General features: G+C 50.0%; 1 protein-coding gene and 1 long non-coding RNA gene across 2 annotated transcripts; both read right to left on the bottom strand.

Annotated features, from left to right (window-relative positions):
• Window positions 1–52,510: 52,510 nt before the first annotated feature.
• On the bottom strand, window positions 52,511–53,164 carry LOC140720767 (uncharacterized). The gene is made up of 3 exons (XR_012097255.1): window positions 53,044–53,164; window positions 52,721–52,888; window positions 52,511–52,556 (listed from the first exon to the last, which is right to left on the bottom strand). It is a non-coding gene; the product is annotated as an uncharacterized lncRNA (long non-coding RNA).
• Window positions 53,165–54,336: 1,172 nt separating this feature from the next.
• LOC140720731 (NACHT, LRR and PYD domains-containing protein 3-like) lies at window positions 54,337–118,801 on the bottom strand. The gene is made up of 9 exons (XM_073035561.1): window positions 118,736–118,801; window positions 109,388–109,484; window positions 106,559–107,062; window positions 105,824–105,990; window positions 103,623–103,794; window positions 103,458–103,523; window positions 100,141–101,878; window positions 54,667–54,753; window positions 54,337–54,511 (listed from the first exon to the last, which is right to left on the bottom strand). Exons 2-9 carry the CDS (start codon window positions 109,395–109,397, stop codon window positions 54,337–54,339), a joined length of 2,919 nt encoding a protein of 972 aa, XP_072891662.1. The 5' UTR covers window positions 109,398–109,484; window positions 118,736–118,801.
• Between the last annotated feature and the right edge of the window lie 25,378 nt (window positions 118,802–144,179).

Here is a 144,179-nt window from a genome sequence, read left to right as displayed (position 1 = left end):
ATAAAATTCAACCGTCTTGCAAAGCATTGCAAACACGGTGCAATCTGTTCGATGGAATATCAGCAACGGAACAGAAAGCGGCGAACAGAGATAAAGATGGCGGATGATTGGGAAAATCCGTACGTGTTGAGAGACAGAGAGCTGAATGATGGATGATCTATTAAGTCTCCGGAATCTCAACTGTCGGGAAATAAGCGTCCTTGACATCCACCACTTTCAGTTGATTCCCGTACCTGATCGTTACCCAGGGCGCCTGGATTTGCAGATGAAGCAGCAGCCCAAACCTCATTATTGCACCTCTCTTCCTGTTTGCCGACATTGAGGGGGGGAGTATTACCTTGCGATGATACCACGAGTCTCACAGTACTCGTGTCTTTACATTCGAATGCATTTTATTAATATTTCGAAAATGCATTGTTTTTTTCAGCAACAATGACGTTGATTTGTTACCGCAACAATACGTCATGTTCATTGTATCGATAACTTGCAGTGGTCTATCATGTTTTCAGAAACGTGCTACTTAGGCTTTGTACACCGTCAAATGCGGATGGCGTGAAAATGTACATGAAGGAACTTTGCATTTTATACATTTTCGGTCACAATCCGAAAATGCATTTACGAATACAGTGGGGAGGAGGATGGCGGGAGCCAGAAGAGGCAGCCAGGAATTATATTGCGGAGACAATGCTTACTTTGCTTCAGTGGTATCTCCGACAGCACATGACATTTGGAAAGGTATCAAAGAGTTTATTAGTTTCTAATCTGACCGATATTGATTACAATGATCAGAGGGAAATGGAGGAGGTGTGTTCACCAGAACGTTATTTTTTCTACGGGAAGACAGATAATAGAATATCTCTCCTTGGCGATTTACGCCAACACAATTCTGCTCCAGCCTCAGAGTGACTATTAAAACGACAACAAAAGAACGTAAACTGTTTACGTACTTGCATATAGAGCAGGCGAACGCAAACATAAGCAGGTGGAACCATTAAGATAAATGTTCACGGTTAGAGAACTTGCATAAAATGCCATTTTTGAACTACAGCAATTGTGGAATAGTAAAGTATGTACAGATTCTGGGGATATCCCAGGAGCCAATATGAGGGAGCTAGTTCTGTTTGGAGCAGAAATGAGAGTGTTTCCTTTGATAATATGGAAGACACGTCCGAAGATCTGAAAATCAGAGGGACCCGGTTATTGTTCAGGGAGGCCCTGGAGTGCAGATAACAGTCAGATCGATTAGCCGCGGACGGACTAAGGGTTTGGAACCCTGTTGGATTCGAAAGTAATCTCAAGTGAGGATGCAACTTGATTCACAACAGACACTCCTGACTCGAGGATAGAGCGGATGAAAACAGGGTATTCTTTAAAAATGTCAGGCGGCGGTGTGCAACAATTTTATGCAAGTTTATTCATCAGAAATTTGCCAATTGCATCCAGAGCATTTATGGGGTGACGTGACCAAAGCACACGATCCATGACGGTTCATGTATTTCCTTCCCAACACCGTTCTCCTGCACTCTCTGCATAAACTTCCCCCCTGTTAATTACGCACCATTCATACTCCGCTTAAAGTATGCCCAGTTATGAGGCTACGGCAGTCGTTTGGTGGCAATGAATTCCAAAGGCACTCTGCCACTGGCAATAGACATTCATCCTCATCTCTCTTCTCAGGGGGCGTTCATCTATACTGAGGCTACGCTCTTTGGCCCAATACCCTTTCGGATGCATCCCTTGCAGGACGGTTCCACCTCAGCCTGGTCCCCTAACCCCATTCTCCAAAATCCCACCGAATCCAGACACAGGGCCATTAAACACGACTCATACGTCAAATCATTCTTCCCTGGATCATTTTCGTAAAACTGCTGCGGATCATCACAACTGCTAGCAAGTATTTTCTTAGACAGGTGTCCACAGGATAGTAAATGATCGACGTACATACAGCAAAGAACAAGTTAATTAACACCTGATAAGTGTGACAGCGGTATTATTTATCATTACGAGAGTTACAGCTGAGGAGGAAAATGCGTAGTTCAGTATTGTTTTAAGTTATCTTTGGAAAGAGACTCACCGGGAAGAGCAATGATGGCGAGGACGGGGAAGAAAATCACCTGAATGGTGATAAACATATGCATGATTCGAAAATGTACTGTTATCCAATCGTCATCTGCAAAAATATGTGGAAACATCCAGAAGACATTTTTCCAATTTCCCGTTATATTCCACGCTGCTGGTCCGAGATTTTCATCCATTACAGAACAAGCTAGTCTCTCCCTCTTTGTATCGCTCCCGATGTCTGCCCGTGTCAGGAGAGGCTGCTCTCGCTTAAACTGGGGGACTGAGTGAACCTGACTTTTATTAATAAGATAGAAACTCTCCGGTGACGTCAGCAGACTTCCTTGAAAAAAAAAAGATGCCTATTAAGTTCCATGAAATGACAGGTGGAGTGAACCCTTTGTTTACTTAGTAGCTGAGGAACAATTGTGTAGATTCGTGCTGCAGTTATGACATAACCTGAAATTACAAATAAATAAGTAAATAAATTAATAAATCTCATAACGGTCCGGTGGGCTAACACAGTTTAAAGTCGAACAAATTGGTCCAAAAATAATAAACCAATATTTGTATTTTCGTTATAAAATTTCGTGTAAGGAAAGAGGTAAATTAGTCGAAAATCACATCTGAATCCTCCTTGGCGTGGGTACAAATGGGAAACAGAAAACAGTGTTTCAAAAGCAGAGAGGTATTAACTTATAATGAGGAAGGTTTATGAGAGAGAAACAACTATCAGCTTCTATGTAAACGTGCTCTCGTTTTGGAATTGAGTAGCGAGTAGACAAGAAAGGCAGACTTTCGGGTGTGGGAAGACAGAGAGTGAGAGTGTGAGAGACAGAGACAGAAAGAGACAGAGAATGATGTAATTAGTTATCAGCAACTGGGTTCCATCCAGCACAATTTGTATCAGATGACTCGTAGTCGTTAAGTATCCTTTGCACACAGTTTTCCTGCTTTTTCACAAGTGTCTGATTGGTATTTCTCATATCATCCTCACAATGTAGTCGTTTAATAATCTTCAGCATTTGTGTCTCACCTCCTTCCGAATTCTTGATGTCCTGAATCAGAAAGAAGCATGGAATTACATTACAACCCGTGAACGTACCCGTACTCCATACAAGAGGCCACGCCGCAGTCATACACGCATTGGCACCGTACGGAAGCTGATGCTGTTCCGCTTGGTGTAAAGAGTCGGTGTGATAGGATGCCTTTTAATTCAGGGGCATCAGCATCTTTCTGTGAGAATACTTTGTAGTTATGAGCAAGGAAAGGGGATGCTGTAACTTTGGACAATTCTTCCCCCGCTGTAGATCACACAGAAACAAGCAGCCACCAGTCCACTAACTCGGTGTCTTATTTTATTGTACACAAACACGTGGCGAATTCATTGACTCTGAATGTGGTGAACTGCATCTATTTCAGACTGCAACTCATCTGATTGGTGATGTGCAATAATTGTCTTTGCTGTTCTACACGGTCTCGTTGACACATCACAAACCTGAACATTTATTTGCAGCTTTTTTCACAATATTTTAAGTGTGAATATGTTAGAACCACAGTGGCACGCAAAAGTCTGGGCACCGCTGATCAAAATTTCTGTTGCTGTGAATAGCTAAGCGAGTAAAAGGTGACCGGATTTCCAAAAGGCATAAAGTAAAAGAAGACACATTTCTTTAATATTTTAATCAAGGGTTACTTTTAGTTAATCTATCTTTTACAGTTTCAAAATAACAAAAAAAGGACAAGGTCCCGAAGCAAATGTTTGTGCACCCGGCATGGTCAGTACTTAGTGACACGCCCTTTGGCAATTATCACAGCTTGCAAACGCTTTCTGTAGCCAGCAAAGAGTCTCTCAATTCTTGTTTGGGGGATTTTCGCACATTCTTCCGTGCAAAAGGCTTCTAGTTCTGTGAGATTAATGGGCCATCTCGCATGCACTGCTATTTTTAGGTCTATCCACAGATTCTTGATGTTGTTTAGGTCGACGGACTGTGACGGTCAATGCAAAACATTCAGCATGCGCCTCTTGAGGTACACTATTGTGGATATTGAGGTGTGTTTAAGATCGTTATCCTGTTGTACAAGCCATACTCTTTTCATCTTCAGCTTTTTTACAGACGGTGTGATGTTAGATTCCAGAATTTACTGGTATATAATTGAATTCATTCTTCCTTCTACCAGTGAAATGTTCCCCGTGCCATTGGCTGCAACACAAGCCCAGAGCAGGATCGGTCTACCCACGTGCTTAACAGGTGGAGAGGAGAACGTTCCATTTTAACTTCATCAGTCCACAGAACGTGTTTCGAAAATGCATCAGGCTCGTTTTCACGTTCCTTTGCAAACTTTTGACGCTGAATTTTGTGGTGAGGATGCAGGAAAGGCTTTCATCTGATGACTCTTCCATGACGGTCATAATTGTGCAGGTGCGCTGCACAGTAAAACAGTGCTCCACCACTCCAGAGTCTCCTAAATCTTCCTGAAGGTCTTTTGCAGTCAAACGGGGGTTTTGATTTGCCTTTCTAGCGATCCTACGAGCACTACTCTCGGAATGTTTTCTTGGTCTTTTAGACCTCAACTTGACCACCACCGTTCCTGTTAACCACTCATTTCCTAATTACATTACAAACTGAGGAACCGGCTACCTTAAAACGCTTTGCTATCTTCTTGTAGCCTTCTGCTGCTATGTGGGCATCATTTATTTTGATTTTCAGAGTGCTAGGCAGCTGCTTGGAGGAGTCCAGAGATACTGATCGTGGGACAAGGTTTGAGGAGTCAGAGTATTAATAAAGTTTTGAAATTTGTATCACCTGGTTTTTCCTAAAGATGACTGAGAACAAGCCATAAACCTACCAAGCTATTTAAAGTCGGAGACCTTGGTAAAAGTTATCTGAGAAATTAAATCTCTTTGGTTGCCCAAAGTTTTGCATTGTGCTCATTTCCTTTTTTTTCCACTTTAAAATCGTACAAAACAAAAACAATGCAGCAATCTTGCTTAAAGTGTTGAAAACAATGTTTCGGCAATAACTTTATGACTTCTGGAGATCAGTTTATCTTCCATTCACTTAACTATTCACAGTAACAGAAATGTTGAACAGGGGTGCCGAAACGTTTGCATGCCACTGTTCGTTTAGATGCATGCTGTGTATGCTAACAATTATATTTACTATATTATTGACAGCATCGGACATCAGGAAAATAGACATCTGTATAAAGCTGCAAGTGATATTCTTAGGCTCCCCGGGGTGTGACATTAATCTGCAACACTGAACACAAGCGGCACCTCTTTTCATACTTTAGGTTCTTTATCTACTTCTCCACTGAACAATGTACGGAAGTATTTTTGTGCAGATAGACAATATAAAGAGATGTAAGATGCCCTTTCCTCCGCTAGTCGGCAGGTCACACTTCAGCATGGTGAGCCCACCTGCTTCACCCGCTACTCTGCCTCCATCCCACGATCAGGGTCACGTCCAGCCATGTGAGTTGGTACAGGGTCGTGTATATTACAAGTGCTGGCTATGCGACCATTGACGCCAGACAGAAAATCTTTGAAGATTGATTATTATCGCTGGGGTCCTTGAACACAGGGACGAATTGTTACCGTTTAGCTCACTGACGTTAATGAGATTGTATTTGAGATTGTGGAGGAGATTCTTGTGAGAGAACAACCTGTACAAAAGGGAAGGATTACACGGGAATACAATAGGTCAAATGTCCTTGCGGGAAGGATGGCTAGAATTTTTAAGGTGGGTTTAAATTAATTTAAAAAGGGGGCTGGGAACAGGCGTGATAGTGCTGAAAATGTGGTAGTTGCTTGACAACAGAGCAACGTGCAATGAAACTTCTAGCAAAGTAAGGCTGATGATAGGGCAAGATTGCAAAGGCGGGCAAAATCAAAATGTGTGAATACTGGTCTGGCGGTGTTATATTTTCTGGAAGTGTGCCGGACTCAGCAGAGAGTGGTGTGGACACCCCAGCGGATCTGTAGTTCGGAACTCAGGACATTACAGACCCCACAAACATGAGTAAGGATATTGTCTACAAATTTAAACGGGAAATAGGAAATGTATGCTAAAAGGACAGGGCAACACGAGTCATGGAAGAATTCAATATGCAGGGAGACTGGGAAGATCAGGTTGGTGTGGGAATGGTGGGAATTTTCAGAATGCCTGCGAGGTGGCTTTTTCGAGCAGCTCGTGGTTGAGACCGCTGGGGGAAGGGAACAGATATTCTAGATTAGGTGTTGTGTAATTAGCCAGAATTGATTAGAGTGTTTGGTAAAAGAGCACTTTGGAGAAAATGATAGCTTCATGAAGGAATTCACACTGAAACATCAGAAAAGGGAGCTGGAACGGGATGCATCGGAATTACTGTGGAGTAAAGAGAATTACAGAGGCATGAGAAAGGAGTTGGCCAGAATTGATTGAAAAAGAACATTGGCAGGTATGACAGAAGAGCAGCAACGGCTGCAATTTCCGTAAAGAATTTGGAAGGAACGAGATATATGCAGCTGAAAGAGGGGCAATACACACAAAATGCTGGTGGAACGCAGCAGGCCAGACAGCATCCATAGGAAGAAGCACAGTCGAAGTTTCGGGCCGAGACCCCTCGTCAGGACACGGTCTCGGCCCGAAACGTCGACTGTGCTTCTTCCTGCTGCGTTCCACCAGCATTTTGTGTGTGTGTGTTGCTTGAATTTCCCGCATCTGCAGATTTCCTCGTGTTTGCGATCCTAAAGAGGAGATGTGTTCTAAAGGAAAGATGATACAAACGTGGCGATCAAGAGAAGGCAAATTGAACATAATAGCCATAGAGAAGGCAGGTAATAGAGCAAGAATTAATGGGAATTCAATGACTGGGAAGTTTTTAAATTACAACAGAAGGCAACTAAAAAGTCATTAAGAATCTAAAGAAGGAATCCAAAATTATGCTAGCCAATAATGTTAAAGAAGGTTCCAGCAGTATCGTCACATAGACAAACTTAAAGAGAGAGGCGAAAGTGGATATCGGGCTGGAAAACCATGCTCGAGAGGTAGTAATGGCGGATAATGAAATGGCGGACGGACTGAATAAATGTTTTGCATCAATTTTCACCGTGACACTGGCAGTATGATGGAAGTTCCAGGTATCAGGGGTCACGGTAGTGAAACCTAAACTCTACACAATAATTCCAAAATCAGAGTTGCCCCGTGGATAATGTTCTGCATACCTACGGCTAAATTCCTTGTCGCATTTCAGAATCTTCAATGCAAACTGAATCGTCATGGCAAACATCGTTCAGCTGTCATTTTATCACACTGGCACATTAGCTAGTGCACCGTGCTTTTAAAGTTGTGGATGTTGTGAAGATTTAATTGAACGGAGGACATTATATGCAGCATCGGATAGGCCATTCTGTGCCCGATGTTTTGCCGACGTTGACACCACTTTATACTGTGTGAAGGATTACCCCTCAGTTATAACGGTCAGTTAGGGACAGGCAGATTCTGTACTTATTGTATCATCGAATACACAAATAAATCTACACAACCTAAAACGCCTGTGTGTACTTACAAAGTTTCCAGGACGTCCCCGCCCCCAAAAAACGGACAAAGAATAGAACAGCTAGAAAGGAGTCAACGCTGGCCAGGTTCTTCCTTGCCCCGATCTCACCACCACGTGTCCTACCTGGGGTCGTTTATTCAGCGACCTGCGTTGTTTTGCCTGAGGGGAGTTGTGGCTCATTTGCACTTGAAGACTCCCGTTGGAATCTACCGTGAATGGTGAATGAAGATGAAGGTAACATGCCATCAGCGGAATCAAATCTTTCTTTCTCTTTCCCAAAAGGAGGTTCTCCGGAAACTAAATATATCAGCCGAATAGTTTCTAGCCATCCTTCCATCGTCAGTGGAACTTCATTGTCCTGTTGTCTGGAGCCTTTCTCCGCAAACCCTACATCCCGTCCACCCGCAAAAGACAAATGGAGCATTGACCCCGTGGTAAATCGTACCGAGTCTGCTCAAGGATGACTAACGTTGGCCAGATGCTGCCCTGTAAACAACGATCATTGTTGATAGCTGTATCTTTGTCAGCTCTGTTCATTGCCCTGACAGATGTATTTGGACTGCAGTGAGCTGAGAACTGTAAACGCTATGCTATGTCTGAATGTTCCTTTGTTCTCGTACTAGGTTTCATGACAATGTTGTGAGCTTTCGTCTCTGATACCACCCGTCCCTCACCAGCGCCCACTCCAGCCCACCCCTACCCCGTCATTGTCTTCACAGGACCACCAACTCGAAAAGTCGTTGGAACGCACATCTTTTTCTGCTTATTGTGAAGTTGTTGAATATCACCGGTCAGGGAATAATTACCCTGAGACGACAGTTGAAGATCGCATAAGAGCGTCGATTTGAATTGCTTTCAATAACTTTCATTGAATAACCTATTCAGAGAAACACCGATGCGTAACGGTACTAGAATGCCGACAACTATTGTTTCGTTTGTGCGTTTTCGGCATTAGTTTTCCTCTCTGTTCAGTCTGTATCTCTCTGTAACTCCAACCCGATATCAGTTCTCAAGGTTTGGGATTGTTTATTGTCACTCATCAGCTGGCGAGCATAAAGAAGAGTGAAACGATTATCACTGGATTCCGATGCACACTGCGTATAAAAACACAAAACAATATATAATCGCAATACTATAAAACAGTTGGGACTGTCAGAGAGGTGTGCAGCAAAAGTATGGTGGCTTCCGAAGACGATGAACTTGGCTTCCGGGGATTAATGTTCAGGCCGGTACCAGCGGGGTGGCGTCTGCTTTGACTATTGCACAAACGTCATTGTTCTGGATCGATGAGGAAACCATAGAAATTGTTAAAACACTAGGCTAAGCAATAAGAGCAAATCAAGGACAGGCAGGTGCTGCCCTACCTCTGGCGGGGCAGGAAGAAAATACTCAGCCTTTTCAACCTAGAGACCATCTACATGAAACGACGCCGAACAAAGTCTGTGTTAAGAACGGCCTATCAGGTGATCCTGGTGACAAGGACTGGTGTGGACGTCTAACTGGATACACGACACCAACTACAAGTTACCTTCTGCTGAACTACGGAAGTCGGAAAACTGAACTACGAGGACATTACTTTGGTTGTTTTTCATATTGAAGTTCACTATGCCGGGGAAATCCTATGGTACATATTTGGGCTTAGCTTATGAATATGCAACTAATTTAGTTAGTTGTTGAGTTTGTAGGGAGATTCCTCCGTATGAAGCAGGGGTTGTGCCCTTGTGGCCAATTCCTTTCAATGGGACGGAGCGAGAATGTTTCTTTAAAATGGCCAGCAGCTTCAACACCTATTACTGGCCAGAAAAAGGGAAGGAATGGATACAGGATAGACAAGATAATCAACAGCAGAACAAGGTTATGTGGATATCAATCAGCTCGATATTAATTAATGGACGTTGATTCGTGGGATGGTCTTTGCCAATCGATTATTTAACAACTCACAATGTGCCTCGATTGCCTGCCGCTACTCAAACAGCTGGAAAGTGCTGGTGCCGAAAACAAAGGCCGGGTCAGTGAATGGGAAGGAGTAGCTGCAGAGAGAATACTGACTTATTGCACCGTAACCTTTGCTACTCTGACAGGTGCTGACGATTAGTAAATGGCACATACTGGATACCCGTCGTTACCCCTGGTAACGTCTGAACTTGACTGGATGTTGCTACCCTGGATTTGCGGTACCGGCGGTACTTCGCTCCCATGACTCAAACCACCCCGCCCATCCGCGAAGGAAGAGGGGGATTACGCTTACAGAAACGTTCCGGATGCTTACTTTTCCTACGCATGCGGCAGGGAGAACAGCTCAAGGACTGACTGACGCGGGTGGCTTCATCCCACTAAAAAATGAAACGGCCTTAACTCCGGAGATTACGTAACTGAAGAGAAATTAATTATCCGCTGATATATTAGCTGCAAGCACAATGGCTTTACAAAATCGTATGACCCTAAATTTTGTGTTCGGAGTCACTTATGCCATCACAGGACACACTGGGGTCTGATATTGGTGTTAATTTTAAATGTTGTACGGGTTATCCGATGTACCTGCGCCTTAAGGCCATGGTTCTGCCCCGGACACGTGGCAATGTTTACTAAATTGAAACTAGCATCTTTTGACTCCTAATGTGATGAAAACGCGTGTTTAAACATGTGGCCGCTCTCCTCAGATTACGGACAAGTAGGAGGAGTGGGGTGGATCTAGCAAACAAAAAGGAGAAGATTGTCGCAGGAAAAATGACAAAGGGTTATCGGAATCATGGGCATTCTATGATAGGAAGCAGAATGAGACTATTTTACTTGCACTAATAATAGATCAATGTCATTAAAGAGGAACAGTCGGCCGCTGTCGGAGAGGCAACATTAATAACGTTTGCATTATGCTCCGATTAATGAGGAACTTATTGTGTAAATGATAATGTTGTGTAAATTGTGGAAACAGTGGCTTCAGGCCTGCTGATCTCGCATGATTAGATTCGGCGTATAAATTTGAACTGTAACCTTGCCTTGGCGGACTCGCTGTTCCTTGGAGGGACGGCTTCCCGTGGTAACTCAAAATAAAGGATACAGCTGGTTTTGAGGTTTGATCGGCACAGTGAAGGAACCCTTCGGAAGCAGCGATCATAATATGACAGGATAGAATTCATCCTGCGGTTTGAGAGGGAGAAGCTAAAATTAGATGTGTCCACATTATAATGGAATAAAGGGAATTCCAGAGGCATCCGTTGGGATCTGGGGAAGTTTGATTGTAAGGGGACAGTAGCAGGTATGGTGGCAGAGCAGCAATGTCTGGAGTTTTAGACAGCAATCAGAAGGCCTAGGACACATTCATCTGCAGGAGGAAATAATCCACAGGGGTAATACAGCAATCACGTGTGACTGGAGAGGCAGAGGCAGCATAATAACAAAGGACATGCGATACAACAGTTCAACAAGTGTGCAAGACTAGAGGAGTGGAAAGTTTTTTTGTTCTAAAACAAAAACTAACACAAGACAATTAAACCAATAATGAGGGGAACATGAAATGAAGGTAAACCATCCAATAACCTAAAAAAAAGGATGCGCATTAGCCAGAATTTAGAGAGTGTCGGGGGTATATGATAGAATACGCACATGCCGGTACGTTTTCCTGAAAGGGAAAACTTTCCTGACTATTTGAGGAAGTAACAGTCAGGATACACAAACGAGATGTTGTTTACCTACATTTGCAGAAGCCTTTGAAAAAGCGCCACACATCAGGTTGCTGAACAAGATGAGACCTGATGGTATTGCAGGAAATATTACAGTGGAGGGAAGGCTGGCTGACAGACATTGAGAAAAGAGTCGGAGTAAAAGTGGCCTACCTGGTAGGCTGCCACTGAATAATGGTGTTCCGCAGGGGTCTGTATTGCGATTCCTGCGTTTCCTGTATAGGCCAACGATTTGGATGCTGGAATTGATTTTTTTTTTTGTTACCAAGTTTGCAGACAATGAAATAAATCGTTTGAGGAGTAGATAGTTTTGAGAAAGCGGGGAGCTTTCAGGAGGCTTTAGACGCATTCGGAGAATGGGCAAACGTAGGTATATATAAGAGCAAAGATCTGATGCTGCGGTTTTGTTGGTGAGACGGTACTTGTAGAATTGTGATAGGTTTTGTCCCCCTTGTGAAAAATTGACCTAATATTGAAAAAGGATTCAGAGGAAATTCACGAGAATAATTCCTGGAATTAAAGGGTTAACTTACAAGGCGGGTTTGATGGCTCCGAACCTGTACTAGCTTGAGTTTAGATTAGAAGGATGAGAGTGGATTTCATTCAAAGTTATTAAATATCAAAAGCCCGAGATAAAAGGGTTATGGAAATGTTGGTTCCAATAATGGGTGAGTCTAAGACCAGGGGGTATGTCCTCAATTGATATCTGTAAATAGCAACAGCAAAGACTGTCCGATGTTCTTCATCCGGGTTTCGTTGTCCACAGCGAAGTAAGAACAGAACGGCTTCCGAGATACAACAGATTCCCGGTGCCACTGAACGCTGCTGCTGTTAATTACCTGAGACAGAGTATACACCGACTGTGATATTGCTTTAAATTGTTTTACTTCATACATTGTGAAATCATTGGACTTTCAAGGAACGAAACCTAAGACAAATTTTCACTGCATTTCGGTACATGTGAGATTAATACTTATAAAGCAGAAATAAACCCAGACAGACGAAAGTCTGGATAGAAATTCCGGTGTCAGCTGCAGCGACACACCCTGAGGCTCAGGGCATCGCAATTATAGGCAGAAAATAGGCAGTTTTAATCTCTTGCAGGCAAGACTGGCGTCTCAGGTCAGGCAGCAAAGACGATTATAAAGGTTACCGAACACAGAGAACATCGGATTTTTTTCCCTAACCGGAAGATTTTGCTACCGATCCGAAACACGACGAAATTACAGAGTCTGACAACACAGCCGAAGTGTCTGGATGAACATTTAGGACATGGAACTGGTATCAGCAAGTTCCAAGTCAGTGAGAATTGCTGATGCCGGAAGTGGTGCGACAACTTCTCGTACGTTTGCGAACCCGTGATATGACCCTGTCTTCCGTCAGCGGTTCGGGCAAGGGAACTGAGTGTGGGCGGCCTGATCTGTCCAGGGACTGTGACTCCCGCACGGTGGGAAGTCTTCCTTAGATCTGTTCCTCGTTACACCGCGGGCGGATGGAAATGGAATCGGGTTAATATTGTCAAGTAGACCGAGATTCTGTGAAAATCTTCTCCTGTGTACTGGTCATAAAACTTAAATAATTATACAGAGCAATGAAGTAAGTCACGATAAATAATAACAATGCGGAGTAAAGTGAATCATCTACAGATGCAGTGCAGAACAGGTAGACTAAAAAAAGAGGAAAATCACAGCCAAATAGACTGGGAAGTGAGTACTCCCGAATCATCAATAATCAGCGGAGCAGGTCTCGACGAACCTGGGGTTTCATTTGCCGTATTTTCTGTACCTTTTCCAAAGTTTTCCCGATCTTGATTGCAAGGAATATCGGCGAAACAGAGTGACGAATCATGTGGCGATAGTAGATCCGCTGAGTATCGAGTCGAACAAGGAGTACGCCGGACTGTCGCCTGCGATGCGGGAAGAATTAATCCAGACCGACCGAACTAATCCATGCAGCCCCCCATCCACATTCCTGTCCAAACTTCTCCGAAGGGTTGAAATCGAAATCGCGTTCGCCACTTGCGCCGGCATCTCGTTCCACGCTCTCACCACCCACTTGACCTTTCACACTTAACCAATGACTTCTAGTTGTATTCCACAAAAACCAGTGGAAAAAAAAGAGAACTGGTTGCATTTACCCTATCTGTACTTCTCCTAATTGTGTAAACCTCCCTTCATGTCCCCTTAATCTTCTACGTTCTAAGCAATAAATTTCAATCTATCCTTATAACTCGGGTCCTCCAGACCTGTCAACGCCCTTGATTATTTTCTGTACTCCATCGATCTTGTTTACATTAATCCTGTAGGTAAGCGGCCGAATCTGTACTCGGTACTCGAAATTAGACCTCGTTAACGCCTTATTCTCGCAACAAAAAGAACCAGTGGATATTTTATTACGGCCCTTATTTGCTCCCTGAACATGGTCTGGGTGACGCAGTATATACAGGGAACGGTGCCCAGAGCAGGAGAAAATTGCCAGAGATGATCAGCAGTAAACGAGGGATTTCCTGCGAGTCTCCATTTCAAGGGTCCCTGGCACTCTGTCCCTTGTCAACACACCGGAGTCTCCTGCGCCTTCTGCTGGTGACTAAAACATGTCTGGCGGTTAATCCATTCGTCAGGAGAACCAGCAGGAATGGGATTACGAGGGTGAGGATGTAATTAAATAAGTCTATTAGCCTCAAGATATATGGGGACAAAAACCCGGAAGGCTGGCAAATAAATGAAGCAATCATCAGTGTATAATAACCTGCGAGTCGAAAATACCAGTAAATGTTCCTTAAACAGCTGATCACCGTCACTGTCCCCAGAATCAGAGCCGCTGTTTTCCTGGTAAAATATTCCGTTTTCAGCTTTTGGCAACATATGGCCACAAATCGATCAAATGTGAAAGTGACGGTGAAGCAGAAGGAACAATCGGTGGCGATGTGAAGCAGGACGGCATGTATATTACACACGGGTGTAGACAGAGACCAGAAGTAAACATCGAATGGCGCGTAACTATTCGGAATCTTGCTTAATATGAGATCCAGGACAACGACCAGAAAATCCGCTGCTGCCATGGCAACCAGGTGACAACTCTGGACAACAGTGTGACAACATGGCAACCAGGTGACAACAGTGACAACTCTGGAGAGACCACACTTTCCTCTGGACAAGATTAAAATCGTCACCAGGTTCACTGTGAGAAGCATAAGAAAAATCAGTCAGTACGCATCAAGAAGCGTTCTCCATTCAATGGACATATAATATATCTCGTGCGTTTCTGTGCTTAGTCATGTTAGAACATCATTGCAGCTCGGGAGGTATTTAATTTTAGTGAAAAGCAATTATTATGTGAAATCAGTGAAAAGTCGATCAGAATATTTGCGGACAAATATCACCCAGGAAATGGCATTAAATAACAAAGATAACGATCACTGATGATTGGACAATTTCGTACATGTTGAGGGAATAGAGGTAGTAGGGGCATTAAATACTAACTCCTGTGAAACGTAATTGCCATTAAATAAATGTCCGCAACACTGACTCTGTTCTGATCAAAGACAGGCTCCTGCCCTTGATCATGATAAAATAAAGTGCAAAACTCTTACGCATATATAATATAGCTGGGTTGCCTAAGACTTTTGAACAGGGCCATCTTCATCAACGTACAGCGGAGAGCGAGTTTGCGAATCTGGCGGGAGCAAACGCTGTTGGTAAAGGGGAGTGTGGAGATGTGGAACCGTGGCAGAGGAGGACTGCCGGGACGGGTTGGCGTGTGTGCAGACACACCCAGTCCTGACTCACCGGGCAAGGTAATTCTATTCCAAACAATTGTTTATTGATCATTACAGAAGTCTCTATAGTGCTTCCCGCTCCGTCCCTCTATCTTCTCCTTTTCCCAACCGTGACTCCCCTCTCCCTGCTCTCTTCCCACTGTCAGTCAACATCAGATCACCCTCTCATGTCAATGAATTAATTATTTTGTTTGCAGTAGCCTCCCAGTGCAATGCATCAAATTACTGTAGTACAGTACTGTGCAAAGGTCTCGAGCATCCTATCTATCCTATGATAGATCCTATGCTAGCCCGATGCATTAACCAAAAGGGTACTGTCACTGATCATCCTGTCAGCAGTAGCTCCGTCCAATTCGCTCAATGAGCGAGTGTGTCAGAGCTGCGGTATCGAACCAAGTTAAACACGACCCGTCAACTGATACAAAGCAGCCGAAACAAAGCTTGGAGAAACGGGTAGACTTTCCGGAACGCTGAGTGGAAGAGCCGACCTTCCGGCATCAAATGATGTGATCACAGACCGAAGGTTACCTGCTCAGATCGTACTCACTTGGAATAATTCCTGCAAGGTACTTTATCCCTTTCAGAAACACCTTCCCGTATGAACGGCATTCCCTTCATTCATATGCATTTTATTGCATTCTTGACGAAATATTATTTAGCCGCAGCTGTGATCCCCTTCCAAAGAAGCACAGTAAGAATATCGTGGCCTATCCGCAATCTTACAGTTTGCAAGTCTGTTATCAGTTTTGAGCAAGGATTGAGTTCACAGCTCAATACAAACTCCGATGATAACAAAACTATCAGTTCAGGACATTTTTGTAATGCAATCGGAGAATGCAATCAGTTTTAGGCGACGACTACCGTAAATCACTGAGTCAAATGCGCCCGCCAAATATCAGTAAAAACATTGGCATTCTACAAAAGTTGAATTCCAGTCGTAGATATAACTATGATACAGGCAACATGGTGAGGAGAAGCATGAGTCATCGCAACATTTTAATGGAGGGATACTGGAAATTGTGAACGCTTTCCTTTTGATGAAGAACATTTAAACGGATTTCAAGGAATAATTTCAAACTTCGAGCAATAACGCCGAAGCTTATGTTGTTGATATGAGGATTACTATTTTTTTGAAATGACCAGAGAATAAGAGAGGCGGGAGGATTCAAAATAGCTTAACTTTTTGAGGAGAAGACACATAATGGGCCGTTTCTCTTTGCTTTCATTATTACACAATTTCACGATAGCGTCAGAGTGACAATCTAAAAGGGAATCAAGGGAAATGAAATATTTACTTTGCTGGAGACAGGAAAGGACAATGGGGAATTTCGAAGGGGCGGAGCAGTTGATAAGTTTAGATATTGTGGGGATGGAGCTGCAGTGGGACCAATGCCAATAGAGAACCGCGAGGAAAGGACCGGGGGTTCTCTGGACCTCCCGAGAGTTTAAGAATAGACAGCTGGCCCTGGGAGAAGTAGAACGGGGGAATGATCTGTTTATGACATGGTTGGCCCGTACGAAGCTTCAGTACGCTTGTGGACTGTCGCTGTTGGGGAGTGACCCCGGCGTGTAGATGACACAGTCCGAACAGTTGCCTGCAGGAATAGTGCGGATTTGGATCTCAGATTACACTGACCATCGCAAATAGACAACAGAGCAGTTGTCTCCGGGAATATTGCCGATATTAAGATCAGATTAAATTCAATGGGAACACAACGCGAGAAGCACCTTGATTCAGCACCAGATATTCCCGAGGCGAGTATGGTGGAAACAAAAATGAAGCAACATCTACAGATGCAAAATATCAAAGCCTTGACCCTAAACTAATTCGAGCAAAGATTGAACACAGTTTGCCGATCAGATCATTGACTATTACACTGGAACATTTCTAAAAGCCACAGTGAACAGCATCGGTTGCAGATTTTAGAGTGCTGAAGATTTCATATCTGGTGTGTGACAGTAGCAATAATTTCAAATTCGTTTTACACATTAGAATGAAAGGAATGCAGTTAAATATAGGTGCATAATTAAGCTTTGGAGAGAGATTCACCTAGAAGAGCAACCATATCGGGGACGGGGTAGTAAATCACCCGAATTACTTTTATTGCATACAGGATTCGAAAATGCAAGTTTATCCACACATCATTTGCAAAGAGAAATTCAGCAGCCCAGAGGGGATTCTGCCGAATTCCTGTTACATTCCACACTGCTGTTCGCAGACTCTGATCCATTCCGGAGCCAGCAAGGCTTCTTTCCCCAAAGTATGTCCTCTCTGTCCCGCTTGGTGGGTCCTCCAGTCGCTGTCAGTGCCGGGGCGGCTGCTCACGTTGACACTGAGAGAACTCGGTGAGTCGGACGGCTATTAATATGAGAGAGAAACTCTCTTGTGACGTCGAAATCCTCCGTGGAATTTACATTATTTCTATTCTGTAAGATGAGAGATGCCGTTAACCCTTTTTGCATAGCAGCCGTGATGCTGATGTGGGATGAACACCCTTCATTTGGATTGCTCGTGTTTGTGGCTCTACCATCTTTACCCAGCTGAAACATATATTAAATGCAATTCATAAAACTGTCACGTCCACCCGATCGTTCCATGCACTTAACTGAAGCAGCTCCCCATCCTTCCAGAGTAATTGTCTGCACTCACCCTGTCCTTTGGTGCATGACTCGTGAGGATCTGGTCAGTGATGACTCTGCAGAAGCAACAAACTCATCTGTGTGGTCAGTGATAGACCGGGAGCGGCAAAAATACCGCCGGCCTGGTCCGTACACTGAGGGGAGTGTTTGGGCAAATCCCGAAGACCGAGGTTCACATCTCTCCCCAACTGTAGAACTCTCTTTATTCGAGCCCTCAGACATTTCTCTCCAATGCGAGTGACAGCTGGATTTATATTTCCTTAGAAGATATTTTGAATAATTTTACGCCTTTACTGGTTAACATTTGGTTAAACACCCCCTCTTTGCCTCTCGTCCGATGGTTCACCTTTCAGTGTATTTGACGGACGGGTATACTCACAGAAACACCGAGAACGATATTTCAAACGTTGTGTAGCTGTATACGGAATACGTGGAAATTTAAAACCTTGGCTCCTTAGAAACAAATATTGAAATGAGCCAAGTTCTAGCCTCACTAGCATGTGCTTGCAACCCTGCCGGTCCTGTCCTTCAACTTTGCACCTAACTCCTAAACTCTCTTTGCAGGACTTCCTCCTTCTTGCATGTCCATGCCATTGGCCCCTACATTGGGTTGAGTTTGCTAAGTGTATTCAAAAGGTTTCCAGGGACAATATTTAGATAGGTCTGCAAGAGGAGAAGGTGTATTGATCTTGTATTGGGAAATGATCCCTGGTCAGTTGTCAGGTCTCTCCGTGGGGCAGCATCATGGAGTTAGTGATCACAATTCCATCTCATTAACCAGAGCAATGGAGAATGATAGGAACAGACATGGTAGGGAAACGTTTAATTGGAGTAAGGAGAAAAAATGAGGCTATCAGGCAGGATCTTTGAAGCATAAACTGGAAACAGATGTTCTTCGGGAATCACACGGAAGAAATGTGGGAAATGTTCAGGGGATATTTTGTGGTGTTCTGCGTAGGCATTTCCCAATGAGACATGAAAAGGATGGTAGGGTACAGAAACCGGGGTGTACAAAGGCTGTTGAAAATCTAGTCAAGAACAGAAGTAGTCAAGAAGAAATTTTCAAAAAAAGTAGAAAATGATAGAAATCTGGAGGATTATAAGGCTGGCAGGAAGTAGGCTAAGAATGAAATTTGGAAGGGGCCATGAAAATGCCCAGTTTGACAGGATTAAGCAAAATCTCAAGGAATTCTACAATTATGTGAAGAGCAGGAGGAGAGGACGTAAGAGATTAGGACCAATCAACAGTGACAGTGGGAAAGTGTTTATGGAACCGAAGGAGATAGCAGACGTAGTTAATTAATACTTTGATTCAGTATTCCCTACGGAAAAGGATCTTGCCGATTTTAGCGATGACTTGCAGTGGACTGAAAAGCTTAAACGTGTACATATTAAGAAAGAGAATGTTCTGGAGCATTTGGAAAGCATCAAGTTGGATAAGTCGCCAGCAGCGTACGGGATGTACCCCAGGCTACTGTGGAAAGCGAGCGAAGTGATTGCTGACACTCTGGCAATAATCTTTGCATCATCAATGAGGACGGGAGAGGTTCCGGAGGACTGGAGTGATGCGGATGCTGTTCCCTTATTCAAGAAAGGGAGCAGGGATAGCCCAGAGGTTAGTAAGTTGATGGTGAATGCCCTGGGAGGAAGGATTTATGAACATTCGGAGAGGCATAACTGATTACGAATAATCAGCATGGCTTTTACAAAGGCAGGCCGCGCCTTACGACCCTGACTGATTTTTCTGAGGATGTCGTTAAACGCATTGTTGTAGATGGATTTTTATCAAAGTAAGGATGCTTGAGATCGAGGGGCACATTACCTTGTGGGTTCAGATTTGGCTTGCACACAGAAGGCAAAGTGTGGTTGTAGAACGGTCATATGCTGCATGGAGGCCGGTGAACAGTGGTGTGTCTCAGTGATCTGTTCTTGGATCCCTACTCTTTATGATTTTTATAGATGAAATGGATGGGGAAGTGGAGGGGTGGATTAGTAAACATGCTGATGACACAAAGGTTAGGGGTGTTGTGGATAGTGTGGACAGTTGTCACAGGTTACAGCGGGACATTGACAGGATGCAAAACTAAGCTGAGAAGTGGAAGATGGAGTTCGGGCCATATAAGTGAGAGGTGGTTCATGTTTGGTAGGTCAAATGTGAAGGCAGAATATAGTATTAATGGTAAAACTGCGGGCAGTGTGCAGGATCAGAGGAGTCTTGTGGTCCGAGTCCCTAGGACGCTCAAAGTTGCTTCGCAGGTTGACTCTGTGGTTAAGAAGGTGTACGGTGTATTGGCCTTCATCGATCGTGGGACTGAGATTCAGAACCGGAAGGTAAGGCTGCATCTATATAGCACCCTGGGCTGACCCTACTTGGAGTACTATGCACAGTTCCGGTCGCCTCACTACAAGAAGGACGTGGCGACCATAGAAAGAGTGCATTACAGATTAACAAGACTGTTGCCGGTATTGTAGAGCTTGTCTTATGAGAATAGGTTGAGTGAACTCGGCATTCTATCATTGGAGCGACGTAGGATGAGAGGTGTTCTCATCCTACAAGATAATGCAAGATATCTCATACAAGATAATGAGAGGCATGATCGTGTGGACAGTCATAGGCTTTTTCCCCAGGGCTGAAATGGCTAGCACGCGAGGGCATAGCCTTAAGGTGCTTGCAAGTAGATACAGAGGAGATGTCAGGGGTCAGTTTTTTTTTACACTGAGAGTAGTGAGTGTGTGGAATGGGCTGCCGGCGATGGTGGTGGAGGCGGAAATGATACGGTCTTTTAAGAGACTCCCGGATTGGTCCATGGAGCTTAGAAAAACAGAGTGCTTTGGGTAACCCAAGGTAATTTTAAGATAAGGACATGTTCAGCACAGATTTGTCTGTCAAAGGTATACAGAAAGTGCTCTATAGGTTTTGTATGTTTCTACCCTCAATCGCAGAGAGCGGTGTTGGCAACCCAGCGCATCTGAGGATGAGAAACTTCCTTTCCGCAGTATAGGTTCATCAGTAGATGAGTGAAAAGGGCCCGGAGGATCAAAACGGAGTCCAGCCACAACAACTATAATGTGTTTCAGGTACTTCCGTCCAGCAAGCTATACTGCAGCTTGAAGGCCTGGGCCAACAGGCTCTTGGAAGGCATCTTTCATCAGGCCATCATAGAACCATAGAACCATTGAACATTACAGCACAGAAACAATCCTTTTGGACCTTCTTGGCAGTGCTGAAACATTTTTCTGCCTAGTCCCACTGATTTTACCCTGACCCAGATCCCTCCATACTCCTCTCATCCATGTACCTGTCGAAATTTTCTTCACTATTAAAAGTGAACCCGCATTTACCACTTAATCTGGCTGCTCATTGCATACTCACAACACTCTCTGTGTGAAGAAGCCCTCCCTAATGTTCCCTTTAAACTTTTCCTCCTTCACCCTTAACCCATGTCCTCTGTTTCTTTTTTCTCCCCCAGCCTCAGTGGAAAAAGCATGCTTGCATTCACTGTACGCATACCCATCATAATTTCATATCCCTGTATCAAATGTCCCCTCATTCTTCTACGCTTCATAGAATAAAGTCCTAACCTATTTGACCTTCTTCTGTAACTGGGTTTCTCAAGTCCCAGCAACATCCTTGTAAACCTTCTCTGCACTCTTTCAACAGTTATGATATCCTTCCTGTAATTCGGTGGCCAAAACTGCACACAATACTCCATATTCGGCCTCACCAATGCCTTTACAACCTCACCATAACATTCCAACTCTTATACTCAATACTTTGATTTATAAGGCAAACGTTCCAAAAGCTCTCTTTACTACCCTCTCTATCTGTGACTCCACTTTTATGGAATTTCGTATCTGTATTCCTAGATCCCGCTGTTCTACTGCATTCCTCAGAGCCCTACCATTTACCTTGCATGTTCTGCCTTGGTTTTTCCTTCCAAAGTGGAATACCTCGCACTTGTCTGTATTAAACGCCATCTGCAATTTTTCAGCCGATCAGTTTGATCAATACACATTGATCTGATTGCATATCTGACTGTAGATTGTATGCCACTGCAAAACAATTCTGTATACAATCTTAGTGTGTAGGTAATATCCTACCAACTGCATGATAAATAGCAGCGGACCTAGCACCAATCCCTGCAGCAGACTCGTCATAGTCAAGGAATCAACTATCTACACTCTGGCCTCTTACCCTAAATCTGTGTTGGATTCAAGATTTTTTGGCTTGATGTGTCTGACTGAAAACTGGAAGACAACATACGAAACAAAACCACAACTGAAGAAACAAAATAATGTAGTGACGGCAGTATTTCATGGAGACATAATCGGCACTTTGGATTTTCAGCACTCAGTGTCAGTGTCAATAGAATGCATTGTAGATAGATAGATAGATAGATAGATAGTTTATTCATCCCCATGGGGAAATTCAACATTTTTTCCTATGTCCCATACACTTGTTGTAGCAAAACTAATTACATACAATCCGTAACAGTAAAAATATGATATGCATCTAAATCACTCTCTCCAAAAGCATTAATAATAGCTTTTAAAAAGTTCTTAAGTAGTTTACTTAAATACATTAAATACACTATGGTGTTTAATCCAGTTTTCCTCGCAAATAATAGAGCTGCCTGGGAACATGCTGATCGATCAGGTATTTGACAGCTCTGGCTAATGTCTTTGAAGTTCAATAGACTGCAACACAAGTCACGGTACTGGAGTAAAGTGATCAAGTTATTCACGAGTAGATGTTTTGTGCTTCATACCGACTTGCTGATGTCCCATTTCAGCAGCTGAAACGTAGTGTCTTGCAAACTATATATTGGAAACGTTCATATTATCATTTGTTTGAAAGTTAACAATCTGTAACATCCCTTGTGTAGACGAATTTATGGCACGGTTGGTGTAGCTGGTTGTCCCTGATGTGACTGATGTCATAACCATACTAATTGCCTCAGAGGAATTACACTGAATTGCATATAACTCTGTAAGTCTGATAACCGGTTGGAACACTGCTTCTGACGGAATATGGAATATGCGGCGATCTACTACATCGCGGGCATTTTCTACCCTGCAATTGTAGCGATCGGTGTCCCTGGTAAGATACTGAAGCTCTATCATGCATGGTGCATGGTGCCATCGTCTTGCCTTTGACTTTTACTCAGCACAAATGCTACCCTCAGTTTCAGTTTCCATATCTTTCTGATATCATGATTTTTTTCTCTTTCGTTAAATAAGTTGTTGCCGATATGTCCATAGTTTCATAGTCTGATCTTGCTCGGCTCTCTGAAACGACATTCGTCGCTATTCTAGATCGTCAGTTTATTTTTCAAATGACCCTCCAGCCAAATATCGACACGATTATGGTTCCTCCATAATCGCTAAATTAGAACTCATGATTTGCACCTAATCAATTTCACTACAAATATATCCTTCAGCTGTTTCATCTTTAGTAATTGAAATGGCGTTGTTCGTGGGGCGTGCGTCGTGAGAATCAGATGGCCGGCTATAACCTGTCGGATGGTCGCCAATCCACGGCCACTCCGGTCCATTATTGTCCTCCATCCGGAGTGCACCGTCTGAAGCCGGCATGCATTGCATTTCTGTTGTTTGACTTCCATAAAAAACTACACCCTGCATATCATTGGAAGAATGGTGGAAATTCAGACAGTTGTAACTACCGATAATTCTGTGTTGTTTTTATTTTCCTGCAAATTTCCTGCAGTTAATTTAACGGCGATTGTGATCCTATCTCGGGGAAAATGCGGACTCTCCAAATGCATCACCCGTTACCTGGTTGGAATGGCAACAGCGGATCTGATGGTGGTTATCGTTGCCGTTTTACTGGATGAGATCAGAAGAATCTACATTCAATCCAGATCCCTGCTCATCACTCCGGTATGTGCTCTAGCACTTGTATTTAGGGTTGCGACGAGAGACTGTTCTGTTTGGTTTACGGTCAGTTTTACCTTCGATCGTTTCATCGCGATATGTTGTCGAAAGCTGCGTGAACGTTACTGCACTGAGAGAGCAGCAACGGTGGTTATGGTGACCGTGGTTATAGTGAGCGTCGGGAGATGTGCCCCGTTTTATTTTGCCGTTGAACCTTACGTCATTATTGACAACATACCGTGGCATTGCGCCCTCACATATGAATACAATACTTCACCCTTGTGGAGAGGATACGAATTGCTGGATAGCATTTTAACACCTTTGCTACCAATCGGCTTAATTCTAGCGTTCAATGGCTTAACAGTGAGGCATATCATTGCGGCCAATAGAGTCCGCAGAGGACTTCGGAACGGCAGTGAAAATCAGCAGGATACCGAGATAGAAAACCGCAGAAAATCGATGATTTTGTTGTTTGCTATATCAGCTAATTTTATTTTATTTTGGATCCCCTATGTAGCTCATTCCCTGAAATGGCAAACGCAAAACTATGATTATCAGGACAGATATTTCAGTTCCCCGGTATATATACTACAACAACTTGGGTTCATGTTGTAAACTCTGAGTATGTGCACCAATACCTGCATCTATACTCTGACACAGAGGAAGTTCAGAAAAGAGCTGAAGAATGGAATGAAGTATGTGGTTACGTTAAATGGCCGTCTGTGCAGATAACATCCACGTCCAATTGCGAGCTTTCTGACCAACTAGTTTTACAAACTCAGCGGAGGCTTCTAATAAAACAGTTTAACAAATGTGTTGGTCATGAATTCAAAGAATCATTTGCCTGGTCATCCTGAAATTGCAAAATCTACGGAAGGTTGTATACTTCACACAGCTGAGGTAGGAACCTGGGCAAATGTTCAATTGACTTTCGTGATTGTTACATTCTTTGACTTTCTCCAAACTATCGCAGAGACTTGACAAAGACAAAGACAGGAATGGCTTCCGGACAAACCCGTGTTCAGATGATTTAAAATTGACAGTGTCGGGTTAAAGAGAGTAAAGTGAGTGCCATTGAAACACACGGACAGTAACACAGCTGCGGAAGTGGAATAAACAGTCTATAAATTGTCCATTTATAGATAGTGATTAGAACTCAGAAGCAGAAAGGAAGCAATCACTCGCTTGGGACCCCGCACACTATCTCCAAATCAAAAAAAAAAAAGTAGAGACAGGAAGAATCTGATCAGGAGGTTGATTTTGGACAGGTGGCATATTAACACGGTTGTTGTCACAGCCAAACTAAACTTCCCTATTATTCATTGGCACTTTCTCGGGATAAAAGGTTCACGTATGATAGTATTTCTCAATAAGCTGGCAAGGGGAATAGAGAACCGTCTATTCAGGATCTGGTACCAGAAAATGGCGCAAATCTCCTCGAGGGTCAACAGTTCGATATTTGCCATAAGCATTCAGTGTGCTAGGAGCTGACAGTAGAGAATGTGTTTAATTGGTGCTATTAGGTAGGCACTTGGAGCCGAATTTGGGAAATGGTGTGCTCCTTGAAATGCGCAATAAATGATTTGCTAATGGAACAGTTGATTGGCGTTCAGTATAGACTTGTCTCACTGCAGCCAGGAACGGAAGGTAGCGTCAAATAACCCTGGTTGCCAAGAGATATGGAAAACCTCGTCAAGAAGAAGAGAGAAATACACTTAAGATTCAGGAAGAGAAGATCAGACAGGGCTGCGGAAAGTCACAAGTTGGGCGGGAAGGAAATGAACTGAACTTAGAAGAATTGGAAAGGAACATGAGAATGCCTCTGAGTGTCTCATTAAGGTTCATGAAGAACAGGAGGGTGACGAGAGGGTGGGAGGGTGAGAATGCCTCTGAGTGTCTCATTAAGGTTCATGAAGAACAGGAGGGTGACGAGAGGGTGGGAGGGTGAGAATGCCTCTGAGTGTCTCATTAAGGTACATGAAGAACAGGAGGGTGACGAGCGGGTGGGAGGGACATATCAGGAAACATCTGGCTGGAGTGCAAGGAGGCAGTGAAGGTCCTTAATGATACTTTGCTTCGGTGTCAGCCGGTGAGCGCGACCTTGATAAATGTGGATCCGGCATAAAAAGACGGATACAGTGGGACATCCCTACGTTACGATCTATGCCTTGGAAACTTGTAAACCATTAAAATAAACCATTCTATATTTATATATAGAAGATATATACCCCAGGTAACTAGAGAAAGCGGGCGATGATACTACTGCGGTTTTAAACATGATATTTGTGTCTTCACTGGCCACAGGAGTATTACCGGGGAATTGGAGGATGGTGACTGTTAATTCTTTTTTCAAGAAATGCAGTAGGGATACTCCTGAGACTTACAGGACATTGAGCCTTTCGTCAGGGTGGGCAAGCTCCCGGGGAGGATTCTTAGAGATGGGATTTATGCATATCTGGAGAAATGTATTCTGGATGAGAACAGTCAGCATGGTTTTGTAGGAGCTGGTCCTCCCATATGAGCCTAAATAAATTATTCGAAAATGTGAACAAATATACTGATGAAGACAAACCAGTCGATGCGGGGTGTATTAATCGTGTAAGGTGTTTGACCGGGATATGCATGATAGGCACATTCAGAAAGTGAGACGGCATTGGGTCGAGCGAAACCTGATTGTGTACACTGAGAATGGGCATATTAACAGAAGGCAAATTAGATGCTAGAAGGAAGGAATTATGCCAGGAAGACGGTGGCCAGTGGTGTTCCACAAGTAAGGTATACACTTTAACAGACTTTACAACTATGTCTCCACTCCGCAATGAAAGTGTTCTGAAATTCCGACTATAATTTGACCATCCTGCAAAACTTGGATATTTTATTGAATTACTGCTGAGGATGTATGCAAAATTCTGAATTTCTGAATGGAACTGCACGCATTACAATCTGACCTCCCGTTGGCATATTACACAGCTGATGCTACAATGACAACGAAAGAAATATTTTCAATGGAACCCATAACACTCAACATTTGATAGTCTTCAGCAGCATCTGTTAGTGCTCCCCAGATCAACCAATCTCCCAAAATGCCAATTCCAAATTCCAATTTCAAGTATACATGAATTTGCCCATCTGCCACCTTATCTTTCAACAATGAGTTTGTCGTGGCCGGAATAGTCACACTCATATTTCGATCCCTTTAACTGTGATTCCACCCGGCCGCGGAGGAATCCGCGTCTCCGTCTGAAATCAATACAAAAGGAGACAAATAAAAGATCATATTCTAAATACGCAGGTAAAGCAGAACCAAAAATACAAACTTGAACTTTTCTATTGTCAAACCGTTGCAGGTTACTGGCATATGGAGGGTTGATTGCCAGGGTGAAATACCTTATCAAATATACTAAAGAGCACAAGGAAGGTAAATGAGGGTGATAGTTGCCCAGATACATTAACAGTTTCGGAAAGAAACCCACCCTCTGAAATTCACATCAGGGCCTGGAAATGCATTTCACTCAAGGAAACATAGATTTTGAGATAGACAATTGTGGTGTCGAACGGAGGATTAATTCAAGCATTCTCTCAAAACAAACCTAACAAACACGAGTGCCTTCCGTTCACTTACGCACGAATTGTCTCTCTTTATATTTCAAGTGATCTGACAGATATCCAGACCCTGTGCAATATTTTACGTTCTCAATGCATTCACACTTTAAACTATCACAGAAAATGACATAATTTTAAGTGTTGAACAATTCACAGATAATCTATAATTAGAATCATACATTTGAGAAATATTTTCCATGTCTAAAGCAAATGGACGCTGGAAGTTATGTATCGTCTGCAGATTAATATTCAAACCATTTAAAATACCTCAGCGCGCCATAAATCTCCAACGGCGTCCACGTTCTCTCACCTGCAATCTATGACCAAGTATAGGATTCAGAGTAAATCAACGTTTTGTTGCATACTAGTAGGTTTAATAAACCCAATTACCACCGCTGAATGAATAGGTTTGGACACAGTACTGGGAACATTTCCCCAACAAAATCCAATCCAGAATTCTCTTACTGATGGAGTGAAGGTATATTCCTTTAGAGTGTTACTTCCCTCAGAATTTCACACTTGCACTTTCTTGTGCACACTGGAAAACTTTGTACTGAACCTCAATTCCTCACTGTGTGTTAGGACAGAAGGAGGAAACAATATCAAGGACATTCTAGATTCATCGGTGCTGCCAGACACCACATATATCTGACTATTGGCTTTAAATTGTCTCGATATAATGTTTATTCATTGTGGCCCTTGGGACACCATTCATTGATCTGACGTAAATTTAATTGAGTGCTTGCCGCTCCTCTGGTTACATTTGGTTGGCACGTCTGGCGAGATACTCTGCTCGTACCCAGATATAACTTAAAGGATTGTTTAATTCTTCACTTGCTGCCTTATTCTTGTATTTGCCGCAAATTCGGGTGTGAAAAATGTAATTCCGGGACTGAGAAAAGGCTGCTATGTATTATGACCTAATGATATGTTCCTATAGAAACACATTCAAATCAATGTCCTTTCATCTGCGTTACCTAGACCGTGTACTGCTCTCCGGTGACCATGGTCTTTTAACAGCTCAGTATGATCATCCGCAGGCATTAATGTCTCATTTTCCTGAGCAGTATCTCTCAGATGCTTAAACACAAAGGAAGTAGTGCATGTTATATTCCCGTTTCAGTTCCTGCTTCGTTTCCTTACATTGCGATCTCTTTCTGGTCTCACATAGGGAAATCGCCAAGAGAGGTACAGGGTTCTTCGGTTTGTATGCTGGCAAGAGATGTTTGGAGCGAGGCTGCCGTACAGAGATGCGTCACTACGTCCTCTTCTATTTCAAAGACCCATATTATTTCTCTTTGAATGGGCAAGTTGGCTGTGCAGCTTTTCCATCTGCTTTGGAAACTTCTTCTGATCTCTAGTGTTGTGTTTCTTTTCTAATATTGATTTAAGAATTATATTCATAATGTCTTTAAATCAGTGCAAATTTTCCCATCCTTCCACTACAAGCTAAAATGCTTCTTATCTCTCACTCTTTTTTATAATAAGCTCTCTAAAACTGACTGAAAAGCATTGTTATCCACTCTCCTTTCGCCCACTATCCTTGTAAATTATTGGGCTTCACCCTAATGTGAATATTTTCTCTTCAAGCCCGACACCACCTCATGCAACGCATAATTGCTGCTTCTAATCATTCCCGCTTTACTTTAAATTACTGCCAACAATCTCCACAATCCTCAATTAAATATTCTCCTGCACTGACTTTGCTTAACTACCAGACGTCACATCCTTCCGCGAGGAATCATCCACATCTTTATCGTAGCTTTTTCAAAAAATTTATTTATTTTAATTCATCCCTCCATGACCAGCCTAGTCTACACAATGAGGACAATTCCTTGTTACGTATTTCTCCATCAGACGATTAAAAAAAACCGTGATGGTGTGTTGTAGTTATGGGTACCATTATCTTCCAAAATACTGACTGGAAGAACCCAGTGACTTATGGATCAGAGGAGAGTGAATTTATTGAAACGTTAAACAAGTGTTTCTTGACCCAGTATATTCATGCACCAGCAAGAGGAGAATCCTGTCTAAATTTGATATTCTGTAAGCATAACGCTGAGTTTTGAGTACGGAAGTTGTTGTGCCTTTAGGAACAAGTGATCATATCATTGTTAGTCTCGAGGTTTTTTGTTGGGAGAAAATCAGTAAAAACGAAAACAAGTGAATTCAATATCGGGAAGGTACATTCTGTGAAGATGCGGCTAAGGCTTTAGAAGGTGAACTAGAAGGATCTGCTTGACATTCGGGCCGATTTAAAGAAGTAATACTCGCAGTGCAGGAAAAGTTCATACCCAAGGTCGGGAGAAGCAATCAAAACGATAGATCAATGTTCAAAGGTTAAAGGAAAATTTTTAATCAGAGTACACATCTAACGGCAGACACAGCCCTGAGATTATTTTCCAGAGGCTATACATAGCAAATCTATAGAAGGTGTGTGCTGCCTTTATGGCAGTTATTTAGTTTATAATATTTTCGCTTAGTAATTTGTTAGCATTTCTTAGGTAAAGTTAGGATTGTTTAAGTAAATTCATTTGCCTGTAATATATCGCGGCTGCGATGACGTCACATCCGGTTTCGCCGCGTCCTGTGGGAAAATACCGGTTCGGGATAAACGCAAGGGTGGGGTTCGCTCACATGTGGCAGTCCAGCGCAAGCAGTTGTTCCCTACGCACCAAAAACACAGTGAAAGCAACGCTGTAAGTCATTAGATAATCGATATGTTGAATTAAAATGTTAACGCCGATTCTGTTAAAAGTAACGACGGTCGATAAGGTTTATGTTTTCGTTAGTTAAAGAGTCGGGATAGTTTGTGTTGAAGTGTATTTAAAGCAGTCAATGGAGCAGGTAGATTCTGACTGTATGCTGCACTTTAATGTAATGTAGTTATTGTAGTTTTACCTTTGCAAGTATTCACGATGTAAATGTGATATCTAGAAGGAAACAAATATTGTACCAATCTTGTATTGTTTTATCAACAGTTTTCACCATACGTTAATGTGAAGAGTGAACAGTAAATGGTTAATCTTACTGCGACCTTGTTTTCATTGACTACGGTTTACCTCGACGTTTAACTCGGGTTTCGTTACACCCGAGCGAGAACGTTACATGGACTATAGTCAGACCATCAATAGGTTCACGCAGCTTGACGCGTACCCCCTACCCCGCATCGCGGATATGTTCAACCAGATAGCTCAATACAAGGTGTACTCGACGATAGATCTGAAATCCGCTTATCACCAGCTCCCCATCCGCCCAGATGACCGCCCCTACACCGCCTTCGAGGCGGGCGGCAGGCTCTATCACTTCCTGCGCGTCCCATTTGGTGTCACCAATGGTGTCTCAGTCTTCCAGAGGGAGATGGACCGGATAGTGGACCAGTACAACCTGAAGACCACATTTCCCTATCGATAACATCACCATTTGTGGTCGCGACTGGTCGGATCACGACGCCAACCTCCAACGATTTTTCCAAGTGGCCGAAGCTTTGAAACTTACTTATAACAGGGACAAGAGTGTGTTCAGAACCACCCGATCGCTATCCTTGGGTATCTCGTGGAAAACGGGGTCATTGGCCCTGACCCCGACCGTATGCGCCCCCTGTTAGAACTCCCTCTTCCCACCACTCTCAAAGCCCTCAGACGGTGCCTGTGTTTTTTTTTCCTATTACGCCCAATGGGTCCCCCCTTACGCAGACAAGGCCCGCCCCCTGGTCAAGTCTACCACTTTTCCCCTCTCTGCTGAGGCCCGCGCGGCCTTCAGCTGCATTAAAGGGGACTTTGCCAAAGCAACGATGCATGCGGTGGACGAGACCATTCCCTTCCAAGTAGAGAGTGATGCCTCCGATTTCGCGCTTGCTTCTACCCTCAATCAGGCAGGCAGGCCAGTAGCATTCTTTTCTCGTACCCTTCAAGGCTCTGAAATTCGGCACTCCGCGGTGGAGAAAGAAGCCCAGGCCATAGTGGAAGCTATTAGGCACTGGAGGCACTATCTCGCCGGCAAAAGGTTCACCTTGCTGACCGACCAGCGCTCAGTTACGTTCATGTTCAGTAACCAACAGCGGGGCAAAATCAAAAATGATAAAATTTTGCGGTGGAGAATAGAACTCTCCACCTACAATTATGATATCCTGTACCGGCCTGGCAGGCTCAATGAACCCTCTGATGCCCTATCCCGGGGCACGTGTGCTAGTGCACAGCTCGACCAGCTGTATGCCCTTCATGCACATCTTTGCCATCCGGGGGTCACCCGATTTTACCATTTCGTTAAAGCCCGGAACCTGCCGTACTCCCTGGAGGACATCAGGACGATGACCAGCGACTGCCAAATCTGCGCTGAGTGCAAACCCCACTTCTACCGTCCTGACACTGCGCAGCTTGTCAAGGCCACCCGCCCTTTTGAGCGACTGAGTGTTGACTTTAAGGGCCCCTTCCCTCCACTGAACTCAATGTCTATTTTCTCAGTATTATTGACGAGTACTCGCGATTCCCCTTTGCCATTCCCTGCCCCGACACTACTACCACGTCCGTCATAAAAGCCCTGCGCCAGCTCTTCACTCTGTTCGGATATCCCTGCTATATCCACAGTGATAGAGGGTCCTCCTTTATGAGTGACGAGCTGCGCCGGTACCTGCTGGCTAGGGGCATTGCTACTAGTCGAACCACGAGTTACAATCCCTGGGGGAATGGACAGGTGGAGAGGGAGAATGCCACAGTGTGGAAGGCCACACTTTTAGCCCTTAAGTCAAAAGGGTTGTCGGTCTCTCGCTGGCAGGAGGTCCTCCCCAGGGCACTCCACTCAATCCGCTCTCTGTTATGTACATCCACCAATGCCACCCCTCACGAACGCCTATTCTCTTTTCCCAGGAAGTCTGCCACTCGGACCACCCTACCGGCTTGGCTGACGTCCCCGGGGCCAGCGCTGCTCCGGAAACATGTGAGGAGTAATAAATACTCCCCGCTGGTCGAGAGGGTTCACCTTCTGCATGCGAACCCCCAGTATGCCTACGTGGTCTTGCCTGATGGGCGGGAGGACACGGTCTCCGTCCGCGACCTGGCGCCCGCAGGAGCAGCAGACCACTACCCCGAACACTCCATGGTAACTATGAACCCTGTACCCGAGGTGACACCGCGCACACCGTGCCCCACCCAGACTCCTCACGACGCTCATGTACCGGGCATCTCGTACGCGTATATTCCGGGCGCCTCCCACACACGTGAGGGATCCCTGACACCTCCAGTTAGGCCAGAACCAGCACAACCTCCGTCTCCTGTGCAATCACCACCTCCGTCTCCTGTGCAATCACCACCTCCCTCTCCTGTGCAATCACCACCACCGGCACCTGTGCAATCACCACCACCGGCACCTGTGCAATCACCACCTCCGGCATCTGTGCAATCACCACCACCGGCACCTGTGCAATCACCACCACCGGCACCTGTGCAATCACCACCTCCGGCACCTGTGCAATCACCACCACCGGCACCTGTGCAATCATCACCTCCGGCACCTGTGCAATCACCACCACCGGCACCTGTGCAATCACCACCACCGGCACCTGTGCAATCGCAGCCGGAGCTACGTAGATCGCAGCGACAGATTCGACCACCTGATAGACTTAACCTGTAAATATACTTGTAAGAAACTTCGCCACCTGGGGACTCTTTTAAAACAAAGGGGGGGGGGGTGAATTTGGTGAACTACATATACCTGTCTGGACTGCTCCTGTGGCTCCTCCCACAGACCCCTGTATAAAGGCGATTGAGGCCTCAGCCCGGCCTCATTCTCCAGAATGTAGTGTTGTTCATTCTTCCAGTCAATAAAAGCCGATATCTCGCTTCTTCCGTCTCAGAGTGAGTTATTGATGGTGCATCACTGCTGTTGTGCAGATCCTGTCAGTGTCTCAGTGTCACGATGAGGGGCGTGTTCATGTCAGATGTGGGTTGTGGCACTGACACCGAAACACTTTCAGTGTCCCATTGAAGAACATCTCTGTGTCACAGTGAGGGTTGTGTGTCTAGTTCACAGCTTATGCAAACGGTACTGTCCCACCTGCAATCAAGTCTCACTAATATCTGCCGTGTCAGGCTGAGAGACGTTGACCCCTGACCTGAGCGCATCGGCCCTTCAAACAATACTTCCCGCATTGAAACATAAGCAGCTCAGAACATGAGTCCCGACAGGCTCGACTTTTTCCAGAAGTCCTCACAACATCTGTCCGAACAACCACTCAACTAACTCTAATGGCGTTCTTATTTACATGTCCCTGCAACTCTAGTTTATACCACCACTCTCCCCTTCTCATGGCAAACCTTGCCGCTGGGATATTAGTTCGATCCCAGTTCGGGTGTAAACTGTGAGAGTGGCTCATGGGAGAGGAAATGAAGAAGCTGAGCGAGGTGGGGGCGGTGTGGCGCGGCCTCCAGGCAGGGGTCTGTGCTGCCCCCCAGTGTTCGCTCGGCAGAAGACAATCTGCTTTGTGAATAATTGTCGATTGCAATGGCATTCAAAATGCCCGGGGTGCTTCAAGCTGCATAAATGTGTGTGTGTGTGTGTGTGTGTGTGTGTGTGTGTGTGTATGTGTGTGTGTGTGTGTGTGTGTGTGTATACTTAATGCGTGAATGTACTTACTGATATCCTACATATACTTGCTATCTGTTTTCTTATACATATTACGTGGGTTTCAACACTAACTCCTTAGCCACGTATTAAACTGAATGTTCTTTCTAATTTTGTCCACACCTGCACATACATCAGTTTGGACAACCGGCTCCCTTTTCCTACTTATACACCGGTGACGATAACGACAGCATGCCGTCGAGGAATCTCGTTCCCGTCCACAGTGTCTCTTTTCCTTTCCCCTAACAGAGAGAGCACTATCGATACAGCTCGCCAACTTTCACCCTTTACTCCCTGCTGAGCCACAGAACCACAGTCAGTGCCAGAGACCTGATCGGTGAGACTTTCCCCTGCTTGGTCATTTGCCCCTTCCTCCTCCCATCCAGAGGTATCCAAAGTGGTCTGCCTGTTATTGAGCGGGTTGGCCACGAGGGGTCGCTGCACTGTCTCTGGCTGTTTAAGTCCTTTCACCGTCCTGTCTGTCACCCATTTTCCTGTACCCTACACTTTGGGTGTAAGCACCTCTCTAGATGTCCTCCCTATCACCCCATCAGCTTCCCGAATGATCCCAAGTTCATCCAGTTCCAGTTCCAACTCTGTAACGCAGAGTGATAGACGATGCAGCTGGATGACCTTCTTACAGGTGAAGTTGTCGGGGACTCTGGAGGTCTCCATACCTCCCACATCTCGCAGGAGGAGTATTCAACTCTCCTGATAGTCATTGCTACCGCTCTGACTGTGCGATTATAAAGAAGGAAACAATATTTAAACTGCAAACAAATCATGAACAGTTTTGTACCTTCTCTCAGCCAAGAGTCTCCTCCTGAATGATTCAAAAAGATAAACCCTCTAAATCCCACTCAACTTCAATTTCCCTTCACTTTTTCTCTCTACTCCGGCTCATCTCACACATACACACACACACACACACTGAGTGAATCTCCCTCCACACCGTCCCATCAGACACTCCCAGGGTCGGACACAGAGTGAATCTCCATCCACACCGTCCCATCACAAACTCCCGGGGTCAGACACAGAGTGAATCTCCCTCCACACCGTCCCATCACACACTCTCGGGGTCAGACACAGAGTGAATCTCCCCCCACACCGTCCCATCACACACTCCCGGGGTCAGACACAGAGTGAATCTCCGTCCACACCGTCCCATCACACACTCCCGGGGTCAGACACAGAGTGAATCTCCCTCCACACCGTCCCATCACACACTCCCGGGGTCAGACACAGAGTGAATCTCCCTCCACACCGTCCCATCACACACTCCCGGGGTCAGACACAGAGTGAATCTCCCTCCACACCGTAACGTCACTCATATTCGGGATCAGAGCTCCTCCGCTCGTCCTACCGAACGCAGGGTGAAGCTCCCCCTGTGGGGCAGCAATAACGCACTCCCGGGACCAGCCACTAGGTGTCTCTCCCGGCACACCGTCGCTTGACGTACTGCTCGCGTTCGGACAGTAGGTGTCACTCTCGCCGGAAGTCTCTTCGCCACATTCCCGAGATCAGCAGCCTCCCCTCCCTCTCTGCCTTGTGATTCGGAGCGGGGGGAGTGGGGATGTTTCCTCACCCTGTCTGCCGGTCATATTGGAGTATAAAAGTTGCATTGTTTGCTGTGTAATCAAACTATTTTGTCAGCTTTGAACTTGCTATGCATGTATCCAATTTAGTAGGAGAATGAAATCTTAAGAATGTAGAGGACAATGGTGTGTTAATGAGAGGTAGCTAAGATATGTAGATTAGAACAGTATTAAGTCAATGGGTAGAAACAATAGTGGCGGATGTACTTGTGATACGCAACTGTAGAACGATTGGATATGCTAATACAACTAAACCAGGAGATTGCTATAAAAAATGCTATGTACAAGGATCGGTGGGCAATCGGCGACCAGCTCACTGACTGTATCAGCTTTGTTTTGCAAATTAAAGTTTAACACTTCTTGAAGAATCTTCTGCGTCTCCTGGTCGTTTATGGGGCACGAGAAACCACGACAAAATTGGCAACCGCGGCAGGACCGGAAAGAGACCCGCGGAAAGGAAACGGCAGATTGGGGACACTTCCCAGTCCTCTAGGGACCCCCACAAGGCTAACAGAATTAAGGGTGCACCCAAACAAAAGGTAAGCGCTTTTTGCGACAATTTCGACTAAGAATTCTGTTGGTTTTGGGGAGGTCTCGGAGTCTCAGAAGTGTGGAACCGCTGCCGAAGGGTCTCTCCGGTCCAAAGAATCTGGCAGAATTGGGGGCTAACAGGAGGCTCAGAGGATTGATCAAGAACACTGCAATGAGGGTAAGTACAAATAAGCTAATGAGAAGTTAAGTGAAGAAAAATTCCACGTGGTGTTGGTAAGTCCCTGTGGATACCGCTTCGTATGGAACGAAGGTCTGAACGGGTAGAGAAGGGAAAATAGAGAAAATCCTGGTGGATACCGCTTCGTATGAAACGAAGGGCTGAACGGGCAGGGAAAGGAAAATAGAGAAAATCCTCGTGTATACCGCCTTAAGAGATAAGGGTCTGAATAGACGAGGTGCAAAGAGAAAGTTCTGAGGGTACCGCTCTGAATAGAGGTCTGTACGGGCAGAACAGAGTAGGAAAGAAGGACAGTCCAATTTATAGTTTAAAGCGCAGGTAGATAGACGATAGAGCAGGCATAGAATTAGAGTAAATAATATTATCCATTAAACGAACTGTGAATCTCTGAAATACCTTAAAAAGAGAGAACAACATGACAGGTAAAGGAACGGCAGTAGAGATTCCGAGCAAAAAAAAAATCCCGGTAAATAAATATCAGATCACAAAAACTTCAGAAAAATGGGAAAAGAGAACCAAAAACCTGGTCACAAAACGGCCAAGAGAAGGAACGTTTGATGCAAGTTTGTGCGAAGAAATGGAGGCACTAATTAAAAATTACAAACCAAAAGATAAATCTAAGAAAAGAGGGCAAAAAAGAGAACGAGAAATGGAAGTGCTAAGACTCTTCAGAACGGGGGGAGAAAGGCTGGGGAGGACAGGTAGAATATTGATTACAAGCGAGGAAGACACTAAGGTGCTGGAGAAACAGCCTGTTAGAGAGAGAGAGGAAGGTACAGTGAGAAGCTGGCTTCAGCTCCGTACCCGGATGTAAAAGAAACAGAAAAGCCCCCTCCCTATAATGAGGAAGGAACCCCTAAGCAGTGCCCCCTGCTGACGGGAACAGTAAACATGCAGGGAGAAGTACAAGTTTGGGATAATGAGGAGGAAACAAGACAATACGAGAAGGAAAAAGCGGCGATATGGAAGGAGATACAGGCAGAAAGGATAAAGGTGGAACAGGCAAAGAGAGAAATGAAAGACGAGATTGAACAGATGAAATACTTGAGAGAGGAAAAGGAGTATGAGGAGTATCTGTTATACCACAGAAATGAACAGACTAGAAAAGAAAGTGGCTCATCAGGGCAGGAAGAGATGAGGCATTCAAGAGGAAGTGGAAAAAAGATAGGAGATGAGGGTTTTGGAGAAACAAAAGAGAGAAGGGAATCAAGCACGAGTAAGGATCATGAGGAGTCCCTGCCACAGGTGTACAGACACGGACAGGAAGAAAGAGAATGTGACTCATTGGAGGGGCAAGAGTTAAGTGGAAAGAGAGAGGATGCGGGAATTTGTGGGGAAGAGGTAGGAGGCAGAAGCCTAGAAGAGCAGAAGGAGGCGGTAGGGGAGCGACTTGCGGAAGTAGAGAGAGAGCTAGATAAGTTACTGAGAGGGGATTGCCAGGGGAGATGCGAAAAATACTCCAGGGGCCAACCAAGTATTGAATCAGGACAGAAAGGAAGGACTCCACAGGGAGACCGAGGGAAGAAGAGGACCCCGGAGACATTTGTGTGGGAGGCAGTAAAGACATACCCTGAGACAGATGGGGAATCAGGTGAGGAGGAGAGCCAGGGCAGGTGGGAAGATGGAGGAAGAATGATGCCGTTGTTAGTTAAAGGATCAGGACAAGTGCAGTACATCCCTTGGGGATCCCAGGACCGAGAAGGGCTGAAAAACACTCTGCCCAATCTACATGAATGAGCAGGGAAATGGATTAGAGCCTTTGAAGAAGAAACGGCGGGACTATTATTGGCTATGGGAGATTTGAAGGCACTGTTGATAGGGTTGATGGGAACCTCCAAATTTAACGAACTAATGGAAATGGTTGGCACAGTAAACTCGAACGACTCGAGAACTGATAGAGACGGGTTTGTCAGAGTGAGGCAGAGGGTATGGCAGGCCCTCAGGAAGCTTTATCCACCCAAAGTGGACCCCGAAGCCTTAAAGGGGGAGACACTGAAAACCCAGCAGCCAACGTAGAAAACCAGTTGAAAATGTGGAGACTGGAGACTGAGCAAGAGGTGGAGAATAGCTTATTCATCACCACACTGTTCCAACATAGCATTCTGGATGCAATGCCTCCGCAAGTTAAATCCAAACTAGAGGAAGTGGTTGGGCTGACGTCAATGACCCCACAATAATTTAGAGACCACGTAGTCCATGCGGTTGAGAAATACCGGAAAGACAAACGAAGGTTGGCTGAGCAGCAGGAAGAGGTGCAAAGAAAGTTAATACAAATGCAGCTCGAAGAACTCAAAAAGAAGGAAAAAGAGAAAAACAAAAAGATGCTGCCAGCAACCACCGGTCTGAGTACAGCCATCGAACTGGATGAAGCACTGCTATATGGAGGGACCGATCATACTGTTAGACAAGGGCTGGAAAACCCCATGCCAATAATCAACGTCTTTGGGGGAGCATTCCCACAAATGCCCTATCAGGAACAGACTAAATTCAAACAGCCCAGACAAGACTGGAAGTCCCAAGGAGGGGGACAGAGGAGCTATGGGCAAAGGAGACCAGTGAGAAAACAGTGGGAAAGAGAGGTAGAGAGATTGTGCTGGGAATGTAATCAGCCAGGTCACATGAGAAGAGATTGTCCGTTTATACTATGGCCTGTCACACACCAGCAGGAACCGATAAGAAGGGAACCAAAGTTTAGCCAAGGACCAGCCCCCACAGGCCCAAGCGGACCTGTGAACCCCTATGCGAGGTATTAGGGGTGCCCCGAGAACTTGAGTGGGAAGGGACATTACCCAATGATAACAAGGGAGGCAGAGGAGGAACCCATTGTTCAGGTTATGTTAGAAGGGCAACTGACACCAATGATGATAGATACTGAAGCCACGTACACTTGCGTACAGCCACAGTATGCCCTTCACCTTCCCATGTCAGGAAAGTTTATTAAGACGGTAGGGTTCTCGGGGAAAACACAGCTGACACAGTGCACGGCTCCAGTGCGGTTGAGAATGGGAAATAAAGGAATTGTTTTGCCGGTGCTAGTATTTAAAGGAACTCCGATTAATTTGTTAGGCAGAGATGCCTTATTGAAACTGGAATTAAAATTAGAATGCACCAGAAATGGGCTGAGTGTGGAAAGAGCAGGGGCTCAATTGATAGTGCAAGAAGACAAGAAGGCTAATGTCTTTTGGATAGGAGACATCGCAGATCAGATTCAGGAAACCTGGGAAAAATGGAAAAAGGGCGTGCAGGCTATATTACCCAGGGCTGTCATGCCCAAATCTGAGCTACATTGTACAGTGATTTTTGACGAGGCTCAGAACAGGGAGTTAGAGGAGAGATGGCACCCGGAGGCATGTACCCAACAGCACCTGGAAGGGGAGGCTGTGATAATTGGAAAGCCAGGGGCAACTTTACAAGTTAAGTGGAACACCTTTTTAGAAAAATGGTACAGGATACCGGAGGCTGCGCCCCACGTAATGTTGTTGGTAAACAAGGGATATCAGTCTAAAGACTTAGGACCTTTAGGTAAGAGTGCTGAAACCGTAACAGTGTGGAGGAAAATCACGCCAGAGGTGTGGATATCAGAAGACAACAATTGCATTAAAATAATGGTAAGTGTAGATATGGTAGGGACAGTGAGAGAGGTCGAAATAACTCCCCAACCACACATGCCCTTGCTGGGAAAGGAAAGAGGCCAGCAGAAAGATAGAAGGTTAGATGAGTTGCCGTCTATTGTGTGGTCACAGCATGACACGGACGTAGGGAAAATAAAAACAGCTAGTCCGGTGGAAATAAGGCTGAGAAGGGGAGCAATTCCACCCAGGAGATGACAATACCCTCTAAGACCAGAAGCAGAAGAGGGAATAGCATCGACAGTACAGGGGTTGCTTGAAATAGGAGTGCTTAAAAGAACAAACAGTCCATGCAATACCCCGTTGCTGCCGGTCTTAAAAGCAGATAAATCTAAGTGGAGATTGGTGCATGATTTGCGAGCGGTAACTGATGTGGTAGAGGACTGGCCAATGGTAGTCCCCAACCCACACACGCTTTTGACTAATGTTCCACCAGAAGCAAGTTACTTTTCAGTGATTGATTTGTGTTCGGCTTTCTTCAGCATTCCTCTGGCCGACCAGTGTCAGTATTTGTTTGCATTTACTTACAGAGGTGCTCAGTATACCTGTAGCAGAATGCCGCAAGGATTTAAACATTCACCACACGTTTTTAATCAGGTGTTGAAGGCAGACCTAGAGGGCATACCATTGGAAAGTACATTGTTACAGTATGTGGATGACCTGTTGATTTGCTCCCACAGTAAGGAACAGTGTGAGCAGGACACTGTAACTCTGTTAGAGAAGCTGGCGCACGGAGGACATAAAGTATCCAAAAAGGAACTGCAATTTTGCACGCAGCAAGTGGAATACTTAGGCAGGGTAATATCCAAGGGAGTGAAGGCGATAGCACCAGATCAGATTGAGGCAATAACTAAGGCCCCCAAACCCCAGACAGTAGGGCAGATGATGACGTTTTTGGGAATGGCAGGGTACAGCTCAGATTGGATAGGAGAATATGCTGAGATTGTGGCACCTTTGAGAAAGATAATGAAAGAAGCAGGACATACAAATTTGAAGAACAGATTACAGTGGAATGGAGAGGCGGAGATAGCTTTCAATACTATTAAGCAGGAATTGCAGTCAGCACCAGCATTAGCTTTGCCTGACTACGAGAAGGTTTTTCATTTGTATGTATCCAACCGACAGGAGGGTTATGTCACAGCGGTTCTAACACAAGAGACAGGCACAGGAAAAGCAAAGCAGCCGATAGCATACCACAGTATGAGACTAGATGAGGTGGCTCAGGGGTATCCATCCTGTTATCAGGAATTGGCGGCGCTGTACTATGCATATGAAAAGGCATCATCTGTAACCCTGGGCTATTCTGTGACTCTGTACACACACCACAAAGTAGCAGAATTGCTGGAAAGAGGGAAATTTGTGCTGACGCCAGCCAGGATAGCAGCGTATCAGATGCTATTGACATTTCCTGACATAACTATACAGAGATGCACTACCAGTAATATAGCCGATTTTGTCCCTTTGGGCTATGAAGGAGAACCCCATGATTGTGTAGGGAAGACGATGGCATTTGCCAAATTGAGAGCAGATTTACGGTCAGAACCTCTAGAGGATGCAGATAAAAAGGTTCTGTTCGTAGATGGCTCTTGTTATAGGGATTCTGATGGAAATCACGCAGGGTTCTCAGTAGTACAGCAGGATCAGTCGAGCTATAAGATTATTAGGATGGGGTCCTGCCCCCAACCGTGTTCCGCCTAACTAGCGGAAATCAAAGCCCTGACAGCTGCGTGTGAAATGATGGAAGGTGAGAAAGTAGACATCTACACTGATTCGGCATATGCTCATGGAGTATGCCATTTGTTCGGGGCAGTGTGGAAGCAGAGAGGTTTTAAAAAAGGTAATGGAGATCCCATACAACATTGTCAGCAAATTCTAGACTTAGTAAAAGCCATAATGAAACCTAAAGCATTGGCTATAGTAAAATGCCAGGCACATAAAAAGGGAAATGATGTAATAACAAAGGGAAATGAAGCTGCGGACGAGGCAGCCAGAAAAGCGTCTGGATGTACATCAGCTGTCATTGCCCCCCAGGTAAGCCTAACTCCAGAACCTGAGGTAGAGGACCTAATTGAAATACAAGGTAAGGCAACTTTGGCAGAACAGACAATGTGGAGACGAAGGGGGGCCAAGCAGAACCCGGAAGGCTTGTGGAGCACGGAAGACGGTTTGTTGGTAGCGCCCACCCCTCTACTGACGGTTCTGATTTCAGAAGCGCATGGGATAGACCATTGTGCAAGGGGGGAAGTGATAAAGAAAATAAAGAAGGATGGTTTTTGGTCGCCTTATTTACAGGCTTCAGTGGACTTCGTCTTGTCACAGTGCGAGGTATGCGCACAGAATAATGTTCGGAAGGGAATTACAACCCCAATAGGTCACATTCCTGTACCTGAAGGACCATTTAAACATCCAGTGATTGATTACGTAGACATGATAAAGACAGTGAAAGGGAGGAGATACATGCTGGTAGTAATTGATCGAATTAGCAGATGGTTGGAGGCGGTACCTTCAAGAGATCAAGGGGCAAAGACAGGGGTAAAATTTCTGACAACTGAAGTGGTCCCAAGGATTGGAATACCTACAGAAGTTAGCTCAGACAATGGTTCAGCTTTTATCCAGAAAGCGATCAAATTGGTATTACAGGCGCTGAGGATAAAGCAAAGATTTGGATGTGAATACTACCCTCAGTCGCAGGGCATGGTAGAGAGAATTAATGGAACCCTGAAAGCCAAACTGAACAATATCTGTGCAGACACTAAACTTAATTGTTTCGGTGCTTTACCGTTAGCATTGATGAGTTACCGCATGCAAACTAATCGAATGACATGCCTGACACCGCATGAGATGCTCACTGGGAGGCCCATGCCTGTGCCCCAGTGGAGAGGACCGTATAAGGGACCTAGCTTGGAACAATTGGAAATAGAATTGAAACAATACATGCAGCAGCTAACTATGATACATAGGTCTATTTATGCACAGGAAAAACAGAAAGAGCCGGAGACTGTACCAGGGGAAGGACCGATCAAACCAGGAGACCAGGTTTACGTGCAAGATTTTTGGAGAAAGTGGAACGAGCCGAGAAGGGGGAAGGACCCTTTACGGTGGCCAAGGCGTCACCCACCGCAGTTCAGGTAGAAGGACGCTCCCACCTGGTACCGTCTGAACCACTGCACGAGGGCAGCCCCGCAAGGGCAATCAGGTGAGTTGTCCGAGGTAAGTGATGCGGAGGAGCAGTTAGCAGGAGACAGACAGGAGGAACAAGAAGCTGACACCGCACCTCAGGAGTCTGATCAGTTGGTAAGGGAAATTTTTGGTCCTGAGGACGGGCCTGAAGACCCTCAGGATGTGGTGGTGGACAGTAGGGCTTCTTCAGATAATGGGGATGAGCTGGGAACGACCAGTCGTGCCCCTGTGGACAAAGCACCCACATACTCCAGTGCAGACTTGGGAACCATTAGTGTGGCAGATATGGAATGGGACTGTTAAGTCCCCACAGAACCTACAGAAAAGAAGTAAGAGGAGCACAACACTTACCTCCTCGCCATGGTTACAGACACGTACTAATCAGTGGTATCAATGGGCAACTTACACGGCAGGAATGATGGAGAGACAGAATTGCTATCTGTGCTCAAGGGAAAGCCCCACTCAGCATGTAGTTCCCATGTCTGATAACTCCTCCACCTGCACGCGGTGGCGAAGAGAGCACAGGGGAGCAATGTGAACGACAGTGTCCAGGTCCGATTAAGGCTTGCTCCCTGAAGCTTTGTGTTATAACAGACCCCTGCTATCAAAGCTGTATGAGAAACGCACCAATGTGCCCATATTGGTGTATGTTCTATCAGGCATCCTCACAGTTTGTGTGATGTTTGGTGAGAAGTGCTGTACTTTTATACCAAATAACACTAGTCCAGAAGGATCGGTTACTAAGGCAATGTATAAGTTGAAAAGTCTAAGAAAGGAAGTTAAACAGAATGCAGGGTCCGGACATCAGTTATTTGACTGGTGAGACAGTAGACTCGGAGGATGGGGAGCATGGCTGACTAAGATGGCAATAACTGTCAGTATTGTATTGTTGAGCTGTGCTGTTTTCCTCCTTGTCTCAAGTCTCTTGTAGTGCGTGCTGCAACCAAACAATTTCCGATGCTCGTGGCAATTACTGAAGCAAGCTTAGTGGAGAAAGAAACACCGAAAATGTATCGTTACAGCCTACAACACCTGCAGGATGAACAGGAGCAAAACGACAGTGTGGGGGTAGATTGCAAGGGCTTCTGAGTTTTTCCCCCCTGTCTCAGGTACAAAGGGACAGGTTTTTTGGCTCAGCGGCCCAGGGTAACAGGGAGAGAATACTTTGAGGTCTTGGCGCAGAAAATTGTAGTTTAACCCGCGATTTGGGAATAAGTGCTTGAGTTTATTGGGGCTTTTGTGCGCGGGCTCTTAAGTCTTCTTTCTCTGTGTGAGACCCTATGGGTCTCAAAGGGGGGATATACTGGAGTATAAAAGTTTCATTGTTTGCTGTGTAATCAATACTATGTAGTTAGCTTTGAACTTGCTATTTGCTATGCATGTATCCAATTTAGTAGGAGAATGAAATCTTAACAAATGTAGAAGACAATGGTGTGTTAATGAGAGGCAGCTAAGAGATGTAGACTAGCAAACACGAGGAAATCTGCAGATGCTGGAAATTCAAACAACAACACACACAGAATGCTGGTAGAACACAGCAGGCCAGGCAGCATCTATAGGGAGAAGCGATGTCGACGTTTCGGGCCGAGACCCTTCGTCACGACTAACCTATCTTTCCTTTCGGTTAGTCCTGACGAAGGGTCTCGGCCCGAAACCTCGACATTGCTTCTCCCTATAGATGTAGATTAGAACAGGATTAAGTCAATGGGTAGAGACAATAGTGGCGGATGTACTTGTGATACGCAACTGTAGACCGATTGGATATGCTAATACAACTAAACCAGGAGATTGCTATAAAAAATGCTATGTACAAGGATCGGTGGGCAATCGGCGACCAGCTCAACGACTGTCTCAACTCTTGATTTGCAAATTAAAGTTCAACACTTCTTGAAGAACCTTCTGCGTCTCCTGGTCGTTTGTGGGGCACGAGAAACCACGACAGTCAGCAGTCGGCAGATTTGTGCCTTGGTTTCGTTGAGAGTTCCGTATTTCAATTCCAGGTGATTGAATCTGTCTCGGAGATGAGTTTGCGCTGAATGCTGAACAGAGAGATCGGTGCTCAGGACAGAGAGGTTCCTTCGCAGGGCGAACAATTCGTTTTCGAGGGTGAGCGGTGGCTTTCGGGGACAAACAGTTTGCTCTCCGGGGTGGAGGCGTTGTGGTTGAAGGCCGGAACATTCCTGAGACGGGGATCCGGGCGGGAATCCTCGCCTGTCCTGGATTCAAGGGTTGAGTTCGGCTCGTCGATCTGCGGTCGACATGGGCGCTGGGTCCTGTTCGCCTCCGGATATTGTTCCCAAATACTCCGGTATTTTTGATCGGGGGCGATCAGAGACAGACGGATCTGTAACACTGAGGGAGATGATGAAGGGGGTGTCGGTGATGCTACAGAGAGCGGGGTGTCGGTATCACGTTGAGGGGTGTGAGTGGGAATAAAAGGATCCTTTTCTGGTCGGCTGACAGTGACCGGTGATGTTCTGCCGGGGCCGGTGTTGGGACCGCTTCTCTTTATGCTGTGTTCCAATGATTTAGAAGATGGAATAGATGGCCTTGGTGGTAAGTTTGCAGCTATGGAGAGGGTGCAGAGGAGATTTACCAGGATGTTGCCTGGTTTGGTAGAGAAGTCATATGAAGCAAGGTTAGCAGAGCTGGGACTTTTCTCTTTGGAGCGTAGAAGAATGAAAGGGGACTTGATAGAGGTCTAGACGATTATGAGAGGCATAGATAGGGTGGATAGTCAGTACCCGTTTCCCAGGGAACCAATAGCAAACACCAGAGGGCATAGGCACAAAATTAAGGGAGGGAAGTTTAGGGGAGACATCGGGGGTAAATGTTTTACACAGAGGGCTGGGAGTGCCTGGAGTGACTTGCCAGGGATGGTGATGGAGGCTAAAACATTAGGGGTGTTTAAGAACCTCTTGGACAGGCACACGGATGAAAGGAAAATGGAGGGTTACGGGGTAGTACTTTTTTAAAAGGATTATATGGGTCAGCACAACATGGAGGGCTGAAGGGCCTGTACTGTTCTATGGTGTGTCAGTGGGAACATAATGGGACACGGGACTGTGGGGTAAGCGATTAGTTTGGGGACTGACATAAGTCTGAGGGGGAGTATGGGTCAGTGGGTGTATTCCGGAGGCTGACACAGGGCTGTGTTGGGGAAGTGGGAGATGTTGGGGTCTGATACAGGTCAGTGGTGAGGGAGGGTGTCAGTGACTTTGGGGACTGACACAGGGCTGTCTGCTGGAGTTGTCATTTGAAGTGGTTTTCCCCTCCTTGACGGAAAAGTGACCTCACAGGTCGTGTATGGGAAGAACGCTGGAGAGTTCGAATGCAAAGGATGTACATGGTACACTCATCTCTCCCGCTGCAGTCAGGTTCGCCATCGTTTCATCTGTGAGAAGCCTGCACCTCTGTGCCCGGATATTCCTGAAAACATCCGGGATCTCAGTCAACAGCCCGTGGGTCCGACTCCAATCACATGACAACACCCTCGTTCTCCCCATCTCTCTCTCCGACTCTCACTAACCCATCCTCTCTGCCCCTCGTCCCTAACCTCCCTCCTTCTATCGCTCTCACTCGCCATCTTGCTTTCTCTTTACCCTCGTTCCTCTGAACTCTCTCTCTTTCTCATCCTCCTCCCCTCCGCTGTTACATCCTCACTTCCCTTCCTCTCGCTACCTTGCCTCCCTTTCCCCCAACTCTTCCCCCTTCCGATCATTCTCTCTCTTCCCATTCTCTACTCCCTCTCGACCCCGCTCTCCCTTTTATCCAACCCCTCTCGCTCTCCCGCTCCCCTCTTCAGCTGCTTTCACCTCAATCACGTGCGCTGTTGCTCTCGATACCCCAGTCCCGGGGGAAATAAAGCGCACGCATTCGCCTGATCTGTGTCCCCCTCGTGCTTTCATACGTCTCTGAAATGTCACAGAACAGATCCTCAACATTCCCGAGCTCTCTCCGTATCCCAGTCCCCCGAGTCCTGGCAAGTTCCTCGCAAATCTTCCCCCGGACTCTCCCAGCTCGGGGGCATCTTTCCCCCAGCAGGGCGACCAGAACCGGACACCGGACTCCCAGTGCGGCCTCACCGACGTCATTTAGAACTGGGACGTGACCCCCCGACTCCCGTACTCAGTGTCCCGACTGACGGAGGCCGGCGTGTCGAACGTCCCGTCCCCCTGTGTCTCATCTCTTCTGCCGGATTCACGGTCCGATTTACCATCGGTGATTTACACGACCTGAGATTTGTTCTTTTGCGCAACCGGTAAAGCAAAAAGGATGTAAAGTTAATGGACGGAGGGGGGGGGGGGGGTATAAAGAGAAGGGAGGGGGTAAGGAGTGGAAGAAGGGGATTAGAGAAGGAGTGAAATACAGAGGGGTATGTATCACTCATGCTGAGCCTTGTTGTCCTGGGGAACTGTGTCCCATCGACACCCCCCCAACCCACCCGCGGTTGGTTCCTGGTTTGATCTTCTGACCCTCCCACTGTTCTGCTCATCGCCGGGGATTCAGATCCTCTGTGCGGGGGAAACCACGACCCCAGGGACAAACACCCAACACTCACCGAAGCAAGCGAGCCCCCTCCCTCCGAGTGAAATGAACAACTCCTCACTCTCTCTCTCTCTCTCTCCCTCCGAGTGAAATGAACAACTCCTCACAGTCTCTCTCTCCACCTCCCTCCGAGTGAACTGAACAACTCCTCAGTCTTTCTCTCTGTTCCCTAATATCTCTCCCCCTCCCTCCTTCTCTCTCACCCCTCTCTCCGAGTGAAATGAACTGCTCAGTCTCTCTCTCTTCCCTAATATCTCTCCCCCTCCCTCCCTCTCCATCTCTCCTCTCTCACACTCTCTCCCTCCTTCTATCTCTGCTCTTTATATCCCCCTTTCCTATTTTAAAGGATGTAAGTTTAATGTAAATTACAATAAATTACAATAAATACGGCAGAAATGTCGGGGGGTGCTCTGACGCATCCAAACACCTGATGGCGGAGGGGAAGAAGGTGTTACTGAATCGTCGAGTTTTCAGGCTCCTCTCCCTTCCCCGATGTCCCGGTGCTGAGGGAGTCACGGTGATGAGGATCTCCATCATCCAGTTCCAGAGGGAGGTTCGCTGGCCCAGGATCTGGAGCCTGTGGATCAGAACGGAGGGGAGGATGATGCTGAACGCCGAGCTGGTCTCAGTCATCAGCAGCCTGGCGTCGGTGTTATAATGCCCAGGGACCAGGGGAGAGCGAGTGAGATCGTATCCGCGGTAGACCTTTCGTCGAGTTTCCCCAAATCACAGCGGGCCCACGTCCTCGCTGGAGAAGGGGTCGACTCTGGGTATGACCAGCCTCTCAACCAGATCCCCGCACTTGATTCCCAATCGCTCCCAATTCCTCTCAATCACCAGCACCTGGTTTCCATTCGCCACCAGAGGATAAGACTCCGACAGCTCCGGTCAGCCCTTGCCAGATTGTTGGTCGACTCTCAGAGAGAGAGGAACCTTGCTCCAAGTCGTGACACAAAGCTGGGTGGCAGTGTGAAATGTATGGAAGATGTTATGAGAATGCAGGGTGACTTGGACAGGTTGGGTGAGTGGGCAAACGTATGGCGGATGCAGTTTAATGTGGATAAATGTGAGGTTATCCGCTTTGGTGGGAAGAACAGGAAGGCAGATTACTATCTAAATGGAGTCGTTAGGAAAAGGGGAAGTACAGCGAGATCTAGGTGTTCTTGTACATCAGTCAATGAAAGCAAGCATGCAGGTACAGCAGGCAGTGAAGAAAGCTAATGGCATGCTGGCCTTTATAACAAGAGCAATTCAGTATAGGAGTAAAGAGGTCCTTCTGCAGCTGTACAGGGCCCTGGTGAGACCCCACCTGGTGTATTGTGTGCAGTTTTGGTCTCCCGATTAAAGGAAGGACATTCTTGCTATTGAGGGAGTGCAGCGTAGGTTCACGAGGTTAATTCCCGGGATGGCGGGACTGTCATATGTCGAAAGATTGGAGCGACTGGGCTTGTATACACTGGAATTTAGAAGGATGAGAGGGGATCTGATTGAGGCATATAAGATTATTAAGGGATTGAACACGCTGGAGGCAGGAAGCATGTTCCCGCTGATGGGTGAGTCCAGAACCAGAGGCCACAGTTTAAGAATAAGGGGTAGGCCATTTAGAACGGAGATGCGGAAAAACTTTTTCACCCTGAGAGTGGTGGATCTGTGGAATGTTCTGCCCCAGAAGGCAGTGGAGGCCAAGTCTCTGGATGCATTCAAGAGAGAGTTAGATAGAGCTCTTATGGACAGCGGGGTCAAGGGATATGGGGGGAGGGCAGGAACGGGGTACTGATTGTGTATGATCAGCCATGATCACAGTGAATGGTGGTACTGGCTAGAAGGGCCGAATGGCCTACTCCTGCACCTACTGTCTATTGTCAAAGCAGTTAATCCCAGTAGGTGTGAGTGTCACTGGGCGATTGTCGTCGAGGCAGCTCTCCCTACTCTTCTCCGGCACTGGTGTAATTGTCACATTTTGAAGCGGGGGGGGGGGGGGTGTAATTCAGACTGCAGCGGAGAGACACGTCCTCGGATACTCCAACCTCCGCTGCTGTTCTCCTCACATCAGTCGACACATCCCTCACCTGCACGCCTCTCCGTCTCCTTCGACCCCTTCAACATCTACCACATTCCCCTTCTCCGTCATCGCCTCCCTCCCCGTGACCTACCACAGACATGCAGCCCCCTCGTCTCTATCACACCCCCTCTCTCCCCAAACGCCTCCCTCTCTGTGTTGACAGGGATTTGTGGAGAGAATGGGGGAGAGTTGAATTCCGGACTTAGACTCCCCCCTTCAACCGCATGTCAATCTCTCAGTTCTGAGCCTATACTGAATGGTCAGAGAGGGAGATTCGCTGTTTCATAATACCTCACTGTGTAATCGGACCGTGTGGAGGGAGATTCACTCTGTGTCTGACCCCAGGTGTAAGTGTGATGGGACAGTGTGGAGGGAGCTGCACTCTGTGTCTGTCCCCGGGAGTGTGTGATGGGACGGTGTGGAGGGAGATTCACTCTGTATCTGACCCCGGGTGTGTGTGATGGGACGGTGTGGAGGGAGATTCACTCTGTTTCTGACCCCGGGAGTGTTTGATGGGGCGGTATGGAGGGAGATTCACTCTGTGTCTGACCCCGGGAGTGTGTGTGATCGGATCGTGTGGAGGGAGATTCACTCTGTGTCTGACCCCGGGAGTGTGTGATGGGACAGTGCGGAGGGAGATTCATTCTGTGTCTGACCCCGGGAGTGTGTGATGGGACGGTGTGGACGGGGATTCACTCTGTGTCTGACCCCGGGAGTGGGTGATGGGACGGTGTGGAGGGAGATTCACTCTCTGTCTGACCCCGGGAGTGTGTGATGGGATGGTGTGGAGGGAGATTCACTCTGTGTCTGGCCCCGGGAGTGCGTGATGGGACGGTGTGGAGGGAGATTCACTCTGTATCTGACCCCAGGAGTGTTTGATGGGGCGGTGTGGAGGGAGATTCACTCTATGTGTGACCCCGGGAGTGTGTGATGGGACGGTGTGGAGGGAGATTCACTCTGTGTCTGACCCCTGGAGTGTGTGATGGGACGGTGTGGAGGGAGATTCATTCTGTGTCTGACCCCGGGAGTGTGTGATGGGACGGTGTGGAGGGAGATTCGCTCTGTGTCTGACGCCGTAAGTGTGTGATGGGACGGTGTGGAGGGAGATTCACTCTGTGTCTGGCCCCGGGAGTGTGTGATGGGACGGTGTGGAGGGAGATTCGCTCTGTGTCTGACGCCGGGAGTGTGTGATGGGACGGTGCGGAGGGAGATTCACTCTGTGTCTGATCCCGGGAGTGTGTGATGGGACGGTGCGGAGGAAGATTCACTCTGTGTCTGGCTCCGGGAGTGTGTGATGGGACGGTGTGGAGGGAGATTCACTCTATGTCTGGCCCCGGGAGTGTGTGATGGGACGGTGCGGAGGGAGATTCACTCTGTGTCTGAGCCCGGGAGTGTGTGATGGGCCGGTGTGGAGGGAGCTTCACTCTGTGTTTCACGCCGGTTCCATCCTCCATCCGTCTCGTACTCGGGACCTCAGTGACTCACGTCTGATATTCGGGACGATATTAACTGTCTGCGGGGTACAGGAGGGGGACGGTTAGCCAGGAAGGGGGTTAATTTGAGACGAGATCCTGGGCACCCAGACTCTGCCAGTCCGACCTCCCTCAGCCTGGAGCTGAGACGCTACTGTGTCAGTGTAAGGAGCTCCGACCCACTGTTCCAGTGCACAGGGTGCGGGGGGCAGCGGAAACCTCAAACAAACTCAAGTCCGACACCAAGTCAGGAAGTTACAGCGGTTTATTGATTTCATCATGATAAATGATAATTAAACAGTATGTGAGCTGCTGACTTGCGGGCATAAATAAGCTGTTGTAGCGATGTACTACATACAGAGCGAGAGACAACGACTCGCAGTCGGTGAGTCTGTTCCAGACTAGTTTATTCAAACTTCGCGGCGCTGGCATTTAATCCTGGGGTATTTGTGAGCCGATGCGCCTGCGCATTTAATCCCGAGCGCCCGCCCTCTCCGAGCGGAAATGACGTCAGAGGTGCTCACCGCGCTGGCTATTTGTGAGTCCATGCGCCTGCGCAGAAAGTGGGTCGCCACACTGTTCCCGACTCACTCACAATTAACTGACCGGCGACAACGGGTGACCGGTAGATTAATCAGTCCCGTCTCTCACCGTCACTCTGCATCCAATAACACTTCAGGGCCGTGTCCGGGATCGCTGTGGATCCAAGGCCATTGCCGAGGGATTTGTCAATTTAACACCATTATATCGGCCAGACTGCCGAATGCACCGTCCTCGGCAACAGGAGCAAAAGGATTCTCTCCCGGGACACCGGTGTCGCAGACTGAGCCCCTCCCCCCTCCCCCCGGGACACCGGTGTCCCAGACTGAGCCCCGCCCCCCCCCGGGACACCGGTGTCCCAGACTGAGCCCCGCCCCCCCCGGGACACCGGTGTCCCAGACTGAGCCCCGCCCCCCCCGGGACACCGGTGTCCCAGACTGAGCCCCGGCCCCCCGGGACACCGGTGTCCCAGACTGAGCCCCGGCCCCCCCGGGACACCGGTGTCCCAGACTGAGCCCCGCCCCCCCCGGGACACCGGTGTCCCAGACTGAGCCCCGGCCCCCCGGGCTCCTCCTGTCCGGGTAATTCCCCGGGGGGTCACGCGGGAGAGTCTCGATCCCGCACATCCGGCGGAAGTGGCGCCGCCGGACAACGGGCGGAAATGCGTCACTGCGGGACGCTTCCGATATCACCGAGCTTGAGACCGCTGCCAGTTCCGTTAAAATCGTTGGGAATCAGCCCCGGCGCGCGGCCGTTAAAGGTAAGGGCGGGAGTTAAAGGGGAGGGGGGAGTTAAAGGGGAGGGGGGAGTTAAAGGGGAGGGGTAGTTATAGGGGAGGGAGAGTTAAAGGGGAGGGGGAGTTAAAGGGGTGGGGGGAGTTAAAGGGGAGGGGATGTTCACAGATCCACACTCAGTCCGGGTCTGACTCCCCGTAGAGGCTCCAGTTCCTTCCATCCGGTCTCACTGAACCGATTCCCCACCAGCCTGAAACAGATGGGAAAATGAAGATGAAATAAACAGATTACACAACAGTGTCAGTAACAGGGGACCGGGGTTAATGTTTCAACAACACTCACAGACAAATATCACCAGAAAACCCGCGGATCCGCTGACATTTTATCACATTGAACATTAACACAAACACTCACCCGATCCACTCCAGACTCGGGAGGGTCAGTATGAGGCGGCGGAGAGCGGGGACAGATCCGTCTGTCAGAGAGTTTAATCTCAGGTTCAGCTCCGTCAGTGATGGTTTTATACTGAGAGCGGAGGCGAGATCCTCGGCCCCAGAATCTGTGAGACCGACATTGTTCAGCCTGGAGATGAGAGAGAGTGAGGGTGAAGGACACAGAGAGACAGGAGACGGTACAAATCCCCAGTGTTTATCAGTAACACAATTACTGATCACATTAATGTTCAGTGTCAGACACCCAGTGACTGTAAACACAATCTCCCACAGTCTGGTACTTACAGCAGTTTCTGTATTTTACACTCCGGGTTCCCCAGAGCCGCAGACACCAGTTTCACTCCTGAATCTCCCAGTTTATTATCACTCAGGTCCAGCCCCGTCAGTGATGGTTTTGTACTGAGAGCGGAGATGAGATCCTCGGCCCCAGAATTTGTGAGACCGACATTGTACAGCCTGGAGATGAGAGAGAGTGAGGGTGAAGGACACAGAGAGACAGGAGACGGTACAAATCCCCAGTGTTTATCAGTAACACTATTACTGATCACATTAATGTTCAGTGTCAGACACCCAGTGACTGTAAACACAATCTCCACAGTCTGGTACTTACCGCAGTTTCTGTATTTTACACTCCGGGTTCCTCAGAGCCGCAGACACCAGTTTCACTCCTGAATCTCCCAGTTTATTTCAACTCAGGTCCAGCTCCGTCAAGGATGGTTTTGTACTGAGAGCGGAGGCGAGATCCTCGGCCCCAGAATCTGTGAGACCGACATCCCTCATCCTGGAGATGAGAGAGAGTGAGTGTGAAGGACACAGAGAGACAGGAGAGGGTACAAATCCCCAGTGTTTATCAGTAACACTATTACTGATCACATTAATGTTCAGTGTCAGACACCCAGTGACTGTAAACACAATCTCCCACAGTCTGGTACTTACCGCAGTTTCTGTATTTTACACTCCGAGTTCACCAGAGCCGCAGACAACAGTTTCACTCCTAAATCTCCCAGTTTATTATAACTCAGGTCCAGCTCCGTCAGTGATGGTTTTGTACTGAGAGCGGAGGCGAGATCCTCGGCCCCTGAATCTGTGAGACCGACCATCCCCAGCCTGGAGATGAGAGAGAGTGAGGGTGAAGGACACAGAGAGACAGGAGACGGTACAAATCCCCAGTGTTTATCAGTAACACAATTACTGATTACATTAATGTTCAGTGTCAGACACCCAGTGACTGTAAACACAATCTCCCACAGTCTGGTACTTACCGCAGTTTCTGTATTTTACACTCCGGGTTCCTCAGAGCTGCAGAGGCAAGTTTCAGTCTTGAATCTCGCAATTCATCACCACTCAGGTACAGCTCCGTCACTGATGGGTTTGTACTGACAGCGGAGGCGAGATCCTCGGTACCAGAATCTGTGAGATTCCTCATCCTGGAGATGAGAGAGAGTAAGGGTGAAGGACACAGAGAGACTGGAGACGGTACAAATCCCCAGTGTTTATCAGTAACACTATTACTGATTACATTAATGTTCAGTGTCAGACACCCAGTGACTGTCAACACAATCTCCCACAGTCTGGTACTTACCGCAGTTTCTGTATTTTACACTTCGTGTTCCCCAGAGCCAGAAACACCAGTTTCACTCCTGAATATTCCAGGTCATAATAATTCAGGTCCAGCTCCGTCAGGGATGGGTTTGTACTGAGAGCGGAGACGAGATCCTCGGCACCAGAATCTGTGAGACTGACATTGTTCAGCCTGGAGATGAGAGAGAGTGAGGGTGAAGGACACAGAGAGACAGGAGACGGTACAGATCCCCAGTGTTTATCAGTAACACAATTACTGATCACAATAATGTTCAGTGTCAGACACCCAGTGACTGTAAACTCAATCTCCCACAGTCTGGTACTTACCACAGTTTCTGTATTTTACACTCCGGGTTCCTCAGAGCTGACAACACCAGTTTCACTCCTGAATCTCCCAGTTTATTGTCCCCGAGTCTAAACACAAACAGACAAATTGATGAACAAAGTGATACAAACCGTGGGTCTGAGGGAAATTCTCTCACGCGGATATTTCAGGAAACATTAAACCCTTCCGTAAATCACTGATCGGAGTTCCCATCACTGTCAATGTCCCTCACTGCCCAGCTCCAGTGTATTCACCCAATGTCAGTCATTTAGTCTGTTCCTGTGACACTGTGAACTCCACATATTCTGTCTCGTTCTCCGTTGGCTAGAAAAGTGTTACTGACAACAGAGTGTCAGAAGGGGCAGGGATGGGGGTGATATGGCCCCACAGTGAGGAAGCTTTGTGAATCGGGAAATGTCGATGGGAGATGGAGGAAGAGACCCCACCTGAGGGAACGGATGGAAAGACACAAGAGGAAAGGGATGGGGGAAGGAGTTCCCACAGGAGGAAGTGTGATGGGGAAGAGAGATCCCACAGGAGGAAATGGGATGGGGAAAAGAGATACCACAGTTATGGGGGAATGGGGAAGGAGAGATCCCACCGGGGGACGGGGAAGAGAGATCCCACAGGAGAAAGGGGGATGGGGAAGAGAGATCCCACAGGAGGAAAGGGGATGGGGAAGAGAGATCCCACAGGAGGAAGGCGGATGGGGAAGAGAGATCCCACAGGAGGAAGGGGGATGGGGATGAGAGATCCCAAAGGAAGAAAGGGATGGAGAAGAGATATCCCACAGGAGGGAGGGGATGAGGAAATGAGATCCGGCAGGAAGAAGTGGGATGGGGAAAAGAGATCCCACAGGAGTTGGGGGTATTGGGAAGGAGAGATCCCACAGGAGGAAGGTGGATGGGGAAGGGAGATCCCACAGGAAGAAGGGGATGGGGAAGAGGTCCCATAGGAGGAAGGAGATGGGGAAGAGAGATCCAACAGGAGGAAGGGGGATGGGGTAAAAGAGATCCCACAGGAGGAAGGGGGATGGGGAAACGAGTTCCCACAGGAGGAAGGGGGATGGGGAAAAGTGATCCCAAAGGGAGGAAGGGATGAGGAAAGGAGATGCCGCAGGAGTTGGGGGGATGGGGAAGAGAGTTCCCACAGGTGGAGGGGGTTAGGAAAGAGAGATCCTATGGGAGGAAAGGGAATGGGAAGGAGAGATCCCACAGGAGGAAGGTGGATGGGGAAGAGAGATCCCAGAGGAAGAAGGGGATGGGGAAGAGGTCCCATAGGAGGAAGGAGATGGGGAAGAGAGATCCAACAGGAGGACGGGGATGGTGAAGAGAGATCCCACAGGAGGAAGGAGGATGGGAAGAGATCCAACAGGAGGAAGGAGGATGGGGAAGCAATCCCACAGGGTGAAAGAGATTGGGAAGAAAGATCCTACAGGAGAAGGGGAAGGCAATGAGAGATCCCACAGGAGGAAGGGGGGTGGGGAAAAGAGATCCCACAGGAGGAAGGGGGGTGGGGAAAAGAGATCCCACAGGAGGAAGGGGACTGGGATGGCATATCACACAGCAGGAAAGGGAATGGGGAAGAAACATCCGACAGGAGGAAGGCGATGGGGAAGAGAGATCACACAGTAGGAAAGGGAATGGGGAAGAAACATCCGACAGGAGGAAGGCGATGGGGAAGAGAGATCACACAGTAGGAAAGGGAATGGGGAAGAAACATCCGACAGGAGAAAGGCGATGGGGAAGTGAGATCCAACAGGAGGAAGGGGGATAGGGAAGTGAGATCCCGTAGGAGGAAGGGGGATGGGGAAGAGAGATACCACAGTTATGGAAGGATGGGGAAGGAGAAATACCACAGGTGGAAGGGGGGTAGGAAAGAGAGATCCTACAGGAGGAAGGGGAACGAGAAAGAGAGTTCCCATAGGAGCAAGGCGGATGGGGAAGGGAGATCCCAAAGGAGGAAGGCGGCTGGGGAAGAGAGATCCCACAGGAGGTCGGGGGATGGGGAAGAGAGATCCCATAGGAGGAAGAGGATGGGAAATAGATATTCCGCAGAGGGAAGAGGGATGGGGAATAGAGATCCCACAAGAGGAAGGGGGCTGGGGTAGAGAGATCCCACAGGAGGAGGGAGATGGGGAAAAGACATCCTGCAGTAGAAAGGGGGATGGGGAAGAGAGATCCCACAGGAGGAAGAGGGATGGGGAATAGAGATCCCACAGGTGGAAATGGATGGGGAAAAAGAGATCCCTCCGGAGGAAAGGGGGATAGGGAAGAGAGATCCCACAGGAGGAAGGGGGATGGGGGAGAGAGATCCCACAGGATGAAGGACGATGGGGAAGAGAGATGCCACAGGAGGAAGGTGGATGGGGGAGAGAGATCCCACAGGATGAAGGACGATGGGGAATAGAGATCCCACAGGTGGAAATGGATGTGGACAAAGAGATCCCTCCGGAGGAAAGGGGGATAGGGAAGAGAGATCCCACAGGAGGAAGGGGGATGGGGGAGAGAGATCCCACAGGATGAAGGATGATGGGGAAGAGAGATCCCACAGGATGAAGGACGATGGGGAATAGAGATCCCACAGGTGGAAATGGATGGGGAAAAAGAGATCCCTCCGGAGGAAAGGGGGATAGGGAAGAGAGATCCCACAGGAGGAAGGGGGATGGGGGAGAGAGATCCCACAGGATGCAGGACGATGGGAAAAAGAGATCCCTCCGGAGGAAAGGGGGATAGGGAAGAGAGATCCCACAGGATGAAGGATGATGGGGAAGAGAGATGCCACAGGAGGAAGGGGGATGGGTAAGTGAGATCCCACAGGTGGAAGGGGGATGGGGAAGAGAGATACTACAGGAGGAAGGGGAATGAGAAAGAGAGTTCCCATAGGAGCAAGGCGGATGGGGAAGGGAGATCCCAAAGGAGGAAGCGGGCTGGGGAAGAGAGATCCCACAGGAGGTCGGGGGATGGGGTAGAGAGATCCCATAGGAGGAAGAGGATGGGAAATAGATATTCCGCAGGGGGATGAGGGATGGGGAATAGAGATCCCACAAGAGGAAGGGGGCTGGGGTAGAGAGATCCCACAGGAGGAGGGAGATGGGGAAAAGAGATCCTGCAGTAGAAAGGGGGATGGGGAAGAGAGATCCCACAGGAGGAAGGGGAGTGGGGAAGAGATCCCACAGGAGGACGGGGATGGGGAAGAGAGATCCCACAGGAGGAAGAGGGATGGGGAATAGAGATCCCACAGGTGGAAATGGATGGGGAAAAAGAGATCCCTCCAGAGGAAAGGGGGATAGGGAAGAGAGATCCCACAGGAGGAAGGGGGATGGGGGAGAGATATCCCACAGGATGAAGGACGATGGGGAAGAGAGATCCTATAGGAGGAAGGGGGATGGGGGAGAGAGATCCCACAGGATGAAGGACGATGGGGAATAGAGATCCCACAGGTGGAAATGGATGGGGAAAAAGAGATCCCTCCGGAGGAAAGGGGGATAGGGAAGAGAGATCCCACAGGAGGAAGGGGGATGGGGGAGAGAGATCCCACAGGATGAAGGACGATGGGGAAGAGATATCCCACAGGATGCAGGACGATGGGAAAAAGAGATCCCTCCGGAGGAAAGGGGGATAGGGAAGAGAGATCCCACAGGAGGAAGGGGGATGGGGAAGTGAGATCCCATAGGAGGAAGGGGGATGGGGAAGAGAGATCCCACAGGAGGAAGGGGAGTGGGGAAGAGATCCCACAAGAGGACGGGGATGGGGAAGAGAGATCCCACAGGAGGAAGAGGGATGGGGAATAGAGATCCCACAGGTGGAAATGGATGGGGAAAATGAGATCCCTCCGGAGGAAAGGGGGATAGGGAAGAGAGATCCCACAGGAGGAAAGGGGATGGGGGAGAGAGATCCCACAGGATGAAGGACGATGGGGAAGAGAGATGCCACAGGAGGAAGGGGGATGGGTAAGTGAGATCCCACAGGAGGAAGGGGGATGGGTAAGTGAGATCCCATAGGAGGAAGGGGGATGGGGAAGAGAGATGCCACAGGAGGAAGGGGGATGGGTAAGTGAGAACCCACAGGATGAAGGCAAAGGGGAAGAGAGATCCCACAGGAGGAAGGGGGATGGGGAAGAGAGATCCCACATGAGGAAGGGGGATGTGGAAGAGAGATCCGACAGGAGGAATGGGACTGGGAAGAGAGATCCGACAGGAGGAAGGAGAATGGGGAAGAGAGATCTGACAGGCAGAAGGCGGATGGGGAAAAGTGATCCCAAAGGAGGAAGGTGGACTGGGAAGACAGATCCCACAGCAGGAAGGCAGATGGGGAAGAGTGATCCCACTGGAGGAAGGAGGAAGGGGAAGAGAGATCCCACAGGAGGAAGGGGATGAAGAAGAGAGATCCCACAGGAGGAAGGGGGATGGGTAATTTCAACATACAGGTGAACTGGGAGAAACAGTTTGGTGCTGGACCCCAGGATAGGGAGTTTGTAGAGTGCCTACGGGATGCATTCTTGGAACAGCTTTGTACGAGAGCCGGCCAGGGACAAGGCTATTCTGGATTTAGTCTTGTGTAATGAACAGGATTTGATAAGCGATCTTGTAGTAAAGGAGCCATTAGGAGGTAGTGACCATAACGTGATATGTTTTTATCTGCAGTTTGAGAAGGATAAGGGCAGCTCGGAGGTGTCAGTGTTGCAGATGAACAGGGGAAACTATGGAGCCATGAGGGAGGAGCTGGCCAATGTTGACTGGACGGATAGCCTAGCAGAAAAGACAATGGAACAGCAATGGCAGGTATACTTGAGAATAATGCATAAGGTGCAAAATCAGTTCATCCCCAGAGAAGGAAGGATTCAAAGGAGAGAAAGGGGCCACAGTGGTTGACAAAGGAAGTCAGAGTTTGCAGAACATTAAAAAAAAAGGAAGTATGACAGAGCTAAGGTGAGTGGGAGGACAGATGATTGGGAAGTTTTCAAGGAACAACAGAACTTAACTAAAAAGGCAATACGGGGAGAAAAAATGAGGTACGAACGCAAGCTAGCCAGGAATATAAAGGAAGATAGCAAAAGCTTTTTTAGGTATGTGAAGAGAAAGAAGATAGTTAAGAACAATGTTGGGCCCTTGAAGAATGAATTGGGTGAAATTGTTATGGGAAACAGAGAAATGGCAGAAGAATTTAATGAGTACTTTAGATCTGTCTTCAATAGGGAAGACACAAGCAATCTCCCAGATGTATGGATGGGCCAAGGACATAGGGTAACAGAGGAAATGAAACAGATTGACATTCGGAAGGAAACGGTGATGAGTAGACTGATGGGACTGAAGGCTGACAAATCCCCAGGTCCAGATGGTCTGCATCCTAGGGTACTAAAGGAGGTGGCCCTGGAAATTGCGGATGCATTGGTAATCATTTTCCAATGTTCCTTAGATTCAGGATCAGTTCCTGAGGATTGGAGAATGGCTAATGTTATCCCATTTTTTAAGAAAGGAGGGAGGGAGAAAACAGAGAACTATCGACCTGTCAGCCTGACATCGGTGGTGGGGAAGATGCTAGAGTCCATTATTAAGGATGAAATAGTGGCATATATAGATAGCAGTGATAGGATTGGGCTGAGCCAGCATGGATTTACCAAGGGTAAATCATGCTTGACTAATCTGTTGGAGTTTTTCGAGGATGTAACCAGGAAGTTAGACAGGTGAGATCCAGTGGATGTAGTGTACCTCGATTTTCAGAAGGCATTTGATAAGGTCCCACATAGGAGATTGGTGGGTAAAATCAAAGCTCAGGGCATCGGGGGGAAGACATTGACATGGATAGAAAACTTTTTGACAGATAGAAAGCAAAGGGTAGCGGTGAATGGGTGTTTCTCGGAATGGCAGGTGGTGACCAGTGGGGTGCCACAGGGCTCGGTATTGGGACCACAGCTGTTTACAATTTACATCAACGATTTAGATGAAGGCATTGAGAATAACATCAGCAAATTTGCTGATGATACTAAGCTGGGTGGCAGTGTGACATGTGATGAGGATGTTAGGAGAATTCAGGGTGACTTGGATAGGCTGGGTGAGTGGGCAGATACTTGGCAGATGATGTTTAATGTGAATAAGTGTGAGGTTATCCACTTTGGGAGTAAGAACAGGAAGGCAGATTATTATCTGAACGGTGTAGAGTTAGGTAAGGGAGAAATACAAAGAGACCTAGGAGTCCTTGTTCATCAGTCACTGAAATTGAATGAGCAAGTACAGCAGGCAGTGAAGAAGGCTAATGGAATGTTGGCCTTTATTACAAAGGGAATTGAGTACAAGAGCAAGGAAATCTTCTTGCATTTGTACAGATCCCTGGTGAGACCACTCCTGGAGTATTGTGTACAGTTTTGGTCTCCAGGGTTAAGGAATGACATCCTGGCTGTAGAGGTGGTGCAGCGTAGATTCACGAGGTTGATTCCTGGGATGTCTGGACTGTCTTACGCAGAGAGGTTAGAGAGACTGGGCTTGTACATGCTGGAATTAAGCAGATTGAGAAGGGATGTGATTGAAACATAGAAGATTATTAAGGGATTGGACAAGATAGAGGCAGGAAATATGTTCCAGATGCTGGGAGAGTCCAGTACCAGAGGGCATGGTTTGAGAAAAAGGGGTAGGTCATTTAGGACAGAGTTAAGGAAAAATTTCTCCCAGAGAGTTGTGGGTGTCTGGAATGTACTGCCTCGGAAGGAAGTGGAGGCCAATTCTCTGGATGCTTTCAAGAAGGAGCTAGATAGCTATCTTATGGATAGGGGAATCAAGGGATATGGGGACAAGGCAGGAACCGGGTATTGATAGTAGATGATCAGCCATGATCTCAAAATGGCGGTGCAGGCTCGAAGGGCCGAATGGTCTACTTCTGCACCTATTGTCTATTGTCCCACAGGAGGACGGGGGATGGGGAGGAAATTTCCTGCAGGAGGAAGTGGATGGGGAAGAGTGATCCCACAGTAGGAAGCAGCATCAGGAAGAGTGATCCAACAGGTGGTAGGGGGATGGGAAAGAGAGATACCACAGGAGGAAGGAGATCCGGAAGAGAATTCCCACAGAAGGAAGGGAGATGGGGAAGAGAGATCCCACAAGAGGAAGGAGAATGGGAAAGAGAGATCCCACTGGAGGATGGGAGATGGGGAAGAGAGATCCCACAGGAGGAAGGGGGATGTGGAAGATAGATCCCACAGAGGGAAGGAGGATTGGGAAGAAATTTCCGGCAGGAGTTATTGGATGCGGAAGAGAGATCCCAGAATAGGAAGCCGAATCAGGAAGAGAGATCCAACAGGAGGTAGGGGGATGCGAAAGAGAGATACCACAGGAGGAAGGGGATTGGGAAGAGAGATCCCACAGGGGGAAGGGAGATGGGGAAGAGAGGTCCCACAAAAGGAGGGGGATGGGGAAGCGAGATCCCACAGGAGGACGGGGGATGGGGAAGAGAGATCCCACAGGAGGATGGGGGATGTGGAATAGAGATCCCACAGGAGGACGGGGGATGGGGAGGAAATTTCCGGCAGGAGGAAGTGGATGGGGAAGAGTGGTCCCACAGTAGGAAGCAGCATCAGGAAGAGAGATCCAACAGGTGGTAGGGGGATGGGAAAGAGAGTTACCACAGCAGGAAGGGGATCCGGAATAGAATTCCCACAGAAGGAAGGGAGATGGGGAAGAGAGATCCCGCAAGAGGAAGGAGAATGGGAAAGAGAGATCCCACTGGAGGTAGGGGGCTGGGGAAGAGAGATCCCACAGGAGGATGGGAGATGGGGAAGAGAGATCCCACAGGAGGAAGGGGGATGTGGAAGAGAGATCCCACAGAGGGAAGGAGGATTGGGAAAAAATTTCCGGCAGGAGTTATTGGATGCGGAAGAGAGATCCCACAATAGGAAGCAGAATCGGGAAGAGAGATTCCACAGGAGAAGGGGGATGGGGAAGGGAGATTCCACAGGAGGAAGGGGATGGGTTATCGAGATCCCAGAGGAGGAAGGGGATGGGGAAGAGTGATCCCTCAGGAAAAAGAGTGATGGGCATGAGAGATCCCACAAGCGGAAAGGGATGGGGAAGAGAGATCCCATAGGAGGAAGGGGGATGGGGAAGAGAGATCTAACAGGAAGAAAGGAATGGGGAAGAGATATCCCACAGGAGGAAGGAGATCGCGAAAAGAGATCCCACAGGAGGAAGCTGGATGTTGATAAGTGATCCCGCAGTAGGAAATGGGATGGGGAAGAGAGATACTACAGTTATGGGGGGATTGGGAAGAGAGTTCCCATAGGTTTAAGGGGGATAGGAAAGAGAGATCCTGCAGGAGGAAAGGTCACGGGGAAGAGATATCCCACAGGAGGAAGGGGATGGGGAAAACGGATCCCACAGGAGGAAGGGGGATGGGGAAAAGTGATCCCAAAGGAAGGAAGGGATGAGGAAAGGAGATGCCGCAGGAGTTGGGGGGATGGGGAGTTCCCACAGGTGGAAGGGGTTAGGAAAGAGAGATCCTATGGGAGGAAAGGGAATGGGAAGGAGAGATCCCACAGGAGGAAGGTGGATGGGGAAGAGAGATCCCACAGGAGGAAGGGGAATGGGGAAGACGTCCCATAGGAGGAAGGAGATGGGGAAGAGAGATCCAACAGGAGGAAGGTGGATGGGGGAGAGAGATCCCACAGGATGAAGGACGATGGGGAATAGAGATCCCACAGGTGGAAATGGATGGGGAAAAAGAGATCCCTCCGGAGGAAAGGGGGATAGGGAAGAGAGATCCCACAGGATGAAGGACGATGGGGAAGAGAGATGCCACAGGAGGAAGGTGGATGTGGGAGAGAGATCCCACAGGATGCAGGACGATGGGAAAAAGAGATCCCTCCGGAGGAAAGGGAGATGGGGAAGAGAGATCCCACTGCAGGTAGGGGCTGGGGAAAGAGAGATCCCACAGGAGGAAGGGGGATGGGGAAGAGAGATCCCACAGGAGGAAGGGGGATGTGGAAGAGAGATCCCACAGGAGGATGGGAGATGGGGAAGAGAGATCCCACAGGAGGAAGGGGGATGTGGAAGAGAGATCCCACAGAGGGAAGGAGGATTGGGAAGAAATTTCCGGCAGGAGTTATTGGATGCTGAAGAGAGATCCCACAATAGGAAGCAGAATCGGGAAGAGAGATTCCACAGGAGGAAGGGGGATGGGGAAGGGAGATTCCACAGGAGGAAGGGGATGGGTTATCGAGATCCCAGAGGAGGAAGGGGATGGGGAAGAGTGATCCCTCAGGAAAAAGAGTGATGGGCATGAGAGATCCCTCAAGCGGAAGGGGATGGGGAAGAGAGATCCCATAGGAGGAAGGGGGATGGGGAAGAGAGATCCAACAGGAAGAAAGGAATGGGGAAGAGATATCCCACAGGAGGAAGGAGATCGAGAAAAGAGATCCCACAGGAGGAAGCTGGATGTTGATAAGTGATCCCGCAGTAGGAAATGGGATGGGGAAGAGAGATACTACAGATATGGGGGGATTGGGAAGAGAGTTCCCACAGGTTTAAGGGGGATAGGAAAGAGAGATCCTGCAGGAGGAAAGGTCACGGGGAAGAGATATCCCACAGGAGGAAGGGGATGGGGAAAAAGGATCCCACAGGAGGAAGGGGGATGGGGAAAAGTGATCCCAAAGGAAGGAAGGGATGAGGAAAGGAGATGCCGCAGGAGTTGGGGGGATGGGGAGTTCCCACAGGTGGAAGGGGTTAGGAAAGAGAGATCCTATGGGAGGAAAGGGAATGGGAAGGAGAGATCCCACAGGAGGAAGGTGGATGGGGAAGAGAGATCCCACAGGAGGAAGGGGAATGGGGAAGAGGTCCCATAGGAAGAAGGAGATGGGGAAGAGAGATCCAACAGGAGGAAGGTGGATGGGGGAGAGAGATCCCGCAGGATGAAGGACGATGGGGAATAGAGATCCCACAGGTGGAAATGGATGGGGAAAAAGAGATCCCTCCGGAGGAAAGGGGGATAGGGAAGAGAGATCCCACAGGAGGAAGGGGGATGGGGGAGAGAGATCCCACAGGATGAAGGACGATGGGGAAGAGAGATGCCACAGGAGGAAGGTGGATGGGGGAGAGAGATCCCACAGGATGCAGGACGATAGGAAAAAGAGATCCCTCCGGAGGAAAGGGAGATGGGGAAGAGAGATCCCACTGCAGGTAGGGGCTGGGGAAAGAGAGATCCCACAGGAGGAAGGGGGCTGGGGAAAGAGAGATCCCACAGGAGGAAGGGGGATGGGGAAGAGAGATCCCACAGGAGGAAGGGGGATGTGGAAGAGAGTTCCCTCAGGAGAAAGGGAGATGGGGAAGAGAGATCCTACTGCAGGTAGGGGGATGGGAAAGAGAGATCGCACAGGAGGAAGGGGGATGTGGAAGAGAGTTCCCTCAGGAGGAAGGGAGATGAGGAAGAGAGATCCTACTGCAGGTAGGGGGATGGGAAAGAGAGATCCCACAGGAGGAAGGGGGATGGGGAAGAGAGATCCTACAGGAGGAAGGGGGATGTGGAAGAAAGTTCCCACAGGAGGAAGGCTGATGGGGAAAAAGAGATCCCACAGGAGGAAGGGGGCTTGGGACGAGAGATCCTACAGGAGGAAGGGGGCTGGGGAAGAGATATCCTACAGGAGGAAGGCTGATGGGCAAAAAGAGATCCCACAGGAGGAAGGGGGCTTGGGACGAGAAATCCTACAGGAGGAAGGGGGCTGGGGAAGAGAGATTCCACAGGAGGAAGGGGGCTGGGGAGAGAGATCCCACAGGAGGAAGGGGGATGGGGAAGGGAGATCCCACAGGAAAAAGGGGGATGGGGAAGAGAGATCACACAGTAGGAAGGAGAATGGGGAATCGACGTCCCAGAGGAGGAGGGGGATGGGGAAGAGTGATCCCAGTGGAGGAAGTGGATATAGAGAAGAGAGATCCCACAGGCGGAATGGGATGGGAAGAGAGATCCCAGAGGACGAAGGGGATGGGGAAAAGAGATCCCACAGGAGGAAGAGGGATGGGAAAAAGAGATCCCACAGGTGGAATTGGGATGGGGAAAAGAGATACCACAGTTGTAGGGGGATGGGGAAGAGAGATCCGACGGGAGTAAGGAGAAAGGGGAATAGAGATCCCACAGGAGGAAGGGGATGGGAAAGAGATATCCCACAGGAGGAAGAGGGATGGGGAAGAGAGATCCCGGAGGCGGAAGTGGACATTGAAGAGATATCCCGCAGTAGGAAGCTGAATCAGGAAGAGAGATCGAAAGGGAGGAAGGAGATCGGGAAAATAAATATACATGGGGGACGGGTAAAGAGATCCCAAAGCAGGAAGGTTAATGGGTGAGAAACATCCCACAGGAGGGAGAGGATGAGGAAATGAGATCCCGCAGGAAGAAGTGGGATGGGGAGAAGAGATCCCACAGGATTTGGGGGTATTGGTAGGAGAGATCCCACAGGAGGAAGGGGGATAGGAAAGAGAGATCAAACAGGAGTAAGGGGAATGGGGAAGAGGTCCCACAGGAGGAAGGGGGATGGTGAAGAGGTCCCACAGGAGGAAGGGGATGGGGAAGGGAGATCCCACAGGAGGAAGGCGATTGGGAAGAGACATCACACAGTAGGAAGGAGAATGGGGAAGAGAGATACCACAGGAGGGAGGGGGATGGGGAATAGGTCCAATAGGAGGAAGGCGATGGGGAAGAGCGATCACAGAGTAGGAAGGAGAATGGGGAAGAGAGATCCCACAGGAGGAAGGGGGATGGGGAAAGGAGATCCCACAGGAGGAAGGGGGATGGGAAATAGAGATCTCACAGGATGAAGGGGATGGGGAAGAGATATCCCACAGTAGAAGGGGAAGGTGATGAGAGATCCCACAGGAGCAAGATGGGAAGAGAGATCACATAGGAGCAAGGGGGATGGGAAAGAGAGAAACCACAGGAGGAAGAGGGATGGGGAAGAGAGATCCCACAGGAGAAGGGGAAGGTGAATAGAGATCCCACAGGAGAATGGGAAGGCGATGAGAGATCCCACAGGAGCAAGATGGGAAGAGAGATCACATAGGAGCAAGGGGGATGGGAAAAAGAGAAACCAGAGGAGGAAGAGGGATGCGGCAGAGAGATCCCTCAGGCGAAAGTGTGATAGGGAAGATATTTCCGGCAGGAGGAACGCGGATGGGGAAGAGAGATCCCACAGTAGGAAGCAGAATCAGGAAGAGAGATCAAACAGGAGGTAGGGGGATGGGGAAGAGAGATCCCACAGGAGAAAGTGAATGGGGAAAAGAGATCCCAAAGGAGGAAGGGGGATGGGGAAGAGAGATCCCATAGGAGGAAGGGGGCTGAGGAAGAGAGATTCAACAGGAGGAAGGCTGATGGGGAAAGGAGATCCCACAGGAGGAAGGGGGCTGGGGAAGAGATACCACATGGTGAAAGAGATTGGGAAGAGAGATCTTGCAGTCAGAAACAGAATCAGGAAGAGAGATCCCACAGGAGAAGGGGGCTGGGGAAGAGAGATCCCACAGGAGAAGGGGAAGGTGATGAGAGATCCCACAGGAGCAAGATGGGAAGAGAGATCACATAGGAGGAAGGGGGATGGGAAAGAGAGATCCCACAGGAGGAAGAGGGATGCGGCAGAGAGATCCCTCAGGAGAAAGGGTGATAGGGAAGAAATTTCCGGCAGTAGGAAGTGGATGGGGAAGAGAGATCCCACAGTAGGAAGCAGAATCAGGAAAAGAGATCAAACAGGAGGTAGGGGGATGGGGAATAGACATACCACAGGAGGAAGGGGGCTGGGGAAGAGAGATCCCACAGGAGGAAGGGGGATGTGGAAGAAAGTTCCCACAGGAGGAAATAGATGGGAAAAAAGAGATCCCACAGGCGGAATGGGATGGGAAGAGAGATCCCAGAGGACGAAGGGGATGGGGAAAAGAGATCCCACAGGAGGAAGAGGGATGGGAAAAAGAGATCCCACAGGTGGAATTGGGATGGGGAAAAGAGATACCACAGTTGTAGGGGGATGGGGAAGAGAGATCCGACGGGAGTAAGGAGAAAGGGGAATAGAGATCCCACAGGAGGAAGGGGATGGGAAAGAGATATCCCACAGGAGGAAGAGGGATGGGGAAGAGAGATCCCGGAGGCGGAAGTGGACATTGAAGAGATATCCCGCAGTAGGAAGCTGAATCAGGAAGAGAGATCGAAAGGGAGGAAGGAGATCGGGAAAATAAATATACATGGGGGACGGGTAAAGAGATCCCAAAGCAGGAAGGTTAATGGGTGAGAAACATCCCACAGGAGGGAGAGGATGAGGAAATGAGATCCCGCAGGAAGAAGTGGGATGGGGAGAAGAGATCCCACAGGATTTGGGGGTATTGGTAGGAGAGATCCCACAGGAGGAAGGGGGATAGGAAAGAGAGATCAAACAGGAGTAAGGGGAATGGGGAAGAGGTCCCACAGGAGGAAGGGGGATGGTGAAGAGGTCCCACAGGAGGAAGGGGATGGGGAAGGGAGATCCCACAGGAGGAAGGCGATTGGGAAGAGACATCACACAGTAGGAAGGAGAATGGGGAAGAGAGATACCACAGGAGGGAGGGGGATGGGGAATAGGTCCAATAGGAGGAAGGCGATGGGGAAGAGCGATCACAGAGTAGGAAGGAGAATGGGGAAGAGAGATCCCACAGGAGGAAGGGGGATGGGGAAAGGAGATCCCACAGGAGGAAGGGGGATGGGAAATAGAGATCTCACAGGATGAAGGGGATGGGGAAGAGATATCCCACAGTAGAAGGGGAAGGTGATGAGAGATCCCACAGGAGCAAGATGGGAAGAGAGATCACATAGGAGCAAGGGGGATGGGAAAGAGAGAAACCACAGGAGGAAGAGGGATGGGGAAGAGAGATCCCACAGGAGAAGGGGAAGGTGAATAGAGATCCCACAGGAGAATGGGAAGGCGATGAGAGATCCCACAGGAGCAAGATGGGAAGAGAGATCACATAGGAGCAAGGGGGATGGGAAAAAGAGAAACCAGAGGAGGAAGAGGGATGCGGCAGAGAGATCCCTCAGGCGAAAGTGTGATAGGGAAGATATTTCCGGCAGGAGGAACGCGGATGGGGAAGAGAGATCCCACAGTAGGAAGCAGAATCAGGAAGAGAGATCAAACAGGAGGTAGGGGGATGGGGAAGAGAGATCCCACAGGAGAAAGTGAATGGGGAAAAGAGATCCCAAAGGAGGAAGGGGGATGGGGAAGAGAGATCCCATAGGAGGAAGGGGGCTGAGGAAGAGAGATTCAACAGGAGGAAGGCTGATGGGGAAAGGAGATCCCACAGGAGGAAGGGGGCTGGGGAAGAGATACCACATGGTGAAAGAGATTGGGAAGAGAGATCTTGCAGTCAGAAACAGAATCAGGAAGAGAGATCCCACAGGAGAAGGGGGCTGGGGAAGAGAGATCCCACAGGAGAAGGGGAAGGTGATGAGAGATCCCACAGGAGCAAGATGGGAAGAGAGATCACATAGGAGGAAGGGGGATGGGAAAGAGAGATCCCACAGGAGGAAGAGGGATGCGGCAGAGAGATCCCTCAGGAGAAAGGGTGATAGGGAAGAAATTTCCGGCAGTAGGAAGTGGATGGGGAAGAGAGATCCCACAGTAGGAAGCAGAATCAGGAAAAGAGATCAAACAGGAGGTAGGGGGATGGGGAATAGACATACCACAGGAGGAAGGGGGCTGGGGAAGAGAGATCCCACAGGAGGAAGGGGGATGTGGAAGAAAGTTCCCACAGGAGGAAATAGATGGGAAAAAAGAGATCCCACAGGCGGGAGGGGGATGGGGAAAAGAGATCCCAGAGGAAGAAGGGGGATGGTTGAAGAGAGATCCCACAGGAGGAAGGGGGCTGGGGAAGAGATATCCCACAGGAGGAAGGGAGATGGGGAAGAGAGATACCACAGGAGGAAGGGGATCCGGAAGAGAATTCCCACAGAAGGAAGGGAGATGGGGAAGAGAGATCCCACTGCAGATAGGGGGATGGGAAAGAGAGATCCCACAGGAGGAAGGGGGCTTGGGAAAGTGAGATCCCACAGGAGGAAGGGGGATGGGGAAGATAGATCCCACAGGAGGAAGGTGATCCGGAAGTGAATTCCCACAGAAGGAAGGGAGATGGGGAAGACAGTTCCCACAAGAGGAAGGAGAATGGGAAAGAGAGATCCCACTGGAGTAAGGGGGCTGGGGAAGAGAGATCCCACAGGAGGAAGGGGGATAGGAAAGCGAGATCTCACAGGAGGAAGGTTGATGGGGAAGAGAGAACCCACAGGAGGAAGGGGGCTGGGGAAGAGAGATCCCACAGGAGGAAGGGAGATGGGGAAGAGAGATACCACAGGAGGAAGGGGATCCGGAAGAGAATTCCCACAGAAGGAAGGGGGATGGGGAAGAGAGATCCCACAGGAGGAAGGGGTCTGGGGAAGATAGATCCCACAGGAAGGAGGGGATGTGGAACTGAGATCCCGCAGGAGTAAGGAGGATGGGGAAGAGATACCACATGGTGAAAGAGATTGGGAAGAGAGATCTCGCAGTCAGAAACAGAATCAGGAAGAGAGATCCCACAGGAGAAGGGGGCTGGGGAAGAGAGATCCCACAGGAGAAGGGGAAGGTGATGAGAGATCCCACAGGAGCAAGATGGGAAGAGAGATCACATAGGAGGAAGGGGGATGGGAAAGAGAGATCCCACAGCAGGAAGAGGGATGCGGCAGAGAGATCCCTCAGGAGAAAGGGTGATAGGGAAGAAATTTCCGGCAGGAGGAAGTGGATGGGGAAGAGAGATCCCACAGTAGGAAGCAGAATCAGGAAGAGAGATCAAACAGGAGGTAGGGGGATGGGGAAGAGAGATCCCACAGGAGGAAGGGGGCTGGGGAAGAGAGATTCCACAGGAGGAAGGGGTCTGGGGAAGAGAGATCCTACAGGAGGAAGGGGGCTGGGGAGAGAGATCCCACAGGAGGAAGGGGGATGGGGAAGAGAGATTCCACAGGAGGAAGGGGGATGGGGAAGAGAGATTCCACAGGAGGAAGGGGGCTGGGGAGAGAGATCCCGCAGGAGGAAGGGGGATGGGGAAGAGAGATCCCACAGGAGGAAGGGGGATGGGGAAGAGAGATTCCACAGGAGGAAGGGGGATGTGGAAGAAAGTTCCCACAAGAGGAAGGCTGATGGGGAAAAAGAGATCCCACAGGAGGAAGGGGGCTGGGGAAGAGAGATCCTACAGGAGGAAGGGGGATGTGGAAGAGTGATCCCACAGGAGGAATGGGGATGTGGAAGAGAGTTCCCTCAGGAGGAAGGGGGATGTGGAAGAGAGTTCCCTCAGGAGGAAGGTAGATGGGGAAGAGAGATCCTACTGCAGGTTGGGGGATGGGAAAGAGAGATCCCACAGGAGGAAGGGGGATGGGGAAGAGAGATCCCACAGGAGGAAGAGGATGCGTAAGAGATATCCCACAGGAGGAAGAGGGATGGGGAATAGACATCCCACAGGAGGAAGGGGGCTGGGGAAGAGAGATCCCACAGGAGGAAGGGGGATGTGGAAGAAAGTTCCCACAGGAGGAAATAGATGGGAAAAAAGAGATCCCACAGGCGGGAGGGGGATGGGGAAAAGAGAACCCAAAGGAGGAAGGGGGATGGTTGAAGAGAGATCCCACAGGGGGAAGGGGGATGCGGCAGAGAGATCCCTCAGGAGGAAGGGTGATAGGGAAGAAATTTCCGGCAGGAGGAAGTGGATGGGGAAGAGAGATCCCACAGTAGGAAGCAGAATCAGGAAGAGAGATCAAACAGGAGGTAGGGGGATGGGGAAGAGAGATCCCACAGGAGGAAGGGGGCTGGGGAAGAGAGATTCCACAGGAGGAAGTGGTCTGGGGAAGAGAGATCCTACAGGAGGAAGGGGGCTGGGGAGAGAGATCCCACAGGAGGAAGGGGGATGGGGAAGAGAGATTCCAAAGGAGGAAGGGGGCTGGGGAGAGAGATCCCACAGGAGGAAGGGGGATGGGGAAGAGAGATTCCACAGGAGGAAGGGGGATGTGGAAGAAAGTTCCCACAGGAGGAAGGCTGATGGGGAAAAAGAGATCCCACAGGGTGAAGGGGGCTGGGGAAGAGAGATCCTACAGGAGGAAGGGGGATGTGGAAGAGAGATCCCACAGGAGGAAGGGGGATGTGGAAGAGAGTTCCCTCAGGAGGAAGGGAGATGGGGAAGAGAGATCCCACTGCAGGTAGGGGCTGGGGAAAGAGAGATCCCACAGGAGGAAGGGGGCTGGGGAAAGAGAGATCCCACAGGAGGAAGGGGGATGGGGAAGAGAGATCGCACAGGAGGAAGGGGGATGTGGAAGAGAGTTCCCTCAGGAGGAAGGGAGATGGGGAAGAGAGATCCTACTGCAGGTAGGGGGATGGGAAAGAGAGATCCCACAGGAAGAAGGGGGATGGGGAAGAGAGATCCCACAGGAGGAAGGGGGCTGTGGAAGAATGTTCCCACAGGAGGAAGGCTGATGGGGAAAAAGAGATCCCACAGGAGGAAGGGGGCTTGGGACGAGAGATCCTACAGGAGGAAGGGGGCTGGGGAAGAGATATCCCACAGGAGGAAGGCTGATGGGCAAAAAGAGATCCTACAGGAGGAAGGGGGCTGTGGAAGAGAGATTCCACAGGAGGAAGGGGGCTGGGGAGAGAGATCCCACCGGAGGAAGGGGGATGGGGAAGGGAGATCCCACAGGAAAAAGGGGGATGGGGAAGAGAGATCACACAGTAGGAAGGAGAATGGGGAATCGACGTCCCAGAGGAGGAGGGGGATGGGGAAGAGTGATCCCAGTGGAGGAAGTGGACATTGAAGAGAGATCCCGCAGTAGGAAGCTGAATCAGGAAGAGGGATCGAAAGGGAGGAAGGAGATCGGGAAAAAAAAATATACATGGGGGATGGGTAAAGAGATCCCAAAGCAGGAAGGTTAATGGGTGAGAAACATCCCACAGGAGGGAGAGGATGAGGAAATGAGATCCCGCAGGAAGAAGTGGGATGGGGAGAAGAGATCCCACAGGATTTGGGGGTAATGGTAGGAGAGATCCCACAGGAGGAAGGGGGATAGGAAAGAGAGATCAAACAGGAGTAAGGGGAATGGGGAAGAGGTCCCACAGGAGGAAGGGGGATGGGGAAGAGGTCCCACAGGAGGAAGGGGATGGGGAAGGGAGATCCCACAGGAGGAAGGCGATTGGGAAGAGAGATCACACAGTAGGAAGGAGAATGGGGAAGAGAGATACCACAGGAGGGAGGGGGATGGGGAATAGGTCCAATAGGAGGAAGGCGATGGGGAAGAGCGATCACAGAGTAGGAAGGAGAATGGGGAAGAGAGATCCCACAGGAGGAAGGGGGATGGGAAAGAGAGAAACCACAGGAGGAAGAGGGATGAGGAAGAGAGATCCCACAGGAGAAGGGGAAGGTGAATAGAGATCCCACAGGAGAATGGGAAGGCGATGAGAGATCCCACAGGAGCAAGATGGGAAGAGAGATCACATAGGAGCAAGGGGGATGGGAAAGAGAGAAACCACAGGAGGAAGAGGGATGCGGCAGAGAGATCCCTCAGGCGAAAGTGTGATAGTGAAGAAATTTCCGGCAGGAGGAACGCGGATGGGGAAGAGAGATCCCACAGTAGGAAGCAGAATCAGGAAGAGAGATCAAACAGGAGGTAGGGGGATGGGGAAGAGAGATCCCACAGGAGAAAGTGGATGGGGAAAAGAGATCCCAAAGGAGGAAGGGGGATGGGGAAGAGAGATCCCATAGGAGGAAGGGGGCTGGGGAAGAGAGATTCAACAGGAGGAAGGCTGATGGGGAAAGGAGATCCCACAGGAGGAAGGGGGCTGGGGATGAGAGATCCTACAGGAGGAAGGGGGCTGGGGAAGAGAGATCCTACAGGAGGAAGGGGGCTGGGGAAGAGAGATCTTACAGGAGGAAGGGGACTGGGGAAGAGAGATCCTACAGGAGGAAGGGGGATGTGGAAGAAAGTTCCCACAGGAGGAAGGCTGATGGGGAAAAAAAGATCCCACAGGAGGAAGGGGGCTGGGGAAGAGAGATCCTACAGGAGGAAGGGGGATGTGGAAGAAAGTGCCCACAGGAGGAAGGCTGATGGGGAAAAAAAGATCCCACAGGAGGAAGGGGGCTGGGGAAGAGAGATCCTACAGGAGGAAGGGGGATGTGGAAGAGAGATCCCACAGGAGGAAGGGGGATGTGGAAGAGAGTTCGCTCAGTAGGAAGGGAGATGGGGAAGAGAGATCCCACTGCAGGTAGGGGCTGGGGAAAGAGAGATCCCACAGGAGGAAGGGGGCTGGGGAAAGAGAGATCCCACAGGAGGAAGGGGGATGGGAAAGAGAGATCCCACAGGAGGAAGGGCGATGTGGAAGAGAGTTCCCTCAGGAGGAAGGGAGATGGGGAAGAGAGATCCTACTGCAGGTAGGGGGATGGGAAAGAGAGATCCCACAGGAGGAAGGGGGATGGGGAAGAGAGATCCCACAGGAGGAAGGGGGATGTGGAAGAAAGTTCCCACAGGAGGAAGGCTGATGGGGAAAAAGAGATCCCACAGGAGGAAGGGGGCTTGGGACGAGAGATCCTACAGGAGAAAGGGGGCTGGGGAAGAGATATCCCACAGGAGGAAGGCTGATGGGCAAAAAGAGATCCCACAGGAGGAAGGGGGCTTGGGACGAGAAATCCTACAGGAGGAAGGGGGCTGGGGAAGAGAGAGTCCACAGGAGGAAGGGGGATGGGGAAGGGAGATCCCAGAGGACGAAGGGGATGGGAAAAAGAGATCCCACAGGAGGAAGAGGGATGGGAAAAAGAGATCCCACAGGTGGAATTGGGATGGGGAAAAGAGATACCACAGTTGTAGGGGGATGGGGAAGAAAGATCCGACGGGAGTAAGGAGAAAGGGGAATAGAGATCCCACAGGAGGAATGGGGCTGGGGAAGAGAGATCCTACAGGAGGAAGGGGGCTGGGGAAGAGAGATCCTACAGGACAAGGGGGATGTGGAAGAAAGTACCCACAGGAGGAAGGCTGATGGGGAAAAAAAGATCCCACAGGAGGAAGGGGGCTGGGGAAGAGAGATCCTACAGGAGGAAGGGGGATGTGGAAGAAAGTTCCCACAGGAGGAAGGCTGATGGGGAAAAAAAGATCCCACAGGAGGAAGGGGGCTGGGGAAGAGAGATCCTACAGGAGGAAGGGGGATGTGGAAGAGAGATCCCACAGGAGGAAGGGGGATGTGGAAGAGAGTTCCCTCAGGAGGAAGGGAGATGGGGAAGAGAGATCCCACTGCAGGTAGGGGCTGGGGAAAGAGAGATCCCACAGGAGGAAGGGGGCTGGGGAAAGAGAGATCCCACAGGAGGAAGGGGGATGGGGAAGAGAGATCCCACAGGAGGAAGGGGGATGTGGAAGAGAGTTCCCTCAGGAGGAAGGGAGATGGGGAAGAGAGATCCTACTGCAGGTAGGGGGATGGGAAAGAGAGATCCCACAGGAGGAAGGGGGATGGGGAAGAGAGATCCCACAGGAGGAAGGGGGATGTGGAAGAAAGTTCCCACAGGAGGAAGGCTGATGGGGAAAAAGAGATCCCACAGGAGGAAGGGGGCTTGGGACGAGAGATCCTACAGGAGGAAGGGGGCTGGGGAAGAGATATCCCACAGGAGGAAGGCTGATGGGCAAAAAGAGATCCCAAAGGAGGAAGGGGGCTTGGGACGAGAAATCCTACAGGAGGAAGGGGGCTGGGGAAGAGAGAGTCCACAGGAGGAAGGGGGATGGGGAAGGGAGATCCCAGAGGACGAAGGGGATGGGAAAAAGAGATCCCACAGGAGGAAGAGGGATGGGAAAAAGAGATCCCACAGGTGGAATTGGGATGGGGAAAAGAGATACCACAGTTGTAGGGGGATGGGGAAGAGAGATCCGACGGGAGTAAGGAGAAAGGGGAATAGAGATCCCACAGGAGGAAGGGGATAGGAAAGAGATATCCCACAGGAGGAAGAGGAATGGGGAAGAGAGATCCCGGAGGCGGAAGTGGACATTGAAGAGAGATCCCGCAGTAGGAAGCTGAATCAGGAAGAGAGATCGAAAGGGAGGAAGGAGATCGGGAAAATAAATATACATGGGGGATGGGTAAAGAGATCCCAAAGCAGGAAGGTTAATGGGTGAGAAACATCCCACAGGAGGGAGAGGATGAGGAAATGAGATCCCGCAGGAAGAAGTGGCATGGGGAGAAGAGATCCCACAGGATTTGGGGGTAATGGTAGGAGAGATCCCACAGGAGGAAGGGGGATAGGAAAGAGAGATCAAACAGGAGTAAGGGGAATGGGGAAGAGGTCCCACAGGAGGAAGGGGGATGGGGAAGAGGTCCCACAGGTGGAAGGGGATGGGGAAGGGAGATCCCACAGGAGGAAGGCGATTGGGAAGAGAGATCACACAGTAGGAAGGAGAATGGGGAAGAAAGATACCACAGGAGGGAGGGGGATGGGGAAAGGAGATCCCACAGGAGGAAGGGGGCTTGGGAAGAGCGATCCTACAGGAGGAAGGGGGCTGGGGAAGAGAGATCCTACAGGAGGAAGGGGGATGTGGAAAGGAGATCCCACAGGAAGAAGGGGGATGGGAAATAAAGATCTCACAGGATGAAGGGGATGGGGAAGAGAGATCCCACAGTAGAAGGGGAAGGTGATGAGAGATCCCACAGGAGCAAGATCGGAAGAGAGATCACATAGGAGCAAGGGGGATGGGAAAGACAGAAACCACAGGAGGAAGAGGGATGCGGCAGAGAGATCCCTCAGGAGGAAGGGAGATGGGAAAGAGAGATACCACAGGAGGAAGGGGATCCGGAAGAGAATTCCCACAGAAGGAAGGGGGATGGGGAAGAGAGATCCCACAGGAGGAAGGGGGCTGGGGAAGATAGATCCCACAGGAAGGAGGGGATGTGGAACTGAGATCCCGCAGGAGTAAGGGGAATGGGGAAGAGGTTCCACAGGAGGAAGGGGGATGGGGAAGGGAGATCCCACAGGAGGAAGGGGGCTGGGGAAGAGCGATCCTACAGGTGGAAGGGGGCTGGGGAAGAGAGATCCTACAGGAGGAAGGGGGCTGGGGAAGAGAGATCCTACAGGAGGAAGGGGGCTGGGGAGAGAGATCCCACAGGAGGAAGGGGGATGTGGAAAAGATATCCCACAGGAGGAAGGGGGATGTGGAAGAAAGTTCCCACAGGAGGAAATAGATGGGAAAAAAGAGATCCCACAGGCGGGAGGGGGATGGGGAAAAGAGATCCCAAAGGAGGAAGGGGGATGGTTGAAGAGAGATCCCACTGGGGGAAGGGGGATGCGGCAGAGAGATCCCTCAGGAGGAAGGGTGATAGGGAAGAAAGATCCCACAGTAGGAAGCAGAATCAGGAAGAGATATCAAACAGGAGGTAGGGGGATGGGGAAGAGAGATCCCACAGGAGGAAGGGGGTTGGGGAAGAGAGATTCCACAGGAGGAAGTGGTCTGGGGATGAGAGATCCTACAGGAGGAAGGGGGCTGGGGAGAGAGATCCCACAGGAGGAAGGGGGATGGGGAAGAGAGATTCCAAAGGAGGAAGGGGGCTGGGGAGAGAGATCCCACAGGAGGAAGGGGGATGGGGAAGAGAGATTCCACAGGAGGAAGGGGGATGTGGAAGACAGTTCCCACAGGAGGAAGGCTGATGGGGAAAAGGAGATCCCACAGGGGGAAGGGGGCTGGGGAAGAGAGATCCTACAGGAGGAAGGGGGATGTGGAAGAGAGTTCCCTCAGGAGGAAGGGAGATGGGGAAGAGAGATCCCACTGCAGGTAGGGGCTGGGGAAAGAGAGATCCCACAGGAGGAAGGGGGCTGGGGAAAGAGAGATCCCACAGGAGGAAGGGGGATGGGGAAGAGAGATCGCACAGGAGGAAGGGGGATGTGGAAGAGAGTTCCCTCAGGAGGAAGGGAGATGGGGAAGAGAGATCCTACTGCAGGTAGGGGGATGGGAAAGAGAGATCCCACAGGAGGAAGTGGGATGGGGAAGAGAGATCCCACAGGAGGAAGGGGGATGTGGAAGAAAGTTCCCACAGGAGGAAGGCTGATGGGGAAAAAGAGATCCCACAGGAGGAAGGGGGCTTGGGACGAGAGATCCTACAGGAGGAAGGGGGCTGGGGAAGAGATATCCCACAGGAGGAAGGCTGATGGGGAAAAAGAGATCCCACAGGAGGAAGGGGGCTGGGGAAGAGAGATCCCACAGGAGGAAGGGGGCTTGGGACGAGAAATCCTACAGGAGGAAGGGGGCTGGGGAAGAGAGAGTCCACAGGAGGAAGGGGGATGGGGAAGGGAGATCCCAGAGGACGAAGGGGATGGGAAAAAGAGATCCCACAGGAGGAAGAGGGATGGGAAAAAGAGATCCCACAGGTGGAATTGGGATGGGGAAAAGAGATACCACAGTTGTAGGGGGATGGGGAAGAGAGATCCGACGGGAGTAAGGAGAAAGGGGAATAGAGATCCCACAGGAGGACGGGGATGAGGAAATGAGATCCCGCAGGAAGAAGTGGGATGGGGAGAAGAGATCCCACAGGATTTGGGGGTAATGGTAGGAGAGATCCCACAGGAGGAAGGGGGATAGGAAAGAGAGATCAAACGGGAGTAAGGGGAATGGGGAAGAGGTCCCACAGGAGGAAGGGGGATGGGGAAGAGGTCCCACAGGAGGAAGGGAATGGGGAAGGGAGATCCCACAGGAGGAAGGCGATTGGGAAGAGAGATCACACAGTAGGAAGGAGAATGGGGAAGAGAGATACCACAGGAGGGAGGGGGATGGGGAAAGGAGATCCCACAGGAGGAAGGGGGCTGGGGAAGAGCGATCCTACAGGTGGAAGGGGGCTGGGGAAGAGAGATCCTACAGGAGGAAGGGGGCTGGGGAAGAGAGATCCTACAGGAGGAAGGGGGCTGGGGAGAGAGATCCCACAGGAGGAAGGGGGATGTGGAAAAGATATCCCACAGGAGGAAGGGGGATGTGGAAGAAAGTTCCCACAGGAGGAAATAGATGGGAAAAAAGAGATCCCACAGGCGGGAGGGGGATGGGGAAAAGAGATCCCAAAGGAGGAAGGGGGATGGTTGAAGAGAGATCCCACTGGGGGAAGGGGGATGCGGCAGAGAGATCCCTCAGGAGGAAGGGTGATAGGGAAGAAATTTCCGGCAGGAGGAAGTGGATGGGGAAGATAGATCCCACAGTAGGAAGCAGAATCAGGATGAGAGATCAAACAGGAGGTAGGGGGATGGGGAAGAGAGATCCCACAGGAGGAAGGGGGCTGGGGAAGAGAGATTCCACAGGAGGAAGTGGTCTGGGGAAGAGAGATCCTACAGGAGGAAGCGGGCTGGGGAGAGAGATCCCACAGGAGGAAGGGGGATGGGGAAGAGAGATTCCAAAGGAGAAAGGGGGCTGGGGAGAGAGATCCCACAGGAGGAAGGGGGATGGGGAAGAGAGATTCCACAGGAGGAAGGGGGATGTGGAAGAAAGTTCCCACAGGAGGAAGGCTGATGGGGAAAAAGAGATCCCACAGGGGGAAGGGGGCTGGGGAAGAGAGATCCTACAGGAGGAAGGGGGATGTGGAAGAGAGTTCCCTCAGGAGGAAGGGAGATGGGGAAGAGAGATCCCACTGCAGGTAGGGGCTGGGGAAAGAGAGATCCCACAGGAGGAAGGGGGCTGGGGAAAGAGAGATCCCACAGGAGGAAGGGGGATTGGGAAGAGAGATCGCACAGGAGGAAGGGGGATGTGGAAGAGAGTTCCCTCAGGAGGAAGGGAGATGGGGAAGAGAGATCCTACTGCAGGTAGGGGGATGGGAAAGAGAGATCCCACAGGAGGAAGTGGGATGGGGAAGAGAGATCCCACAGGAGGAAGGGGGATGTGGAAGAAAGTTCCCACAGGAGGAAGGCTGATGGGGAAAAAGAGATCCCACAGGAGGAAGGGGGCTTGGGACGAGAGATCCTACAGGAGGAAGGGGGCTGGGGAAGAGATATCCCACAGGAGGAAGGCTGATGGGGAAAAAGAGATCCCACAGGAGGAAGGGGGCTGGGGAAGAGAGATCCTACAGGAGGAAGGGGGATGTGGAAGAGTGATCCCACAGGAGGAATGGGGATGTGGAAGAGAGTTCCCACAGGAGGAAGGGAGATGGGGAAGAGAGATCCCACAGGAGGAAGGGGGATGTGGAAGAGAGTTCCCTCAGGAGGAAGGTAGATGGGGAAGAGAGATCCTACTGCAGGTAGGGGGATGGGAAAGAGAGATCCCACAGGAGGAAGGGGGATGGGGAAGAGAGATCCCACAGGAGGAAGAGGATGCGTAAGAGATATCCCACAGGAGGAAGAGGGATGGGGAATAGACATCCCACAGGAGGAAGGGGGCTGGGGAAGAGAGATCCCACAGGAGGAAGGGGGATGTGGAAGAAAGTTCCCACAGGAGGAAATAGATGGGAAAAAAGAGATCCCACAGGCGGGAGGGGGATGGGGAAAAGAGATCCCAAAGGAGGAAGGGGGATGGTTGAAGAGAGATCCCACAGGGGGAAGGGGGATGCGGCAGAGAGATCCCTCAGGAGGAAGGGTGATAGGGAAGAAATTTCCGGCAGGAGGAAGTGGATGGGGAAGAGAGATCCCACAGTAGGAAGCAGAATCAGGAAGAGAGATCAAACAGGAGGTAGGGGGATGGGGAAGAGAGATCCCACAGGAGGAAGGGGGCTGGGGAAGAGAGATTCCACAGGAGGAAGTGGTCTGGGGAAGAGAGATCCTACAGGAGGAAGGGGGCTGGGGAGAGAGATCCCACAGGAGGAAGGGGGATGGGGAAGAGAGATTCCAAAGGAGGAAGGGGGCTGGGGAGAGAGATCCCACAGGAGGAAGGGGGATGGGAAAGAGAGATCCCACAGGAGGAAGTGGGATGGGGAAGAGAGATCCCACAGGAGGAAGGGGGATGTGGAAGAAAGTTCCCACAGGAGGAAGGCTGATGGGGAAAAAGAGATCCCACAGGAGGAAGGGGGCTTGGGACGAGAGATCCTACAGGAGGAAGGGGGCTGGGGAGGAGATATCCCACAGGAGGAAGGCTGATGGGCAAAAAGAGATCCCACAGGAGGAAGGGGGCTTGGGACGAGAAATCCTACAGGAGGATGGGGGCTGGGGAAGAGAGATTCCACAGGAGGAAGGGGGCTGGGGAGAAAGATCCCACAGGAGGAAGGGAGATGGGGAAGGGAGATCGCACAGGAAAAAGGGGGATGGGGAAGAGAGATCACACAGTAGGAAGGAGAATGGGGAATCGACTTCCCAGAGGAGGAGGGGGATGGGGAAGAGTGATCCCAGTGGAGGAAGTGGTTATAGAGAAGAGAGATCCTACAGGCGGAATGGGATGGGAAGTGAGATCCCAGAGGACGAAGGGGATGGGAAAAAGAGATCCCACAGGAGGAAGAGGGATGGGAAAAAGAGATCCCACAGGTGGAATTGGGATGGGGAAAAGAGATACCACAGTTGTAGGGGGATGGGGAAGAGGGATCCCACGGGAGTAAGGAGAAAGGGGAAGAGAGATCCCACAGGAGGAAGGGGATGGGAAAGAGATATCCCACAGGAGGAAGAGGGATGGGGAAGAGAGATCCCGGAGGCGGAAGTGGACATTGAAGAGAGATCCCGAGGTAGGAAGCTGAATCAGGGAGAGATCGAAAGGGAGGAAGGAGATCGGGAAAATAAATATACATGGGGGATGGGTAAAGAGATCCCAAAGCAGGAAGGTTAATGGGTGAGAAACATCCCACAGGAGGGAGAGGATGAGGAAATGAGATCCCGCAGGAAGAAGTGGGATGGGGAGAAGAGATCCCACAGGATTTGGGGGTAATGGTAGGAGAGATCCCACAGGAGGAAGGGGGATAGGAAAGAGAGATCAAACAGGAGTAAGGGGAATGGGGAAGAGGTCCCACAGGAGGAAGGGCGATGGGGAAGAGGTCCCACAGGAGGAAGGGGATGGGGAAGGGAGATCCCACAGGAGGAAGGCGATTGGGAAGAGAGATCACACAGTAGGAAGGAGAATGGGGAAGAGAGATACCACAGGAGGGAGGGGGATGGGGAATAGGTCCAATAGGAGGAAGGCGATAGGGAAGAGCGATCACAGAGTAGGAAGGAGAATGGGGAAGAGAGATCCCACAGGAGGAAGGGTGATGGGAAAGAGAGAAACCACAGGAGGAAGAGGGATGAGGAAGAGAGATCCCACAGGAGAAGGGGAAGGTGAATAGAGATCCCACAGGAGAATGGGAAGGCGATGAGAGATCCCACAGGAGCAAGATGGGAAGAGAGATCACATAGGAGCAAGGGGGATGGGAAAGAGAGAAACCACAGGAGGAAGAGGGATGCGGCAGAGAGATCCCTCAGGCGAAAGTGTGATAGGGAAGAAATTTCCGGCAGGAGGAACGCGGATGGGGAAGAGAGATCCCACAGTAGGAAGCAGAATCAGGAAGAGAGATCAAACAGGAGGTAGGGGGATGGGGAAGAGAGATCCCACAGGAGAAAGTGGATGGGGAAAAGATATCCCAAAGGAGGAAGGGGGATGGGGAAGAGAGATCCCATAGGAGGAAGGGGGCTGGGGAAGAGAGATTCAACAGGAGGAAGGCTGATGGGGAAAGGAGATCCCACAGGAGGAAGGGGGCTGGGGAAGAGAGATCCTACAGGAGGAAGGGGGCTGGGGAAGAGAGATCCTACAGGAGGAAGGGGGCTGGGGAAGAGAGATTCCAAAGGAGGAAGGGGGCTGGGGAGAAAGATCCCACAGGAGGAAGGGGGATGGGGAAGAGAGATTCCAAAGGAGGAAGGGGGCTGGGGAGAGAGATCCCACAGGAGGAAGGGGGATGGAGAAGAGTGATTCCACAGGAGGAAGGAGGATGTGGAAGAAAGTTCCCACAGGAGGAAGGCTGATGGGGAAAAAGAGATCCCACAGGAGGAAGGGGGCTGGGGAAGAGAGATCCTACAGGAGGAAGGGGGATGTGGAAGAGAGATCCCACAGGAGGAAGGGGGATGTGGAATAGAGTTCCCACAGGAGGAAGGGAGATGGGGTAGAGAGATCCCACTGCAGGTAGGGGCTGGGGAAAGAGAGATCCCACAGGAGGAAGGGGGCTGGGGAAAGAGAGATCCCACAGGAGGAAGGGGGATGGGGAAGAGAGATCCCACAGGAGGAAGGGAGATGGGGAAGAGAGATCCTACTGCAGGTAGGGGGATGGGAAAGAGAGATCCCACAGGAGTAAGGGGGATGTGGAAGAGAGTTCCCTCAGGAGGAAGGGAGATGGGGAAGAGAGATCCTACTGCAGGTAGGGGGATGGGAAAGAGAGATCCCACAGGAGGAAGGGGGATGGGGAAGAGAGATCCCACAGGAGGAAGGGGGATGTGGAAGAAAGTTCCCACAGGAGGAAGGCTGATGGGGAAAAAGAGATCCTACAGGAGGAAGGGGGCTTGGGACAAGAGATCCTACAGGAGGAAAGGGGCTGGGGAAGAGATATCCCACAGGAGGAAGGCTGATGGGCAAAAAGAGATCCCACAGGAGGAAGGGGGCTGGGGAAGAGAGATCCTACAGGAGGAAGGGGGCTGGGGAAGAGATATCCCACAGGAGGAAGGCTGATGGGCAAAAAGAGATCCCACAGGAGGAAGGGGGCTTGGGACGAGAAATCCTACAGGAGGAAGGGGGCTGGGGAAGAGATATCCCACAGGAGGAAGGCTGATGGGCAAAAAGAGATCCCACAGGAGGAAGGGGGCTTGGGACGTGAAATCCTACAGGAGGAAGGGGGCTGGGGAAGAGAGATTCCACAGGAGGAAGGGGGCTGGGGAGAGAGATCCCACAGGAGGAAGGGGGATGGGGAAGGGAGATCGCACAGGAAAAAGGGGGATGGGGAAGAGAAATCACAGAGTAGGAAGGAGAATGGGGAATCGACTTCCCAGAGGAGGAGGGGGATGGGGAAGAGTGATCCCAGTGGAGGAAGTGGATATAGAGAAGAGAGATCCCAAAGGCGGAATGGAATGGGAAGAGAGATCCCAGAGGACGAAGGGGATGGGAAAAAGAGATCCTACAGGAGGAAGGGGGCTGGGGAAGAGAGATCCTACAGGAGGAAGGGGGCTGGGGAGAGAGATCCCACAGGAGGAAGGGGGATGTGGAAAAGATATCCCACAGGAGGAAGGGGGATGGGGAAGAGAGATCCCACAGGAGGAAGGGGGATGGGAAATAGAGATCCCACAGTAGAAGGGGAAAGTGATGAGAGATCCCACAGGAGCAAGATCGGAAGAGAGATCACATAGGAGCAAGGGGGATGGGAAAGAGAGAAACCACAGGAGGAAGAGTGATGGGGAAGAGAGATCCCACAGGAGAAGGGGAAGGTGAATAGAGATCCCACAGGAGAATGGGAAGGCGATGAGAGATCCCACAGGAGCAAGATGGGAAGAGAGATCACATAGGAGCAAGGGGGATGGGAAAGAGAGAAACCACAGGAGGAAGTGGGATGCGGCAGAGAGATCCCTCAGGCGAAAGTGTGATAGGGAAGAAATTTCCGGCAGGAGGAACGCGGATGGGGAAGAGAGATCCCACAGGAGAAAGTGGATGGGGAAAAGAGATCCCAAAGGAGGAAGGGGGATGGGGAAGAGACATCCCATAGGAGGAAGGGGGCTGGGGAAGAGAGATTCAACAGGAGGAAGGCTGATTGGGAAAGGAGATCCCACAGGAGGAAGTGGGATGTGGAAAAGATATCCCACAGGAGGAAGGGGGATGGGGAAGAGAGATCCCACAGGAGGAAGGGGGATGTGGAAGAAAGTTCCCACAGGAGGAAGGCTTATGGGGAAAAAGAGATCCCACAGGAGGAAGGGGGCTGGGGAAGAGAGATCCCACAGGAGGAAGGGGGCTGGGGAAGAGAGATCCTACAGGAGGAAGGGGGCTGGGGAAGAGAGATCCCACAGGAGGAAGGGGGATGGGGAAGAGAGATTCCAAAGGAGGAAGGGGGCTGGGGAGAGAGATCCCACAGGAGGAAGGGGGATGGGAAAGAGAGATCCCACAGGAGGAAGGCTGATGGGCAAAAAGAGATCCCACAGGAGGAAGGGGGCTTGGGACGTGAAATCCTACAGGAGGAAGGGGGCTGGGGAAGAGAGATTCCACAGGAGGAAGGGGGCTGGGGAGAGAGATCCCACAGGAGGAAGGGGGATGGGGAAGAGAAATCACACAGTAGGAAGGAGAATGGGGAATCGACTTCCCAGAGGAGGAGGGGGATGGGGAAGAGTGATCCCAGTGGAGGAAGTGGATATAGAGAAGAGAGATCCCACAGGCGGAATGGAATGGGAAGAGAGATCCCAGAGGACGAAGGGGATGGGAAAAAGAGATCCCACAGGAGGAAGAGGGATGGGAAAAAGAGATCCCACAGGTGGAATTGGGATGGGGAAAAGAGATACCACAGTCGTAGGGGGATGGGGAAGAGAGAGCCTACGGGAGTAAGGAGAAAGGGGAAGAGAGATCCCACAGGAGGAAGGGGATGGGAAAGAGATATCCCACAGGAGGAAGAGGGATGGGGAAGAGAGATCCCGGAGGCGGAAGTGGACATTGAAGAGAGATCCCGCAGTAGGAAGCTGAATCAGGAAGAGAGATCGAAAGGGAGGAAGGAGATCGGGAAAATAAATATACATGGGGGATGGGTAAAGAGATCCCAAAGCAGGAAGGTTAATGGGTGAGAAACATCCCACAGGAGGGAGAGGATGAGGAAATGAGATCCCGCAGGAAGAAGTGGGAGGGGGAGAAGCGATCCCACAGGATTTGGGGGTAACGGTAGGAGAGGTCCCACAGGAGGAAGGGGGATGGGGAAGAGGTCCCACAGGAGGAAAGGGATGGGGAAGGGAGATCCCACAGGAGGAAGGCGATTGGGAAGAGAGATCACACAGTAGGAAGGAGAATGGGGAAGAGAGATACCACAGGAGGGAGGGGGATGGGGAAAGGAGATCCCACAGGAGGAAGGGGGCTGGGGAAGAGCGATCCCACAGGAGAAAGTGGATGGGGAAAAGAGATCCCAAAGGAGGAAGGGGGATGGGGAAGAGAGATCCCATAGGAGGAAGGGGGCTGGGGAAGAGAGATTCAACAGGTGGAAGGCTGATGGGGAAAGGAGATCCCACAGGAGGAAGGGGGCTGGGGAAGAGAGATCCTACAGGAGGAAGGGGGCTGGGGAAGAGAGATCCTACAGGAGGAAGGGGGATGTGGAAGAAAGTTCCCACAGGAGGAAATAGATGGGAAAAAAGAGATCCCACAGGCGGGAGGGGGATGGGGAAAGAGATCCCACAGGAGTAAGGGGGATGGGGAAGAGAGATTCCAAAGGAGGAAGGGGGCTGGGGAGAAAGATCCCACAGGAGGAAGGGGGATGGGGAAGAGAGATTCCAAAGGAGGAAGGGGGCTGGGGAGAGAGATCCCACAGGAGGAAGGGGGATGGAGAAGAGTGATTCCACAGGAGGAAGGAGGATGTGGAAGAAAGTTCCCACAGGAGGAAGGCTGATGGGGAAAAAGAGATCCCACAGGAGGAAGGGGGCTGGGGAAGAGAGATCCTACAGGAGGAAGGGGGATGTGGAAGAGAGATCCCACAGGAGGAAGGGGGATGTGGAATAGAGTTCCCACAGGAGGAAGGGAGATGGGGTAGAGAGATCCCACTGCAGGTAGGGGCTGGGGAAAGAGAGATCCCACAGGAGGAAGGGGGCTGGGGAAAGAGAGATCCCACAGGAGGAAGGGGGATGGGGAAGAGAGATCCCACAGGAGGAAGGGAGATGGGGAAGAGAGATCCTACTGCAGGTAGGGGGATGGGAAAGAGAGATCCCACAGGAGTAAGGGGGATGTGGAAGAGAGTTCCCTCAGGAGGAAGGGAGATGGGGAAGAGAGATCCTACTGCAGGTAGGGGGATGGGAAAGAGAGATCCCACAGGAGGAAGGGGGATGGGGAAGAGAGATCCCACAGGAGGAAGGGGGATGTGGAAGAAAGTTCCCACAGGAGGAAGGCTGATGGGGAAAAAGAGATCCTACAGGAGGAAGGGGGCTTGGGACAAGAGATCCTACAGGAGGAAAGGGGCTGGGGAAGAGATATCCCACAGGAGGAAGGCTGATGGGCAAAAAGAGATCCCACAGGAGGAAGGGGGCTGGGGAAGAGAGATCCTACAGGAGGAAGGGGGCTGGGGAAGAGATATCCCACAGGAGGAAGGCTGATGGGCAAAAAGAGATCCCACAGGAGGAAGGGGGCTTGGGACGAGAAATCCTACAGGAGGAAGGGGGCTGGGGAAGAGATATCCCACAGGAGGAAGGCTGATGGGCAAAAAGAGATCCCACAGGAGGAAGGGGGCTTGGGACGTGAAATCCTACAGGAGGAAGGGGGCTGGGGAAGAGAGATTCCACAGGAGGAAGGGGGCTGGGGAGAGAGATCCCACAGGAGGAAGGGGGATGGGGAAGGGAGATCGCACAGGAAAAAGGGGGATGGGGAAGAGAAATCACAGAGTAGGAAGGAGAATGGGGAATCGACTTCCCAGAGGAGGAGGGGGATGGGGAAGAGTGATCCCAGTGGAGGAAGTGGATATAGAGAAGAGAGATCCCAAAGGCGGAATGGAATGGGAAGAGAGATCCCAGAGGACGAAGGGGATGGGAAAAAGAGATCCTACAGGAGGAAGGGGGCTGGGGAAGAGAGATCCTACAGGAGGAAGGGGGCTGGGGAGAGAGATCCCACAGGAGGAAGGGGGATGTGGAAAAGATATCCCACAGGAGGAAGGGGGATGGGGAAGAGAGATCCCACAGGAGGAAGGGGGATGGGAAATAGAGATCCCACAGTAGAAGGGGAAAGTGATGAGAGATCCCACAGGAGCAAGATCGGAAGAGAGATCACATAGGAGCAAGGGGGATGGGAAAGAGAGAAACCACAGGAGGAAGAGTGATGGGGAAGAGAGATCCCACAGGAGAAGGGGAAGGTGAATAGAGATCCCACAGGAGAATGGGAAGGCGATGAGAGATCCCACAGGAGCAAGATGGGAAGAGAGATCACATAGGAGCAAGGGGGATGGGAAAGAGAGAAACCACAGGAGGAAGTGGGATGCGGCAGAGAGATCCCTCAGGCGAAAGTGTGATAGGGAAGAAATTTCCGGCAGGAGGAACGCGGATGGGGAAGAGAGATCCCACAGGAGAAAGTGGATGGGGAAAAGAGATCCCAAAGGAGGAAGGGGGATGGGGAAGAGACATCCCATAGGAGGAAGGGGGCTGGGGAAGAGAGATTCAACAGGAGGAAGGCTGATTGGGAAAGGAGATCCCACAGGAGGAAGTGGGATGTGGAAAAGATATCCCACAGGAGGAAGGGGGATGGGGAAGAGAGATCCCACAGGAGGAAGGGGGATGTGGAAGAAAGTTCCCACAGGAGGAAGGCTTATGGGGAAAAAGAGATCCCACAGGAGGAAGGGGGCTGGGGAAGAGAGATCCCACAGGAGGAAGGGGGCTGGGGAAGAGAGATCCTACAGGAGGAAGGGGGCTGGGGAAGAGAGATCCCACAGGAGGAAGGGGGATGGGGAAGAGAGATTCCAAAGGAGGAAGGGGGCTGGGGAGAGAGATCCCACAGGAGGAAGGGGGATGGGAAAGAGAGATCCCACAGGAGGAAGGCTGATGGGCAAAAAGAGATCCCACAGGAGGAAGGGGGCTTGGGACGTGAAATCCTACAGGAGGAAGGGGGCTGGGGAAGAGAGATTCCACAGGAGGAAGGGGGCTGGGGAGAGAGATCCCACAGGAGGAAGGGGGATGGGGAAGAGAAATCACACAGTAGGAAGGAGAATGGGGAATCGACTTCCCAGAGGAGGAGGGGGATGGGGAAGAGTGATCCCAGTGGAGGAAGTGGATATAGAGAAGAGAGATCCCACAGGCGGAATGGAATGGGAAGAGAGATCCCAGAGGACGAAGGGGATGGGAAAAAGAGATCCCACAGGAGGAAGAGGGATGGGAAAAAGAGATCCCACAGGTGGAATTGGGATGGGGAAAAGAGATACCACAGTCGTAGGGGGATGGGGAAGAGAGAGCCTACGGGAGTAAGGAGAAAGGGGAAGAGAGATCCCACAGGAGGAAGGGGATGGGAAAGAGATATCCCACAGGAGGAAGAGGGATGGGGAAGAGAGATCCCGGAGGCGGAAGTGGACATTGAAGAGAGATCCCGCAGTAGGAAGCTGAATCAGGAAGAGAGATCGAAAGGGAGGAAGGAGATCGGGAAAATAAATATACATGGGGGATGGGTAAAGAGATCCCAAAGCAGGAAGGTTAATGGGTGAGAAACATCCCACAGGAGGGAGAGGATGAGGAAATGAGATCCCGCAGGAAGAAGTGGGAGGGGGAGAAGCGATCCCACAGGATTTGGGGGTAACGGTAGGAGAGGTCCCACAGGAGGAAGGGGGATGGGGAAGAGGTCCCACAGGAGGAAAGGGATGGGGAAGGGAGATCCCACAGGAGGAAGGCGATTGGGAAGAGAGATCACACAGTAGGAAGGAGAATGGGGAAGAGAGATACCACAGGAGGGAGGGGGATGGGGAAAGGAGATCCCACAGGAGGAAGGGGGCTGGGGAAGAGCGATCCCACAGGAGAAAGTGGATGGGGAAAAGAGATCCCAAAGGAGGAAGGGGGATGGGGAAGAGAGATCCCATAGGAGGAAGGGGGCTGGGGAAGAGAGATTCAACAGGTGGAAGGCTGATGGGGAAAGGAGATCCCACAGGAGGAAGGGGGCTGGGGAAGAGAGATCCTACAGGAGGAAGGGGGCTGGGGAAGAGAGATCCTACAGGAGGAAGGGGGCTGGGGAAGAGAGATCCTACAGGAGGAAGGGGGATGGGAAATAGAGATCCCACAGTAGAAGGGGAAAGTGATGAGAGATCCCACAGGAGCAAGATCGGAAGAGAGATCACATAGGAGCAAGGGGGATGGGAAAGAGAGAAACCACAGGAGGAAGAGTGATGGGGAAGAGAGATCCCACAGGAGAAGGGGAAGGTGAATAGAGATCCCACAGGAGAATGGGAAGGCGATGAGAGATCCCACAGGAGCAAGATGGGAAGAGAGATCACATAGGAGCAAGGGGGATGGGAAAGAGAGAAACCACAGGAGGAAGTGGGATGCGGCAGAGAGATCCCTCAGGCGAAAGTGTGATAGGGAAGAAATTTCCGGCAGGAGGAACGCGGATGGGGAAGAGAGATCCCACAGGAGAAAGTGGATGGGGAAAAGAGATCCCAAAGGAGGAAGGGGGATGGGGAAGAGACATCCCATAGGAGGAAGGGGGCTGGGGAAGAGAGATTCAACAGGAGGAAGGCTGATTGGGAAAGGAGATCCCACAGGAGGAAGTGGGATGTGGAAAAGATATCCCACAGGAGGAAGGGGGAAGGGGAAGAGAGATCCCACAGGAGGAAGGGGGATGTGGAAGAAAGTTCCCACAGGAGGAAGGCTTATGGGGAAAAAGAGATCCCACAGGAGGAAGGGGGCTGGGGAAGAGAGATCCCACAGGAGGAAGGGGGCTGGGGAAGAGAGATCCTACAGGAGGAAGGGGGCTGGGGAAGAGAGATCCCACAGGAGGAAGGGGGATGGGGAAGAGAGATTCCAAAGGAGGAAGGGGGCTGGGGAGAGAGATCCCACAGGAGGAAGGGGGATGGGAAAGAGAGATCCCACAGGAGGAAGGCTGATGGGCAAAAAGAGATCCCACAGGAGGAAGGGGGCTTGGGACGTGAAATCCTACAGGAGGAAGGGGGCTGGGGAAGAGAGATTCCACAGGAGGAAGGGGGCTGGGGAGAGAGATCCCACAGGAGGAAGGGGGATGGGGAAGAGAAATCACACAGTAGGAAGGAGAATGGGGAATCGACTTCCCAGAGGAGGAGGGGGATGGGGAAGAGTGATCCCAGTGGAGGAAGTGGATATAGAGAAGAGAGATCCCACAGGCGGAATGGAATGGGAAGAGAGATCCCAGAGGACGAAGGGGATGGGAAAAAGAGATCCCACAGGAGGAAGAGGGATGGGAAAAAGAGATCCCACAGGTGGAATTGGGATGGGGAAAAGAGATACCACAGTCGTAGGGGGATGGGGAAGAGAGAGCCTACGGGAGTAAGGAGAAAGGGGAAGAGAGATCCCACAGGAGGAAGGGGATGGGAAAGAGATATCCCACAGGAGGAAGAGGGATGGGGAAGAGAGATCCCGGAGGCGGAAGTGGACATTGAAGAGAGATCCCGCAGTAGGAAGCTGAATCAGGAAGAGAGATCGAAAGGGAGGAAGGAGATCGGGAAAATAAATATACATGGGGGATGGGTAAAGAGATCCCAAAGCAGGAAGGTTAATGGGTGAGAAACATCCCACAGGAGGGAGAGGATGAGGAAATGAGATCCCGCAGGAAGAAGTGGGAGGGGGAGAAGCGATCCCACAGGATTTGGGGGTAACGGTAGGAGAGGTCCCACAGGAGGAAGGGGGATGGGGAAGAGGTCCCACAGGAGGAAGGGGATGGGGAAGGGAGATCCCACAGGAGGAAGGCGATTGGGAAGAGAGATCACACAGTAGGAAGGAGAATGGGGAAGAGAGTTACCACAGGAGGGAGGGGGATGGGGAAAGGAGATCCCACAGGAGGAAGGGGGCTGGGGAAGAGCGATCCCACAGGAGAAAGTGGATGGGGAAAAGAGATCCCAAAGGAGGAAGGGGGATGGGGAAGAGAGATCCCATAGGAGGAAGGGGGCTGGGGAAGAGAGATTCAACAGGTGGAAGGCTGATGGGGAAAGGAGATCCCACAGGAGGAAGGGGGATGGGAAATAGAGATCCCACAGTAGAAGGGGAAAGTGATGAGAGATCCCACAGGAGCAAGATCGGAAGAGAGATCACATAGGAGCAAGGGGGATGGGAAAGAGAGAAACCACAGGAGGAAGAGTGATGGGGAAGAGAGATCCCACAGGAGAAGGGGAAGGTGAATAGAGATCCCACAGGAGAATGGGAAGGCGATGAGAGATCCCACAGGAGCAAGATGGGAAGAGAGATCACATAGGAGCAAGGGGGATGGGAAAGAGAGAAACCACAGGAGGAAGTGGGATGCGGCAGAGAGATCCCTCAGGCGAAAGTGTGATAGGGAAGAAATTTCCGGCAGGAGGAACGCGGATGGGGAAGAGAGATCCCACAGGAGAAAGTGGATGGGGAAAAGAGATCCCAAAGGAGGAAGGGGGATGGGGAAGAGACATCCCATAGGAGGAAGGGGGCTGGGGAAGAGAGATTCAACAGGAGGAAGGCTGATTGGGAAAGGAGATCCCACAGGATGAAGTGGGATGTGGAAAAGATATCCCACAGGAGGAAGGGGGATGGGGAAGAGAGATCCCACAGGAGGAAGGGGGATGTGGAAGAAAGTTCCCACAGGAGGAAGGCTTATGGGGAAAAAGAGATCCCACAGGAGGAAGGGGGCTGGGGAAGAGAGATCCCACAGGAGGAAGGGGGCTGGGGAAGAGAGATCCTACAGGAGGAAGGGGGCTGGGGAAGAGAGATCCCACAGGAGGAAGGGGGATGGGGAAGAGAGATTCCAAAGGAGGAAGGGGGCTGGGGAGAGAGATCCCACAGGAGGAAGGGGGATGGGAAAGAGAGATCCCACAGGAGGAAGGCTGATGGGCAAAAAGAGATCCCACAGGAGGAAGGGGGCTTGGGACGTGAAATCCTACAGGAGGAAGGGGGCTGGGGAAGAGAGATTCCACAGGAGGAAGGGGGCTGGGGAGAGAGATCCCACAGGAGGAAGGGGGATGGGGAAGAGAAATCACACAGTAGGAAGGAGAATGGGGAATCGACTTCCCAGAGGAGGAGGGGGATGGGGAAGAGTGATCCCAGTGGAGGAAGTGGATATAGAGAAGAGAGATCCCACAGGCGGAATGGAATGGGAAGAGAGATCCCAGAGGACGAAGGGGATGGGAAAAAGAGATCCCACAGGAGGAAGAGGGATGGGAAAAAGAGATCCCACAGGTGGAATTGGGATGGGGAAAAGAGATACCACAGTCGTAGGGGGATGGGGAAGAGAGAGCCTACGGGAGTAAGGAGAAAGGGGAAGAGAGATCCCACAGGAGGAAGGGGATGGGAAAGAGATATCCCACAGGAGGAAGAGGGATGGGGAAGAGAGATCCCGGAGGCGGAAGTGGACATTGAAGAGAGATCCCGCAGTAGGAAGCTGAATCAGGAAGAGAGATCGAAAGGGAGGAAGGAGATCGGGAAAATAAATATACATGGGGGATGGGTAAAGAGATCCCAAAGCAGGAAGGTTAATGGGTGAGAAACATCCCACAGGAGGGAGAGGATGAGGAAATGAGATCCCGCAGGAAGAAGTGGGAGGGGGAGAAGCGATCCCACAGGATTTGGGGGTAACGGTAGGAGAGGTCCCACAGGAGGAAGGGGGATGGGGAAGAGGTCCCACAGGAGGAAGGGGATGGGGAAGGGAGATCCCACAGGAGGAAGGCGATTGGGAAGAGAGATCACACAGTAGGAAGGAGAATGGGGAAGAGAGTTACCACAGGAGGGAGGGGGATGGGGAAAGGAGATCCCACAGGAGGAAGGGGGCTGGGGAAGAGCGATCCCACAGGAGAAAGTGGATGGGGAAAAGAGATCCCAAAGGAGGAAGGGGGATGGGGAAGAGAGATCCCATAGGAGGAAGGGGGCTGGGGAAGAGAGATTCAACAGGTGGAAGGCTGATGGGGAAAGGAGATCCCACAGGAGGAAGGGGGCTGGGGAAGAGAGATCCTACAGGAGGAAGGGGGTTGGGGAAGAGAGATCCTACAGGAGGAAGTGGGCTGGGGAAGAGAGATCCTACAGGAGGAAGGGGGCTGGGGAGAGAGATCCCACAGGAGGAAGGGGGATGTGGAAAAGATATCCCACAGGAGGAAGGGGGATGGGGAAGAGAGATCCCACAGGAGGAAGGGGGATGGGAAATAGAGATCCCACAGTAGAAGGGGAAGGTGATGAGAGATCCCACAGGAGCAAGATCGGAAGAGAGATCACATAGGAGCAAGGGGGATGGGAAAGAGAGAAACCACAGGAGGAAGAGGGATGGGGAAGAGAGATCCCACAGGAGAAGGGGAAGGTGAATAGAGATCCCACAGGAGAATGGGAAGGCGATGAGAGATCCCACAGGAGCAAGATGGGAAGAGAGATCACATAGGAGCAAGGGGGATGGGAAAGAGAGAAACCACAGGAGGAAGTGGGATGCGGCAGAGAGATCCCTCAGGCGAAAGTGTGATAGGGAAGAAATTTCCGGCAGGAGGAACGCGGATGGGGAAGAGAGATCCCACAGGAGAAAGTGGATGGGGAAAAGAGATCCCAAAGGAGGAAGGGGGATGGGGAAGAGACATCCCATAGGAGGAAGGGGGCTGGGGAAGAGAGATTCAACAGGAGGAAGGCTGATTGGGAAAGGAGATCCCACAGGAGGAAGTGGGATGTGGAAAAGATATCCCACAGGAGGAAGGGGGATGGGGAAGAGAGATCCCACAGGAGGAAGGGGGATGTGGAAGAAAGTTCCCACAGGAGGAAGGCTTATGGGGAAAAAGAGATCCCACAGGAGGAAGGGGGCTGGGGAAGAGAGTTCCCACAGGAGGAAGGGGGCTGGGGAAGAGAGATCCTACAGCAGGAAGGGGGCTGGGGAAGAGAGATCCTACAGGAGGAAGGGGGCTGGGGAGAGAGATCCCACAGGAGGAAGTGGGATGTGGAAGAGAGTTCCCTCAGGAGGAAATAGATAGGAAAAAAGAGATCCCACAGGAGGAAGGGGGATGTGGAAGAAAGTTCCCACAGGAGGAAGGCTTATGGGGAAAAAGAGATCCCACAGGAGGAAGGGGGCTGGGGAAGAGAGATCCCACAGGAGGAAGGGGGCTGGGGAAGAGCGATCCTACAGGAGGCAGGGGGCTGGGGAAGAGAGATCCTACAGGAGGAAGGGGGCTGGGGAGAGAGATCGCACAGGAGGAAGGGGGATGTGGAAGAGAGTTCCCTCAGGAGGAAATAGATAGGAAAAAAGAGATCCCACAGGAGGAAGGGGGATGGGGATGAGAGATCCCACAGGAGGATGGGGATGGGGAAGAGATCCCACAGGACGAAATAGATAGGGAAGAGTGATCCCACAGGAGGAAGGAGAAATGGGAAGAGAGATCCCACAGGAGGAAGGGTGATGGGGAAAAGAGATCCCACACGTGGAAGGCGGATGGGGAAGACAGATCTTACAGGAGGAAGAGGATGGGAAAGAGATATCCCACAGGAGGAAGAGGGCTGGTGAAGAGAGATCCCAGAGGAGGAAGTGGATATAGAAGAGAGATCCTGCAGTAGGAAGCTGAATCAGGAAGAGAGATCGAACGGGAGGAAGGAGATCTGGAAAATAAATATACACGGGGAAGCGGATGGCGAAGAGAGATCCCACAGGAGGAAGGAGATCGGGAAAATAAATCTACATGGGGGATGGGGAAAAGAGATCCCAATGCAGGAATGGGGATGGGGAAGGGAGATCCTACATGAGGAAGTGGATGGGGAAAGGTGATCCCACAGGAGGAAAGGGGATGGGAAGGCGTTCCCACAGGAGGAAGGGGGATGAGGAAGGGGGATGGGGAAGGGAGATCCTACAGGAGGAAGGGGGCTGGGGAAGAGAGATCCCACAGGAGGAAGGGGGATGTGGAAGAAAGTTCCCACAGGAGGAAATAGATGGGAAAAAAGAGATCCCACAGGCGGGAGGGGGATGGGGAAAGAGATCCCACAGGAGTAAGGGGGATGGGGAAGAGAGATTCCAAAGGAGGAAGGGGGCTGGGGAGAAAGATCCCACAGGAGGAAGGGGGATGGGGAAGAGAGATTCCAAAGGAGGAAGGGGGCTGGGGAGAGAGATCCCACAGGAGGAAGGGGGATGGAGAAGAGAGATTCCACAGGAGGAAGGAGGATGTGGAAGAAAGTTCCCACAGGAGGAAGGCTGATGGGGAAAAAGAGATCCCACAGGAGGAAGGGGGCTGGGGAAGAGAGATCCTACAGGAGGAAGGGGGATGTGGAAGAGAGATCCCACAGGAGGAAGGGGGATGTGGAATAGAGTTCCCTCAGGAGGAAGGGAGATGGGGAAGAGAGATCCCACTGCAGGTAGGGGCTGGGGAAAGAGAGATCCCACAGGAGTAAGGGGGCTGGGGAAAGAGAGATCCCACAGGAGGAAGGGGGATGGGGAAGAGAGATCCCACAGGAGGAAGGGGGATGTGGAAGAGAGTTCCCTCAGTAGGAAGGGAGATGGGGAAGAGAGATCCTACTGCAGGTAGGGGGATGGGAAAGAGAGATCCCACAGGAGGAAGGGGGATGTGGAAGAGAGTTCCCTCAGGAGGAAGGGAGATGGGGAAGAGAGATCCTACTGCAGGTAGGGGGATGGGAAAGAGAGATCCCACAGGAGGAAGGGGGATGGGGAAGAGAGATCCCACAGGAGGAAGGGGGATGTGGAAGAAAGTTCCCAAAGGAGGAAGGCTGATGGGGAAAAAGAGATCCTACAGGAGGAAGGCGGCTTGGGACGAGAGATCCTACAGGAGGAAGGGGGCTGGGTAAGAGATATCCCACAGGAGGAAGGCTGATGGGCAAAAAGAGATCCCACAGGAGGAAGGGGGCTTGGGACGAGAAATCCTACAGGAGGAAGGGGGCTGGGGAAGAGATATCCCACAGGAGGAAGGCTGATGGGCAAAAAGAGATCCCACAGGAGGAAGGGGGCTTGGGACGTGAAATCCTACAGGAGGAAGGGGGCTGGGGAAGAGAGATTCCACAGGAGGAAGGGGGCTGGGGAGAGAGATCCCACAGGAGGAAGGGGGATGGGGAAGGGAGATCGCACAGGAAAAAGGGGGATGGGGAAGAGAGATCACACAGTAGGAAGGAGAATGGGGAATCGACTTCCCAGAGGAGGAGGGGGATGGGGAAGAGTGATCCCAGTGGAGGAAGTGGATATAGAGAAGAGAGATCCCACAGGCGGAATGGAATGGGAAGAGAGATCCCAGAGGACGAAGGGGATGGGAAAAAGAGATCCCACAGGAGGAAGAGGGATGGGAAAAAGAGATCCCACAGGTGGAATTGGGATGGGGAAAAGAGATACCACAGTCGTAGGGGGATGGGGAAGAGAGAGCCTACGGGAGTAAGGAGAAAAGGGAAGAGAGATCCCACAGGAGGAAGGGGATGGGAAAGAGATATCCCACAGGAGGAAGAGGGATGGGGAAGAGAGATCCCGGAGGCGGAAGTGGACATTGAAGAGAGATCCCGCAGTAGGAAGCTGAATCAGGAAGAGAGATCGAAAGGGAGGAAGGAGATCGGGAAAATAAATATACATGGGGGATGGGTAAAGAGATCCCAAAGCAGGAAGGTTAATGGGTGAGAAACATCCCACAGGAGGGAGAGGATGAGGAAATGAGATCCCGCAGGAAGAAGTGGGAGGGGGAGAAGAGATCCCACAGGATTTGGGGGTAACGGTAGGAGAGGTCCCACAGGAGGAAGGGGGATGGGGAAGAGGTCCCACAGGAGGAAGGGGATGGGGAAGGGAGATCCCACAGGAGGAAGGCGATTGGGAAGAGAGATCACACAGTAGGAAGGAGAATTGGGAAGAGAGATACCACAGGAGGGAGGGGGATGGGGAAAGGAGATCCCACAGGAGGAAGGGGGCTGGGGAAGAGCGATCCCACAGGAGAAAGTGGATGGGGAAAAGAGATCCCAAAGGAGGAAGGGGGATGGGGAAGAGAGATCCCATAGGAGGAAGGGGGCTGGGGAAGAGAGATTCAACATGTGGAAGGCTGATGGGGAAAGGAGATCCCACAGGAGGAAGGGGGCTGGGGAAGAGAGATCCTACAGGAGGAAGGGGGCTGGGGAAGAGAGATCCTACAGGAGGAAGTGGGCTGGGGAAGAGAGATCCTACAGGAGGAAGGGGGCTGGGGAGAGAGATCCCACAGGAGGAAGGGGGATGTGGAAAAGATATCCCACAGGAGGAAGGGGGATGGGGAAGAGAGATCCCACAGGAGGAAGGGGGATGGAAAATAGAGATCCCACAGTAGAAGGGGAAGGTGTTGAGAGATCCCACAGGAGCAAGATCGGAAGAGAGATCACATAGGAGCAAGGGGGATGGGAAAGAGAGAAACCACAGGAGGAAGAGGGATGGGGAAGAGAGATCCCACAGGAGAAGGGGAAGGTGAATAGAGATCCCACAGGAGAATGGGAAGGCGATGAGAGATCCCACAGGAGCAAGATGGGAAGAGAGATCACATAGGAGCAAGGGGGATGGGACAGAGAGAAACCACATGAGGAAGTGGGATGCGGCAGAGAGATCCCACAGGAGAAAGTGGATGGGGAAAAGAGATCCCAAAGGAGGAAGGGGGATGGGGAAGAGACATCCCATAGGAGGAAGGGGGCTGGGGAAGAGAGATTCAACAGGAGGAAGGCTGATTGGGAAAGGAGATCCCACAGGAGGAAGTGGGATGTGGAAAAGATATCCCACAGGAGGAAGGGGGATGGGGAAGAGAGATCCCACAGGAGGAAGGGGGATGTGGAAGAAAGTTCCCACAGGAGGAAGGCTTATGGGGAAAAAGAGATCCCACAGGAGGAAGGGGGCTGGGGAAGAGAGATCCCACAGGAGGAAGGGGGCTGGGGAAGAGAGATCCTACAGGAGGAAGGGGGCTGGGGAAGAGAGATCCTACAGGAGGAAGGGGGCTGGGGAGAGAGATCCCACAGGAGGAAGTGGGATGTGGAAGAGAGTTCCCTCAGGAGGAAATAGATAGGAAAAAAGAGATCCCACAGGAGGAAGGGGGATGTGGAAGAAAGTTCCCACAGGAGGAAGGCTTATGGGGAAAAAGAGATCCCACAGGAGGAAGGGGGCTGGGGAAGAGAGATCCCACAGGAGGAAGGGGGCTGGGGAAGAGCGATCCTACAGGAGGCAGGGGGCTGGGGAAGAGAGATCCTACAGGAGGAAGGGGGCTGGGGAGAGAGATCGCACAGGAGGAAGGGGGATGTGGAAGAGAGTTCCCTCAGGAGGAAATAGATAGGAAAAAAGAGATCCCACAGGAGGAAGGGGGATGGGGATGAGAGATCCCACAGGAGGATGGAGATGGGGAAGAGATCCCACAGGACGAAATAGATAGGGAAGAGTGATCCCACAGGAGGAAGGAGAAATGGGAAGAGAGATCCCACAGGAGGAAGGGTGATGGGGAAAAGAGATCCCACACGTGGAAGGCGGATGGGGAAGACAGATCTTACAGGAGGAAGCGGATGGGAAAGAGATATCCCACAGGAGGAAGAGGGCTGGTGAAGAGAGATCCCAGAGGAGGAAGTGGATATAGAAGAGAGATCCTGCAGTAGGAAGCTGAATCAGGAAGAGAGATCGAACGGGAGGAAGGAGATCTGGAAAATAAATATACACGGGGAAGCGGATGGCGAAGAGAGATCCCACAGGAGGAAGAGGGATGGGGAAGAGAGATCCAAGGGATATAGAAGAGAGATCCCGCAGTAGGAAGCTGAATTAGGAAGAGAGATAGAAAGTGAGGAAGGAGATCGGGAAAATAAATCTACATGGGGGATGGGGAAAAGAGATCCCAATGCAGGAATGGGGATGGGGAAGGGAGATCCTACATGAGGAAGTGGATGGGGAAAGGTGATCCCACAGGAGGAAGGGGGATGAGGAAGGGGGATGGGGAAGGGAGATCCTACATGAGGAAGGGGATGGGGAAAGGAGATCCCACAGGAGGAAAGGGGTTGGGAAGGCAAGATCCCACAGGAGGACTGGGATGGGGAAGAGAGATCCCACAGGAGGACGGGGATGGGGAAGGGAGATCCCACATGAGGAAGGGGGATGGGGAAGAGATATCCCACAGGAGGTAGGAGATCGCGAAAAGAGATCCCTCAGGAGGAATGTGAATGGGGAAGAGAGATCCCACAGGAGGAAGGCGGATGGGGAAGAGAGATCCTACAGGATGAAGAGGATGGGGAAGAGAGGTCCCACAGGAGGAAGAGGGATGGGGAAGAGAGATACCACAGTTATGGGGGGATTGGGAAGAGAGTTCCCACAGGTGGAAGGGGGATAGGAAAGAGAGATCCTGCAGGAGGAAGGGGGATGGGGAAGAAACATCCCACAGGAGGAAGGGGATGAGGAAATGAGATCCCGCAGGAAGAACTGGGATGGGGAGAAGAGATCCCACAAGAGTTGGGGGTTTGGGGAAGAGAGATCCCTCGGGAAGAAGGGGGATGGGGATGAGAGATCCCACAGGAAGTCGGATGGGGAAAGTGATCCGACAGGAGGGAGATCCCACAGCAGGAACGTGGGTGTGGAGGAGAAATCTGAAAAGTGGAAGGGTAATGGCTAAGAGAAATCCAACAGGAAAAAGGGGGATGGGGAAGAGTGGTTGCACAGGATGAAGGGGGTGGCATTTGTCACAATTCATCTCAATCTGATTTACTGCAGTTTTACCCAAATCCCTTTTCATTCAAACAGCACAATGGAACAGTTTCACAGTTCTGAGTGAGAGATAAATCAAGTTACCTCAACTCCTGGCACTTGTGCAGCCCGGGTCCCAGCCGCTGGATTCCTTCACACTGAATGTTGCATTTCTCCAGGTTGAGATATGTTATTGTATCACAGAGTCCGATGGCATGAGACAGGACCGCGCAGTCAATAGGGGTCAGTGTCATTCCACTGAATGAAAGTGTGTCCATGGATCCCAGTGTAGCCTGAGCCAGTCCACGATTCTGAGACTCAAACAGGAAGTGCAATGTGTTCAGGAGGCTCCTTTTACCAGCTTCACTCTTCGTGTTTCCACTCTGGCATTTAACCTCCTCCTTCACCCAGTCAATCACCCGGCAGGTTGTTTGATTAGGAAATGGACCCAGAAACTCCTCCAGGCCCCGAGCTGTCATTGGGTTGGAGAGACCAGCAAAAAAACGTAGAAATACCTCAAATCGCCCATCTTCCATCTTGTGGGCTTCAGTGAGGAATTTCAGGATATCCTCGGGATGTACAGACAAGAATTTTGCGACTGCAGCTACAAACTCTTGGATGGTGAGGTGTGGGAATGTGTACACCACGCTCTGGGCAGAATCCTCTCTCTCCAAAAGCTCCATCAGGAACCCGGACAGGAACTGGGAAGGCTGCAGATTGAACTTGATCAAATCTCCGTCTGTAAACACAATCTTCTTCTCGGACACTCCTCTGTAGGCCATCTGACCCACCCTGAGTAACACATCACGGGGTCTCTCAATCTCACGGCCGTGGTTTTTCAGGATATTGTAAATATAGTAGGAGTACAGTTGAGTGATGGTCTTGGGAACTCGCTGCGGGTCCCTGACTCTTTGTGTGAAGAAGGGGCCCAGTGTCAGAGCGAGGATCCAGCAGTAGGAGGGGTTGTAGCTCATGGTGTACAGGATCTCGTTCTCCTGCACGTGTTTGAAAACAGCTGCTGCCACCGTCTGATTTTCAAAATACCTGATGAAATATTCCTTCCGTTCCTCACCAACAAATCCCAGGATTTCAGCCCAGACACCGATCTTTGCCTTTTCCAATAAATGTAACACAGAGGGGCGGGTGGTCACCAACACTGAACACCCTGGGAGCAGCTTGCCCTGGATTAAACTGTACACTATGTCAGACACTTCACACCACCACTCGGGATCTGGGCACTGGTGCTTGGGTTCTGTATCTCTCCAACTGTCAGCAAAATCGATTCTGTGCTGAAACTCATCCAAACCATCGAATATAAACAGCAATCCCTCTGGGTTCTTCCAGACCTCTCTCAGTGAATTCCCGAAGTAAGGATACTGATCCAGAATCAGTTCCCTCAGGTTTATTCTGCAGTTAATAGAGTTTAAATCCCGGAATTTGAAACTGAAGACAAACTGGAACTGTTGGAATATTTTCCCCCCGGCCCAGTCATAAACAATCTTTTGTACCATTGTTGTTTTCCCGATTCCTGGCACTCCGGCTACTGCTGCAGAACTCCCAGATTTGGATTTACTCCGGGAAAAACTGCTGTGGAATAACTGAGCAGTCTGTATTTTTTCTAACGCTCCACGGAGATGTTTCTCTCTATAATCCTCGTGGTCTCTGCCTCTTGCCAGCAGCTCGTGTTCCACCAGTCTCCGATCTCGAAGAGTAGAAATGACCGTGAGCTTTGTGTATCGATCATCCAGCTGGAAAATCTTCACCTTCTCCCTCATCAGGATCGTGTTCACTCTCAGTGTTTCAGTTTGTGCCCGCAGAGTCTCCTTGTGTTTCTGTTGAACATCTTCATGGGAACAGAGAACATGGTCAAAATGTTAACTAGCTCAACTGACAAAGAACTTTATAACTACATTCCAATATTCAGTGTTTGAGATTACATGAATTAATTCAATGCTTCCATGGATATTAGGACAGAAAGTAAAATTCTGTTCACAGACACAGGAACTAACAGCGATGATTGTCTCAGAAAAATGTCCAATCCTCATATTCTGACGCTAATTACTGATGAAGGTGAACATTCCCCGGATATCCCATTGCAATCCTGACTGCACTCCCGTTACAACATTTCACTGTATTTAAAGCATTGTTTGCATCATTAACAGACGATGTTATTGCCGACCTGGTGTGGAAATATGGAGAGCAGGACACTGTGCATTTTGGCAAAGCTACACACTGGGGAGTCACAGGTGTCCACTGCAAACACCAATGGTATCAAAACAGGAACAGAACATGCGGGAAATGGGGGTTTCTTTACTCAGAGATGTTCCTGATTCGGAAGAGCGTCAGCATTTAGAGAAGGCAGGATAATGGGGTTGAGAGGAATTGCGGAGCAAATTCACTGAGCTGAATGGCTTAATTATCTTCCTGAGTCTTATGGTTTTATGGAGCATCTAGAGTATTGTGTTCACTTCCAATTGTCCAGCACTGGGGATGATTGGAGAGGGTGCAGAACAGGTTCACCAGGATGTTGCTTGGATTCGGTGGCATGTGAGGCAAGTAGAGGTTTGAGAAACTTGGATTGTTTGTTCTGGAGTTAGAATAGAGATCTGCCTGATGTTTATAAGATTGAGAGATAAGATTTTGGGTCGAGAGCCTGTATTTTGCTTTCAACTTAGGATTGATGGCTCATACCAGAGGGCATTTGGTAAAGGTGAAATGGGGTAAATTTAGAGTACATGTGGGCAGATTTTTCACAGGGTTGTGTGTGCCTGGAATTTACAGCCTGGGTCGTGTTGGAGGCAACTATGTCATAGATTCTCCAAGAGATACGTGAATGTGCAGGAAATGTGAGGGTATGGTCAATAGCATAAGAGAGGATAACAAAGTGTTTCTTTTGTTCTTTCCCAGATATATAAAGAGTAAAAAAGTAGAGGGTTGATATCGAACCGCTGGAAAATGAAGTTGTAGATTTAGTAACGGGTGCAAAAGGAAATGTCAGACATACTCTGTGGAAGTCACTAGCAGAATTCCAAATTGTAAAGAGCATCAGCGGACAGAATTGAGTGCAGCTGCTATTACGAAGGAGAAGGTGCTTCGGAATCTGAAAGGTCTGAAGAGAGAAAGGTCACCTGGACTGGGTCATACAGTGTGTCAGGAGCCTGTCTGGGTTGTGTGGGGATACCCAGAGCATTAGGACCCGGAGTGGAGGGTTCAGAGACACAAGGACTGGATTAATACATCAACAGCTGGAACAGCTGGAAAAATACACTTTACAATGTTCAGGCTGCAACGAGAGATGATCTGAATTGTAACCTGAAACCAGAGATCGGCGAATGATTGATGGTGGATTTTCGTTCCCAGATTCTGCCAAGTCACAGTCTAACATTTGAGATGTGGTTTGAACTGAGCATTTCATCACTCACCTGTCAGTTCAGTGGGTAACTCAGACAACCCTTGTGCGATGTTTATGTATTCCTCTGGGTCAGGACCTGTTTAAATCAAAAAAAGAGTTCATGAAAACAGAACTAAAATAATTACAACTATTTAGTTCAATGTGCCTTTGGGTTCAGTGCGTGTTTTTAACATACCGAGCTCCTGTATTTCCCTCAGAATCCTGTCCAACTTCGGTAACTCAGTCCTCCACATCACAAAGGATTCCCACATCGCCCTCCGGACAAGGGAGCCTTTGCCCATCACCAAACTGAGGAAGAGTCTGGAACTCTCTGTCCGGTTTCCCTTCTCTGTCAGTTCAGTGACTTTCTATAAAAGCAAACAATTAATTTATTGTGGAGTAGATGGACAGACATGGTGAATCTCACAGATTAATATTCATCCTGGATTAATGAGCTGAGGTGAATTTGACCGACGGTCCTGATAAGATGCAAAATTAATTTTAGACTGAATGCTTCTACAACAGTCCAGATATGCAGCCCTTGCACTTATGCCATACAAAGATATGACTATTACAGCACAGTAACACCGTCCGTGCCGAGCGCTTACTCTCACCTAGTCCCACCGACCTGCACTCAGCCCATAACCCTCCATTCCCTTCCTGTCCATATACATATCCAGTTTTTTTAAATGCCACTTCTACTGTAAGCTCATTCCACACAGTTACCACTCTCTGAGTAAAGAAGTTCCCCCTCGTGTTACCCCTAAACTTTTGCCCCCAACTCTCAACTCATGTCCTCTTGTTTGAATCTCGTCTACTCTCAATGGAAAAAAGCCTATCCACGTCAACTCTATCTATCCCCTCATAATTTTAAATGCCTCTATCAAGTCCCCCCCCCCTCAAACTTCAACGCTCTAAAGAATAAAGACTTAACTTGTTCAACCTTTCTCTGTACTTAGGTGCTGAAACCCAGGTAACATTCTAGTAAATCTCCTCTGTACACTCTATATTTTGTTGACATGTTTCCTATAATTCGGTGCCGAGAACTGTACACAATACTCCAAATTTGGCCTTACCAATGCCTTGTACAATTTATCTTTACTTCGAAACTCCTGTACTCAATGCTCTGATTTATAAAGGCCAGCATACCAAAAGCTTTCTTCACCACCCTATCCACATGAGATTCCACCTTCAGGGAACTATGCACCATTATTACTAGTTCACTGTGTTATACTGCACTCTTCAACGCCCTACCATTTACCATGTGTGTCCTATTTTGATTAGTCCTACAAAAATAAAGCACCTCAAACTTATCAGCATTAAACTCAATCTGCAAACTTTCAGCCCACTCTTCTAACTGTCCTAAATCTCTCTGTAAGATTTGAAAACTACTTCATTTTCCACAGCGCCACCTATCTTAGTATCATCTGTATACTTAGTAATCCAATGTACCACCCCATCATCCAGATCATTAATGTATATGACAAACAACATTGGACCCAGTACAGATCCCTGAGGCACACCACTAGTCAACGGCCTCCAACCTGACAAACAGTTATCCACCACTACTCTCTGGCATCTCCCATCCAGCCACTGTTGAATCCATTTATTACTTCAATATTAATACCTAACGATTGAACCTTCCTAACTAACCTTCCGTGCGGAACCTTGTCAAAGGTCTTACTGAGGTCCGGTACACTGATAAATACAGCAGGTGTGAGAGGAGAAGGTGACTCTGAACCTGCAGTTCCCAGTGCTCCCCACCTGAACAGCTGAAACAGATCTACTGAAGACAAAGGTCTGACTGAGGTCCGGTACACTGATACATACAGCAGGTGTGAGAGGAGAAGGTGACTCTGAACCTGCAGTTCCCAGTGCTCCCCACCTGAACAGCTGAAAGAGATCTACTGAAGACAAAGGTCTGACTGAGGTCCGGTACACTGATAAATACAGCAGGTGTGAGAGGAGAAGGTGACTCTGAACCTGCAGTTCCCAGTGCTCCCCACCTGAACAGCCGAAACAGATCTACTGAAGACAAAGGTCTGACTGAGGTCCGGTACACTGATAAATACAGCAGGTGTGAGAGGAGAAGGTGACTCTGAACCTGCAGTTCCCAGTGCTCCCCACCTGAACAGCCGAAACAGATCTACTGAAGACAAAGGTCTGACTGAGGTCCGGTACACTGATAAATACAGCAGGTGTGAGAGGAGAAGGTGACTCTGAACCTGCAGTTCCCAGTGCTCCCCACCTGAACAGCTGAAACAGATCTACTGAAGACAAGTCAGAGATCAAAGTCTCCATTGCCATGTAGAACTCCTAGAACGTGCAGGAGATTAATATCGATCACTATTCCCTCTGATACCAGCAGTTCAGTGACAATACACTAAATATACTCACCTCATTTTCTTCTCTACTGAAATGTCTCTCCTTTGTCAATATCCAACCGAGTCTTTCAACTTTCTCTTCAATCGCTTGTTTGAGTCTGTCCCCGTAGAACTTTGTCAGTTGGTACAGTCGATACTCGCCCCCCTCTGCCAGGAGGTCGGGGATTGTAAACTTTGGCTCTGCGAATATAAAATGAGAATGTAGTCACAAACTCAAATATCGCTTGTCTCCACCGCTCTCACCCAGCCCTAACAAACCAGTCATGTCTTGAACCTCAATGTTTACCTGCTTTCAGCTGGAAACACGTATTTTGCCCTAATCTCCAACACTGGCCTTAAAAAACCGACCCATCAATGCGCTGTGCGAGACGTTCCCAGAAGGAACCCATTCACCAGAAACCTGTCTCTCCCACCGTCCCACCCACTCACCGATTTCAGTTTAAAATGGGCAATAAATGTTGGGACTGTCGCTTCCCAGAGATACTCTCTCTATCCTGGTGAATACATTTCCCATAACTCATATCCTGGAAATTCTCTCTTATCTGGAGAGCTGCATTTCCTCCGATACACATCCTGGAAATCCTCAGAACAGGTAGGACATTTCCTCTAGTGCGGGAACCGGTGCCACACTACACCGACTGCACCACGCCCACACTTTATCCCTCTCTGACCAACCCTCCAACAAGGAATCACATTTACCCGCTTCCCACCTCATTCTGCGAACACATCACCCTCATGTCTCACTCACCCACTCCCTGTTGGGCACTTGACAATTCCGTGTTTAATGAGTTTCCGAGCTGACAGGAAGTCGCCTCACTTGTGCCGGTTCCAGGGTCCTGCTCAGTGTCTCTGACGTCACTGTCTCTGGGCTGACAGGCAGTCGCCTCACTTGTGTCGGTTCCAGGGACCTGCTCAGTGTCTCTGACGTCACTGTCTCTGGGCTGACAGGCAGTCGCCTCACTTGTGCCGGTTCCAGGGTCCTGCTCAGTGTCTCTGACGTCACTGTCTCTGGGCTGACAGGCAGTCGCCTCACTTGTGCTGGGTCCAGGGTCCTGCTCAGTGTCTCTGACGTCACTGTCTCTGGGCTGAATTTGCTCCTCCTCCTCTGCGGCCGGACCGCATTCCATTGGGCCATTGCTCTCAATCTGACCCTGCTTTGGAACCTTGCTTCCCGTGTCCCGATCATCTTCCCTCGATGAGCTGCCTGGTAGAAGCCTCTTGAGTACTTTCTGTACCGGATTTAATTTCCCACCTGCAGTAAATGATGAATTGCAGGTTTAGAGTGATTTATGCTCGAACAAGGATTCACAACGGGTGTCTGCAATGGAGCCAGGAACCCGGCTGACCGGATTTGGAGTGGGACTGTGCTGGTGAATGTGAACCACACCTCCTGCCAGGTGACCATCCCGGTAAGCCAGTGAGTGGACACATCCACTCCCAGAAAAAGAACTGGATAGACACAGTAATACTGATCACCGACTACGCATTAGCTGAACACACCAATAACCAGCGGTTATTAATGGAAAGGCATTAGGTGATACCGGGAATTATCACTGGGATTATCTCCCACAGACATAATTCTCCCTGGATCACAAACCGTCCAGTCACCTGTGTCACTCACAGACAAGCCACTGGATTACTCGTGGTCCGATCCTTCAGATCACACGTTCTCCGGTTGCTTTCTCACACACTGTCTTGTCCCCTGGGTCAAAGACTGACCACTGCCTTGAGATGGACAACGTCCAGTCCCCTGGGTTACAGATTGAACATAACCTTGAAGCCCATGATGCCTGGTCCCCTGGGTCCCATCCCGTCTCCTGGATAATAATCGTCAGGTAGCAACTATTCAAGTCATTGGCAAAGGGAGAACCTTGCGTGCAGTTCCATTAGCTAAACAAAGTCTCGCTGAGAGAGCTTTGCATTTACTAAGGATGCAGTTGCTAACAATCTACAGGATGGATGTGACTCAGCTGGGAACAGTGTCGGGGAGATTCACAAGTACGTTACCGGATGGGGTTGTTTGTTTTCTGGTTCGGCTAGGAAAGTTTGCCCCGGAACACGGGAGCTTGAAGGGTAAACCTGCACACGTAAAACAGAATCAGAATCAGGTTTATTATCACCGGCATGTGACGTGAAATTTGTTAACTTAACAGCAGCAGTTCAATGCAATAGGTAATCTAGCAGGGAAAAAATAATAATGAATAAAATAAAAAAAAGTAAACAAGTAAACCAATTATGTATATTGAATAGATTTTTTAAAAATGTGCAAAAACAGAAAGACTGTATATTTAAAAAATGTAAGGTAGTCGCCAAAGATTCAATGTCCATTTAGGAATGGGATGGCAGAGGGGACCAATCTGTTCCTGAATCGCTGAGTGTGTGCCTTCAGGCTTCTGTACCTCCTCCCTGATGGTAACAGTGAGAAAAGTGTATGCCTCAAGTGCTGGAGGTCCTTAATAATGGACGCTGCCTTTCTGAGACACAGCTCCCTGAATATTTACAACTTCCGGCAGCTTCTCTCGGTCCTGTGCAGTAGCCCCTCCATACCAGACAGTGACAGACCGATGCAGACCACAAATGAAGTGTCTCCTGATCCTCAGCCATTTCCAAGGCTAGCAATGTTCTCGGCTCGGCTACAGAAAACAGAGTTCGGAAAACTCCCTTCATCTACTTTGCGCAGCGAGGGGGGAGTTGAGAGCTGCCCTGACATAACCTGAAGTGTTGTATTATCGCACAAGCTTTGAAATCCAGGAAATGCTCTTGTCACCTGCCACTGAATTTTGTAAATGAAAGTTGAAGATGTCTTTCACCTCTAAACAGGCCCTGATGTGCAACAGACCCTGAACCTAGATAATGTTGTAGGGGTGGAACTGGACTCTCTGACGGTGGTATCTGAAAAGAAGATGCTGTCCAAGTTGCATGCCATCTTGGACAATGTCTCCCATCCACCCCAAAATGTACTGGTTAGGCACAGGAATACATTCAGCCAGAGACTCATTCCACCGAGATGCAATACTGAACGTCATAGGAAGTCATTCCTGCCTGTAGCCATCAAACTATACAACTCCTCCCTCGGAGTGTCAGACACTCTGAGCCAATAGGCGGGTCCTGGACTTATTTCCACGGCGTGATTAACTTATTATTATTTAATTATTTATGGTTTTATATTGCTATATTTCTACACTATCCGTGGTTGGTTCAGCTGTAACGAAATCCAATTTCCCTCGGGATCAATAAAGTATGTCCGTCTTTCTGTAGACTTTTATGTAACTAACAACACCGCTGTCACATTCCTGTTTGTCTTTCACTCTCAACCTGCTAATTCAGGGTCTCCGGCTCCTTTCACTCAGGTGAAGCTTTGCCTGGTGAGTGGAGTCATTCGACCATCACTGGTGTCAGGTCCCTGCGCTGGAACTGTTGGACCGATCGATTACACAAAGTCACTTTACCAGTGGGATCAATGACACTGCTTGATGAAACTTTTTCTCTGCCCTGTTAGCCTGTGTAAGCTTCTTTTTCTGAACTATTGTGCACCAACAGGACAGAAGTTTAGTTATAAAGATCCAGGTGAACATACCTGTAGCCATTCTGATTCTGACTGACGGTTGTTGATTGTCGTCGTCTTGTTTACACTTTGATCCCGGTGCAGGACAGCGCCGCCTTCTGGTGATGCCCTGAATTACACACAACAAGCAGACAGTGAATCAGAGAGAGTTGGATTACTTTGCAAATGTGACAGTACAGCCGCAGTTCTGTATCAGAGCCGCAGTTCGCATCAACTCCCAAACCATGTCCGTATGTCTGTCCAGTGATATCCGGAGCATCCTTCCGATAGAGGCACAGAGCAACAGATCACAGATACTGACCCATCAGCCCATCGAGACAATGCTGACCACAATGTGCACTGAGATGGTCCTAATTTTCAGGCCTTTGGTACAGGGTCAAACAGGAACATAACTTCATTGTAAAATCTAATTCTGCTTAATCACGGATTCGCAGGTTCTGACAATTTATTAGTAGAAAAGCACTTGATGAAGACAGGGTATGTAAATGTAAATTATTGATTGGCATTTGCTAGTTAGGACTGAGTGCAATGTGGTGCTGGGACATTTGGCTTCAAGGGGGTTTGCTCTCAGTAGAGGCTCGCACGACGATATACTCGAGGGCAAGTATATCATTGCAGCTTGCAATAGACAGAGGAGTCAATGACATGTTGCTGTAGTTCGAGGTGATTCCACATTTCTGCAATCACTGCAGCAGGAAACAAATGCGGCATCTCCTGACGGGAGGAAATTCTCCACGCATTTTGAGATAATTGTGACGTAACACAGACGAAGCAAGGAAAGGTCAGAGGTGATGTTGGAAATGGACAAGCAATGTGAGGGAATGTGCCTGGCTTCGCAGAGCTGATGCTGACATCTGCAATGATTGCGACTGAGTCTGATAGAGGCATAAATGGTATTTCTAGGCTTACTCAGTCTGACTCCAGCTATTTTCTACCTTCCTTGGTACCGAAATGTGATGTCTAAAGAACTTTCGTTGCAGTAAATGAGACTCACCAAACTTTCTCCAGAGTGAGTCAATGGAAACTCTGATTCAGACTGAGGGTAAGTTGTTCTACTCAGAGAGGTGTGGATGCCTGGATTGCCCTGTCTGTTATGGTGGTAGAAGCAAATACAATGGGGGCTTTTAAGCGACGTTTAGATAAGCACATTGGTGTGAGGAAGATTGAGAGGTTATGGACATTGTGTAGGAGGGAGTCATTAGTTTATTTCGGGGGGTGTTGATGTACTTTTCCGCTGGTTTGGCACACCATTGTGGCGGGAAGGCCTGTTCCTGCGACGTACTGTTCCATGTTCTGTTCTATCTTCAGCACCAGGAGTTTCTCTTTGACTCCCACTGGCAGATAGACAGGTGACAGTCAGGGGGAATTTCCAAATACGAATTGAATTCTGAAACCCCGGTCTCTTTCTACCGGTGCAAACACAAAACAGCGTATTTAGCCACAGCCTCTCCCTGTGAGGGATGGAACGGGGATTCGTTCTCTGCTTTGCTTCCAAAGGAACTTCACAACCAAACACCTGAGCACAGAACAGAAATACTCGCTCAACATCTCATAAACCCGGACAGCTTGATCCCCTGACTCATTTTATCTGGATCAGATCAGGTGTGGTATCCCAGGTCCAACCTCAGAGGGTCACAGCCCACACCGAGAGACTCTCACATCTTTCCCACACCTCACACTGGGAGTTCACACATCCCACACCGAGAGACTCTCACATCTTTCCCACACCTCACACTGGGAGTTCCCACATCCCACACCGAGAGACTCTCACATCTTTCCCACACCTCACACTGGGAGTTCCCACATCTCACACTGGGAGTTCTCACATCTCACACCGAGAGACTGTCACATCTTTCCCACACCTCACACTGGGAGTTCCCACAGCCCACACCGAGAGACTCTCACATCTTTTCCACACCTCACACTGGGAGTTCCCACAGCCCACACCGAGAGACTCTCACATCTTTCCCACACCTCACACTGGGTGTTCCCACAGCCCACACCGAGAGACTCTCACATCTTTCCCACACCTCACACTGGGAGTTCCCACATCCCACACCGAGAGACTCTCACATCTTTCCCACACCTCACACTGGGAGTTCCCACATCTCACACTGGGAGTTCCCACATCTCACACCGAGAGACTCTCACATCTTACCCACACCTCACACTGGGAGTTCCCACAGCCCACACCGAGAGACTCTCACATCTTACCCACACCTCACACTGGGAGTTCCCACAGCCCACACCGAGAGACTCTCACATCTTTCCCACACCTCACACTGGGTGTTCCCACAGCCCACACCGAGAGACTCTCACATCTTTCCCACACCTCACACTGGGAGTTCCCACATCTCACAATGAGAGATTCATGCTACCAATATCCAGCCCCCGGAGACGTCTGCGTCATTGCAGAAGAGGGAACATCAAGCCGCGTCTGTAAAAGCACCGACGCAGACCGAAGCCCAGACACTGCCAGTTCCATATTCCTGGAGCCCCCATCCCAAGATTGTATCTCAAGCACCAACTCTCTCAGGGCTCTTTGCTGCCGGTATTATGCGGCAGTGTCTCAACTAATCCCAGTTCTAAAACGTACACTCCCACACCAACCCATGGCAGAACTGGAGCCTGATGATCCTTTGTCTGGACGGGGATCAGCCGGGAAACGTGGGCATTGGGTCACAAAGAGGGCGCTGATACTTGTCTCCGCAGTTACATTGAGCACAGTTGTTCATTATTTTATTGTTGAGTGCAGTGTAGCCCAGTTCAATTAGCAGCCCCTTTCCTCGTCGTGTAACAGGAACAAAATGTTTTAAATATTAAATTGAAAATATAGCACTCAGTACAGGAGATTTTTTTTGTTCTTTTGACGTAGAAACGATTCACCGACAGCAAGACGTTTGACACCCAGAACAGAATTGCATAAATACTATCCCTGCAATCTTCTTCATTCCATCCCGGACAGGAAATGCTCAAAGCATCCTCGTCTCTGAGGCCACTCTCTCTCCTCTGAGAGTCAGCAACCAGAGAGCGAGAAACATGTTCAACACTCTCTGCAGCTCTGGTGAGCTGTTGCCCTGGCGACGGAGGAAGTGGCTGGCAAAGATAACCGAGCGGGGAAATAACAAACTCAGTGTCACATGTTCTCAGTTTCATTGTGACGAAGATGAACTGAACATTCAGCCATTTTGTAATGGTGACACTAAAATTCCAGTGGTTGTTTTTACCCTGTCGAGGTGCATTCGGTAAATCTCATGGTGGTTCCAGCTCTACAGAACTCTCAGCAGCGCAGATGCTGGTCCACAATAAAAACAAATTGTTGGATACGACCCTTTCGCAACAAATGTCGATGATGTGCAGAAGTTTCAATTGAGATTTGCAGAGCCCTTAGAGCACAGACACAGGACTGTTAGCCCATCCAGTCCGTGCCGTGTTCGGTGTGGTCCCATCCCCTCGCACCCAGACCACAGCCCTCTATACCTCTCTCATCGAGATACCCAACCAAACATCGCTCAAATACCACAATCGAACCTTCATCTCTCGCTTCTGCTGGGAGCTTGTTCCGCATTCGCACCACCCAGTGAGTGAAGTAGTTCCCCCTCAGATTCCCCTTCAATGTGTCAGTTTTTGACCCAAATCCATGATCTTACCCAGCCTGAGGGGAAAATGTCTCCCTGCATTCACCCAGCTTATAGCATCATAGATTTCTGTATTTCTAGGAGGGGTTCCCAACTTGGGGTCCATAGACCCTTCCTTTAATTGGAGGGGCAAATGGCTTAGAAAAGTTGGAACCCTGCTAGCGTACCCCATCATTCACTTGTATTCCAGGTAACAAAGTTTCACCTGTTCAAACTATCTCTATAATTAATTCATGAAATACCAGCAATGTCCGTGTAATTTTCCCTGCACTCTTTCACGCTTATCGGTAACTTTCCTCCAAGTAGCTGACCAGAACTGCAGACAATTCTGCCTATTGTAGAATCACGGTGCCCTTTTCAACTTTAGCATTAATATCCCAACCCCTCTTCGTAATAGCCTGCGTTGTGAAGGTCAATCTGCCCAAAACTCTCTTTATGACTCTGGTGCTACCTTAAAGGAATTGTGGATCTGTAACACCCACACCAGGACAATCAGGCTCAAAACAGTTACTTTCCCCAAGTAGTAAGCCTGATCAACACCTCTACTCACCAACCCACCCTCCACACCTCACCCACTACCTGTTTAATATTTCCTGACAGTTCCAGACACTCCTGTGCCTAACGTCACTTTATGGACAGACAATCAATGTCAGTCTCCATATGTCCAGACACTCCTGTGCCTAACGTCACTTTATGGACAGACAATCAATGTCAGTCTCCATATGTCCAGACACTCCTGTGCCTAACGTCACTTTATGGACAGACAATGAATGTCATTCTCCGTATGTCCAGACACTCCTGTGCCTAACGTCACTTTATGGACAGACAATCAATGTCAGTCCCCATATGTCCAGACACTCCTGTGCCTAACGTCACTTTATGGGCAGACAATCAATGTCAGTCTTCATATGTCCAGACACTCCTGTGCCTAACGTCACTTTATGGACAGACAATCAATGTCAGTCTCCATATGTCCAGACACTCCTGTGCCTAACGTCACTTTATGGACAGACAATCAATGTCAGTCTCCATATGTCCAGACACTCCTGTGCCTAACGTCACTTTATGGACAGACAATGAATGTCAGTCTCCGTATGTCCAGACACTCCTGTGCCTAACGTCACTTTATGGACAGACAATCAATGTCAGTCCCCATATGTCCAGACACTCCTCTGCCTAACGTCACTTTATGGGCAGACAATCAATGTCTGTCTCCATATGTCCAGACACTCCTGTGCCTAACGTCACTTTATGGACAGACAATCAATGTCAGTCTCCATATGTCCAGACACTCCTGTGCCTAACGTCACTTTATGGACAGACAATCAATGTCAGTCTCCATATGTCCAGACACTCCTGTGCCTAACGTCACGTTATGGGCAGACAATCAATGTCAGTCTCCATATGTCCAGACACTCCTGTGCCTAACGTCACTTTATGGACAGACAATTAATGTCCGTCTCCATATGTCCAGACACTCCTGTGCCTAACGTCACTTTATGGGCAGACAATTCATGTCAGTCTCCATATGTCCAGACACTCCTGTGCCTAATGTCACGTTATGGGCAGACAATCAATGTCAGTCTCCATATGTCCAGACACTCCTGTGCCTAACGTCACTTTATGGACAGACAATCAATGTCAGTCTCCATATGTCTAGACACTCCTGTGCCTAACGTCACTTTATGGACAGACAATCAATGTCAGTCTCCATATGTCCAGACATTCCTGTACCCAAAGTCAACTTATGAACATAGAATCAATGTCGGAGACCAGACAATTGTGCAATATTGCAAAGGAAGAATGGCTGAATCAAAAATGCAATCAAGTAGAAGGCTATATTAACAACAGCAAAGATATGCACAAAAAAATGAAATTACTGGGATTAAGGAAACCTCCTTAATTAATCAGGATGCATAACAGATCAATAAAGTATGTGAGAGCTGGATTCAGTATAGAGAGCAGCTTTTTCTGAAGATAATAGAGGGGTACCTCCAGATATTAAACACCCTAATTCTGGCCCACCGATTGCCAACGAAGAAATAACTAAAGCAATGAAAAGCATGAATCATGGTAAGGCCACTGGACCTGATGAAATATCAATGGAACTGATACAAGCCCAAGAAGATCTGGGCATAGACATTCTTTCTGAGGTGTTTAATGGCGTATATGAGTCTGGTGTATTCCCTGACAATCTCTTGAAATCAGTGTTTATAACTCTGTCTAAAATTCCTGGAACTATTGACTGTGAAAATTGTAGAAGAATCAGTCTTACGAATCACATAATAAGGATTTTGTTGAGAATTGTTCTGAGTCGAATTAAAAACAAGTTAAGGCCAGAAATTTCTAAACTGCAATAAGGGTCTATTTAGGACAGAGGAGCTAGGAACGCAATTGTCATACTACGAATACTTTCAGAAAGGGCAATTGAATATCAAATTGATGTATTTTTATGATTTATTGAGTTCACTAAAGCATTCGACAAAGTCAACGTGAAAAATTATTTCAAATTCTCACTAAACTAAACAGTGACGGAACGGACCAATAATCTCTTCAAAATGTATATTGAAATCCACTGGTGGAGGTAAAAATTGATGATTTAATAAGCATTTGGACTAAAATTCAAACAGGAGTTGGACAGAGATGCGTTGCCTCACTGAAATTATTTAATATCTAAACTGAAATGATTTTCAAAGAAATGGAAGACCTAAATGGGATAAAAATTGGAGGTGTTAACATCAACAATATGAGATATGCAGATGATACCACCCGAATAGCAAGTGCTGCAGAAGGCCTACAAATCCTCCTGGACAAAGTAGTACAAACAAGTGCAGATTTTGGTCTAATCATCAATTGTAAAAAAAAATCCAAATATATCGTAACATCAAAAGAGCAGAATTCTCCCAAGTGCCAATTGTCCATCGGTAACAAAAGAGATTGAACAAAAGACCAGCTGTAATTACCATGGTAGCTTTATATCACAAGATGCTGGAAGTAAAGTAGAAATAAAAATAAGAATTGCCATTGCCAAAAACAACTTCCAAAAAATAAAAAAAAATTTCCCAACAGACACATTTCTATGACTACAAAGCTTAGGCTACTAAAATGTTACATCTGGTCAATCTTGCTGTATGCTTCCGAAACATGGACTGTAACATCAGAACTCCAAAGAAACTTAGAAGCAACAGAAATGTGGTTTCTCAGAAGAATTCTGAAAATATCATCTAGAGATGGGGTAACTAATGAGACAGTACTTCAACATGCCCAGACAAAAAGATCGTTAATGAGGATATTACATGAGAGGAAACTTAAATTCCTGGGCCATGTCATTAGAAAGGGAGGAATAGAATGTCTTACATTGCAAGGCCGTATGCCTGGGAAACGTGACAGAGGAAGGCAAAGAAGAAAATATATGGACACTGTGAAAGAATTAACAGATCTAAATGTGCGAGGTATCATCGACGCTGTGAGGGAACATTGGATGTGGTGAGTCATGATCGCCCAGGCATGTAAGGCGCAAGTCACATGCAGAAGAAGAATCAATGTCAGTCTCATATGTCCAGACACTCCTGTGCTTAACCTCACTTTATGGACAGACAATCAATATTTTTAAACGATCATACTTTATGTATCGTGCTTTGTCTATTATTGTGGTCTCCATCATTTTTCTTTTTCTGTCTTGCTTTGGATCCAGAGTAACAATTATTTTGTTCTCCTTCAGACTTGTGTACTGGAGTGACATAAAACAATTTTGGATCTTGAACCCTGGGGAGAATACCACGACCATCCACATTATCTAAACTCCCTCTTGATTCCATCAGCTCCTACAATGTCACCCTCATTCTCCTCTGAAATAAAGATCCGGTTGGGTCAAACGCTTCCTATGACTCGGCCCAGTAGTCCAGGCAACATCTTCAGTAATCTCTTCCGCACCCTCTCCAGTTTGTAAATATATTTACTACAGTAGTGTGAACACAACTGTACATAATACTCTGTGTAGCCATGTTGATTCATACACAAATCAATGGCATGAATAGCGAATTACAGAGGTCTCAACACTGACACACACACCCCACTCGTCACAGGCCTCCATTCGCTAAAACCATCTTCAATCATCTCCCTCTGCTTCTTGTTCTCGAGCCCGGAGTGAATCCTCCTCGCCAGCTCCCCGTGAATCCCACGTGACCGAACCTTCCCGATCAGCTGCCATGCGGGATCATGTTACAGACTTTAACAAAGTTCAGATAAACAACATCACTGCCCAACTTCACCCAACTCCCTAGTTAACTCTTAAATAATATCCAAAATACTTGACAGATACGATGTCCTACTGGGCAGTGTAGAGGGTGATTTCCCCATGACTAATGCCCAACCGCCCGAGACTTCAGCTTCACTCCATACTGAGAAAATTCCGATCCCGGCTGTGGAATTACCAACCTGGACTGAAGCCTGCATACTGCCAGTTCCATATCCTCAGTCACCAGCCCAATATTATCACCCATACACAGACGCTTTGGTGCCGGCGATTTGCCGTGGTGTTCCTGCCATTTGCGATTCACAGACTAAGGTGGAACTGGAACCTAATGACCCTCTGCCGGGGCCGGGGCTCAGTCTGGTTCCCCGGTCTGTGTAGAGGATGCGGATACACTTCAGCCTGTCCCCAGCAGCAAAACCGAGCACATTTGATCACAATCTTCCTGCTGTGAGGGATCTTGCCCAGCACTGCTGGCTGCCATGTTTCCCGCAGTGTAGCAGGAACAAAATGTAAAATTACAAAGTAGAAAATGCTGGGGATTCAGTACATCAGACTACATCTCTGAAAGGTGAAATGGTGGAAGACCCAGTTCCAGAACTGAGACTGTCCGAGATCTGCTGAGCGTCTCCAGTATTTTTCTCCTCCGGACTTTAAATTTCCTGCAACTGTAGTATTTCCTCCCTCTTCATTTTAATGCACAGATAGTAGTTGATTGCCACCCTTGACTGTCAATGCCACCCCACCCCAACCAATGTGTCAGTTGTCAGTTCATTCTGACCCTGGTGTAACACAGCCCATACAGTCAATGCTCACAGCATCCTTTCCCCCCACTATCACTCTGTTGCATTCGCCCCTGAGGCCGCTATCTCTGCGCTGAGAGGCCGTGACCACAGAACCAAAGAAACACTCGCTGCAGCTCTGACAGGCTGTCACCATGGAAATAGAGGAAGTGGCTCACTGAAAATAACCGAAAAAGGAAATAACAAACTCATCATGTGATACAAGTGTCGTTTTGACAAAGACGAACACTGCAGCCATTTTGTAACGGTGAAACTAAAATTGAAATGGCCGCTTTTACCCCGCCGTGTGCGGTATTCAAATAAGCCTCTGTCTGAACGGGGGAAAGATGCATCTACTCATACACGTGGAGCAGTGTCCCGAGGGTGAGATCACTCTGTTTAACCCTCGCTGTCTGCAAGCACACAACGGGCCGAACGGCCGCTTCCGGTGTGATGGAAGCGTGTAAAACAATTACCAACCCCAGGCTCCTGGGACCAGAACACCAGCGGCTGAGCGGCGGCTCATCTCAGGCGGTCCGGCGTGAAGGTCCCATAACCCGGACCGACCACGACAGGTTGTGTCCAGGAAGCGGGACGAGGCAGCCAGTTCGAGGAAGTTAACGGGACTCTCTGCCCGACATCAGTTACCCTCAACCACCCTCCTCCCCGAATCCGCTTCTGAACTCACCGATGGGAAATTGTTGGTCGCGTTCACCCCTAGTAACCGGCCTCAAAGCTCACTGATGAGAACTTGATCAATTTGTCCCGCAGACAGTATCGGTCCGCCGACGACCCGCTTCAACAGAGGACGGAAAGAAAAGCCCCGCCCAACCGGAGACTGTGAGAGCGGGGGCGTGGCCTCGGAAGCGAGAACATCAGATGCTGCGGATCTGTGTTTGAAATGGGAGCCAGACGCTGGATCACGTGACGGGTGGAGGGACTCCCTCCTGAACCGGGGTCTCTGCTCCTCGCCCCTCACACACTGCCCGACCTACCTGCCGCATTTTAAACCTTATTCCATACTTACACCAGCAACATTTTTAATTTTCCCCTCTGTATCTTTCCCGTCCCCATTGCTCAGCCTCCCGGTTCCTGGAGCTTTGCGAGTTCGATTCCATCCCGGTCCGATACACAATGCCCACCCGAACAGGAATTGCGCGGGTTTCATTGAAATCACTTGTATGTTTATAAACAGTAATTTCTATTCACAATCCTCCGGAGCCTCACTGGACAGGAACACTATAACATCAAGTGAGAAACCGCAGGAGGAGTCTGTTCAGCCCCTCAAACCAAAAACAAGATGGCGGCTGCTCTCCCATCTCAGCCCACATGTTTCTCCCCGATCCTCATTTCCTCGATCCCTTCGGTCTCCACACATCTGCCGGCCTCTGTTTTATGTGAAGATGATCACTGAGACTTCATCGTCCTCCAGGAATCAGTCTGGCGAATCTCTAAAGCAAACACTGTCCAACTTCTTATAATCCTCCATAGAATTAAATTCTATTTCTGCAGCCCTGTGTTACCCCCACAACTCACCTTCCACCCATGTCACTATTTCCACCTTGCCACCTCCCCCCTCACCTGGATCCACCTCTCTCTCCCCAGCTCTTGCCCCATCCCAACCCCTCACCGCTTTTCTCTGAATATTTCCTGTCCACTATCAGTCCAGTGGGAGGGTTTCGGCCCGAAATGTTCACGGTCCATTTCCTTCCACAGCCGCTGCCCGACCCACTGCGTTCCTCCGGCAGTTTGTTCTTTGGTCTGTATAACCCGTGTTAGTATGGGGAGCGGGATTTTACACCAAATACTCTCAGATGCTGGGGTCAAAGGAACACGTACAACACGCTGGAGGAACTCAGCAGGTCGGGCAGCTTCCGTGGACACGAAAAGTCAACATTTCAGGCCGAGACCCTTCGGCAGGACTGAGAGGGATGGGGCAGGGGCACTATAGTCTGTGTTGGGAAAGTTGTTGGAAAAGATTCTTAGAGATAGGATCTATGGGCATTTAGAGAATCATGATCTGATCAGGTATAGTCAGCATGGCTTTGTGAAGGGCAGATCGTGCCTAACAAGCCTGATAGAGTTATTTGAGGAGGTGAGCAGGCATATTAGTGCACTGGATGTGATCTACATGGATTTTAGTAAGGCATTTGACAAGGTTCCACACGGTAGGCTTATTCAGAAAGTCAGAAGGCATGGGATCCAGGGAAGTTTGGCCAGGTGGATTCAGAATTGGCTTTCCTGCCGAAGGCAGAGGGTCGTGGTGGGGGGAATACATTCAAATTGGAAAGTTGTGACTAGTGGTGTCCCACAAGGATCTATTCTGGGACCTCTACTTTTTGTGATTTTTATTAACGACCTAGATGTGGGGGTAGAAGGGTGGGTTGGCAAGTCTGCAGACGACACAAAGGTTGGTGGTGTTGTAGATAGTGTACAGGATTGTCAACGATTCTGGAGAGACATTGATAGGATGCAGAATTGGCAGATGGAGTTCAACCGGGAAAAGTGTGAGGTGGTACACTTTGGAAGGACAAATTCCAAGGCAGAGAACAAAGTAAATGGCAGGATACTTGGTAGTGTGGAGGAGCAGAGGGATCTGGGGGTACATGTCCAGAGATCCCTGAAAGTTGCCTCACAGGTAGATAGGGTAGTTAAGAAAGCTTTTGGGGTGTTAGCATTCATAAGTCGAGGGATAGAGTTGAATAGACGTGATGTAATGATGCAGCTCTATAAAACTCTAGTTAGGCCACACTTGGAGTACTGTGTCCAGTTCTGGTCGCCTCACTATAGGAAAGATGTGGAAGCTTTGGAAAGGGTACAGAGAAGATTTACTAGGATGCTGCTTGGTTTAGAGAGTATGGATTATGATAAGAGATTAAGGGAGCGAGGGCTTTACTCTTTGGAGAGAAGTTGATGAGAGGAGACATGATAGAGGTGTACAAGATAATAAGAGGAATAGACAGAGTGGACAGCCAGCTCCTCTTCCCCAGGGCACCACTGCTCAGTACAAGAGGACATGGCTTTAAGGTAAGTGGAGGGAAGTTCAAGGGGGATATTAGAGGAAGGTTTCTCACTCAGAGAGTGGTTGGTGCGTGGAATGCACTGCCTGTCAGTGGTGGAGGCAGATACACTAGTCAAGTTTATGAGTCTGTTAGACAGGTATATGGAGGAATTTAATGTGGGAGGTTATATGGCAGGCAGGGTTTGAGGGTCGGAACAACATTGTGGGCCGAAGGGCCTGTAATGTGCTGTACTATTCTATGTTCTATAAAGAAGGCAGAAGGGTGGGAAGGAGAAGGATTTTCGGTGCCAGGTGAAAAACCGGTAAGGGGAAAGATCAAGGGGTGGGGGAGTGGAAGCAGGGTGGGGTTAGGCAGGAAAGGTAGAGAAGGAGTGTAAACGATGTGTAGTTGAAGAAGGCAGAATCATGAAAGAGATGATATTTGTGGCAAATATGATTATATGATATGTATGTACAATATCTGAAGTATATCTTATGGAAGTGTTTGTTTGATGATGTACTTCAATAAAAAAATTACAAAATAAAGTAAATTTACTGATGACACAAAGTTTGGGGGTGTTGTGGCTAGTGTGGAGGGCTGTCGAGGTTACAGCGGGACATTGATAGGATGGAAAACTGTGCTGAAAAGCGGCAGAGGGCGTTTTTCAGGATTGGGGAGCAAGCCTTATGAGAATAGGTTGAGTGAACTTGGCCCTTTTCTCCTTCGACAGATGGAAGATGAGATGTGACCTGATAGAGGTGTATAAGATGACGAGAGGCATTGATCGTGTGGATAGAGTGGGGTGTTTTAGGAGAATTTTGGGCAAGTACATGGAACTTAGAGGAATGGAGGGCTGATGGGTAACCCTAGGAATTCTGGAAAGTAAGTTCATGTTTGGGACAGCACTCTTGGCAGAAGGGCCAGTGTATTATGTTATAGGTTCTCTATGTTTCTATGCTTCTATGTTCTCAGTTCATTCCATACCGCCAAGGCTCACAGCATCCTTTCCTCCCACTATCATTCTGTTTCATTTGCTCCTGAGGCCACTGTCTCTACCCTGAGAGGCGGTGAACACTGAGCGTTAAAAAAATGTGCAACTCCTCTTGCAGCTCTGGTGGGCCGTTACCCTGGAAACGGAGGAAGTGGCTCACCACAAAATAACCGAAAAGGGAAATGACAAACTCGACATCGTATGCTGTGAGTTTCATTGTGACAAAGGTTGACACTGCAGCCATTTTGAAATGAAGAATCTAAAACTGTAAAGTCTGCTTTTAACGTGCTGTATTCAGTTAATTCTCTAGTAGTTCTGGCTAACAAAAAATGATCAATAGTTAGCGATCAATAATATATAAACCTCTGCCGTAAATATACGCAGTGACAGCCTGAATCACCATCTGTTGCTACAAACTCCACAGATTGAACACTCTTTTGCTGAAGAGGTTTCTCTCATCTCAGTTTTAAAGGGAAGCTTGATTATTTGGATGTTGTCCTCTCAAACCCCAGACTCTCCGTTTCGCTCCCGACGCGACTCCCTTGTCCATTCATCCCCCCCCCATCCCACCCCACCGACCTCCCTCCGGGCACTCATCCCTGCAAACGGAAGAAGTGCTACACCTGCCCCCACACTTCTTCCCTCACCACCATCCCAGGCCCCAGACAGTCCTTTCAGGTGAGGCACCACTTCACCTGCGATTCAGCTGGGGTGATATACAGTATCCGGTGCTCCCGATGTGGCCATTTATACATTGGGGAGACCCGCCGCAGACTGGGAGACCGTTTCGCCGAACACCGGCGCTCAGTCCTCCAGCAGTGGCGGGATCTCCCTGTGGCCACACACTTCAAATCCACAGACCACCCCCACTCCAACATGTCTGTCCATGGCCTCCTCTACCGTCAAGATGAGGCCACACGCAGGTCGATGGAGCAATATCTTATCTCCCGCCTAGCTAGCCTCCTACCTGCCGGCATGAACATCCAACTCACAGACCTCCGTTGATACCCCTGCCCCCACCTTACCCCCATCCCTATCTATTATTTTAGTCTGGTTCTCTTTCTCTCTCTTTCTTCCCCCCTCACTATAATCTCCCCCCCCCCCAGCCCTACCTTTCTTTCTCTTTTATTTCCCATAATTCTCCACCTTCCCCTAGCCCATTTCCCTCCAGCCTATCACTTCCCAGTTCTGTACGTGATCGCTCCCCCCACTTCTTATTTTCCCTCGACCATACCATGGTACTTCACTCCTGATGATAGGTTTCGGCCCGAAACGTCGTCACTACCTCCTCCCATAGATGCTGTCTGGCCTGCTGAGTTCTGCCAGCATTTTGTGTTTTTACTTGGAGTACTGTGTCCAGTTCTGGTCGCCTCACTATAGGAAGGATGTGGAAGCATTGGAAAGGGTACAGAGGAGATTTACTGGGATGCTGCCGGGTTTATAGAGTATGGATTATGATCAGAGATTAAGGGAGCTTGGGCTTTACTCTTGGGAGAGAAGGAGGATGAGAGGAGACATGATAGAGGTGTACAAGATATTAAGAGGAATAGATAGAGTGGACAGCCAGCGCTTCTGCCCCAGGGCACCAGTGCTCAATACAAGAGGATATGGCTTTAAGGAAAGGGGAGGGAAATTCAAGGGGGATATTAGAGGAAGGTGTTTTTACTCAGAGAGTGGTTGTTGCGTGGAATGCTCTGCCTGGGTCAGTGGTGGAGGCAGATACACTAGTGAAATTTAAGAGACTACTAGACAGGTATACAGAGGAGTTATATGGGAGGCAGGGTTTCAGAGTCGCACAACATTGTGGGCCGAAGGGCCTGAACTCTGCTGTACTGTTCTTTGTTCCATGTTCCAAATAATCTCTTCCCCAGATCCCTCTGAACCTCTTATTCCCAAATATATTCCCTTTGACCTATGACACGTCTGCTCCCGGACTGTGGCCGATACGGGCAGTAGTGAGGCCTTTGATCAGGTTCCACATGGTCAGCTGCTGTGGGAAGTTACACCGCATGATACCCAGGGAGAGACGGCGAACTGGATGCACGGTTACCTCGATGGCAGGAAGCATGGAGCGATGCTGGGAGGCTGTTTATTGGACTCGAGGCCCGAGCCTTGTGGTGTTCGCGGTGTTATTGTCATTTGATACATGTCACCTGCGTCAACACTTTGATTCAGACTGTACAATGTGTGGGTAGTAATTTTGTAACAAGTAGGTTGAACTTTTTTTTGAACGACAGTAAGTGTAAACACTTCCCTCTGTTTCCCTCACACCTACCAACTTCTCCCTCCTCCCGCACCTTCTACCCACTTACCCCTCCACCCCATCTTCCCTCTCCCCCGACAGAGATCCCGGATAAAGGATGACATATTATAGGGGAACCTGCGTGGATTTTCTTTTCACTCACAGACTGGTGTGAGTGTGCAGCGAGAAGTGGTGGAAGTGGGGCCAATTTTAAAATTTAACAAGCATTTAAGTACATAGATGTGAGGGGTGCAGGTAGATGGGACTAGGCAGAAAATCAGTTTAGTTTTCAGTTCGGACTAGATGGGCCAAAGGGCCTGTTTATGTGTTATGGTACTCTGTGACTCTAATCATACTCCGATGTTTTAATTCCACAGTAAGTGCTTTGCTGCTAATGACTAAACCCAGAAATTTACAGAATGGGTGAAGAGGCTGTCCAGTTACTGTTCCTCCGCTTAAAGTCACTGGGACGTCCCATCACTGAGCTGTTATTGCCTTCTCCATTCTCTTTCACTCATCCTGTCACTCGACAAGTTCATTGTTTACAGGACTCGGAGAGAAGGAAATACCGACAGAGGATTCCTTCTCCTCCTCAACTTGATATTGGGGAAAAGCCCCCAGTCCCGGGATATGATATGGGAATCCTTTCTGAAAATAAGGAAAGGATTGGCAAAGTTGGATAAAATGCTGGAAGAAGTTCTTGAGCTCGGTATGGTAAAACAACACACTGATCGAAAATCACATTGGAACAATGGGTTAGATAGGGTTGTAGGGTTGTAAAGAGCGCTTTTGGTACATTATAAATCAAAATATTGAGTATAAGATTTGAAATTTAGTGGTGAGGTTGTATAAGACATTGGTGACACCAAAGTTGGAGTATTGTGAGCAGTTTTGGTCACCTAATTACAGGAAGGATATTAATAAGGTTAACAGAGTGCAGAGAAGGTTTACAAGGATGCTGCCGGGACTTGAGAAAACTGAGTTACAGAGAAAGGTTGAATAGGTTAGGATCTGATTCCCTGGAGCTGAGAAGAACGAGAGGTGATTTGATAGAGGTGTATAAAATTATGATGGTATAGATAGAGTGAATGCAAGCAGGCTTTTTCCACTGAGGCCATGGGAGGGGAAAAAAACAGAGGTCATGGGTTAAGGGTGAAGGGGGAACTTTAAAGGGAACATGGTGGGGGGAGGGCTTCTTCACGCAGAGAGTGGTGGGAGTGTGGAATGAGCTGCCAGATGAAGTGGTGAATGTGGACTCACTTTTGACATTTAAGAAAAAATTGGATAGGTATATGGATGAGAGGGGTTTGGCGGGATATGGCCCAGGCGCAAGTCAGTGGGACGAGGCAGAGAAAATGTTTCAGAACAGCCAAGAAACGCCAAAAGGCCTGTTTCTGTGCTGTAATGTTCTATGGTTCCATGGACAGAATTAACAATGTCATAGAACATGGACAGGACATAGAACAGCACAGCCCATAAACAGACCATTTTGCTCACATTCGTTTGACTTTCTCAGAGTTTCTTAAACGTCTCTGATGTTTCTATCTCTAGCGCCGCCCCAGGCACGCATTTCCAGCCACTCACCAATCTGTGTGAACGAACTCGCCTCTCACATCTCCTTTCGGCATCTGCTCGTGGGACGGACAGAGTTTGTGATGCCCCAGACCCGCATTCCAGCCACTCACCAATCTGTGTGAAAGAACTCGCCTCTCACATCTGCTCGGGGGACGGACAGAGTTTGTGATGCCCCAGACACGCATTCCAGCCACTCACCAATCTGTGTGAAAGAACTCGCCTCTCACATCTCCTTTCGGCATCTGCTCGGGGGACGGACAGAGTTTGTGATGCCCCAGTCACGCATTCCAGCCACTCACCAATCTGTGTGAAAGAACTCGCCTCTCACACCTCCTTTCGGCATCTGCTCGGGGGACGGACAGAGTTTGTGATGCCCCAGACACGCATTCCAGCCACTCACCAATAGGTGTGAAAGAACTCGCCTCTCACATCTCCTGTCGGCATCTGCTCTTGGGACGGTCAGAGTTTGTGATGCCCCAGGCACGCATTCCAGCCACTCACCAATCTGTGTGAAAGAACTCGCCTCTCACATCTCCTTTCGGCATCTGCTCGGGGGACGGACAGAGTTTGTGATGACCCAGACACGCATTCCAGCCACTCACCAATCTGTGTGAAAGAACTCGCCTCTCACATCTGCTCGTGGGACGGACAGAGTTTGTGATGACCCAGATACGCATTCCAGCCACTCACCAATCTGTGTGAAAGAACTCGCCTCTCACATCTCCTTTCGGCATCTGCTCGGGGGACGGACAGAGTTTGTGATGACCCAGTCACGCAATCCAGCCACTCCCCAATCGGTGTGAAAGAACTCGCCTCTCACATCTCCTTTCGGCATCTGCTCGTGGGACGGGCAGAGTTTGTGATGCCCCAGACACGCATTCCAGCCACCCACCAATCTGTGTGAAAGAACTCGCCTCTCACATCTCCTTTCGGCATCTGCTCGGGGGACGGACAGAGTTTGCGATGCCCCAGACACGCATTCCAGCCACTCACCAATCTGTGTGAAAGAACTCGCCTCTCACATCTCCTTTCGGCATCTGCTCGGGGGACGGACAGAGTTTGTGATGCCCCAGACACGCATTCCAGCCACTCACCAATCTGTGTGAAAGAACTCGCCTCTCACATCTCCTTTCGGCATCTGCTCGGGGGACGGACAGAGTTTGTGATGCCCCAGGCGCGCATTCCAGCCACTCACCAATCTGTGTGAAAGAACTCGCCTCTCACATCTCCTTTCGGCATCTGCTCGGGGGACGGACAGAGTTTGTGATGCCCCAGGCGCGCATTCCAGCCACTCACCAATCTGTGTGAAGGAACTCGCCTCTCACATCTCCTTTCGGCATCTGCTCGGGGGACGGACAGAGTTTGTGATGCCCCAGGCGCGCATTCCAGCCACTCACCAATCTGTGTGAAAGAACCCGCCTCTCACAACTCCTTTCGGCATCTGCTCGGGGGACGGACAGAGTTTGTGATGCCCCAGACACGCATTCCAGCAACTCACCAATCTGTGTGAAAGAACTCGCCTCTCACATCTCCTTTCGGCATCTGCTCGTGGGACGGACAGAGTTTGTGATGCCCCAGACACGCATTCCAGCCACTCACCAATCTGTGTGAAAGAACTCGCCTCTCACATCTCCTTTCGGCTTCTGCTCGGGGGACGGACAGAGTTTGTGATGCCCCAGACACGCATTCCAGCCACTCACCAATCTGTGTGAAAGAACTCGCCTCTCACATCTCCTTTCGGCATCTGCTCGTGGGACGGGCAGAGTTTGTGATGCCCCAGACACGCATTCCAGCCACTCACCAATCTGTGTGAAAGAACTCGCCTCTCACATCTCCTTTCGGCATCTGCTCGTGGGACGGGCAGAGTTTGTGATGCCCCAGACACGCATTCCAGCCACTCACCAATCTGTGTGAAAGAACTCGCCTCTCACATCTGCTCGTGGGACGGACAGAGTTTGTGATGCCCCAGACACGCATTCCAGCCACTCACCAATCTGTGTGAAAGAACTCGCCTCTCACATCTCCTTTCGGCATCTGCTCGTGGGACGGACAGAGTTTGTGATGCCCCAGACACGCATTCCAGCCACTCACCAATCTGTGTGAAAGAACTCGCCTCTCACATCTCCTTTCGGCATCTGCTCGTGGGACGGACAGAGTTTGTGATGCCCCAGACACGCATTCCAGCCACTCACCAATCTGTGTGAAAGAACTCGCCTCTCACATCTCCTTTCGGCATCTTCTCGGGGGACGGACAGAGTTTGTGATGCCCCAGACACGCATTCCAACCACTCACCAATCTGTGTGAAAGAACTCGCCTCTCACATCTCCTTTCGGCATCTGCTCGTGGGACGGACAGAGTTTGTGATGCCCCAGACACGCATTCCAGCCACTCACCAATCTGTGTGAAAGAACTCGCCTCTCACATCTCCTTTCGGCATCTGCTCGTGGGACTGACAGAGTTTGTGATGCCCCAGTCACGCATTCCAGCCACTCACCAGTCTGTGTGAAAGAACTCGCCTCTCACATCTCCTTTCGGCATCTGCTCGTGGGACGGACAGAGTTTGTGATGACCCAGACACGCATTCCAGCCACTCACCAATCTGTGTGAAAGAACTCGCCTCTCACATCTGCTCGTGGGACGGACAGAGTTTGTGATGACCCAGATACGCATTCCAGCCACTCACCAATCTGTGTGAAAGAACTCGCCTCTCACATCTCCTTTCGGCATCTGCTCGGGGGACGGACAGAGTTTGTGATGACCCAGTCACGCAATCCAGCCACTCCCCAATCGGTGTGAAAGAACTCGCCTCTCACATCTCCTTTCGGCATCTGCTCGTGGGACGGGCAGAGTTTGTGATGCCCCAGACACGCATTCCAGCCACCCACCAATCTGTGTGAAAGAACTCGCCTCTCACATCTCCTTTCGGCATCTGCTCGGGGGACGGACAGAGTTTGTGATGCCCCAGACACGCATTCCAGCCACTCACCAATCTGTGTGAAAGAACTCGCCTCTCACATCTCCTTTCGGCATCTGCTCGGGGGACGGACAGAGTTTGTGATGCCCCAGGCGCGCATTCCAGCCACTCACCAATCTGTGTGAAAGAACTCGCCTCTCACATCTCCTTTCGGCATCTGCTCGGGGGACGGACAGAGTTTGTGATGCCCCAGGCGCGCATTCCAGCCACTCACCAATCTGTGTGAAGGAACTCGCCTCTCACATCTCCTTTCGGCATCTGCTCGGGGGACGGACAGAGTTTGTGATGCCCCAGGCGCGCATTCCAGCCACTCACCAATCTGTGTGAAAGAACTCGCCTCTCACAACTCCTTTCGGCATCTGCTCGGGGGACGGACAGAGTTTGTGATGCCCCAGACACGCATTCCAGCAACTCACCAATCTGTGTGAAAGAACTCGCCTCTCACATCTCCTTTCGGCATCTGCTCGTGGGACGGACAGAGTTTGTGATGCCCCAGACACGCATTCCAGCCACTCACCAATCTGTGTGAAAGAACTCGCCTCTCACATCTCCTTTCGGCTTCTGCTCGGGGGACGGACAGAGTTTGTGATGCCCCAGACACGCATTCCAGCCACTCACCAATCTGTGTGAAAGAACTCGCCTCTCACATCTCCTTTCGGCATCTGCTCGTGGGACGGGCAGAGTTTGTGATGCCCCAGACACGCATTCCAGCCACTCACCAATCTGTGTGAAAGAACTCGCCTCTCACATCTCCTTTCGGCATCTGCTCGTGGGACGGGCAGAGTTTGTGATGCCCCAGACACGCATTCCAGCCACTCACCAATCTGTGTGAAAGAACTCGCCTCTCACATCTGCTCGTGGGACGGACAGAGTTTGTGATGCCCCAGACACGCATTCCAGCCACTCACCAATCTGTGTGAAAGAACTCGCCTCTCACATCTCCTTTCGGCATCTGCTCGTGGGACGGACAGAGTTTGTGATGCCCCAGACACGCATTCCAGCCACTCACCAATCTGTGTGAAAGAACTCGCCTCTCACATCTCCTTTCGGCATCTGCTCGTGGGACGGACAGAGTTTGTGATGCCCCAGACACGCATTCCAGCCACTCACCAATCTGTGTGAAAGAACTCGCCTCTCACATCTCCTTTCGGCATCTTCTCGGGGGACGGACAGAGTTTGTGATGCCCCAGACACGCATTCCAACCACTCACCAATCTGTGTGAAAGAACTCGCCTCTCACATCTCCTTTCGGCATCTGCTCGTGGGACGGACAGAGTTTGTGATGCCCCAGACACGCATTCCAGCCACTCACCAATCTGTGTGAAAGAACTCGCCTCTCACATCTCCTTTCGGCATCTGCTCGTGGGACTGACAGAGTTTGTGATGCCCCAGTCACGCATTCCAGCCACTCACCAGTCTGTGTGAAAGAACTCGCCTCTCACATCTCCTTTCGGCATCTGCTCGTGGGACGGACAGTGTTTGTGATGCCCCAGACACGCATTCCAGCCACTCACCAATCTGTGTGAAAGAACTCGCCTCTCACATCTCCTTTCGGCATCTGCTCGTGGGACGGACAGAGTTTGTGATGCCCCAGTCACGCATTCCAGCCACTCACCAGTCTGTGTGAAAGAACTCGCCTCTCATATCTCCTTTCGGCATCTTCTCGGGGGACGGACAGAGTTTGTGATGCCCCAGACACGCATTCCAGCCACTCACCAATCTGTGTGAAAGAACTCGCCTCTCACATCTCCTTTCGGCATCTGCTCGTGGGACGGACAGAGTTTGTGATGCTCCAGACACGCATTCCAGCCACTCACCAATCTGTGTGAAAGAACTCGCCTCTCGCATCTGCTCGTGGGACGGACAGAGTTTGTGATGCCCCAGTCACGCATTCCAGCCACTCACCAGTCTGTGTGAAAGAACTCGCCTCTCACATCTCCTTTCGGCATCTGCTCGTGGGACGGACAGTGTTTGTGATGCCCCAAACACGCATTCCAGCCACTCCCCAATCTGTGTGAAAGAACTCGCCTCTCACATCTCCTTTCGGCATCTGCTCGTGGGACGGACAGAGTTTGTGATGCCCCAGACACGCATTCCAGCCACTCACCAATCTGTGTGAAAGAACTCGCCTCTCACATCTCCTTTCGGCATCTTCTCGGGGGACGGACAGAGTTTGTGATGCCCCAGACACGCATTCCAGCCACTCACCAATCTGTGTGAAAGAACTCGCCTCTCACATCTCCTTTCGGCATCTGCTCGTGGGACGGACAGAGTTTGTGATGACCCAGACACGCATTCCAACCACTCACCAATCTGTGTGAAAGAACTCGCCTCTCACATCTCCTTTCGGCATCTTCTCGGGGGACGGACAGAGTTTGTGATGCCCCAGACACGCATTCCAGCCACTCACCAATCTGTGTGAAAGAACTCGCCTCTCACATCTCCTTTCGGCATCTGCTCGTGGGACGGACAGAGTTTGTGATGCCCCAGACACGCATTCCAGCCACTCACGAATCTGTGTGAAAGAACTCGCCTCTCACATCTCCTTTCGGCATCTGCTCGGGGGACGGACAGAGTTTGTGATGCCCCAGACACGCATTCCAGCCACTCACCAATCTGTGTGAAAGAACTCGCCTCTCACATCTCCTTTCGGCATCTGCTCGGGGGACGGACAGAGTTTGTGATGCCCCAGACACGCATTCCAGCCACTCACCAATCTGTGTGAAAGAACTCGCCTCTCACATCTCCTGTCGGCATCTGCTCGTGGGACGGACAGAGTTTGTGATGCCCCAGTCACGCATTCCAGCCACTCACCAATCTGTGTGAAAGAACTCGTCTCTCACATCTCCTTTCGGCATCTGCTCGTGGGACGGACAGAGTTTGTGATTCCCCAGTCACGCATTCCAGCCACTCACCAATCTGTGTGAAAGAACTCGTCTCTCACATCTCCGTTCGGCATCTGCTCGTGGGACGGACAGAGTTTGTGATTCCCCAGTCACGCATTCCAGCCACTCACCAATCTGTGTGAAAGAACTCGCCTCTCACATCTGCTCGTGGGACGGACAGAGTTTGTGATGCCCCAGACACGCATTCCAGCCTCTCACCAATCTGTGTGAAAGAACTCGCCTCTCACATCTCCTTTCGGCATCTGCTCGTGGGACGGACAGAGTTTGTGATGCCCCAGACACGCATTCCAGCCACTCACCAATCTTTGTGAAAGAACTCGCCTCTCACATCTCCTTTCGGCATCTGCTCGGGGGACGGACAGAGTTTGTGATGCCCCAGACACGCATTCCAGCCACTCACCAATCTGTGTGAAAGAACTCGCCTCTCACATCTCCTTTCGGCATCTGCTCGTGGGACGGACAGAGTTTGTGATGCCCCAGTCACGCATTCCAGCCACTCACTAATCTGTGTGAAAGAACTCGCCTCTAACATCTCCTTTCGGCATCTGCTCGGGGGACGGACAGAGTTTGTGATGCCCCAGACACGCATTCCAGCCACTCACCAATCTGTGTGAAAGAACTCGCATCTCACATCTCCTTTCGGCATCTGCTCGTGGGACGGGCAGAGTTTGTGATGCCCCAGGCGCGCATTCCAGCCACTCACCAGTCTGTGTGAAAGAACTCGCCTCTCACATCTGCTCGGGGGACGGACAGAGTTTGTGATGCCCCAGACACGCATTCCAGCCACTCACCAATCTGTGTGAAAGAACTCGCATCTCACATCTCCTTTCGGCATCTGCTCGTGGGACGGGCAGAGTTTGTGATGCCCCAGACACGCATTCCAGCCACTCACCAATCTGTGTGAAAGAACTCGCCTCTCACATCTCCTTTCGGCATCTGCTCGTGGGACGGACAGAGTTTGTGATGCCCCAGACACGCATTCCAGCCACTCACCAATCTGTGTGAAAGAACTCGCCTCTCACATCTCCTTTCGGCATCTGCTCGTGGGACGGACAGAGTTTGTGATGCCCCAGTCACGCATTCCAGCCACTCACCAATCTGTGTGAAAGAACTCGCCTCTCACATCTCCTTTCGGCATCTGCTCGTGGGACGGGCAGAGTTTGTGATGCCCCAGACCCGCATTCCAGCCACTCACCAAGCTGTGTGAAAGAACTCGCCTCTCACATCTCCTGTCGGCATCTGCTCGTGGGACGGACAGAGTTTGTGATGCCCCAGACCCGCATTCCAGCCACTCACCAAGCTGTGTGAAAGAACTCGCCTCTCACATCTCCTGTCGGCATCTGCTCGTGGGACGGACAGAGTTTGTGATGCCCCAGACACGCATTCCAGCCACTCACCAATCTGTGTGAAAGAACTCGCCTCTCACATCTCCTTTCGGCATCTGCTCGTGGGACGGACAGAGTTTGTGATGCCCCAGACACGCATTCCAGCCACTCACCAATCTGTGTGAAAGAACTCGCCTCTCGCATCTGCTCGTGGGACGGACAGAGTTTGTGATGACCCAGACACGCATTCCAGCCACTCACCAATCTGTGTGAAAGAACTCGCCTCTCACATCTCCTTTCGGCATCTGCTCGTGGGACGGACAGAGTTTGTGATGACCCAGACACGAATTCCAGCCACTCACTAATCTGTGTGAAAGAACTCGCCTCTCACATCTCCTTTCGGCATCTGCTCGGGGGACGGACAGAGTTTGTGATGCCCCAGACACGCATTCCAGCCACTCACCAATCTGTGTGAAAGAACTCGCCTCTCACATCTCCTTTCGGCATCTGCTCGTGGGACGGACAGAGTTTGTGATGCCCCAGACACGCATTCCAGCCACTCACCAATCTGTGTGAAAGAACTCGCCTCTCACATCTGCTCGGGGGACGGACAGAGTTTGTGATGACCCAGGCACGCATTCCAGCCACTCACCAATCTGTGTGAAAGAACTCGCCTCTCACATCTCCTTTCGGCATCTGCTCGTGGGACGGACAGAGTTTGTGATGCCCCAGACACGCATTCTAGCCACTCACCAATTTGTGTGAAAGAACTCGCCTCTCACATCTCCTTTCGGCATCTGCTCGTGGGACGGACAGAGTTTGTGATGCCCCAGTCACGCATTCCAGCCACTCACCAATCTGTGTGAAAGAACTCGCCTCTCACATCTCCTTTCGGCATCTGCTCGTGGGACGGGCAGAGTTTGTGATGCCCCAGACACGCATTCCAGCCACTCACCAAGCTGTGTGAAAGAACTCGCCTCTCACATCTCCTTTCGGCATCTGCTCGTGGGACGGACAGAGTTTGTGATGCCCCAGACACGCATTCCAGCCACTCACCAATCTGTGTGAAAGAACTCGCCTCTCACATCTCCTTTCGGCATCTGCTCGTGGGACGGAGAGAGTTTGTAATGCCCCAGACACGCATTCCAGCCACTCACCAATCTGTGTGAAAGAACTCGCCTCTCACATCTCCTTTCGGCATCTGTTCGGGGGACGGACAGAGTTTGTGATGCCCCAGACACGCATTCCAGCCACTCACCAATCTGTGTGAAAGAACTCGCCTCTCACATCTCCTTTCGGCAACTGCTCGGGGGACGGGCAGAGTTTGTGATGCCCCAGACACGCATTCCAGCCACTCACCAATCTGTGTGAAAGAACTCGCCACTCACATCTCCTTTCGGCATGTGCTCGGGGGACGGACAGAGTTTGTGATGCCCCAGACACGCATTCCAGCCACTCACCAATCTGTGTGAAAGAACTCGCCTCTCACATCTCCTTTCGGCATCTGCTCGTGGGACGGACAGAGTTTGTAATGCCCCAGACACGCATTCCAGCCACTCACCAATCTGTGGGAAAGAACTCGCCTCTCACATCTCCTTTCGGCATCTGCTCGTGAGACGGAGAGAGTTTGTGATGCCCCAGACACGCATTCCAGCCACTCACCAATCTGTGTGAAAGAACTCGCCTCTCACATCTCCTTTCGGCATCTGCTCGGGGGACGGACAGAGTTTGTGATGCCCCAGACACGCATTCCAGCCACTCACCAATCTGTGTGAAAGAACTCGCCTCTCACATCTCCTTTCGGCATCTGCTCGTGGGACGGACAGAGTTTGTGATGCCCCAGACACGCATTCCAGCCACTCACCAATCTGTGTGAAAGAACTCGCCTCTCACATCTCCTTTCGGCATCTGCTCGGGGGACGGACAGAGTTTGTGATGCCCCAGACACGCATTCCAGCCACTCACCAATCTGTGTGAAAGAACTCGCCTCTCACATCTCCTTTCGGCATCTGCTCGGGGGACGGACAGAGTTTGTGATGCCCCAGACACGCATTCCAGCCACTCACCAATCTGTATGAAAGAACTCGCCTCTCACATCTGCTCGTGGGACGGACAGAGTTTGTGATGCCCCAGACACGCATTCCAGCCACTCAGCAAACTGTGTGAAAGAACTCGCCTCTCACATCTCCTTTCGGCATCTGCTCGGGGGACGGACAGAGTTTGTGATGCCCCAGACACGCATTCCAGCCACTCACCAATCTGTGTGAAAGAACTCGCCTCTCACATCTCCTTTCGGCATCTGCTCGTGGGACGGGCAGAGTTTGTGATGCCCCAGGCGCGCATTCCAGCCACTCACCAGTCTGTGTGAAAGAACTCGCCTCTCACATCTGCTCGCGGGACTGACAGAGTTTGTGATGCCCCAGACACGCATTCCAGCCACTCACCAATCTGTGTGAAAGAACTCGCCTCTCACATCTGCTTTCGGCATCTGCTCGTGGGACGGACAGAGTTTGTGATGCCCCAGACACGCATTCCAGCCACTCACCAAACTGTGTGAAAGAACTCGCCTCTCACATCTCCTTTCGGCATCTGCTCGTGGGACGGACAGAGTTTGTGATGCCCCAGACACGCATTCCAGCCACTCACCAAACTGTGTGAAAGAACTCGCCTCTCACATCTCCTTTCGGCATCTGCTCGGGGGACGGACAGAGTTTGTGATGCCCCAGACACGCATTCCAGCCACTCACCAATCTGTGTGAAATACCTCGCCTCTCACATCTCCTTTCGGCATCTGCTCGTGGGACGGACAGAGTTTGTGATGCCCCAGACACGCATTCCAGCCACTCACCAATCTGTGTGAAAGAACTCGCCTCTCACATCTCCTTTCGGCATCTGCTCGTGGGACGGACAGAGTTTGTCATGCCCCAGACACGCATTCCAGCCACTCACCAATCTGTGTGAAAGAACTCGCCTCTCACATCTCCTTTCGGCATCTGCTCGTGGGACGGACAGAGTTTGTGATGCCCCAGACACGCAATCCAGCCACTCACCAATCTGTGTGAAAGAACTCGCCTCTCACATCTCCTTTCGGCATCTGCTCGCGGGACGGACAGAGTTTGTGATGCCCCAGACAAGCATTCCAGCCACTCACCAATCTGTGTGTGAAAGAACTCGCCTCTCACATCTCCTTTCGGCATCTGCTCGCGGGACGGACAGAGTTTGTGATGCCCCAGACACGCATTCCAGCCACTCACCAATCTGTGTGAAAGAACTCGGCTCTCACATCTCCTTTCGGCATCTGCTCGTGGGACGGACAGAGTTTTTGATGCCCCAGACACGCAATCCAGCCACTCACCAATCTGTGTGAAAGAACTCGCCTCTCACATCTCCTTTCGGCATCTGCTCGCGGGACGGACAGAGTTTGTGATGCCCCAGACACGCATTCCAGCCATTCACCAATCTGTGTGAAAGAACTCGCCTCTCACATCTCATTTCGGCATCTGCTCGTGGGACGGACAGAGTTTGTGATGCCCCAGACACGCATTCCAGCCATTCACCAATCTGTGTGAAAGAACTCGCCTCTCACATCTCCTTTCGGCATCTGCTCGGGGGACGGACAGAGTTTGTGATGCCCCAGACACGCATTCCCGCCACTCACCAATCTGTGTGAAAGAACTCGCCTCTCACATCTCATTTCGGCATCTGCTCGTGGGACGGACAGAGTTTGTGATGCCCCAGACACGCATTCCAGCCACTCACCAATCTGTGTGAAAGAACTCGCCTCTCACATCTCCTTTCGGCATCTGCTCGGGGGACGGACAGAGTTTGTGATGACCCAGACACGCATTCCAGCCACTCACCAATCTGTGTGAAAGAACTCGCCTCTCACATCTCCTTTCGGCATCTGCTCGGGGGACGGACAGAGTTTGTGATGCCCCAGGCGCGCATTCCAGCCACTCACCAATCTGTGTGAAAGAACTCGCCTCTCACATCTCCTTTCGGCATCTGCTCGGGGGACGGACAGAGTTTGTGATGCCCCAGACACGCATTCCAGCCACTCACCAATCTGTGTGAAAGAACTCGCCTCTCACATCTCCTTTCGGCATCTGCTCGTGGGACGGACAGAGTTTGTGATGCCCCAGACACGCATTCCAGCCACTCACCAATCTGTGTGAAAGAACTCGCCTCTCACATCTCCTTTCGGCATCTGCTCGGGGGACGGACAGAGTTTGTGATGCCCCAGACACGCATTCCAGCCACTCACCAATCTGTGTGAAAGAACTCGCCTCTCACATCTCCTTTCGGCATCTGCTCGTGGGACGGGCAGAGTTTGTGATGCCCCAGACACGCATTCCAGCCACTCACCAATCTGTGTGAAAGAACTCGCCTCTCACATCTCCTTTCGGCATCTGCTCGGGGGACGGACAGAGTTTGTGATGCCCCAGACACGCATTCCAGCCACTCACCAATCTGTGTGAAAGAACTCGCCTCTCACATCTCCTTTCGGCATCTGCTCGTGGGACGGGCAGAGTTTGTGATGCCCCAGGCGCGCATTCCAGCCACTCACCAGTCTGTGTGAAAGAACTCGCCTCTCACATCTGCTCGCGGGACTGACAGAGTTTGTGATGCCCCAGACACGCATTCCAGCCACTCACCAATCTGTGTGAAAGAACTCGCCTCTCACATCTGCTTTCGGCATCTGCTCGTGGGACGGACAGAGTTTGTGATGCCCCAGACACGCATTCCAGCCACTCACCAAACTGTGTGAAAGAACTCGCCTCTCACATCTCCTTTCGGCATCTGCTCGTGGGACGGACAGAGTTTGTGATGCCCCAGACACGCATTCCAGCTACTCACCAAACTGTGTGAAAGAACTCGCCTCTCACATCTCCTTTCGGCATCTGCTCGGGGGACGGACAGAGTTTGTGATGCCCCAGACACGCATTCCAGCCACTCACCAATCTGTGTGAAATACCTCGCCTCTCACATCTCCTTTCGGCATCTGCTCGTGGGACGGACAGAGTTTGTGATGCCCCAGACACGCATTCCAGCCACTCACCAATCTGTGTGAAAGAACTCGCCTCTCACATCTCCTTTCGGCATCTGCTCGTGGGACGGACAGAGTTTGTCATGCCCCAGACACGCATTCCAGCCACTCACAAATCTGTGTGAAAGAACTTGCCTCTCACATCTCCTTTCGGCATCTGCTCGTGGGACGGACAGAGTTTGTGATGCCCCAGACACGCAATCCAGCCACTCACCAATCTGTGTGAAAGAACTCGCCTCTCACATCTCCTTTCGGCATCTGCTCGCGGGACGGACAGAGTTTGTGATGCCCCAGACAAGCATTCCAGCCACTCACCAATCTGTGTGTGAAAGAACTCGCCTCTCACATCTCCTTTCGGCATCTGCTCGGGGGACGGACAGAGTTTGTGATGCCCCAGACACGCATTCCAGCCACTCACCAATCTGTGTGAAAGAACTCGCCTCTCACATCTCCTTTCGGCATCTGCTCGCGGGACGGACAGAGTTTGTGATGCCCCAGACACGCATTCCAGCCACTCACCAATCTGTGTGAAAGAACTCGCCTCTCACATCTCCTTTCGGCATCTGCTCGTGGGACGGACAGAGTTTTTGATGCCCCAGACACGCAATCCAGCCACTCACCAATCTGTGTGAAAGAACTCGCCTCTCACATCTCCTTTCGGCATCTGCTCGCGGGACGGACAGAGTTTGTGATGCCCCAGACACGCATTCCAGCCATTCACCAATCTGTGTGAAAGAACTCGCCTCTCACATCTCATTTCGGCATCTGCTCGTGGGACGGACAGAGTTTGTGATGCCCCAGACACGCATTCCAGCCATTCACCAATCTGTGTGAAAGAACTCGCCTCTCACATCTCCTTTCGGCATCTGCTCGGGGGACGGACAGAGTTTGTGATGCCCCAGACACGCATTCCAGCCACTCACCAATCTGTGTGAAAGAACTCGCCTCTCACATCTCATTTCGGCATCTGCTCGTGGGACGGACAGAGTTTGTGATGCCCCAGACACGCATTCCAGCCACTCACCAATCTGTGTGAAAGAACTCGCCTCTCACATCTCCTTTCGGCATCTGCTCGGGGGACGGACAGAATTTGTGATGACCCAGACACGCATTCCAGCCACTCACCAATCTGTGTGAAAGAACTCGCCTCTCACATCTCCTTTCGGCATCTGCTCGGGGGACGGACAGAGTTTGTGATGCCCCAGGCGCGCATTCCAGCCACTCACCAATCTGTGTGAAAGAACTCGCCTCTCACATCTCCTTTCGGCATCTGCTCGGGGGACGGACAGAGTTTGTGATGCCCCAGACACGCATTCCAGCCACTCACCAATCTGTGTGAAAGAACTCGCCTCTCACATCTCCTTTCGGCATCTGCTCGTGGGACGGACAGAGTTTGTGATGCCCCAGACACGCATTCCAGCCACTCACCAATCTGTGTGAAAGAACTCGCCTCTCACATCTCCTTTCGGCATCTGCTCGGGGGACGGACAGAGTTTGTGATGCCCCAGACACGCATTCCAGCCACTCACCAATCTGTGTGAAAGAACTCGCCTCTCACATCTCCTTTCGGCATCTGCTCGTGGGACGGGCAGAGTTTGTGATGCCCCAGACACGCATTCCAGCCACTCACCAATCTGTGTGAAAGAACTCGCCTCTCACATCTCCTTTCGGCATCTGCTCGGGGGACGGACAGAGTTTGTGATGCCCCAGACACGCATTCCAGCCACTCACCAATCTGTGTGAAAGAACTCGCCTCTCACATCTCCTTTCGGCATCTGCTCGTGGGACGCGCAGAGTTTGTGATGCCCCAGACACGCATTCCAGCCACTCACCAATCTGTGTGAAAGAACTCGCCTCTCACATCTGCTCGTGGGACGGACAGAGTTTGTGATGCCCCAGACACGCATTCCAGCCACTCACCAATCTGTGTGAAAGAACTCGCCTCTCACATCTCCTTTCGGCATCTGCTCGTGGGACGGACAGAGTTTGTGATGCCCCAGACACGCATTCCAGCCACTCACCAATCTGTGTGAAAGAACTCGCCTCTCACATCTCCTTTCGGCATCTGCTCGTGGGACGGACAGAGTTTGTGATGCCCCAGACACGCATTCCAGCCACTCACCAATCTGTGTGAAAGAACTCGCCTCTCACATCTCCTTTCGGCATCTGCTCGTGGGACGGACAGCGTTTGTGATGCCCCAGACACGCATTCCAGCCACTCACCAATCTGTGTGAAAGAACTCGCCTCTCACATCTCCTTTCCGCATCTGCTCGTGGGACGGACAGAGTTTGTGATGCCCCAGTCACGCATTCCAGCCGCTCACCAATCTGTGTGAAAGAACTCGCCTCTCACATCTCCTTTCGGCAGCTGCCCGTGGGACGGACAGAGTTTGTGATGCCCCAGACACGCATTCCAGCCACTCACCAATCTGTGTGAAAGAACTCGCCTCTCACATCTGCTCGCGGGACGGGCAGAGTTTGTGATGCCCCAGACACGCATTCCAGCCACTCACCAGTCTGTGTGAAAGAACTCGCCTCTCACATCTCCTTTCGGCATCTGCTCGTGGGACGGGCAGAGTTTGTGATGCCCCAGACACGCATTCCAGCCACTCACCAATCTGTGTGAAAGAACTCGCCTCTCACATCTCCTTTCGGCATCTGCTCGTGGGACGGGCAGAGTTTGTGATGCCCCAGACACGCATTCCAGCCACTCACCAATCTGTGTGAAAGAACTCGCCTCTCACATCTCCTTTCGGCATCTGCTCGTGGGACGGACAGAGTTTGTGATGCTCCAGTCACGCATTCCAGCCACTCACCAATCTGTGTGAAAGAACTCGCCTCTCACATCTCCTTTCGGCATCTGCTCGTGGGACGGACAGAGTTTGTGATGCTCCAGTCACGCATTCCAGCCACTCACCAATCTGTGTGAAAGAACTCGCCTCTCACATCTCCTTTCGGCATCTGCTCGGGGGACGGACAGAGTTTGTGATGCTCCAGTCACGCATTCCAGCCACTCACCAATCTGTGTGAAAGAACTCGCCTCTCACATCTGCTCGGGGGACGGACAGTGTTTGTGAGTACACTGGAGGGGACTGAGCTGTCTGAGGCGTTTTCACATGAGAACGGCTGAAGTGTTGGACTTCTTCATTCATGTCCTCTGGTCCTAGCTCTCTTTCAGATGGGCTGGATATACTGGCCCGAGTCAAGTCGGACCGCCGGCAGGAAGTCATCAGAACGATGGTCAGCTGGACAGAGTGGGTAAAGGTGAAATACCGTGTACAGAGGTGTGTAACTTTGGAACAAACGCTTTACCTGTAAAAACATTTCTAACTGGAGGGTCAAACACAGAAATAAGACTGATAGATAGACACTTTATTGATCCCGGTGGAAATTACATAATGAGGGTAATGTTACAAGTGCACAAACATACAGATATTAGAAGATAAGTTTGAAAGAATAAATAATAGGTTACCTCAAACTGTGTAGCAGTAGGGGATAATCATTTTCCCGGATGTAGGTTAATTCATTAAGGACGCTTATGGTCGCAGGGAAGAATGAAGAATGCCCTCATTTAACGCTCTACGTCTTAGTCTGTTACTAAATGTGCTCCACCGCACAGAAGATCGTACTGGCGACAACAGACTGGTAGAGACGTGAAGGGGAGGACTGCACACTCCGAAGGAATTCACTCTCCTCCGGAACTGGAGGGACTCTGGTACTTCCTGAACTGATCTACGGGGCGCTTGTGTGAATTATGTTCGTTCTCCTGGTGACCGCAGTATTTCCACTTCGTCCTCTGCAACCGAGAATCGGATTGGCCGATGTGCATTTCCGTTGGACCATGGGATTCATGGTCGAAAATGGGTGAGGCCGTGCCAAGAACGGGAACATGGCGAAAAAGAAATTTTAAAAATGATAGAACGCTTAATAATTGCTCGGAGGTAGAGATCGCGGGCTGCGGGTTCCGAAGTGTCTGTGCCCGCCCTGTGTCTCTCTCGGGCTCAAAACCAGGGTTGTTTACCTTGCCGTGTTCTTCAATGACCGCCAGTTCTCTATTGCCAAGATGGAGAACACTGCGACCGCCTCTGAAAAGCACTCAGAAATACTGTTTATTAATGAATCGAATAGGATGATTCCAACCACGTACATTCCAACGTATTCCCTTAATCCGTTTAACTGCCGTACGATAATTTTATTCCATTTTGTTTTATACATGCGCGCTCCCTACCGCTCTGTACATATACAAATTTCGAAATTCAAGGCAAATTTATTTCACCCGTTTACATGTCTGAGCATCTTCCTCGAATCTCATTTGTCACCCGGCCCCGCTTTGCACACTTCTTTTCAATTCCGCAACTACTCTGGGCAGTTTCCTGCGCACTATGACAGGGTATTGGATCAGAGAGTTTCAAGTATCCGCTGTTAAAAATGTGCCTGACCCGCTGAACGTTTCGGGTATTTTCCCTGTTATTGCTTCAACAATACAGGAAGGACAATACAGGTACTTGAAACCATCTGTCTCTTTCAGGGTTTGCTCCGAATTGCGCCAACATTATTCTAAATGCTTCAATGCTTATTGTTCCAAAGCGGAGTATCACATAAACGTTACCCCTTCTGACCTCTAAGGAACAGCGCTGGGCTGGCTTGTCATTTCCTCATCACTCCACAGATAATAGGGCGCGGTAACGTGCTCTGGGATACTAAAACACACCCCAGAACCTTTTCTAAATTGGCCAGACACCCAGTGACACAGCGGATGACTCATCGGTGATGTCTACCGCTCTCTGCTGAATCTCAACGGCGATTCGCTTCCGCGTTCCCTTCAAACCCGCAGCCACAACATTTCTCAATCTAGAGCAGTGAGCAGTGAGCACTTGGATTTAAAGCACGTGTTCTAATTCAAAGCCTGCGATCCGGATGACACCAGTTATCCCATAAAGGTGTCAAGCGCGCTCGATTATGGGAATTTGCTTCAACAACGGCTGTGCGTTAATAAATCAGAATTCCGTGCCGTGAATTCACAAGGTGAATCCATTTCTCCACTCTTTCTTTCTGCGCCTGTTTCCACTGCCGGTTACTTCTCGCCGGGCCACGGATTAAACTGGGATGGGGCGGGGGAGCTCGATTTGTCATTTTAATTACTTAGGGAACAACACAATCCTAACACGTGTGAAAAATACAGTAACATTCGTATTTTAGCGTGCTTCACTCTGCACTGGCACCCACCTGTCGTGAACGGGGACACACACTGATCCCAGAGGTCTGTGCCAGTACCAAAATAATGCCACCATTTCGCAATGTCTCCCAACGTCGTGTCACCCCAAACTAACCCCACTGCCCCTTTAAGTCCCAGCTTATTCCCCAGAGCCTGTGTCATTCCTTGAACCAATCCCGCTGCCCCGCTGTGACCCCACACCATCGTGTCAGTTTCCAAACGAATCCCGTTACCCCGATCTCTCCCTACGAACCAATGTCAGTCCCTGAACTAACCACACTGTCCTGTTATCTTCCCACAGGCCGGAAGTTTCCAAAGACGTGAAATGGCTAAATGGAGTGATGATGCTTTAGGCTGGAATTCCAAACTGGAAACGTATGCACACTGGAAAATACACAACGGAAATGAGAAGGTATTTTAGTCAGTACTTGCGTAGGGTTCTGGACAGGTGAAGGAGCCATGTTTGACAGAGATGTGGATCATCTAGTGAAGAGAAAGACAGAAGCGGACCAGGTTTAGAAGGGCTGGGATCGGACACGGCTGTAGAGTTACAAGGCGGTCAGGGACGAACTGAAGAATGGAATTAGAAGAACAAGAAACCGCCACAGAAGGCCTACGGCGGGATTAAGGAAAACCACACGACATTCTGGATGTGTGTGAAGAAGAGGATGACTAGAGTGAGAGAGGGACCGGTCAGGGACAGAGATGAAACACACGGCTGGAGTTGGTGGGGGTGGGGCTGGTCAGGGACAGAGATGAAACACACGGCTGGAGTTGGTGGAGATGGGACCGGTCAGGGACAGAGATGAAACACACGGCTGGAGTTGCTGGAGGTGGGGCTGGTCAGGGACAGA

This window comes from Hemitrygon akajei, unplaced genomic scaffold (genome assembly GCF_048418815.1).
Source record: "Hemitrygon akajei unplaced genomic scaffold, sHemAka1.3 Scf000046, whole genome shotgun sequence".
Lineage (NCBI taxonomy): Eukaryota > Metazoa > Chordata > Chondrichthyes > Myliobatiformes > Dasyatidae > Hemitrygon > Hemitrygon akajei.
The sequence above is the reverse complement of the archived record's forward strand: the minus strand, read 5'-3'. Positions and strand labels throughout refer to the sequence as shown.

What these genes read in the sequence shown, in the direction of transcription:
- LOC140720731 (XM_073035561.1), bottom strand. An exon ending in GTTACCCACTGAACTGACAG is followed by an intron (nt 101,879 to 103,457) that starts GTGAGTGATGAA and finishes GTTCCCATGAAG; the next exon opens with ATGTTCAACAGAAACACAAG. An exon ending in CACAAGTGCCAGGAGTTGAG is followed by an intron (nt 54,754 to 100,140) that starts GTAACTTGATTT and finishes GTTTGTGTTTAG; the next exon opens with ACTCGGGGACAATAAACTGG.